We start from the raw sequence: 143,758 nt of genomic DNA on the forward strand, positions 1-143,758 counted from the left end.
ATGGCCAACCAGATGCCTCAAGCAGCATTTGAGCACAAGAGAGCTCTCACCTTCTGTTGGTTTACCGTACAATAACTGGTATTTAGAGGCATTCCTGCCTCCAAAGTGTGGCAGCAGAACTATGCTTCTCGCAGAGCAGCAACTGACTCCCATGTAGTTATGCACAGCACACACACCTGCTAAGTATGTTACACTCTCTGGGATGTGGGTGTGTATGCATGCGCGCTCGCACACAGATACACAACCCCCCCCCCCATCTACCATGACAGGGAAAAATTGCAGAGTCGCTATTTTGAAAATCCGGTTTATTTTTTGAGATGGGGGAAAATGTCACCACTACAACTGACTGCAGTATATAAGAGTACATTGAAGAGCAGATGGACACACACATGTCTGTGACATGGACTAACCCTGCACCCCTCCCTTTCAGAAGTCCCTGTATCCTCCTTAGTGTTTAAAAATGTATTTTCATAGGCAGGCAGGCATACACACACACACACACACACACACACACACACAAAAAACCCAACACAAATAAAAAGTGAAATATGGGGGCGGGATCAGAAAAGGGGCACATACTTTGGGAGGACACAATAGCTAATGGGTGGCTTTCGTGGTTTTGATTAGTGCTCAGTTTGCCACTGTCATCGTGACCAAAAGCAGCAAAAGACAATCTCCGCTGGTTCCGTTTGCCTTTGGAGCAAAAACATTTCAGTATATTGTGTTTGGGGGGTTGGTGCAATAACAGACCTGAGAAATTTCAGAGCACAAACCGGATCCATAAACACACACACACATACAATTGTGCAAAAATGCAGTGACTTGTGCAAGACGAAGGGATTTACTGTGTGAGTTGAAGTACTGAAAACAAAACACTGACTATTTTACACTCAAGACATCTAAAGCAATGGTTGTCAAAACTCCCGATCCCCAGGGGACCAGTCTGCTGTGGAATGCTTGCATGGTGCAGATTACGCGAAGCATGCTAAGAAGCCTCACCATTGCCCCTGTGAATTAACTGAATGCACACCTTGGAACATGGGGAGGGACGCCCCCCACCCTCTGCTCTACTTATTTCAGGGCTCTGTCGCCTTTCACAGCAACTGCAATGTGCAGGGGCAGAACCAGTGAAAGAAAAAAGGGAGAAACTCAACACCTCAAAGCCCTCTGTGGTAGCACGGGCATATTGCTAATAGCAGGTGACCCACCTTCCGAGGAAGCCTGTTTGCCATTAGTGATCTCAGTGAGGAGGGCTTACTTAATAAGGTTCCTCAAGAAACCCCGGGAGGTTTTAAAAACCACAGATCTAGATCCCATGTGGATGGACAAGCAGGGGGGGGGGTCCCAGGGGAGGGGAACAGCTGCAGAGTTTAGTGTATGGTGGACCAAGCAAGAGTGAACCCACCCCCTCCATAAAGGGTACATTCCGCGTAACACTTGAAGACTTGCACCAGTGAGATGCACCAGCTCCCTGGCAAATATCCACTGTTTAGAAGAACTGGTGGGTGACTGCCACATGCTTATAAATAGTGGTGGTTGCAGCCCATTGGGGTTGGTAGGGCAGAAGGCAGGGAGCCCAACAGTAGGGGGAGCCAGAGGCAAGGAAAGGCATTCTAGTTTTGTCCCCATCTTCCTCCTTGCTGAGTTCTATAAAGGGCAACACTGAGATGGAGGAGGAGGAGGAAGATGGCAGGCTGTGCCATCTTGCTGGGCTGGATGAAGTAAGAAGCGTGGCAGCTGGAGCTTGGCAGAAGTTGACGAGGCAGCGCCCAATTTGCCCAAATGAAGCAACCTCCACTGTTGCCTAGAAAAGCCAGTGTTGAGTGTCTGTAAAAACCTGAAGCAGTTCTGAAAGTGGACCAGCCCTTATTAAGAGCAAAGGCTGTTCTCCAATCTGCTTGAAGCAGATCAGAGTTTCCCTTTGGCTTTGCCACTCTTTTGTTCGCCAGATAGCACCTGGGGATGTGTGCGAGAAAAGGCCCAGGGGCCCAGGAGGAGGGAAGGCAACGGAGCGAAGAAGCACCTGCACAGTCCTCTACTGGCTCTCCCTGCAAAAGGGGAGCTGCTTCACCACCAACGAATATTGCAAATTTAAGCTAAGGCCTGCACCAAGTAATGAGCAGCTGAACGTGGCGTTGGCCCTATCTAGGTTAGGTGAGGTGGCTGCTGTGCTTCCAAGGAAAGTGGAGTGGGGGATAAGACCGGCGGATTGAGCATCTCCATGTCAAGAGAGGCCACAACAACCACATAGATTTAAAGAGCATGGCTATCCCCAAAGGATCCAGGGAGCAGCAGTGTGTTGCAGTTGCTGGGAATTGTAGCTCCATGAGAATTAAACTACAGCCCCCAGGATTCCTGGAGGGAAGCAATGCATTTTAAAAACGTATGTTGTGTATGCGAGCCATGGCTTGTGCAGGAGAAGCTCTTGGTGGAGTGTGCCTGCGTTAACTAGGGGGAGCGACACCTTAGGCTGGCCTTGGCCAAACTGGACGGAATGTGATTGAACACGAAAAACAGAGGCAAACCACTGGAAATGGACAAAAGAAAAGGACACCACTAATGCACTCTTAAAAAGGAAGACAACAAGGAACATGCACCACCTGAAATAAGTACCGTAGTTTGAACCGCCTTTCTTGAGTGGGTGGCTTTGTAAGCCAAAGGCAGAGGTGGCGATAGAAAGGACCGACTAGCTCCCCCCTCCCCCCCATTTGCTCACAGACATCGTAAGATTGGGGTTGTGCCACATGGAAGAGGCTAAGCAAGTGATGCGCACAATGCACAGAACTCTTGGATGCACCTGGGGTGGTTTGACTTGCACCCGGGGGTGACCCAAAGGCACCCCTTGATAAATGCATAGTTGGGTTGTTTTGAAGAGTCCCGGTGGCCAGCCAGATGCAGGGAAGTGCTCTAACCACACAGTGATCATCTCACCCCCGTTTCTGCACCATTTCCAGTACTAGGATAGCCTTTGGTGGGATGCAGCAACCAGAACTCTTATTTAGATAAAAATAATCTATATATATATAAATGTAAAAGGGACATGTTTGTTGGTCTCCACTTTTCACCAAAACCACTTGACTGATTGTGTTCAAATTTGGACACAACATCACATGCGAATATGCAAGGGTTTACATACCATTTGTGTAGGTAGATGTCACACCTATGGTAGGTAAAGCAGGTAAAACGCACTGTTCCCGAACACAAAACTCAGACAGCCGGGGATGCTGGAAACACAGGAGAGGTTGCAAAACAGTGCCCTCTAGCGATGGTTACACTGGTACTGCACCTAGGAAAGCTTCCCTCTCCACAGCACCTCGGCTTGGCTTTCCAGACTGGGCCGAGTGGAGGTGGGGGCTCACCTGGGTGGGGGATGGGAGGGAGGAGGGGGCGGGATAGGTCATGGGTCGGGACAGGGTATGCCCACCCACAGGGATAAGCCGGTGGTAAAACATTTCAACAAAATGAAGGGGGACTCTGAAGGTGAGGGGAGTCTGAAGGGGGACTCTGAGGGTCCATTTAACAGACTGACCCACAGCAACGTGTGGCCGGGCCAGCTAGTAGAATTATAAAATTGTAGAGTTGGAAGGGACCCCAAGAGTCATTCAGTCCAACCCCCTACAATGCAGGAAATCTCAACTAAAGCATCCATGACAGATGGCCATCCAACCTCTGTTTAAAATTGTGGCCACATGACATAACAGTTATTAAAAGGGCAATGAAATGGCCATGAGAAGTTTTGAAAACAACAATCCACAATGCCACGCACAAGACTGTTGAGTGGTAAAATTAGCCCCCTGTCTTCTAACTCTGTAAACAGTCTCTGATACAACCCTAACCAGTGATGTTGGTCCGCAGATACACACTTTCTAGAGCACGGACCATCTTCATACTGGTCCTACAGTGCAACCCGTTGGCAAACAACTACAAGCACAAAGTAACCCCAGAATAAAGTACTGGCTTCTCCCTCTCTTTTCCACCTCCAGAAACCTTATCGCTTCCACTCCAGCACCAGCTACCCAGTATGCAGGTGGCTAGGTGCTCAGAGATTGGCAATACACACATCTGTAACAAGAGTGGTTCCAATTCTCCTTGGCCTGAAGAAACCATTCAGGCAGCTGTCAAGTTTTTAAGCCAATTGAAGGCAAGTGCACAACTGCCTTAAGTAGTGTAGTTTGAAAAAGCACTTTTCTGGCACCAAACAGGATTAGGAATCATGGCCATCCCCTCCATGGAATTCCTTGTATAAGAAGAAAGGGGGCAGATGGACCAAAAATACTGTGTTCCTAAAAGACCCAGATTCTGCTCCAACTACAGGCATAGCTAACACATCTAGATGCATTATGTTAATGTGCCTACATTTGCCCATTTCTTTCCACTTCTGCTAAGTCATGTGCAGGGACGAATTACGAAGAGCTCTAGAAACATCACTCTCTCAGGACTGAGGGGCCTGCATAGCCTGTCACACGTCTTCTGGTATTTCAACTGCATTTCCAAGCTTATTTATGGAGCACTAAGGGATCAAAACGTTGTTTTATGGTAATGCAAATGCAGATGTGGAATTTTCTTCCAGATATCAAATTCTACTCGTATGCAAACCGGCTGCAGGTGCAAGGAAATGCATGAACCCAACAAGGATTAAAGTCCAGGCATGTCAAACCTGCGGCCCTCCAGATGTTCTGGCCTACAACTCCCATGATCCCTAGCTAGCAGGACCAGTGGTTGGGGAATATGGGAATTGTAGTCCAAAACATCTGGAGGGCCACAGGTTTGACATGCCTGGATTGGCCAATGGCTAAGGATTAGTGGCCAGGAATTATTTCCTTGCTAGAGCACCTGGGAATGAAGTACTAGGCCATTTCTCTCAGTCTCATCAAAACCTTTAGCACTGCAACTGCCATCATTGCCTTTGCACAAATAGGATGCATTAGAGGAGGGACAAAATGGAAGGTGGTTGGTTTTTATTTTTTTGCTGTGTTCCCCTCTGCCCAACTTGGAGCTGCAAATTTGGGTGGGTTTTGTTTTTTGGTGATCTAGCAAGCAGCATACAGAGCATAGCTGCCAAGTTATCCCTTTTTTAAAGGGATTTTCCCTTATGCTGAATAGGCTTCCTCGCGAGAAAAGGGAAAACTTGGCAGCTATGATACAGAGGGCTCAGTGCAGAGCAGATGCTTAGTTAGCAGGTGCTATTCAAGTCTTGACAGGTGCATGCAGTTAGACCCACATTTATCTAAGGCAGGATTTTTAATTTGTTTTTGCCAGGATGGGCACTTGGGCTGCAGCACACCTGGCCCTACAAAATGCTAGTCTCCAGAGTTCCCCATTTGGACAAGCAGAATAACCCCTTGCTAGGACCCTTCAATCTGTTCCTTAATCTTTCCTCAATGCAATACAAAAGGCGGGTTTTAAGATGGTAATTTCTATAAGGCCCCCATGTGGGGAAAGCAAGGGACAACCACAAAAATGCCTGCTATGAAAATCCCATGGTGGGATTTCTCTCTCATTTTTCCCCAAGGGGAATGTGCTAACTCACCCTGACAGAGGTGATAAGGCTGGCATGGGGAGCCTGTCTTCCTAATGTTGTTGGGCTGCAGCTCCATCACCCCCTGCCTGCATGGTGGGAACTGGGGTCTAAGAGGTCTCAGAATTTCCCTGCCCTGCATTGGGAAGATCCTTCATTCTGGGGAACCAAGGGCATCCTGGTTGAGACAAAAGCAGCACTACAACAGAACATATCCTACAGTGCAGATGAGCACCTTGGCAGATGCAGGTGAGCACCTTGAAACCGGGCGTGAACTTCTTCCTCACTCCAACTTCTTGGAGGGATTCAAAAGCCCTGGTTCCAGCAGAGCACCTTAATATAAGTGGCCACCTAGCACCAATACCTTCACAGCCTTCCAGATTTCAGAGGAGGAGGAGGGGGAGGAGATGCTTCCATCTGACAACAGCCCCTGCTTCTACAAGGATGACTTGGTTGCTACAAACCCCAAAAGTGCAAAACAATGTCCCCACCTGGGTCCAGAACCAAGCCGTAACAGAGTACATGATTAGTTGGTCCTGGAGCATTCACAGACAAAATGACAAGTTGCCGAGTGGCGGTTCCAATTCTTTGCAATTGGCTAGAATTTCATACAACAGAGAACTCTCCCATGATCCATGGCTGGTGGAAGCTTTCGGCTAGTTTCTCTAAATCAGTTCTCTTCAGCCTTTGGTCCCCAGATGGTGCTGGACTCTGACTCCCATCATCCCCAGCCAGTTTAACCAATGGTTAGGGATCATAGATTTGAAGAATTGTAGAGATGGAAGGAACCCAAAGGGTCATCGAGTTACAACTCAATCATCCCTTACAGATGACCATCCAACCTCTGTTTAAAAACCTCCAGAGAAAGAGAGCCCAGCACCTTCTGAAGGAGCTGAATAGGCTCTTACTGTCAGAAAGTTCTTCTTAATATTTAGTCGGAATCTCCTTTCTTGTAATTTGGATCCATTGGTTCGGGTTCTACCCTCCGGAGCAGGAGAAAACAAGCTTGCTCCTTCTTCCACATTAGATATTCCAAGGTGGCTGTCATATCTCCTCTCCATTTCCTCTTATCCAGGCTAAACCTACCCACAACCTCCCACAACCGTTGCTCGTAAGGCTTGGTTTCTTGATCATCTTGGCTGCCCTTCTCTACTCATGTTCCAGCTTGTTCATATCCCTGGAGGTGATGGGAAGCGTAAACAAACAACATCTGGGGGGGGGGTGACCAAAGGTTGAGGAACATTGCTCTAAACTACAGCAAAACCACCTCGAAGGAGATTCTCCGTGAACATTTAAGGTTAGTGACATGGATGAAGGAATGTGCAAGGATGGTGCCGGCGGAATTCCTACTACGATAAGCTCAGCCTCACAGCTGTCTGAAAAGCAAAATGCATTATCTCTCCCCGCCCACCGTGGAAAATAAATAAATAATCCCAGATCTGATGGGGACCCCAGAGTGAGGTGGAGACTGTGACCGGTTGCATGCTGCCCTCCTCGTCCCGCTCCACCTGAGGAAAACGAGTGGCGAAAAGGACGTCGGGCTGGACGGATACACCACACGGGGACGTTTTGTTTCCTCATACAGACATGGGCTGCAGACAGACAGACAGACGTGTGCGTTGCCAGTGCCCCACTTGCAGAGGCACACTGGGCCAATGACATAGATGTTGACCCAGTCCTGGAGGAGAGGATGCGAAAGACAGGGTCCACCAGTCATCCCAGCACCAGAAGTTCATTACCTGCATGGTGGTGCGGCACTGTCCTCTCTGGTTGGCTTAAAGGCGGAGGGAGAGCTAGTTAAGACCCACAGGCTGGCTGTGCTGCCTCGAGATGCAGCCCTTTGCTGCTCTTTCCCATGCCTCGCCACATGCGGACGTACACCATGACACACACACACGCACACGCACATCATGCACGCTCTTCCTCTTGATCCCGGCACTGCGGAGAGAAGGAGATCTCCCACCACCACCACCACCGCTTCGTTGAGAATGTCTGTCCTTTTGATGCATGGTTGAACACATGGCTGATAATATAAATTACTGTCTCTATATATACTATGTATAGGCAGCAGGGTCAGTCTGTGCGGAGCAGGCAGAGGGGCTCCGTCTCATTTCCCTTGATCCTCTGTGTAGTGCTGGAAACGGGTGAAGCTCATGAAGACTTGCTCCAAGGAGATTTGGCTGACGGAATAATCCTCCACGCAGTACTTCTCTTTGGCTTTCTCTAGTGCCCCGAACACCTGGGAGAAAGGAGACAGCAAAGCTTGGTGAGAGGCTGAGGAGGGAAGCACCTTCCTTCAAGCAGCGCTTTCGAAAGGTTTGTAAGGGGTCTTGGGTTGCTTTCCCAAGATCTTCCCTTCTCCCCAAGAACAAGCCAGCGCCTCCTCTTACTATGATCTAGCCTTACTGCAACATCCATAACATGGTAGGGGATGTTCAGCCCGGACACTGAGGTCCAGCTCCAAGGGTCTTCTGTTGATTCCCTCACTGTGAGAAGTGAAGCTACAGGGAACCAGGTAGAGGGCCTTCTCGGTAGTGGCGCCCACCCTATGGAATGCCCTCCCATCAAATGTCATGGAAAGTTTTGAATGTTTGATTCTATTTTTAATATTCTGTTGGGAGCCACCCAGAGTGGCTGGGGAAACCCAGCCAGATGGGCAGGGTATAAATAAATTATTTATAGTGTAGCCAGTATGGTGTAGTGCAGGCATCCCCAAACTGTGGCACTCCAGATGTTTTCGCCTACAACTCCCATGATCCCTAGCTAACAGGACCAGTGGCTAGGGAAGATGGGAATGTAGTCCAAAACATCTGGAGGGCCGAAGTTTGGGGATGCCTGGTGTAGTGGCTAAGAGTGGTAGACTTGTAATCTGGGGAACCGGGTTCGCGTCTCCGTTCCTCCACATGCAGCTGCTGGGTGACCTTGGGCTAGTCACACTTCTTTGAAGTCTCTCAGCCCCACCCACCTCACAGAGTGTTTGTTGTGGGAGAGGAAGGGAAAGGAGAATGTTAGCCGCTTTGAGACTCCTTCGGGTAGTGATAAAGCAGGATATCAAATCCAAACTCTTTTTCTTCTTAATTAATTACCTACCCTTCACCCAGTGTGGGTGGCAATGAAAGCAACTTACAATCACAGAAATTGTAAGAAACTGAGACCTAATAATACTCACCTCAAGTGTCAAAAGCCAGGAGCTGTATAATGAAGGAGTTCCACAACTTAGGGGCTGCTCCAGAGAATGCTATCTCCTGCACCACCACCCCGAGCTCAAGAGGGCAGAGGAAAATGCTTCTGGCCCTCAGAAGTTTTTCCAGGTGGAAATGTAGCCCTCTGGCTGCAAAAGGCTCCCCACCTTTGGTCTAGCAACCCTGCCCCCCCCCCGAGTACCCCTGCAAATTATCATGAATGTACAATAAGGAGGACATCTAGGTGGGCCTTCAGAAGTGGCCACTGCTCAAGCCCACCAACAGATTCCCTTCAGCCCTTACCTGTGCCCAGCTGAGGTTCTTGTTGGTGAGGTGATAATGGACCATGCTCTGATGTTCATGCTTCAAGATGCTCCCTGGAAGAGGAGAAGCAGAGATATATAGCCAGCATAGTAACACCAGAAAATTCCTGCTGGGATCGGGCCAATGGCCCATGCAGTCCCACATCTTGTTTTCACAGCGGCCAAGCTGATGACTTGATGGAAAGCCAGCAGGAAAGGACCCGAGCAGAGCAGCAATCTGCCCACCTGTGATTCCCAGCCACTGGCATCCAAGCTGGTTGGTGGTGAGGAGGAGAGGAGCTACAGACAAGTGTAGCTAAGATGCTCAGCTAAAAATCAGGAAGCCTCTGCTTCGGCCTGCCATTCATTCCCTAAGTGGCCTTCGGGGACAGAAGCAACGCTCCCCCCACCCGCCCTGCAATATCCCAGCTTAAGCTTTCCAACCCCAAATATGGAGGTAAAACAGACCAGTCTTATAGGGTTGTTGTAAAGATGTACAAGATAGATAAATAATAAATAAATAAACAAAGTTGATTTCACGTGATGAGTGCTTTTAACTCTCAAAAGCCCTAAGTGAATCCTAAGGATCATAAACAAAGCAATAATGTTTGATCAATTAATTATACAAAACTGATTCAAAAACATTTAAACAGCTAAAAAGATTCTCCCACTTATTCAGGAGGCAGTTTTGAAATATATATATTTATTTTAATATAAAGCACATACAAACTGCTTACACACACACACACACACACACACACTAGATCCATCTGAAAATAGGCAATTAATCTATGTTCAATCATTTCTTTAATAGTGTATTCTTAAGCATTCTTTACTGCATTTGCTATTTATATACAGTGGTGCCTCGCTTAACGAATGCCCTGCTTAACGAAAGGATTTTTCGAGCGGAGCTTGCCTCGCTAGACGAATGCGTTTTACGAAAAATTTGTCTAGCGAATCGCGGTTTCCCATAGGAATGCATTGAAATTCAATTAATGCGTTCCTATGGGCAAAAAAAAAATCAAAAAAATTCAATGCATTCCTATGGGATTTGCTAGACGAATTTTTCGCTATAAGAAAAGACCCGTGGAACGAATTAATTTCATCTAGCGAGGCACCACTGTATTGTAAACCTTTATTAAAAATGGATGGAGGCATCTTCCCTTCTCTCACGCAATAGAGAGAATGCCCTCTTCTAAGACAATGTTGGTTATGAGACAACACGCATGTGCTTCATCTTGCTTCAGAATCACTTGTCACATGCAAATGTATGCAAATACATATGCAAATTCAAACACATTTGTATAGTAAAATTTGTACAAATTCAACTGATCGTTTGACTAAAACTCATTTGACTACATAAAAAAGAGAGAATTGCTTAATTTCCCGGCACCCTGATTATTATGATTTAGGTCCTCACGAGCTTGTCTGTACGTACCTGGGAAAGTCTTCTCCACAAACATTTTGAAGGCCTGAAGGTTATCCTCATCATCACTGTGGGTTTTTGCCAGCAGGGTGTACCCACTGCCAAATTTGCTCTTCAGGTGCTGCGGGCTCCCCAGGCATTTGAACTGCCCATTCACCATGATGGCCAGCCGGGTGCACAAAGCCTCACATTCTTCCATGCTGTTGAAAGGAGACAAGGATATAATTATTTATAGTCACCTTTTAAAAACAACAACAAGCCCAAAAAGTAACTCAAAGCAAATTACAAACATACTTTAAAACCAACATACAAGCCATGGAACATGCAGTTGTTGTGCAAACATGCATACAGATTGGGGGGAGATGTGATAGAGATTTCTGAAATAATAGGTGTACTGCAGCCCAAACTGTCTTTCATTAATTTTCAATGGGTTGAATAAGCACAGCCCTTTTTCTCCCTCAAGGCCCCTTCCCTTCCCACCATGCTAGTGCAGGCTAAGAAAATGAACCCAACCTGTGTGAAGTGATAATGATGGACTTCCCGCACTCCCGTGTCCTGGCAACTGCATCCCACAGTAGGCGCCTGGCAACAGGATCCATGCCGGTGGAGGGCTCATCCAGGAAGATGACAGGGGGGCCACCAATCAGAGCTATCCCCGCACTCAGTTTCCGCTTGTTGCCACCGCTGTGGAAGGAGAAGGTATCATGGACTTTGTCTGTTACAATGCCATCAAGGGATCGTTCTGCCCTGGCTGCCTTCATCCACCTTTTACCCATTAACATTGGACTTGGGGCGAGACACTAAATGAATCTTTGAATCGGCAATTAGGATTACCCCTTCTCTCGTTTTTTTAACGAGCAGCTGCATGAGGAGGAACAGGGGGTGAGAAGAAGCAACTCTTGTCCTGGGGGGGGGCGCACATTCCCTTGAGAAGTTCTCCTGCACAAGCCTCTCTGAAACAATCAGGAACTGCACAAGAGTGAGAGGAAAGCTCTCCAGCTCAGGGGTGGGTCAACCTGGTGCCAGTACAACTCTCTGGACTGGATCCACAGCAGGGGGCTGAGCTTTGGAGGCCAGCAGCTCTCCTGCCTCACCTGTACGTCCTGATGAGCTTGTTCGCATGTGGCTCTAAGAGAAGCCCTCGGAGCATGTTCTCCACACAGCTGCCAATGTAGCGCTCGGGAATCCCTCGCAGCCGGGCATACATGCTCAAGGTCTCCCTCCCGGTCATGTGATCCAAAAGGGCATCAAACTGAGGGCAGTAGCCAATCCGCTGCTGGACCTGAATGTAAACGACAGACCAAAGTCAACAGAATTGCCCGGCAACCTCCCTATTGATTGTTTCAGTGCCCCACCAAACCCAAAACAGCTGCTTCTGGACCTGCCCTTGATGAAGGTCATCCAGGCTGATCCAGTTTGCTTCTGTTAAGTGTGAGCTTCTAAGAGAGAAGCCCTGAATGTGAAACAGGGAGGCCACAGAGCCTGGCACCCACCAGCGACTATAGGGTTGATTCCAGGGTTTGGAGGGGGTGCAGGTCTGGTGACAAATATAAGTAAGGAATCCAGTTTGTTTGTATAAAGCAGAAGGAGCTGCAGAATAGAAGTGACAGCCAACAACTTGGAAAAAAAACCACGATTGGACAAATTCATGGAGGATAGGACTTATCAATTGTTTCTAGCCATGGTGGCCTTGTTCCGCTTTCACTGTCGGAGGCAATATGCCTCTAAATACCAGTTTCCAGAGATCACAAGTAGGGAGAGTGCTAATGTGCTCATTGTATTTTTTTTATCAATTGCATTTATATACCACCTCCCCCCCCCAACTCAAGGTGGCATACATAGTCTTGCCCTCCTCATTTGATCCCCGCAACAACCCTGTGAGATAGGTTAGTCTGAGAGGCTGTGACTCTCACCCAGTGAGCTTTATGGCAGAGTGGAGATTCTAGCCCAACTCTCTAGCCCATACTGGCTCTCTCATGCCCGCCTTGTGGGTTTCCCAGGGGCATCTCAGAGGCCACTTTGACGACAGGATGCTGAATTGAGATGAGGTCTTTAGCCTGATCTAGCAGGGCTCATCCTACTGTTTCAACCCTTACCTTCTTGATGTTGGCCAGGATGCTGTGCCCATCCACATAGGCGTCTCCCGATGTGATGCTCTCATCCCCCGTCAGCATCTTGAAGGTGGTGGTCTTCCCTGCCCCGTTGAAGCCCAGAAGCCCAAAACACTCTCCTTTGTTGACTGCCAAGGATATTCTGTCCACAGCCAGGCATGAGTCCCTGTTGCTGTACACCTGGAAGAGCAAAACAAACAAACAAACTGCTTGGTTGCAAGTGTCGGGTCAGCCGGGGGCAGGAATGATCCACAGGCATAATGCAGGAACAAATCCTGCCCGTCTCTCCCATCAGCGTTCAGCACGCAGCTCTAGCGAGTTCCAACAGCCCTTCCCGACAATTTATTACGACTCATGTCTTGGAGACACTGATCACATATTCAGAGTCCAGCAGAGATAAAATGCAGACGAAGCCAGGCTGAGGTTGTGTACTAAAAGCTACTTTATTAAGCATAAGGCAGAACAAAAGAAAAACATGTCTCCTCTTGCTGAGAGAAGTCCGAAGGAAAAACCCAAAACAAACGGAAACAGAATACAGCAAACATCCTCTCCCGTGATTCCAACAAACTTTGCTGGAATGCATAACACAGGCATGTGACCTGCACAGTGAGAGGAATAGAAACCTCCTCATTCCTCCCAAAGAAGTGATGCCATAACTTGTGTGACTGGTGCCCACTGGGACTGGTAGGGTGGAAGGCAGGGAGACCAACAGCAGGTGGAGTCAGAGTAACAGGAAGAGCCACCCCTTGATTGGAAGAAGCTGGGTGGGGAAGTGGTGGGAGGTGGCTGAAGGCAAACTGAAGTTGTTGGGGCAGTGCCCCAATTGCCCTAGTGGACCAATCTCCACTGTTATCTCCCCACTTGGAGATGGGACTTCTTCCAGAAGTTGGAAGGACAAGACTCCCTCAATCTAGAAAAGTGAGGGGCAGGTGGAGGGCACACCAGCAAAAAATCATCCCATATTGCCTCCAACTAGGAGTATAAATAAATGAGAATAGTGGTCATGTTGTGGTTGTTTGGGGCCTGGCTAGTCTTACAGCCTTGAAACTGGTCTGATTTGGTCACATCTACACCATACCTTTAAAGCACTTTTAACACACATGGCGGTGGGCTTTTTCACTGACAGGACCAGTGTTGCAGAATCCCCTCCCTGTTCAAGAGGCCCCCATCGGTATTGGGATTCTGCTGGCTCCTGAATACGCACTTTTCAGGAAAGCATTCCTCTGAATTCGAACTTCCTGACTTAATTGTTGTAATTGTTTTTAGCTGTTTTTATTGCTATGCTTTTAAACTGGTTTGTTTCATTGTGTTTTAATGATGTGTAGCATAGTACAATTGATTTTATACTGGTAAACTGCTTAGAAGCTAAATAATAATAATAATAATAATAATAATAATAATAATAATAATAATAATAATGTCTTCAAAGCTTTAGAAACCACATAGAAGGGTCAGAAGCTTACCTTGGTAAGCTCCTTGATGACTAAGGGACTGTTCAGTGATGAAAGGGATGCGGTTGGTGACTCCAAAACCTTCTTCCTCTCATCTGCAACATCTCGGTCTTCTGGAAGGACAGGGACTCGGTTCAGCAGCATCATCTGTTGTAGAAAAAGCCAACAGAAAGTAGACGGTGAGCATACTGCAGTAATGCAAGATTCTGGCACAGCTGAGCAAGTAATTAGCCTGGTTCACACATAATACTAAGCCAGGCATACCCAAACTTTGGCCCTCCAGATGTTTTGGACTACAATTCCCATCATCCCTGACCCCTTGTCCTCTTAGCTAGGGATCATGGGAGTTGTAGGCCAAAACATCTGGAGGGTCGCAGTTTGGGGATGCCTGTACTAAGCCATGGTTTGTTTACTCAACTACAACTTAACCATCCAAAATGGTTTCTCGGAAGCTTGGTTTGTTTTCCAGCTGGTCCTGCCTTGTGACTTTGTAGCTTGATTAATAACTTACACTGTATACACAGCCCACTGGGAAGCTTGGCTTACGCTTACAGTTCTGTCAAACCAGGAAAGCTTCCTCCTTCCAGGAAATCCTTACCCACTTCCGCCTCCGATGCACGTTGCAGACAAGGTTCTTCAGTCTCCAAAGGATGTTGGTCTCAATGAGGAAGAGGAAGATGAGGAACACGAGCCCCTGTACAGCCATGGCAGTCAAGTATTTGCCAATCCCTGGGCTCTCCCATGCAAAGTAATTGGTTTGGAAAGTAATATCTGGAATGGTAGGATAGAGGAGAGAGAGAGATAAAAAAAATACTGAAGGCCACTGTCCAATCCCAAACAAATACTTTTAACTCCCCAAATCCCCTCACAGAGCTACAATTTTCACATGGTCTAATCCTTCCCCTGCCCACCCCCCTAATATTCTTAAGAGGGTCTCTTATCTCTCCAGTCTTCAGAGAGTAGGGGAGAAGTGGGGAGGCAGAAAAGGGTCCTCCTTTCCTTCCACTCTGCAGTTTTAATCTGAAATCTTAGGTGCAGTACTGCTCTCAGAGGTCAGAAACTGCTTGCGCTAATAAAATCCCCTGCTGCAAAGTGCACCTAGAACAATGGGAGTTCTGAACACTGGATAAGATGGACACGGCTGATAACAGCAGCCCTGTTTAGATCTTTCTCTTCTGCAGTGCCTGAACATCAGGACATGGGTAACACTGAATATGCACAATGGAAGGGAAGCAGTGAGCTTGATGCAAGGCTGTTGTTTTCAGTGGCAGTCCTGTGTGTGTGTGTGTGTGTGTGTGTGATGACTGGCATCTAATGCCCTTTTAAATGTGTTGTGGAAGGGAGGATTATTGGGTTATCTTTGTCTTTACTATGAATTTTGAGTTTTTTATATCGCAATTTATATTGTGAACCACCTTGAGATCTACGAGTATAGGGCGCTATGTTGTGTTGTTGTTTAGTCGTTTAGTCATGTCCGACTCTTCGTGACCCCATGGACCAGAGCACACCAGGCACTCCTGTCTTCCATTGCCAAATTTAATAAATAGTAGTTGTAGTAGTAGTAGTAGTAGTAGTACATTTTGACTAGCCGCAGAAGCCATAATAATACATTTTGACTAGCCGCAGAAGCCAGAGACGAAAGGATGAATTCTGGATACTCACTAAACACTTTGCAGACAAGGAGAGACTCGATCGACGAGGTGCAGAACTGAATGAACTCATAGTTCTGGTAGAATTTGCTGATGCTTTGTCCCAAACAGTAATTGGGCAGGATTAAGAAGATTTTATCCAACATCCTTGAGAGATCCACCATTCCAAGTTCTGGAAGACAAATGTGGGAAGGTCAGGGAAGTGGCCTTTGATAGTCAAGTATATTAATGAGTCTGCCCTGTTCATACATAGAGGGTGGCTATGCTTGTGTCTAATAATTCTTTTTCTCCTCCTCCTTTTTACATCAGGCTCTTTCTTCTTCTGCCCAGTTCTAGGACCTGGGATGTGTACTTTAAAAAACAGAGCACAGTGATTCTGAAAACAATGACAATTAAAAACTTTTTAAAAAGTAGTTAAACACATTCTTCCATCCAATGATCTGAGGGTTACCGGGAGCAGGATTTTGCAGCCACCAAATTGGTGAGTTTGAAAACAAGCAAGGTTTTCAAATTCATCCTGAAAGTTAATGATAGGGACACCTCACTAGGGAGGGCGTTCCACAACTGCGGAGACACCAGCAAAAAGGCCCTGCCATGAGTCAGTGCTAACCAGGCAGCCCTGGTTGTGCCATCTCCAATCTTAGTTGTGATAAAACTTTAGTATTTGTAGGTGTTTTGCTTTTATGAGGTTGGCTTATATACTTGCATTAGCCATTAGGAAGGGACATAATTATAAATATTTTAAACAAACAAACAATGAATGTTAAAATGTATTCCTGATGGTGTCAAAGCTGGACATTCACCAGGGCCCCACAAGATCAAAAGAAGGCCCACCATGCTAACAGCGTTGCCATTTCCACCTTGTAGAGAGTATCAAATATCAGATATAGCCTTAGATATAGCTCCTCCAGACTGGTGTTTATATTGCAAATGTATTCTGCAGCATGGCCCTAACACAATAAAAGTGTGTTATGGGTGGGTTTGTTCTGCTTTTTTAGTTGTGACAAGGCTACCTCATTTATTGCTGTCCAGAGGGGCAATAGTACAATGAAAGTGGGACACACACCCTCGCCCTAAACCCCAGATCCTTCGTGGTATGAAAAGTTATAGGAGTTCAGCAACATATTGGGGAATTTTGCACTGATTGGGAATGAAGCAGTATGACCGCCCCAAAACTTTCTCAGGCACAAACAGCATTGGGGGGGGGGGGAGGCTCACATATGACTAGCCCAATAGCATTATTAGCACAAATTGTCATTGAAAGGATGCCTGGAGTTTTCCTGCCTCTTCCAGGTTAAGAGCGCCATGCCCTGGAAACAGCACTGACTGAAATCACTCTTTGTGTGCACAAGAGTATTGTTGATACTAGGAAACGCGTTCAGCAACAGGGATTTGGGGGGGGGGGTCCCCAGATCCCTTACCTTGAATGCTCATGATTGTAACTGCTAGGAAGCTGGCTGTCCCTGAGAAGATGTTGAAGATGGTGAGGCGTGTGTAGGCCGTAGAAGCCACAGAGAAGAAGAAGCTGAGCAGATACATGAGGGGGATCGTGGCCCAGCCGTAAAGGAGGAAGATCTGCATCACATCAACAAGGTGGTTGTCCTGGGTGAAGGCTTTCACGTCAAAGGCTTGGAATATTACCTGGAGGGACAAACCAATGAAACCGGGGGGGGGAGGTGTATTTCAGCAAAAAATGCACACTAAAACACTTATTTTAGGGGGGAGAAGTTCATACTATTTAAACATTATTTTGGTTATGGGGTTTTTAATTGCAGGAGAATGGGCACATACAAGACTGAGATGAACTAGAAAAGAGTTTGACCCATTCATCCCTGTCAGGTATAGGGCTTTCCCATTCCTGATTCTTTTAACTGAAGATCATGCAACCAGACAGTTTGAAGGGATCCTGAAGGTCATCCAGGTCAACCCTGGAACTGCAGATGCCTGAAACTGAGTTTAGGATTTTCTGCATGCAAAATGTGATATCTGTCACTAGCCCGGGTTGGGACTGGTATGAGCACCATGGCTATAAGAGCAGCAGCAGGAGGCGGCGGCGGCGGCGTATGAACTTACACCTGTTAGGAATAGTCAGCGTTCCTTTGCTTGAATGTTCAGCTTTCATTGTGGGGGGTGGGAATGATCTCTAGGATTCTTTTATCGGAGGTGGGTGTGGGTGGGTGGGATACATCCAGGCAGTATTCTATCCAATTGCTAAGTAAATGAGGTTTTGATTCAATTTTTAATGATTGGTTCAGTCACTGATTTACTTAATCTAATAAACATAAACAAATCAGAGTGTTTGAACTTATGTTTTGCTGGTTTGCACTGAATAATAATAATAATAATAATAATAATAATTATTATTATTATTATTATTATTATTTATACCCTGCCCATCTGGCTGAGTTTCCCCAGCCACTCTGGGCGGCTTCCAACAAAACAGAACATTAAAATGCAAAAATCTATTAAACATTAAAAGCTTCCCTAAACAGGGCTGCCTTCAGATGTCTTCTAATGCTCTTCCCCACACAAATCTAGAAAACAGGAGCATGAGAAGTTGCCTTACATTGAGTCAGATCATTGGGTCCATCAAGTTCAGTATTGCCTACACCAGGGTTTCCCAAACTTGGGTCTCCAGATGTTTTTGGACTAGAATCCCTGACCACTGGTCCTGCTAGCTAGGGATGATGAGAGCTGTAGTCCAAAAGTAGCTTAAGACCCAAGTTTGGGAAGCCCTGGCCTATGCTGAATGCCAGTGGCTGACCAGGATTCCAGATAGGGAGTCTCCCCCAGCCCTATGTGAAGATGCTGGGCATCAAACCTGGGACCTTCTGCATGCAAAGTGGATTTCTACCACTGAGCCAGTTTGCTTATGTGCCTGATTAGCATGCCCCGCCCCCTGCCCCTCTGCTGGATTCTTTCAGCATACATCTCTTGGTGCATTTTTGCCAAACCACCGGCAAAGAACCTCTTGGGGACTGCAGCTGAGCTGACTTACCAGCATGAGCACACAGGGCGTGAGGTAGTTGATGAGGTCCCACAGGAGGGCCGAGAGCCAGAAATTGACGACATAGACCCCGCTGACAAACTGGACGTGCTTGGCCTTGATGGCCCTCTCGCTGACGAGCAGGAGAGCGAAGGTGCTGGACAACGATGCCATTCCATATAGCAAGTTGATTGCAATGGCGAAACCCGTCTGGCCTCTGATGGGACATTAAAGACAGCAAGGTGAGCAGGACCAGGGCTGTTTATTTGGAGGAGGAGCCCACCTACCCAAAAGGCTTAAGGCAGGCAATGGCAAGAGCAAGGAAAGAGTCAATCAGGGGTTTTATAATGTAGAACAGGCATCCCCAAACTTCAGCCCTCCAGATGTTTTGGACTACAATTCCCATCTTCCCCAACCACTGGTCTTGTTAGCTAGGGATCATGGGAGTTGTAGGCCAAAACATCTGGAGGGCCGCAGTTTGGGGATGTCTGATGTAGAACAACTACATCCTAGGAACTCCAGCGCAACAGGGTGAGCAATTGGCAGGCCCTGGATCAAGTCTAGCTCATGAAGTCTAGCACTTTCTCCATGTCTTCCCAATCCAAGGGGTAAAGGCAGGTGTGCAGGGAGCAGCAGGTATGAGAAAGGGATAAAGCCAGATTTCACCAACCAGCTGCCCATTGGACGCCATTGGGACTCCAACTCCCATCACCCCCAACCAGCAGGGATGATAGGATTTGGAAGTCATCCAGAGGGCACCAAGCAGGGGAAGACTGGAATAAGCTCTACTGGGGGCGGGGGGGCAATCCCCCTTCCCATCCTTAAAAGGACCCTCTGGAAGAACATTTCTATGCTGCTATTTCAGCCTAAAGGCGCCCAAAGCAGTTCACAAAACAATTTATAAACAAAACACAATTAATACAGGACAAAGTAATAATAATAAAAAGACAACGATTCATCACCATTTATACTAATATCAGGAAAGTCATCTCTTCAGGTGCCAGGCCTTGCATAGCCAACGAAACTGCAAGTGCCATGTGTAAGAGAGGGTGGTAGTGACAGACTCGAGGGAATCCTGAGGTTTGTACGGGGAAAATTCACGGAGAAGGGGGGAAAGGAACTCTCCAAAAACACCCCAAAGAGGACTGAGTATGCCCCGTGGGGCATGGAATGCTGGCTGACTGCTGGGAGGGAAATGGAATAGAGTCGCAGGAGAGCTGCTCTCCAAGTGGCAGCCTCAGAGGGTTGTTGTAAGGCTAAAAAGAGAGGCGAGAGGACTCTTTGGAGGAAAGGCAACACAGTATATAAAGGAATTAAATAAAGAGTGAATTCATCATTGTTTAAAAGAGAGGAAGAATCAACTCACTCCATGAGCTGGTCCTTCGCGGTCTCTGTTGTGTTGCGGGGCTGTGGGTAGTTAGCCACGGAGATGGAAGCATTGGGGTCAACCAGCAGCTTCAGCAGGGCGTTGTCAACCAGGAGAAGGGCTGCGGCAGACGAGTGGAACGCCTGGTTGTTGAAGAGAGCCGTCACCTTCACTAGATCCCCGGTTTCTTCAAAGGAAGCTGCCGCAATGTAGCGCTCGTTGAAGGCTCCTCCTTCTTCAGCTGCTCGAGAAATCAGGTATTCCTGCAGGTCACCTGCAACAACACCTTTGGTCAATGCAGCAGGCCTCCTAAGTGGGCCTTCCGTTGGCCGATCAGATGCCATTTGAGATGAGCCGTTAGGAGATATCGTGTTTAGTGGAGGAAGGTTTTCTCTGCAACCCTGAGGTCTAGAAACTTGCTGTTTGAACAGAAACCTGGGATTTCCAGGAAACCGACAGGTGCCGGAAGCTGGAAACTAGGCCAAATTTTGGCATGACCTGAAGCCTCGAGTAAAGCAGAATATCTATAAATAATGTACATGAACAGCCTACTGACGGCATCTTGTTTTTAAGACTCCAGCAGCCCCAAAGTTGGTTGGGTGTTTAACATTACATGGAAGTCTATCTTCCTCCTCTTTTTGCTCCCTTACCCTACACTCTATGTGAGACTTCCCCCCCACAAGCTTCCACCCTAATCCCTTGCTCCCCAGTCTCCCTATCTGCCAAATGTACCAAGGCAGGCACACACCAGTTGCAATCATTCTCTCCCCTCCCCCTTCCAGCATCTACTTTGATTTTGCCATATCCCAGCTGCTAAGCCACAGCAAGCATTTCGGCGGCAGCTCCTATTTGTTCTCCTGCAAACACAGAAGATTTGGAGCACCTCTTCTTGCTGAAAGGGCTTAAAAACAGACTAAATATCTGTTCTCTGCCTTGGTTCGGCTACTCACCCACTACCTCCAGTGGCCCTTGGTGCTGAGAGTCCACGATATCCTTATACTGCTCTCCTAGTCTCTGGGCCAGGGTGGATTCTTGGGAGACAGAAAAGGGCACTGTAGTCTGTCCATATGGATTTAAGGTCATCTTGAGCAGGGAAGAGTCTCGTTGGCCTGGAAAGGTCTTGGCCACAATCAGGGCGAAGGCAGTGAAGATCAGAGGCACCAGGAACTGCGCTGCCACCATCTTCCAGTTGCGCCAACTGTAGACGGCCCTCTTCATAAACATGGCATAGAACTGCTGGCAGCAGAGGTAGAACTAGGAAGACAAAGAGCAGGCTAAGGATAGTGATAAGGTGGATCCCCTTGGAAGGTTAGATAAACTTGGATATCAACAGGACATTGTTGCTGTTATTATTTATATGCAGGCAGTGACCATTCCCTGTGGGGGTTCCACTCCTAGCCCCCACGTGTGTCGGTAGAGCATATATAAGCACATACCAACTCTGTCCACATTCTGCCTTCTTCTGAGTACAAAGGACCTGCACATCAGCAATCACAAATCCATTGGACACCATCTGTATTTTCTTTGTATACTGCTTCAACGTAAAAGCCTTTAAGTGGTTTACATAAAATATACTCTAACTATTATCAATAAAAATTGAAGTATTCCCTCTTTTCATTTAATTTTTTAATTAAAAAAAATAGTGGTGTTTTTAAAACTACAAAGCCATTCTTGGAGATGTTTAAGTACACAGTTGCGCCTAATACTTCCAAGAAATTTCACACCAGCCGACAGTAAGCAATATTATGATGACTGCTTGACAAAGTCACCCGCGCCGAATTTGTCTGGCTTTGTATATGTATGTAGCAATAATGAACATTCATTTAGTTCATATACAGTGGTAACTCCAGTTGTGGACGGGATCTGTTCCGGAGGTCCGGTCGGATCCCGAGGTTTCTGCAACCTGAGGACCGCTTCTGTGCATGCGGCGAAACCCGGTCAAATACTACTGGGTTTGCCACTTTCGCATCCTGAAGTTTACATATCCAGAGGTTACTGGAGGTACTACTCTATTTGCAAAAGCAGTTTGAGCATGTGAAGAACCATGGGTGAGAATTTTAGTCAAATGTAAAATCAGGCAGTTATCCTAGAAACAATGATCTTCCCAGGAGGCTGTCCAGTGTCCTTGGTGCTCTGGCTAATGGTGGAGGCTGGATTCAACTTTAGGAATAATTAGGAAAGGGGCCGGAAATAAAACTCCTCATGGCCACATTTGGGGTACTACTCATTCAAGCCACGCAGTATGGCGAGTTCCATTTTTGTCAACAGCCACAAGTAATCAATGGCCATGTTCACAAGGGCTGGCAGGTCCCCACAGCACCGGAGCAACCAACCAGAGCTCACCCCCGTGTTCAGCTTGATGTTGGAGCAATCTTCCGTGATCAGAGCCCCGCTGTCATCCGTCATGTCAGTCATCCCACTCAGGCTGCTGGAGTCATCCATGGCCCAGTCGTTGGATCGCCGTTCATGCTGGTACTGCAAAGCTGGCAGCTGGATGGCTTGGATGTCCATGCTGGAATCAACCAGCTTGCCAACTCTGAAAGGAAGAGAGTAAATCCATGTAAGCGAATGTCATCGGCATTAGGTGGGGTTTGTGGGTTTTTTAATAAAAAGAAAATTAAGTCACCCCAGAGGTTAGCTTCCCAACAACCTCAGTGTCATACCTGTATGCAAGTTTTAGCAATGAACCTCTTGTGGAAGCTCACTTGCAACATTTCTGAGTCATGCGCAATGTTCTGGACCCATTTCTGGTTGAAGCAGAAATGGGCTTTCACAGTTTGAGCAGAGTATGCATTGGGCAGGTCTGATTGGTTGCCCCTTGCTTCAATCATAGAACAACCCTCCCTCTTTTCAAAGCATGGCTGTGCATGATGCTGATTGATCAGCTGTGATGCCAATCATGAAGCCACTGTCCCTCCTTCTCTGTGCTTCCCCCCCCCCCCCAAATTGTACCAAAAGGTGGCAGCGCATGTGGGTTGCTCATCTGATGTAGAGGGAGAAGGGAGGGCAGGTTCCTCAGACTGCAGAGAAACAGGGATTTGACCAGAAGTTCACGGCATTGACCCATAATTTGAGGAGAAATGTTTTTGTGAAATTATTCCCACCACTGCCAAATTTTGTTTTGCCAAATCATTTCATCATCTTGTTTACTTGGGCGCAAGTCCCAATGAGCTCAATGGGGGTTTCTTCCAAACTGCACTGTTAATAGGCACTGTTAATCTCAAATTCCCTCCCCCTCCAAAATAATAATAATATATAGCATGGGGCACCTGTTGAACTTTTGGGTCTGCTTTTGAACAAAATATCTTTGAGCCGCTGCAAGACAAGTCTTATTACAAAAAAGAAGAAGAGGAAAATACACCCGAATCTTATTTCAGAAAGAAATTAAATCCAACATGTTTTAACTCGCACTTAATCCTGCTGAAAGAGCATATTTACCTTCCTTGCTAGTTTCCCCAATGCCTTACCTGAGAAAAACTTCCTCCATAGTGGTGACTGAAGCTCCATAACTGGCAATGCCCAGCTCTTCCCGCCGTAACTCCAACTCTGTGAACAGAGCCTCAAACCTGGAAAAGCAGCAGGAAACAGGAAAGATCTTCAGCATTCTAAGCGTATTCCTAACACTCCATTATATTAGACAGAGGAAGTGCTTCCTACCCCCTTTGGACAAAGGCCTGTAACCTGGGATTCTTGTGGGGGAGTGGGGAATATGCTTTCAATGGACTTTCAATGTACGATGAACACACAATAGTTTACCAGCTGCTGGGAAAGCAACTTGCAAGGCAGTTCTTGCCAGCCCAATTTCACAATTTGGCCACACCCACTCTTGACACGTGATCCTTGGGAGGGTGAAGTCTTCGCCTAGAGAAAGTGAGCTCTCACTGGCTTAGACACACACCCCAAATTTGCAAATGCTTGAGAGAGCCCCGGCACTGCAGTTTCACAAGAGACAAAGCTCCCACACCGGTGGCGAACCTGGCAAGCCATCTTCAGTTTGCCCTCATCAGTTGTTGCAGAGGGTGACACTACCTGTGCGTACTCTCTTTGGGGAGGATAAAGGACAGCTCTGCCCCAGCGTTGCTCTCCAGGGTGGCGTTGGGCACACAATGATAGATGAGGCGGGAGATTTCGCCAAGGTTGCAGCACGGCTCCTTCACCATCACCATGTGGTATCCTGCACCTGAAAGGGAGCAGATGGAGATGTGGGGGAAGGGAGAGAAGTGCGGGAGAAGAGAAGAGATTTTTGTGTGCACATAGGAAGCTGTCTCACGCTGAGGTTGCATTTAATTTGCTCCACTTCCCTGACATTTTACCTAGCTGTTAATTTCCGCATTATGTTTGAGCTTTAATGTGATGTAAAAGCCACTTCTGGAAAAACTAATGGAATGCAGTGATTTCTTTGCTGTTTGATTCCTTTAAAAAACTGTCTGTGCCCCCCTTAGCCCCTAAAATCACTAAAGTGGTGAGATTTGGGGCAGGATATTGGCATTACATCAAGTAAGAAAACTAATAAAAAGCATAAAAATAAAAATAAAAATGGATATTGGCATACAGTTCTTTCCTGCCTTCTTCATGGGGGAATCATGGGGGGACAGAAGCAGGTATGTGTGGAAAGGGTTGGGGAGGAGCACTATTGTCCAATTATGTTGGTTCTTGTGTCACTGCACATCCACTTGGCATGAATTTAATTTAGTGTGACATGTCGGTATATCAGTAAAAAAAGCCACAGTTCCACAACAGGCACAGCAGTGTGAAAGAGACATTGGAAAACAAGAGAGAAGCGCTAGCATGATAATCAGGAAAATGAACGAAATATTTCCCATGTCTGAATGTACCAGACTGTTGCTCCATCTAGCATAGCATTGTCTAATAGTACTGCCTGGCAGCAGCAATCCAGTGTCTGAGACAAAGGATCCTTCCCTGCTTGGAGATGCTGGGGATTAGATCAGGCATAGGCAAACTCGGCCCTCCAGATGTTTTGGGACTACAACTCCCACTGGTCCTGTTAGCTAGGGATGATGGGAGTTGTAGTCCCAAAACATCTGGAGGGCCGAGTTTGCCTATGCCTGGATTAGATCATAGAAATACAAAGTTGGAAGGGGCCACAGGGGTCATCTAGTTCAACCCCCTGCAATGCAGGAATCTTTTGCTCAATATGAGGCTCAAACCCACAACCCTGAGATTAAGAGTCTCATGCTTGAACATGGGACCCTTTGCAAGCAAAGCAGATGATCTACCACTGAACTCCATCCAGTCCCCAAGAAGCATTCAGGAGTGTTCAAACTACATACCAACAGGCTGCCCTGCAATAACAATTGCTATGCTGAAATTGCCAGATGCCTGACAGGTTTTTATTTTAATTTTAATGCAGAATATACACAAACCATTGGTGAGGGCACTGATTCTCCTTACCGTATTTACGCTTGAGAAAGAGCGAAGACCCACAGCACTGGAGCTCCCCCTTAGCCATAATCGCAATGCGGTCGCCCAGCAGATCTGCTTCGTCCATGAAGTGTGTGGTGAGCAGGATGGTGCGGGTGCTCCGCTGCTGCTGCAGAAGCTCCCAAGTGGCCCGGCGAGAAACCGGATCCATGCCTGAAGTTGGCTCGTCTAGCATCACCACCTAAACGGTGCCGAGAGAACAGGCCTCATTGCAAGGAGAAACGCAGCCGGTGTAAGAGATGAAGGGAGCATACCCAGAATACAGAAGAGAGACAGCGTGGTGCAATTGTTAGAGCAGCGGTGGGCAACCTGAAGCCTGAGACCTAATTTCATGCAGTGGCAGGGGGAAATGGAAGCAAAAGGGGTGGCAGAAAGAATAACGAAGAAAGAAAACAGAGGACTCTCAAGACTCACTTTGGAATCTCCAATGAGTGCGATGCCAATGGAGAGCTTCCGTTTCATCCCCCCAGACAATGCTTTAGACAGGGAGAAGCGTTTCTCCTGTAGGCTGAGGATGTGCAGGATGCGGTCAATCTCCTCTAGACATTTCTCTGCAGGAAAACCTTTCAACTGAGAGGAAATGGAAATGGAAAAAGAATGGAAAAAGAGTTAGCACATGGATTGACAAAAAAAATATTTTTGCTGCTGCTGTTTTCATTTAAACCAGGGTTGGGGAATGTGTGCCCCATTCCTAGCTATTGGTCATGCTGGCTGGGGCTGATGGGAGTTGGAGTCAAACAGCATCTGGAGGACCAGAGATTCCTAATCCCCAGTCAGACAAAAAGCTTAAAAAAAACCTGAACAGCTTTCTAGTCCCTGTAGTTGACAACTGCTGACCCCAGATTCTTATTGCACTTTGTCCACATTGTGGCATCAGCCTGAATCAATGCCGTACACAGGAAAAGCTCATGTGTGCATTCACAAGCCCAAGAAATGTGCATCCATCATCTGCATCTCCCTCCAGCCAGAGAGATAAGCCTGGTATTTGTACGGCCTTCACTTTTACAGAAGATTGTCATTGCCGGTGTTCTAAGTGAGAATATACACCATTCATTTAATGTAGGGCAAGCATCCCCAATCTCGGCCCTCCCAGATTTGGGACTACAATTCCCATCATCCCTGACCACTGATCCTGTTAGCTAGGGATGATGGGAGTTGTAGTCCCAGGGTATCTCCTGAAGAGTTGCACCACACTATGTAACAAATGATAAAAAGAAGCCTTGCAACATTTATCCGAGATTACCGCAGAGTAGAAGTACAGGTGCTCTTCCACTGTCATTTGGTCAAAGAGGACGTCATGCTGAGGGCAGAGGCCAAGACTTTTTCGAATCAGATTCATGTCCTGGGAGATCTCATAGCCATTGATGTATGCTTGGCCACTTGTTGGAGGATACAGTCCTGGGGAAAAGGAACAGCCTACAGATTAGTGGCCAGCAGATTAGATGGATCCCCTAAAGTCTAAGAAGGTTTAAAAGGCATTTTATAGTATCCCTGCCAAAACTGTCCACAACTCTCTCTTGGGTGTATCCAATCCTAGTTTGCTGCCTGTGTGGTACATAACTGAATCTCAACCATTTCAAACCCTGTTAATTGCCTGTAACCTATTATCACGTGGGGGTTGTGAATTCCCACATTTTGTAGGCAAATATAGCACATTTCTGTACATTATCTTCATTAATATTTTCCTTTTTATGCACACTTGTTCCTAATAGATGCATTTTTGTAAATATAGTCTTGACTCATTATTCAGGCTCAGCGTGATGATGATGATGAGGAGCCTAGGAAGCTCCTTTTGGTCCCTCTAGAGCAGGCATAGGCAACCTTGGCTCGCCAGATATTTTGGAACTACAACTCCCATGATCCCTGACCACTGGCCCTGTTAGCTAGGGATCATGGGAGTTGTAGTTCCAAAACATCTGGAGAGCCAAGGTTACCTATGCCTGCTCTAGAGGGACCTTTTGGTCCCTCTAGTTCAATATTGTCTACACTGACTGGCAGCGGCTCTCTGGGGTTTCAGGCAGGTAATTTACCCCAGTCCTACCTGGAGATGCTAGGGATTGAACCTGGGACCTTCTGCATGCAAAGGAGATAATCTACCACTGTCCCTTTCCAGCCTAGCCCCAACAGCCCAACCTTACCTGTGAGCATGGACAAAGTCGTTGTCTTCCCAGCACCATTGTGCCCCAGAAGCACTGTGATTTGCCCTTCGTACATGTTCAGGGTCAGGTCCCGTACGGCTTCCTTGGCTTTGTTCCCCACCTTGAACACCTGAGGACAGCCAAGCAAGAAGTATACAGAAACAGGCATTCAGATGCTCTTTCCATAAGCTGCAGTCGCACAACTCAGCTTTCAGAGTGCAGCATCCCAGAAGAACCTACCTTGGACAGGTGCTTAATTTTGATCCCTGAAACAAGGTTCGATGGCTCCTCTTCTATGTACTGGCTTTTCAGGGCCTTCTCTGGGTCTTCTTCCTCTTCTTTCTCCTTTCCCAGCACTGTCTGAGGACTTCCACACCAATACGAAGGCTAAGGAGAGACAAACTGGGAGGCTCTTATTGTTGCCAACAACTGGAGTTTGCCAAATATTTCAACTGATGGGCTGAGGCAGCTTTTTCAGCCTGAGGGCCACATCCAACCTGGTGTCCTCCAGATGTTTTGGACTACAGCTCCCATCAGCCCCAGCTAGCATGATGCAAGAGTAAGAATGAGCATCAGGGATTCATGAATAGTCAATATTCATTTTAGCTATCCATAGATACCAAATGGAGCTCACATATGTCCACTTGGTCAAATCAGGAAGCCTGGTAGCAGCTGTCTATCCAGGGCAGCTGTCTATCAGCTCCATCTGGTATGCAGGCTGAGACCCTACCTGCCAGAGTGGTGCATGCTCTAGTTATCTCTCGCTTGGACTACTGCAATGCGCTCTATGTGGGGCTACCTTTGAAGGTGACCTGGAAACTACAACTAATTCAGAATGCGGCAGCTGGACTGGTGACTGGGAGCGGCTGTCGAGGCCACATAACACCAGTCTTGAAAGACCTACATTGGCTCCCAGTACGTTTCCAAGCACAATTCAGTGTTGGTGCTGACCTTTAAAGCCCTAAATGGCCTCGGTCCAGTATACCTGAAAGAGCGTCTCCACCCCCATCGTTCTGCCCGGACACTGAGGTCCAGCGCCGAGGGCCTTCTGGCGGTTCCCTCGCTGCCGGAAGCCAAGTTACAGGGAACCAGGCAGAGGGCCTTCTCGGTAGTGGCGCCCGCCCTGTGGAACGCCCTCCCATCAGATGTCAAAGAGAAAAACAACTACCAGACTTTTAGAAGACATCTGAAGGCAGCCCTGTTTAGGGAAGCTTTTAATACTTAATAGATTATTTTAATATTCTGTTGGAAGCTGCCAAGAGTGGCTGGCAAAACCCGGCCAGATGGGTGGGGTATAAATATATTATTATTATTATTATTATTATTATTATTATTATTATTATTATTATTATTATTATTTCACTAGTCCCGAGATAGTAAAACCAGGTGTCCAGGTTTGGGTGACAAACTAAGTTTCTCTGCATGTGTCTTCACAGCTATAAGATCTAGAAATGTGAGTTTTTTTGGTGGGTTTTTTTTCTAATATAAAAATAAAATAAAAGTCAAACCCCACCACAAACGTTCCATTTCTCAGTTCCACAACTTGTTCTTTTTTTGTGCTCCTGAGAATCGTCACAGCATACCCTGAGCACTGGACTCTTCCCCGTTACTAAGCTTCAGATGTTTTTGATTACCACTTGCGAGTTGTCGTCCAAAGCAACTGGAGGGAGCAGGTTGGCAAAGGCTAGGCTACAGAACAGCTGGTCATTGGGAGAGAGAGAAGCACAGGACTCACCATCAAGAAGAAGTACCAGGGCTGGGGGATGCCATACTCTCCTGGGAACACGGCCTCCACATACCAGGCCACCAAGCCATACAACACTGAGTCCAGGAGTAGCATCCCTAAGACGTGAGCCACAGTGAAGTTATCGTCCACGCTGACTGGTTTCAGAAGGTCCCTCCACTGCACCCCAGTGCCTGGAAAACAGAAATATCTGTTTTGCATCCAACAGTGCAAAGTGAAAGCAGGCTGCAGCCCTTGTGAGGCTGCTAGCATTACTAAGACCTGAAAGGTGAGGGGCCAGGGTAGGGAACAAGACATCCCTTTCTTCTGACCCTCTCCTCCCGAATTAGGGATCCCAAAGTTGTTTTTGTTTTAAATACTTAATGCTACACCACTGTGGAGGATATTAACTAGCCGGTTTGGAGTATACAAGAAATATTTCAACACAACAAAACATTCGTATAGCTCAGGCATCCCCAAACTTCGGCCCTCCAGATGTTTTGGACTACAATTCCCATCATCCCTGACCACTGGTCCTGTTAGCTAGGGATCATGGGAGTTGTAGGCCAAAACATCTGGAGGGCCGAAGTTTGGGGATGCCTGGTATAGCTCATTCTGAGTGTCCGAACCACACTGCATGCACTATGTGGGGTAGCTTTGCAACCATCTTATGAGGTAGTTCAGTATGATGGTGGATTAAGAACCTAAGAATATGAAAAGAGCCTGCTGGATCAGGCCAATGACCCATCTAGTCCAGCACCCTGTTCTCAGTGGCCAAACAGAAGCTTGTGGGAAACCAGCAAGCAGGATTCGAGCACAGGAGCCCTCCCCCCTCCTGCAGTTTCCAGCAACTGGTATTCAGAAGCATTTCTGCCTCCAACCATGGAAACAGAGCGCACAGACATTGTGATTATTGCAGATAAGGACCTGAGACAGGGTGGGTGGCGAAGAAGAAGATGGGGACAAAACTAGGATTAGTTGCCATGGGCTCTGGCTCCACCTGCTGTTGAGCTGCTTGCCTTCTGTCCTGCCAGTCCCAATGGGCACCGGCCGCCACTGATTGTGGTGGATACTTGCAGACTTTCAGACCTGATCCTCCCTTGATCCTTCACACTCCAACATCTGCCTCCGAGAGAGCCTCCAGGCCATCACCTTACTTACTTCAAGTCCCTCCCCAAAAACAGTTCTTCCAGGAATCCTTTAGACAAGGGGCAGTCAACATGGTAACCTCTCATCAGCCCTGACCATCAACTGTGCTGGTGGGAGTGGGTGGGGATTTGAACCCTGGTCTCCCAGGTCCTAGCCTGACACTCTACCCACCACAATGGCACAGGTGATTCCAACAGGCATGTCTATCAGCTGACGGGCTCATGACTGTGTGCTGGCAGTCACACTCCTCTCTGCTCCCACACCTGACATCACCTGTGACATCAGGTGCTGGGGAGGTGGCAATGGTTTTGAGGAAATGGCTGCACCAGCTAAACTTTCCCCCCTGTTTATCCCTGCCTCCTTTATTCCTCCCTGTTCTTTCCCTGTATGTGTTTTTGACTGGAAACCTCTTGGAGTAGATACCTATCAAACCTGTTCTTTGCAGAGCACCATGTACACAGAAGACACTTATAAATAAATAAAATATGCTGCACTTTTGTTTGTTTGTGGTTTTTTCCAGGAAAAAGAAAGAAAAATTGAAGAAATATTCAGCCCGCTTTTAATTCCAGCCAGAGCAGGAACAACAAGAGTATTGCAGCTGAACAAACATTTACCAATTGCTCAATAACCAGCTGGCAAGTCATGTGAGTTGGTCTCACACTGACTCCTGCTTGTAAGAGATACAGAAACAGATACAGAACCCAGCCCAGGACAAACCTATGGCTGCCGTGTCTCCTAATGATAGTTAGGCAATTCACACCGTGGGTGAATACATTCTTTCGCAGAGTACTAATCTCACCACCCCGTTTTTGGAGCTAATCATGACCAACGCTGCAAACAATCAACATTTCCTGCCATTCTGTTATGGTACAATCTGCATTAATACAATTAAATTCCAACTTTCCTCCAAGGATATCAAGGTAAATGCTCCAAGGGGACACACAGTGAGCTACATAGCTTAGTGGGGATTCGAACCCTGGTTTCCCAGGGTCCTGGGTCCAGCATTCTAACCACCACACCACACCACTCTGGTTGCTGCACCCCACGCCATGCCATAAGGACGTAAAAAGAGCCTGCTGGATCAGCCCAATGGCCCATCTAGCCCAGCATCCTGTTCTCACAGCGGCCAACCAGATGCCTGTGGGAATCTGAGCACAATAGCACTCTCCTTTCCTGTGGTTTCCAGCAACTTGCATTCAGAAGCATTGCTGCCTCCAATTGTGGAGTAGAGCTGGGCAACATCAGCTTTTCAGCATCGAGGTATATCACCAGCTAAACAAGCTGCACTGGCCTCAGCCTATGAGGCGCCGGGTGAAATTGCTGCAGCTCTCACCACGGGAGCTGAGGAGGTTTCATCCCAGTGCCTAGCAGGCTGGGACAAAGCAGCTTCTTTGTATGGCTCAGCTGGGGCTCGGGAGGGCTGGGGGGTCCTTTAACTGCTCGGGTGAGGGGAGCAGCAAGCGCACACTCCTCAGCCAAGCAGTTAGAAGATGCAGAGGGAGGAACAAGCTGTATCGGCACATCGCTTATGTAGCTTTTTTCTCCCTCTGCACAGTATGAGGGCAGAGTGGGATGGCGGTTTCACTCAGCTAGTGAAACAGCCACCGCTCCCAAGTCCCTCTGATAGCAACACTCGCTGGAAGAAGTCATTAGCATAGGGCCAGGCATCCCCAAACTGCGGCCCTCCAGATGTTTTGGCCTACAACTCCCATAATCCCTAGCTTACAGGACCAGTGGTCAGGGTAGATGGGAATTGTAGTCCAAAACATCTGGAGGGCCGAAGTTTGGGGATGCCTGGCATAGGGACTCAGGAGTGGTGGTGGTTTCACCAGCGATATACCACTGAGTGAAGCCGACATCGCGGTCTACTCATATCGGTCCTGGACAATATATTGATATATTGCCGAGGCCTACTGTGGAGGCAGAGCACTGACATCACGGCTAGTAGCCATCTAGTGTCTTATCCTCCATGAACTAGTCCAATCTTTTTTTAAAAAAAACCACCCAGGTTGGCAGCCACCATTACCTCCTCTGGGGCAGAGTTCCATAGTTTAACGATGTGCATTCCTGCACGTGCACCAAGAGCAAAAGCAGCTCAGCTGTTTCTGCCGGAGGAGGATTTGCATCCACAAAAACTGGCAGCCAGCCAAGAGGGTGGGATTCTCGCCTGGTCAGTAGCATCCTAGCCAACTCACCTTTCCCTTCGAACATGCCGATCAACTGTGCTCCCATAGCCATGGCGACGTTGGAAATGAGGCACGACGAAAGCTTCTGGTTGTGTGTCATCGTGTCGTAGCGTGGGGAGATGAAGAAGTATGGAATGTAGGAGAAAAAGTAGAGGAAGCCCCCAGCAGCTGCCGCCACGTTTGCTGGGAATGCAAACGAGAGAGACAATATTCAGAGAAAAGGATTCATGTGCACTAACAAATTCAGTAGGAGCTCTTTGTTTCGTGGAAACCCAACTCGCGACATCGAAGCCAGTGTATGAAGGGAGGGGCAAAAGAGGGCCATGCAGTCCTGACTCCTAGGCTCCTTAAACTGTGGCAGAAACTGTGGAGGAAAGTGCAATACAAAGGGGGACCTGCAAAAAAGTTTTGCAGCATGGAGTAACCCTGCTCAGGACCCCAGCAAGATAATGCCTTTTCCCTGGACCCTCCATTGCAGTCTCCTTTCCCTTCCCTGATTCCCCAAAACAGTCAGTCAGCATTCTGTGTACACTGAGCATGCTCATTACTTCTATATGTGGTTCCAACCCCCTGCGCCAGACTTATATGTCTAAATCTCTCTTTTAAAAAAAAGTATATATATATATATATATGGTGTCTATAATAACCTTTCCGAGAGTATCACTTCAGACTGAAGGTGGGGCAGTCTGAACATGATTTGAACACTCTGCCAAGTTAGAGGTCAAAGAGAATAACAATTACCAGACCTTTAGAAGGCATCTTAAGGCAGCCCTGTTTAGGGAAGCTTTTAATGTTTGATGGATTTCTGTATTTTAATATTTTGTTGGAAGCCGCCCAGAGTGGCTGGGGGAACCCGGCCAGATGGGCGGGGTATAAATAATATATTATTATTATTATTATTATTATTATTATTATTATTATTATTATTATTTATTATTATTATTATTATTATTATTATTAAAACACACAGAAAACTCTCTGCATTTGGAAAGCTAGCACATCAAGGAGAAGGCCAGCCTCAAACTCTTCTCCTTGACATACTCACATTCCATATGCAGAGAATCTTTAGACTGGATGCACACTTGACACACATTAAACTGTAGGTTATCACTGTTTATATAATATGTAACAATATTTTTGTTTAACTTTTTCATCTGTTAAAAATGAGCAAAGCGCAATTAAAAATGGCATCGCTTTTGTGATTTGATGTGCAATGTTTTCTACTAAGAAGAAAGTGTTGTTAATGCACAATGACAGGTACATTAAACTTGCAAACCTCAAATGAATTACTGTCTGCTTGGCTGGAAGGTTTCAGTATAAAAAAGCATCCAAATGAAAAACTGTTGCATGGGTGGGCTGAACAAGGGTCTGCGTCTGCATTCCCACAGTGACAAACTTGTTCACTGTGCTTAGTCACATCCCACCTCTTCCAGAGGCGCAACTCTGAAAACCAGGGGCAAACAAGATTTTCAAGTTTTACAGGGACACACTAGACCTGGCTGTTTTTCACTCTGCAATCTGCTCCTGGCATAGTCACTGCTTAGGCCTCAAATTTCTGGAGTTGCTTTTGACATGTACCGTGTTTCTCATAAAATAAGATGCCCCTATAAAATAAGACATGGCAGGCTTTTCACGAGTTGATTAAATATAAGACATACCCCAAAAAATTAGCCATAGTGAGGGGGCAGGTCTGGCAAGGAAAGGAAGGCATTTAAGCACCTTCGGAAGAGCCGGCAAGAGGCAGCAGCGCGCTTGCTGGCGGCCTTCTTTTCATGCCACTCGCAGTGGCCGCCTTCGCCACCACCGCCGTGTGTTTTGCGGGGGTGGGGGCTTCCCGACGATCAGCTGAGAGGCGGGCTGATCGGGCGCTTCTTCGCCACTGCCGCAGCGCTCAGAACGCTCGCCCCCAGTCGCTGCCTCTCACCAGGCTCTTCGTGCTGCGCTGCGCTTCCTGAAGCAGCTCCCGTGCAGCCGCCTCTTGCCGGGCCCTCCACCGCCGCTTCTCTCACAGCCGCCTCTGCGGCTGCTTCCTGCTCCGCCAACGTGGCCATGCTCCTTGGATCACGGCGTTTCTTCTGCTTCCCAGCAGCACGCAAATGGGAGGGCAGCCTTGCCGTTTTTATTTTCTGCCCCCCGGCTCTCCCCAGGTCCCGCGCGGCGCGTGCTGCCGGCTCTCACCGGGTCCCGCTGGGTTGGGGCTTGGCACAGCGCACTGTTGCCGGCTCCCACTCGAAAAAATAAGACATTCCCCAAAAATAAGCCACCGTGGGGATTTTTTGAGGAAAAATAAATATAAGATGGTGTCTCATTTTATGAGAAACACGGTAAACATTGCAATCCATTAAACTGCCAAAGGTGGGGGGTGGGGGTGTTGCTGCTGGCACCTTCAACAGGGACTAGCTGCATTTGCAGCTGATCCCAGTGGGACTTCCAGGTACAGGGTACAAATCTTGATTTAGCAGGGACTAGCTGCACTCAGAAAAAGGACACCTACCAAATCAGGAGCCTCGTCATTAAAGGGTTGGCTTAGAGAGCATTACAATAAAATTTGTTGTGCTCAAAGTTCTAGTTTTCTTACTCCCTACATATAATTGCATTTCCTCCCCTTACAACTTGTGCTTTAAAGCTGTGATCCAATTAATACCATAACTATGCCATGGGGGGGGGGGGGCAGGGAGAACAAAGCTCAAAGCCTCCTGATGTTTCCACAGGCAGCTGCTTCAAATGCTGAAGAGGCAAGCCTCATTTCAGATTTGAAAGTGGAAGGGTGGCTTGCCTCTTCGGAATGCAGTGGCTGAGTCAAAGAAACCTCTTGCTCTTTGGCATCTTCCTGTGCTATGATAACTGAGGCCTTGGGACTAGTTGAAAACACACCAAGGACTAGCGGTGGTTCCCAGGGCAGCACTTACGAATTCCTCTGAAAGGAAGCCACAAACAGCTCCTCTTCCTTGGTATTCTCCACCCATACACCCCACTTCAGAATTGAAGCCAATTAAAAAAAACAATGTATGTTAAATCTGGCTACTTTGGAATGCTCAATCCTAGCAATACCATGATCCAATCTCAGGGACCATTCTCCACTCTGTTTTTTGGCACTGCAGGGGAAAAAAACATTGATGGGAGTGGGGATGCATATTGTTGCAAAGGAGGGAAATTCAGTGTTATCAGCTACTGCGGGAAACAGAATACTGGACTAGCTAAGCCTTTGGTCTGACCTATAGGGCTCCTTTCTCATGCTTTATTCAGGGGGAGAAAGCTGAGCCTACTATTCAGCAGTACAGTAGCAAATACTATACGTGCATGGATATTATTGAGACCTCCCAATTCATGGATTCACTTCTAACCCAATATGTGAGGGTGGTGAAGCAAAAGGCCATCAAGGGACACAACAGTTAGTTTTGCAAAAAAACCCTAGAAAATAAATAAATCCTGAGCTGCTCTGATGCCTGAAATAGCAACTTGATCTTCACAAATGAGCAGGGGAAGATTCTGCAGTCCCAGTGGCAACAAGCACTATCGACTACTAATCGAGCTGCCATGGGAACCATGGCTAAGTTACATGCAATGGGTAACCCAAGCTCCTTCCCTGCCTGCAACAATCCTGTATCTTGAGCAGGCCAAAGTAGTAGAAGAAAAAGGCATGTGTTTTTAGGTTTGCAAAGAGGCAGTCCACACCCCTGGGGAATTTCCACTCAGCTGCTCGTCTGTTATCAGCTATCATGCACATCACTGATGCTCCTGCATAACCTCATAATTAGCATTTCAAATCCAGAATATGACGAGACAAAGCGCCACCAGCTTCCTGGCCTTATGATCACCCTGGGAAACTAGGAGGGGGAAATTGCCAGGCCAAAAGCAAAGCAAAGCAAAAACAAAACAAAACAAAACAAAACAGAACATGGCTTCTTGTACTTTCAACTTGGAAGCAATAAAGCAGTGGAATGCCGCACCAGGGGGCTGAATAAACAGGAGTTAACTGCCTCTGCAACTTAAGAGCACAGCCCTACCCATATCTGCTCAGAAATAAGTCCTACGGGATTCATTTCGGAATACCTACAGATAAGTGAGGTTAAGCTTGTGGCCGACTCTCTGTGGATTGCAAGAGGACATCCTATCGTTGGGCTAAAAACAAACAAGGGATGAGCATGTGCTTCCGTTCCTCCCCACAACCTTGGGCCAAGAAAGGAACCATCATGTGAGCCCCAGAATTTGTTTGGAGTACCAGAACTGAACTGAACTCAAAGCCCTTCCAAGCCAAAATCCACGGCTGGCCACCTTCTCTTTCCCATCGCCTTAGCTTACTTCATCTCACTAGTATAATTTGCAGGGAGAGCAGTCATTTTCTTCTTTTTTCCTTTCAAAACTACTTATTATCCTTAGACACCGCAGTATAAGGAAAAAAAATCACAGCCAAGCTATAAAATGCAAATCAAATAGCTGAAAACCATAAAAACCAACAGGAAACGGGACAAAAAAAAACGCAGGTGAGACTATTACACATTACAGCTGATAATAATTTGCATGCCTTTGCCGGCACAAGAAATAAACTGACATTAGCCTTTCCCTGTCTTGCTAACTGGAAAAAAGAGTGTCAACCAAGGTCAATCAAATTGTTTTCTGCCAGGATGGTGGATGTCTCCCAGTATCAGATGTTGATGTACACAAAATAAAAAGGGTGCCCAGACTGCACCGTGGTTCATAGGGTTTGATTTGCCTTTCATGGTTCTTATATTATTGGTAACCTTCTCTAACAGGGCAGTAGTCCAACATCTGTCATACCATTTATCAACAGAAATTTCATTATCCGCTTTCTAGTAATGTGAAATTGCGAGCTTAGCGGCCATTAACGTAATAAGAATGTGATCTTTATTGGGTAGAGCTTCGTTAGGGTGGTCCATTTTCTTGCTGTCATTCTTGGGATATTTCCCAATCTCCTCCAGGCACCCTTGTTTATCTGCTTTGAAGCACAAAGGGATCTGCCAGCAGATCTGGATCTACTTTCTGCCTTCCACTGACCAAAAGCAAGGCCTGAAAGGCAACTAATTTTTCAGAAAACTTGGCAACAAACTTTTCAAACATGGGCTAAGCAGCAGCCAGCAGATTCTGCCAGCCTGAGAGGAGAAGTGGTTGCGCAAACAGCCAATGACACTTTGCTTACCTTTGGAGAAGAAGGTGCTGATCATGAAGCTGAAGGAGATGGATGCGATGGAGAAGACGGTCAAGAAGGTAAACACCAGAGTGGGGTCACTGTTTGTGAGCACCGCTCCCTGTTTGCTCACCTGCAAAAATCAATACAGTACCCTGCGGTAAGTCCTGTTATCTACTCAGAACTCAGCAGCAACATACAGACTGAAGAAACCTTGAAGATGGAAGGGAGAATCCGCTACCCACCCTGATGTGCGTGTTACGTTTCAGCACCAGCTGGGAGATGCTCACCTTTACGCAGAAGAGGATGGTGACAAAGAAGTTGGAGACCAAAAGGAAGAGGAAGAACATGAGGAACCAGGCACTCCAGTGCAGCCAGTTATTGAGGCCCATCATTCGCATGTACTCCTGTGGATGCAAAAATTCAGCATAACCTCATGCAAGCCATTGGGTTCTTCTGACATTGACTCCTTCCCAACATTATTCATCCTTTGAATCCCATAGCCAGTTTCTCCTTTCTAAGGAGCACTTATGAACATTTACTGTTCTTTTCAGCAGATAAGGGCAATCAGCAAACACTGGGCACATTCTTCTGCTTGAGTTTGTCTTTTCTAATCTTTCAAAACCAGCCATACCCCTTCAGTTCCATGCAAAAGATCCGTCAATATAGATTGCTCTTCAGTTTTCCTGCTCGCTGTAAGATCACTTACTGTTTCCAACACATATGCAAGCAAGAAGCAAGCAGCTACCTGCCTTTTTATGTGAAATATGACTGCTTTAAATGTATAGTGCAGATGGGACCTCAATCTCTTTCCAAAAAATGGATGGAAGCCAAGGGTGGTATCCAGCTAAGTCCAACTCAGAGTACACACACTGAAATTAATGAACATGACTAACTCAGGTCCAGTGGGTTTACTCTGAGTAGGACCTAGCTGGAAACAACCCTATGATTCTCTGGGGATAATAAATTCTGGGATTAGATTCCCAAAGTCAGTAGGAGTTTGGTGCAACTGCAAATTCAGTTACAGTCATACCTAGACATCCGAACGATTCGACTTCTGAAGTTGACAACCCTGGAAGTCTTTTCACTGCGTGCACGTTCTGCACCTGCGCAGAGCGGTACGTGCGGTTGGCACATGCGCAGAAGTGCGAAATCGCGCTTTGCGCCTGCGCCGACCGTGTGCTTCGACATCCGAAAACCTCGACTTACGAAGACCGCCGTGGAACAGATCATCGGATCGTCTTCGTAAGTCGAGGTAGCACTGTATATACACGGCAGATGCAGAAATCCACACACATAGCCTTGCTGCCTAGCCTGGACTGCCAGAAGCACTTATCACTGCATTACCTTCAGCTTCTTCTCTTTCTCATGCACCACAGCGCGGACTATGTTGAGCGAGGTATAGGTGAAGCTCAGCATGAGCAACAGGGGAAGCTGGTTCTGAATGGCCAGCACAAAGAGGTCATTGACGTAGGGTGGGTAGGGAAAACGGCGAATGACCACCATGAACCTTTCCAGCAGACCTTCCGCAGAAGTGTTGATGTGGGACTGTAGGATTGCCTTGTCCACAGCATGCTGCACTGCCAGGAAGCCTTCTCGGTAATACCCTAAGGAAGCAAGAGGAGGGGGTCAGAAAGGACACCACAGAATTTGTCTGATACTGAGGCCACATTCACACCGCAAATCACTATCATACCACTTTAAACAGTCATGGCTCTTCCCTCCAACCGCCCACCAAGAATTCTGGGAGCCACAACTTGTTAAGGGTGCTGAGAGTCCTTAGGAGACCCCAGAGTAGTTCTACAGCCAATCCCTCTTCACTGTGAAATCTGGGAACTGTAGTAACTCAGTGAGGGGAATAGGGGTCTCTTAACATCTCTCATCACTGCTCGGTGGTACAGTCACCTCAGGTGGCAGGCTAGGGACAGCTGCGGGGGGCAAGTCCAGGCCTACAGGAAGGCACTGCTTGCTGCCTCCTGCACTTCTCCTCCTCCTCTTCCTCCCCCTGCCTGTTCCTCTCCAGCCTCCTTTCTGCCCCCCTCCAGGCCTGGATTAAAACAGCTGGAGGCCCAGGGCTAGGAGATGTTCTGATCATGAGAAATAAAACCTCATCCTCTTCTTTATCTGCTCAATGGAAGTAGAACGTTGCTGAATTTTCAGCATTGATTAAAATATTGTTTATACATTTATAACCTTTAATAAGTTTACAGAAGTATGGAATTAATGAAGACATTCACACAGAACATTCATAGGGGAATCATACCTATATTATAACATTTCACTATATACAAAGTCAGAACAGTTTCCTTCGAGCTCTTTTAGATGCAAACTTCTCCATTATATCATTAAAATCAGGAAGTCACAGTTTATCATTTTCTATGCAGTAGAATGCTTAGATCAGGCAACCATTCTGTTTGTAACCATTAAATACAAGAACAACCTGAAAATTGTTTCCACATTTGGAAAAGTGGTCCAAATTTTCTCCTGGAATATTATTTGATATATATATCTTGGTGGCTTTTCAGCATGAACCTGTACAGGTGGGAGTGCAAAAGTTCATCTTTGGATACTCTTGAACCAACATCTCAATGCCATTGTGAATCTGTTCCTTGGTTGCTTGCAGCTTCAACAAAAATGAAAAATTACCAGCCACACTCCTATTCACTGTTGCTCTGCTGCCTAGATTGGCTTCAAGAGCATCCATGACAGGGATAAATGAATTTACCCTAAACTTATCTCTTGGAGAAAGTTCATCTAAGACTATGGGTGCTGTCCCATCATTAGGTTTACCCCCATACTTTCTGCCGTCTTTTGAAAGTTTTGAACTCAGCATCCAGTACAGTAAATTTTTGCTTGCTGTTCAATCCCATCAAAATTTGCCAAATACCGTGTTTCTCCGAAAATAAGACACCGTCTTATATTTATTTTTCCTCAAAAAAAAAAAACACCATGGCTTATTTTCAGGGGATGTCTTATATTTTTCCTCCTCCTCCTGCCGCGGCCGGTATTGCTGCTGTGCCTATCACTATGTCTTATTTTCGGGGTATGGCTTATATTCCTTGAAAGCTTAAAAATCCTGCTATGGCTTATTTTATGACTACGTCTTAAAATAGGAGAAACAGGGTATCTCCCTGAGGTATGTGCCTCCAAATAATCTTGCTATGCTTTGATTCACTCTTCAAGTGTTGATGAGAGCATTTGACCACACTTGCTTGCTTAAGTATGTTAGCATAGAGTTCATATGATTTTTAGAGTTTGCACAAGATAAGCCTGATGCCAATCAACGAATCCAGTAGAAACTAAAGCTGTAGTTGAGGAAATTTGACTAGAGAAAAGTTTGCACACCAAATTTTCCCCGATCTCATGCAGTGACCTCAGGCAGAGAAGGAGGGGAACGAGGAGGTGCCATTTTTTTTTGCCTCAAGCGGCAAAACATCCTGGGCTGGCCCTACTCACCCCATCCTAAACAAATCAGAGTTCCCATAATTCTCTGGGGGAAGCCAAGGCTGTTTAAAATGATATCATAGTGTTTGGGTCCTCCCTGATGGTTTCCCACAGGCATCTGGGAGAAGGGGATGCTAGACTAGATAGGCCATTGGCCTGACCTAGCCAGCTTTTATTATGTTCTTACAATACAGAACTGCTCCATAAACAAATCAAAATGAATGCTCAATAAAAATGAGATATAATCTAATCCCTGCATAAACTTCATATAAGCAAATCAGGATGAGTGCTGAATAAACAGGTTACAGGGAGGTCAGAGCCTCTCAAGAAATGACCAGGCTCCCATGCCCTGTCTAATTTAGCTGACGTCTTTTAAGTGTGGAGCTATCTTCCTCCTTTCCCTTCCTCTTTCCTTTGTTTCACATGTCTATTTACACTACAATCCTGCAGGCAAGATAGTGCAATTATTGTTAGTAAGCAACAAGGAATGGTAAGTTATGGTAGAACGTTTGGACTCTAACAAAATATGGGAACTTATTTAAAACAAGCAACAAGGCTGCAGCCCAAACAAAGCCTGTAAATCAAGCAAATACATCTCACATGGCAAACATTTGTATAACTTCATATGCCAGCTACTGAAGTTCATTGTGGAATTACAGGCCTCTCCTAGCCGCTCCCACTATTTAAGGGCTATTAGTTCCAGCACCCTCTATGATCTCTACTCACCATTATAATTATATACTCAATCGCCAACCTAGTAGTATTTTATTGCAACAACCAAGTAATTTCTCACCATTTACATCACCTCAACAGTTTATACTATTGGTGGTATATAAATATTTCTGCAAATGCATACATACATGCAGACATGAGACTTAAAAGGTCACATCCACACCAATGCATTTAAAGCCCATTTAACACACATTTAAAGTGCATAGCTTCGCCCAAAGAATCCTGGGAATTGTAGTTTACCCATCCCAGAGCTGCAATTCCCAGCACCCTTAACAAACTACAGTTCCCAGGATTCTTCTGGGGAAGCCTTGAGTGTTAAATGTGCTTTAGATGTATCGTGTGACTGTGATCAAAAGCTGCAGTGTGCTCTCTGGGGATCCTCAAACCTCTTGGAATCCAAAATTCCTACAAGTTCGAATCACAGCTGAGATATTATCTGTAAGCCGCCTTGAGTCCATGCCAGGGAAAAGGGCAGGGTATAAATCTATATCATCATCATCATCATCATCATCATCATCACCATCATCTCTGCATTTTCTTTCCAAGCCCCCATAAATTCCCTTTTATAGTTGAAATGACATGTCCATGCAGTTTGCAACTCGACCTAAGATGTGCATATTAACCGCCAAATGGCATTGTGTCTTTGCAGCAGAAGAATTTCATCAACCTTGTTCCAATTAGGAGATGACTAACACAAAAACATGCCAAGCCTAGGTGCCGGCAGTTCTGCCAACTCTCTGCAACTGCAGCCATTTGTTAAGCTGCTAATTAAATGCATTCCACCGCTCACTCCTCCAGCATAAGTGAGCCAAGGAGACAATGAAAGTGGGTTCGAGAGAGAGGCAGGCGATGCACACAGCTTGTCCTTTAAATGAAAAACAACCAAGCAGCTGGAAACGAGACCTCCTGCTTCTCACAGCCTGTGCTGGCCAGCGATGCCCTAGTTTTGCGCCGGTGCCTGCCACCAGAGGGTTCTTGGAGCAGCATGGCTGTGTGTGTGCAATGCAGAGTGGGCCTACTTTTAAGCAGTTTCGAGCTGCTTTGGAAAAAATCCATCATTTATGGATTGTGTATTTACCCCAAAAGCCTTGCTTGCCATCTGATGAGGGGAGCCCTCGCTCACATCTATAGCCACACAGTTCATTAAGTTAACAGCACAATTTGTTCTAGGAAGATCATACATCAGCTATGACAGCTGAATATGCCCGAGACTCTCCAAAGCTACTGTCAGTCAGGGGGAGGCTGTGCTAATCTATGGTGCTCAAAGAGTCTGACCTGGTCTAAGGCAGCATCATCTGTTCCTGTCCCTGATGCCCTTGTGGTTAACTTTCCCCATGAACTCCCAGCCCAGAGATTACTCACCTGGTGTCCCTCCATCATGCAAGTTGGGTTCTCTGGGTCCTGGTAACTGGAACAGTGGGAAGAGGTAGCTGGTGTGCCAATCACGGTCCAGGTTAGGGTTCAGGCCTGTCTGCTCACTCCGAGGGGCATTCCTAGGGCTGTATTTGAAACGCAGTCGGTAACTCACCTGCAAGAGGAATTAAAATTTTAAAAGACCAATGTAACAATATAGAAAAACTGGCAAAAGCCAATCTCCCAGCAAAGAAATTAGAATGATTACTCATTACGGTGGAACCTTTGCTCCCGAATGGCTTAGTTGCCGGACAATCGGCTCCTGAACGCCGCAAACCTGGAAGGAAGTGTTCTGGTTTTCGAACGTTTTTCGGAAGTCGAATGTCTGGCACAGCTTCCGTTTGAGTGCAGGAAGCTCCTGCAGCCAATCGGGAGCTGTGCCTTGGTTTTTGAATGGTTTCGGGAGTTGAACAGACTCACCGAATGGATTAAGTTTGACAACCATGGTACCACTGTAAATAGCCAACATCACCTAACCTCTCTGCAACAAAGCAAAATGAATGCTCACTATAACAGGCTGTCTTGGAAGCACCTGCTAATTAACTTGTGCATTAATGGCTGCCACTCACTGGCCAAGTAAAATTTCCCAAGATGGCTCCCACATTCCCACAAAAGTCCCCCACCCCTGCTTTAGAGACTGCCGTCCATCAACTTGAGGAACCCTGGGTGAAAGCTGCCCCTGTAACTCCTTACCTGCAGTGGCAGGGGCTCTCGACTGTGAGCTAAGAGATGTTCGAAGACAATGCCAGCTAGAACATTGCCAGAGCGGTTGTCAAACCTGATGTAGTCTTCAAAGGCTTTCTCAGAAGGGAAGCCTCGAGCTGCGAGGAAAACGAAATATATACAATGAGCGTGGGGGGGGGGCAGGACAGGAGCAACAAGGTGTTTCGTTCAGAAAGTGGTGACTGGTGTCTTTGGGTTATTGTAGGGAGGGAGGCAAAGAGTCCAGCAGCAGGTGGAGCCAGATCCAGCGACAAGCAGAGCCAGCTAGCTCCAGACTTCCCCCCACCCAGTGGCAACTGGTGTCCATTGAGACTGGTTGAGCAGAAGGTAAGGAGCCCAACAGTAGGCAGAGCCAAAGCCAAAGACTGAGAAAGAACGGCAAGGGGTGCTCCACTCCTGTGCTAAGCAGAGGCGTTATGCTACAGAGGAGCAAACATTTGCACATGCAGACAACCCTGCCTAGTTCCTCACCTTTGGTATTGATTTCCAGTGCCTTCGCCACAGTCTCCACGATGCTCTTCACAGCCGTGTTGTTAGCGGGGACATAGGCCAGCTCCAAGTTGTGTGGGTGCCAATGAGAGGAAAAAGGCAGCTTAGACACCGGCAGACTGTGATAGGTGGTGGCATTCGGGTGGTCAACCGCCTGTACTCTGTGACGGAGGGCAATGAGGATGGCAGCAAACAACAATGGCAGGCAGATCTCTATGATCGTGACCAAAATCTGTCGCTTCTGCAAAACAAACCAGGTATATGTATTTAGCTTGGTATGGAATCCTTTCCCTTGAGTGGGAAACAGCTGCAAGTGTAGATCAAGTGCTGCTATCCATGCTGCACCCCCAGCAAGTTACTCTTCGTTGCTGCTAGAACTTAAGAATTGACATGCTGAGCCATCAACAAGGGTCTGTCTGCTAGCAACCGACATGGGAACAGGCCTTCTCAGTGCTGGCTCCCTGCTTATGGAATGCTCTCCCCAGGGAGGCACATCTGACACCATTGTTGCCTATCTTTAGGTGCCAGGTCAAAATGTTTCTTTTCTGCTGGGCATTTGTTGTTGGCATTCGTCTTTAATTATCTATTGTGCCCTTCAGTGGGTGGGATGTTTGAGTCCTCCTTTTTTTAAATATAAATTTGAATGTGTTTTTAGCTTTAAGCGTGTTTTAGTTCTATGTTGCTTTTATTGTATGTGCTATTTTTTTGTAAATCACTTTGAGTTATATTTTGTTTTTTAAAAAGTGACTAAGTTAATTAAAAATATTAATAACTATGACGATGACGCAACTTTCTGTTTCTGCAATAAATTATTTGCCAACTTACTGAACTACTGTATTTCTAAAAAGCAATTTCAGGGCACTGAATTTTCATCTTAGCCATTTCTCTTTCATAACTGTACTCAAATGATAGCAAGGCCGTGTCCAAGGGATCACCTCTAGATCAGGGGTCAGCAACCTTTTTCGACCATGGGCCGGTCCACCGTCCCTCAGACCATGTGGTGGGGCAGACTATATTTTGAAATAAAAAAATGAACGAAATCCTATGCACCACAAATAACCCAGAGATGCATTTTAAATAAAAGGACACATTCTACTCATGTAAAAACATGCTGATTCCCGGACCGTCTGCGGGCCGGATTGAGAAGGCAATTGGGCCGCATCCGGTCCCTGGGCCTTAGGTTGCCAAGTCCAAAGAGCACTGCAGCATCTTTGGGAACAATAACCTTTTCAGATAATGGCCGCATTCAGTTTAATAAACTGAGATATGAGGATGACTTGCTCCTCTGCATGTAGCCATTTCGTGCCTCCTTTGAGCTAGCGAACAAAGCATAGAGAGCCAGTCTCTGTTCATGCTCCTTTACAGCAACTGCAGATAGAACTTGCCAAGGCATCTAGATCTTCACCCATGGAGAAGAGCTGCCAATCCAGTCATAAATGCTGTAGACATGCAATCAGGAGCGACCACAGCTTTTGCAATTGCCTTACATATACCGGGGTACTACACTCTACACAAGACTTTGCAAGCAGATCAAGTTACATGGCAGATACAAGGAGGCCAAGAAATGGGTGGATGTTTCGGAAAGACATTTATTCATTAAGTAAAGTACAGGCAGTTCTGCAATCTCCAAAATAAAAACAAACAAAAACGGTAATGGTTAAAACAATGAATTGCCAAGGAAATTCATAAAGGATTTTAACCATTTGCCTATTCCTCCTTCTTGCTGGGTCTATCAATGTGCAGTGTACATAGGATTTCTTGTATCTTTGGGTGGTACCGTGTTTCCCCTTTTTTAAGACACCGTCTTATAACATTTTTTTCTCAAAAAAACACAGGGTGGCTTACTTTTGGTGGGATGTCTTTTTATTATTATTACCGATACAGTTTTTACGGTACACACACACACCCATGCGTGGGGAGGGAGGGAGGAAGGAGAAAGCCAGCCATCTGCCACCGACAAGAGATGGCAAACAAGCTGCCGTCTGTGGGCAAACACTCCCCCATATCGGACCCCAGTGGCTGTCAAGGAAAGGGGGCTTTCCTCTCCCTCACCCCTGGAGATGGCGAGGAAGGAGCAACACCACGCTTCTCCCAGGATGCAGCGACTGGTGGCTCCTTTCGAGGGTGCTTGTGCAGGGGAACTTCACAGGAGTTTTTGCTTCCTGCCCCTCATAGCGCGCATCTCTCAACATGTCGCCTTTAACGGCACCCAAAATCAGTGCCGACGCTTTCCCTCGCAGCCAAGCCAGAAATTAAGGAGAGGGTTTTTGCAGTTGCCTTTGCAGCTGCAGACATCTTCTCTGATGTGTCTTGGGCCTCGGGAAACTTTGTTGCCAAGGGAGCGCCCCAACCAAACTCCATGCAACCTTTCCCCTCCCCGCCCCTGACGCCCCTTTCTCTCCAGATCGTGATCTGAGCACCCCTGACCCCTTCCCCCTCCCCAGGGGAGCGCGCGCCGGTGGTAGGGAGGGAGAAGGGGAAGCGCGAGCCCTTCCTTAGTGCTTCAGCCTTGAGGACTCTCGCTCGGCGCCTCCTTCAGCGGCGGGCTGTGCTCGAGTCTGCCGGGAGATGGCCCGCCAGGCCGGGATTCATCGAGGCCACCCTCCGGTGTCGCCCCTTTGCTCCGTGCCTGGCCCCTCCCGCAGGGCTGGAGCTCGCCCTGGGCTCGCCGGGCGGTGCGCTCGCAGTGCCTCTGCAGCAGCGGCAGTAGCGGCTCTTCCTCGCGCTCCCGCAGGCTCTTTCCCCGAGGCTCCCGCAGGCAGGATGGTTGCCGTAGCCCGGCAGCCCTCGGCGGGCTGCGGGGCAGGTCCGTAGCTGGTGCGGGGTGGTGCCCTTTGCCGCGATCAGGAGCTGGGGGCCCTGGCCGCTGCGCTGCGCCATGTGCCCGCGCGCCCCTCTTCCTCTCACTCTCTATGGGCGGGGGGGGGCGGCCCCGGGGTGCCCGGCTCGGAGAGCCCCAACCGGGCCGTGGAGAACTCAAGAACATAGAGAAAATGCTGGAGACGCAGCGGCGCCGAATCGAGGAGCTGGGCTCACTGCTTCTTCCAGGGAGACTTTACAGTGTCTTCCTGCGGCAGAGGGGCTGCCCGCCACCGGGACCGCTGCCCTCAGGGAGACAAGAAACAGGGTCCTCTTAAATGGCGTTTTTAAACGCCATTTTCTTCCCCGTGCTTGCCGCCTCCGCTGCGTCGGAGTGCTGCAGAACAGCTGACTGGAGCATGGCTTCACAACTGAGCGCGCTCCTGCAGTGCCGGCTGCAAGGAGTGACTCTGTGAGTGGAGGTGCCTGTGGGGGTTGGTTTCCGCGGTGTGGAAGTATGTCTTATTTTCGGGGTATGTCTTATATTTCTCAAATGCTTAAAAATCCTGCCATGGCTTACTTTATGACTACGTCTTAAAAAGGGGGAAACACGGTACCTATCAGAGTGGGCTAGGAATCACACGGAGACACTACGTACTTCAGCCAGTTGCCTAACCAGTATCAGGATGTCTGCGTTATCACTGAAACATTCTTGGGGCTGTTTCCAGGCACCTGTTTATTGTGGGATTTGTGCATGAAGCATTCTTCCCCCTCCCCTTGCAGCACCCACATGACACTGACAGCATCAAAATGCCACCTTGTAGCCCCCACCCCAATGAATCAGAATTTACCCTTTCCATGGAAAATCCTGTAAGTTCCAGAAACTTGTTTGCCAGTAACTTGTTTGCAATAGGTGAATGATTTGTTTGAAGTATTAAACCCTTGCCTGGAGGGGCCTCCTGTGACCGGTCATTGCTTATTATGTAATTGTTACTGTTGAACTTCAATCTTAATAATTTGGATTGCTGGTACTCTAGGGTTTGGCAAATTGCCCTCCTTGAAAACAGCACTCATAAACTAAAGTATCTAAATGGCAGAACTCAAATGAACCTCTCCCCCCCCCCCCATACGGCATGACGTTATTTCTTAGACGAAAACTGAGGCACATACTCAGTAACACTAGTATATATAAATGTCTGGCTCATCTATGACTTTATAGAACCTTTATTCTCAATGATGGAATTCACAGGTGGAGAATACATTGATTTTTACATATCTTTATTATTTGTGAAGGGAATATTTGTATGAGTTAATACTTTATTATCCCTTTGGCAACACTGTATCCCTTTGTACTTTTGCCCTTCCTGGTTTTGACACTTTATGGTTGACATTTCTTAATCTATATTTTCTTTCTTTTTGTAACAAATCAATAAAATACTATTGGGGTGGGGAAAGTAAATGTTACTCTGTACTTTCTGCATTTCCTTCCTCTCCAACCTCACGGTGTAGAATCTCTCCCTCTCCCAAGCATATGTATTTATACTAGCAACACAGGAAAATGCTTCATGCATTGGGTAATTTGAGTTATTCTCCACTAATTTTGTTAAATGTGCCACAAGATCGTTGTTTCTACCACTGGCTCCCAAACTCCCACCCCCCAACTTGAAAATTCCTGAGGGTCTTGATGGAACACGGAATAATCTTTCTGCCTGCTGTAGCACCTGTAATGCATTGTGCTAGATGCTGCACGATTTTTAATTGCATTTTTATGGATGCCACTTGAATAAAGCCTTGGTTTATGCTACCTTTGTTTCACATTTAGTGTACATTCATTGTTAGGGGGGAGGTCACAGCTCTGGAGTAGGACACATGCTTTGATGCAGAAGGCTCCATGTCCCATCCTGAGCATCTCCACTGAAAAGGATTTCAAGCAGCAAAGCTTGGAGAGGTTGCACACAACCCTTCAGAAGCTTTGCCAGTCCCCTGGTCAAGGGGGATTGGTGGTCAAGATGGACTTGGTATAAAACCAGCCTTCTATGCAAACTGACCTCTGATACAGTGCAGACCAGGCGGCTGAGTTGTGCAACCAACACACTGATACGCAATTGTAGGTCCACCTTATGACCTAGTGGGCTCTTTGATTTGCAATGGAAGATCCATTTACACCTGACAGGTGCAATCAGACAGAGACTAAAGGTGATTAATCTTGGCATGGGATCATAGGATTAGTCCATGGCCAAAATCTCAAGTAAGCATCTTTCAATCCAGCCCACAGAGACGTATCAACGTTTAATACAAAGCAAAACAAACACACCTTAGTTAGATATGTTTGCATTGCCCAAGTCTTGTATGAGCTACGCAGGAAGAAACACTTTCCTTCCCAACTGTTCGCATTAGTTATTTGCTTTGCTTTGCTCTTGAAATAATGCCTTATTGAAATTTTATTATTTCATTTTATTGCTAGATCAAGATGGCGAACAATTCCCTAAGTGGTTTAACAGTCAATCCCTCTTCCCAATGAACTCTGGAAACTGTAGCTCTATGAGGGAAAAAGGGGTCTTCTAACAAGGGATGCGGGTGGGGTCGACCCTCCAGATGTTTTGGACTACAATTCCCATCTTCCCCGACCACTGGTCCTGTTAGCTAGGGATCATGTGAGTTGTAAGCCAAAACATCTGGAGGGCCGCAGTTTGGGGATGCCTGGCCTAGGGCTTGCCGATCAGAAGGTCGGCAGTTCGAATCCCCGTGACGGGGTGAGCTCCCTTTGCTCAGTCCCTGCTCCTGCCCACCTAGCAGTTCGAAAACACGTCAAAGTGCAAGTAGATAAATAGGTATCGCTCTGGCGGGAAGGTGAACGGCGTTTCCTTGCGCTGGTCTGGTTAGCCAGAAGCGGCTTAGTCATGCTGGCCACATGACCCAGAAGCTGTCTGCAGACAAACACCAGCTCCCTCGCCCAGTAAAGTGAGATGAGCGGCGCAACCCCAGAGTCGTCCGCCACTGGACTTAATGGTCAGGGGTCCCTTTACCTTTAACAACTCTCAGCAGCCTTAACAAACTACATTTCCCAGGAAGCCATGACTACTTAAAGTGGTATGTCACAGCTTTAAATATATGTACAGTGGTACATCGGTTTGCACATCCGATGCCGTGGAACCCGGATGTAAACACTTCCGGGTCCGCGGCATTCGTAAACGGAGGTTTTCATAAACAGAGGTAGGTGTAAACCGAGGTTCCACTGTATAGTGCGGATGGGGCCTTAAAGTGGGGTAACTGACAGCAAGGATGCCAAGGTCTGACCTCTACATCTCTGTTCTCCATTTCCACCCTCTTGCCCATGTTGTACGACTCTCTGTAATCTTACCTGCAAGATGTAATTCTTCCAGAGAAGAAGCCCAAACTGGCGTAGCAGAACCATCTTTCACTTGGGAAGGGAGGAGTCACAAGCTTCCAGGACTCTGAGGAAGAAAACGATTTGAGCTTTCAGTTAATCATGCAAAGCAAATTCACAACCAGACAGACATCTTCTAGAGAGACCTACTCCAAGAAGTGTTCTGCTGTCTCCTGTGTTGGAAGAAATGGGGGGAATTACAAGAGTTGCACGGGTCAAAAAGAGCCTAGGATTAGACTCTTTTAGAGCTGGAAAATACTCTAGATACTACACTTGATCTTAGCCAAAAGAGCTGAAAAATATTCTAGAAGTCATTTAGCTCAAACTGTCATCACCTTGGCTACTGGAAGATTCAGGAGAGATAAAAGGAAGTACCTTTCTTCACATATGGTGCACAATAAACCTATGGAACTCACACCCACAGGAGGCGGCAATGGCTAGCAATTCAGATGGCTTTGAAGGAGGACTGGAGAAATTTGTGGAGAGTAAGGCTATGAATGGCTACTAGCCAGGATGAATATGTTCTACCTCCACTGTCAGAGGTCGTATGAGAGAATAGCCCCTGCTAACTCCAGCATGAAAGCCCTGAAGAATAGACTTGGGTGTATATTCATAGGAATCCTGGCAGCAAAACTGATGCAACAAAATAGCCTGCTTTAATAGGACGTAAGCCAAGGCAAGTCTGAACTCGCCCTGTATCCAGGAGCTGGCCAGAATCAGATATCAGTAAATTCCCTTTTGGAGATAGATGTTTCCTGATTCAGACAAGGACTGAGAGGGAAGATTAGAAACAGAACCTGCAACATGCTTCAGTTTAGATCACACCGGTTTATGCTTCCTCCCCACCCCCATCCCCCTGTATCCTCCATTTCATTTCTCTTTCTTACAAGTTTTCTGTCCTGCTTCCCTCAACATTCAGTAACCATTCCATAGCCACCAAATATGCTGTGACTTCATTAGGCTGGGTTGTTCTTTGCTGGGAGTGGGGCTGTGGGTGGGTGGGTGAGAGAGAGAGAGAGAGAGACAGACAGACAGACAGACAGACAAACAGACAGACAGACAGACAGACACCCCTTCAGGGGTTTTTTTTCCCTGAAGGATTTTTGTGCTTCTGTAAACTTCTGGCATTTTGCTGATCATCTTCCTTCTGTCTGGTGGTGTCATTTTGGCTACATTAGGATCAGCGCCAGCAGAATGAGCTTGTCACGAGTTATGTATGATATTTAATCTCTGGAGCTTAAAACATTACACCAGTCCTCCATGACAAGGACTGATTCTCTTCCAGAAAGAGAAGCAGAGAAGAACTATTCCGTCACATTCACACTATACATTTAAATCACTATGATATCCCTTTGATGGTCATGGCTTCCCACAAAGAACTCTGGGACCTGACGTTTGTTAAGAGGGGTGGGGCCAAGTTTTTTGGAGACCCCCTACTCTCCATCAGAGAGCTATAGTAGTACCTCGGGTTGCGTACTCAATCCATTTTGGAAAAAGTATGCAGTCTGAGCGGCGCTTTAGCGCATGCGCGAAGCATCGATAGAGCACTTCTGCGCACGCACAAAGCGCACAGAACGCTTCTGCGTATGCGCACACTGCAAAACCCAGACATAAACACTTCCGGGGCCGCTGAGTACGCAACCGAAAAGTACACAACCCACAGCGTACTCAACCCGAGGTATGGCTGTACAGTTCCCAGAGTTCCCTGGGAAGAAGGACTGATCATTAAACCACTATATTAGGGAACACTGTTTCCCAAAAATATGTATTTAGCTTCTCCTACTGAAGGGGTTCTTCCCCAGATTGCAGATTTGGAGTTGGAAGGTACTGGTGAAAGCACTCTTGGGTCTCAAGCTATTTGGGACTTTGTACGCTAGTACTAACACCTTGAATTGGACCTAGTAGATCAGAAGCAGTTGGAGCAGCAGTACAATGACAGGCGGTGCTATGATCTCCCTTTGCTGCACAGTGCAGTAACTTGGAAATCGCATTCTGCAGTATCTCCAACTTCTAGAATATCATCAAGGGAAGTCCCATGAAGAGTGCATTACAGTACCTGAGAAATTATTAGAGCATGAATCTCCGAGGCTAAATGCTCTCAGTCCAAGAAAGGCTGCAGCTGGTGAACCAGGCAGAGCAGGGCAAGGTAGGGAAATCCGCAAGTCTGAGAACTTCCGATCTGGGATGCTGTCTAAAAGACTGCACTCTAAAGGTCAAGGGGGAGAGGGGGAGACATTCAGTCCAGTCATTCCAGACGCTACATTGATCCGGATCAAAGCACATGATACATTCATCCCACCACAGAATACATTTGTACCATTTTTGATTTTGCATGTGTCTGTGTCTTCTATATTTATGAAAAAGGCAAATAAAGTGGAATTCTATTACCACGGGCTTTGATTTAAGCGCAGGCTGCTTTTTTGTACTATGCAGTACAAAAAAAAAAAAAAAACTTTGCAGAACCAATAATGAGAGGCTTATTAACTCCAATGACCTGAGAGACAGATGGCACAAAGCTCCAAAAAACAACGCATCTTTGCACAACTAGCGCAACAACAAACAACAGTCATCGAAGCTAAAGGTCAGCAACAGTTTCAAAAATAAATAACAAGAGGCACAATGGATGAAAACATCTCGCTCCCTAAAAAGGCACCTGAAGCAAGGAAATCTCTTGTGGGCCCTGAAGCCACATCACAGTGTGTGTAGGAACTGTATGTTGTAGATCACTGTGATATATTTTTATGATACAGTGGTATATAAATACTTTTTACAAATTACATACTCGCATTGGTCCACCTGGCTCAGTGTTGCTACATCCTCAGCCTGCCTACTAGTGGCAAGCTCATCTAACACCAGGGGGGGGGGCTGTAGCTCAGTGGCAGAGCCTCCGCCTTGCATACACAAGGTCCCAGGTTCAATCCCCAGCATCTACAGGCAGGACTGGGAGAATGTCCCCTGCCTGAACCCCTGTAGAGATGCGGCAGGCAGTCCACACAACACTGAGCTAGATGGACCAATTGCCTGACTCAGTGTAAGGCAGCTTCCTATGATCCTATGCACTACAATAACCCAAGGATTATTTTGAATTATTAATCATCTGTTGTAAGAAGAAAAGAAACCTCCCACGTCTTTCCACAACAACAGAAACCGCCCTCTTGTCTTTCAAGTTGGCTCAGGGCAGCTTACTGAAGAGGAAAGAAACACAACAGGCTAAGAACTTCCTTCTAAGTGAGAGGAGACAGCCCAGGGCTTGGCCAGAATAGGCTCCAAACCATAGCTGCCAAGTTTCCCGTTTTTCGCGGGGAAACCCCGTATTTTGTTACTGTTATCCTGAATGGATTTATATCCCGTAAATCCCCCGGATTTGGAATGCAGCTCCTGCTGCTGCCGACGGCCATGTTCCGGCTTCCGGTTGTCTGCGCATGTCTGGACATGCGCAGAAGCGACTTCCGGTGCCACTCTGCCCATGTCTGGGCACCGGAAATCGGGCAGCGGCGGCACCGGAAGTTGCTTCTACGCATGTCTGGACATGCGTAGAAGCGACTTCCAGAGCCGCGCCGCTGCTGATCCTGGATTTTTCATTATGGGAGTTTGAGGGTATGCTCCAAACAACATCTCTACCTTCACCTGTGTAATGTCCTGCAGACCAGAAAATGCTCTTTGCAACACCTGGAACATTATAAAATGCTTTGTGGCAGGAAGTTCTCAGGTGCCAGTCAGTGGTGTAGGAAGGGATGTGTGGGCTGCCCTGGGTGTCATCCCTGAAGGGGGTGACAAAATGGCTATGGGCTATGTGACATGGTGGCTTGGGCATCTGCAGGCTCAACACTGCCCAAAACAGCAGCGTGGGGCTTGCAGCCGCCCGCCGCTTCTCCTTCAGCCACCCTACAGCTGGGGGGGGGGGCAGTGGCGAGGCTCAATCCAGCGCGCCCTGCCCCAGCGCACCCCGCCCCCTGGGCAGAGAGCGCAAGCAACACTCCGGGTGCCTGAGCGGCTAGCTATGCTGCTGGTGCTGGTTGCATTGATTCAGCAACATACTCAGGACTCGTGGTCTGTGACATGTCCCTTGGTGACAGGAACATAGGAAGCTGCATTGGATCAAGTGAGATGATTTGCCCACCTCCAGTACTGTCTGTTTTAGAAGCAGCCATTACCTTCTACCTGTTCTGGGATCTTTGGCATGCAACGTCTGCTGCCACTGACAACCAGACAACCTGTTTAATTGTCACTTCCAGACAACCTGTTTAATGAGCATGCATCCCAATTTGCTTGTAAGGAGAGCGGATGATGTTGCATCAAGCAAGTCTTATCCCTTTCTAGTACATCTCCCCATCATTTTCCTTATTGCACAAAATCCCGTCTTCTGGGCGAGCAGGCTTCTTTCACAAGAGCTCCATATTTGTTTTAAGTGTGAGGTTTGAGAGCACATTCACACCATACTTCTAAAGCACTACGACACAAGTTTAAACTGTCATGGCTCCCCCTAAAGAATTATGGGAGCTGTAGTTTATTAAGGGTGCTAAGAGTTGTTGAGGGACCCCTATGGCCCTCCTAGAGCTCCAGTTTCCTTTTAAAAAAAATACTTTTTATTAAATTTTCCAATTAAAACACAATTATATCACATCAATTATTTCAAATTATACAAATACATATCAATTAAACCAAATATTGTATCAAATCATAAAATTTCCAGAGTGGTTTAACCACCAACTGAATTGTAGCTCTGGGAGCGAAATAAGTGTGGCCTAGCAACTTTCAGCACCCTTAACAAACTACAGCTCCCAGAATTCTTTAGGGGAAGCCATGACTGTTTAAAGACATATCATAGTGCTTTAAACGCATGATGAGACCTGAATTTGCCAGGATAGGATTGAATTCCAGCCCCAAAACTGTGAAAGTCTGGTAGAGCCCAGTAGTCTAATTCCTTGCTGATCTTCACTCATCCAAACAGTACATACTGGAGAATTAGCAGAGTCTGCACAGAATGGGTAGAATTTCAATGCAAATAACTTACCCAAATAGTTCTTGCACCTGCAAGGTTAGTGGTAAATAGCATAAGGCTGTGTGAACAAAGTCCAACATTTATCTTATTATTTATGCTGCCTGGATCAGCTCAGCTGAGAACAGCTAGAGCTACTTCCTAGCAATACAAAATCTAGAAAGGCAGCACCAGTCAGGATCCCTTTGAAAGTGCACCCTTCTGGAGTGGTGGGATAGATAACAGATCCTGGGTGAAAGGCAAAAGACAGTTTTTAGAATGGCAGGGGCTCAAGCAAAGCCATGTGCACTGGCAATACCTGTGCAACTAACTGGTCTAAATTGGACCGTATGTCTACAAAGCAGAGTACTTTGAACCTTAGCCCAGAAGCCTGTGACATTGTGTTGCAATTAAGCAAGGCTAAATAATGTACCACAATGCAATTTTCTCTCACAAGACTGCAAATCTAAAGCATGGATGTAACACCAGCTCAGGTGACACATATTGCCAATAAGAGCAATATTACAAAAAGGTTAAGGGAAGAGCCACTGAGGGATGAAAACCTGATTGAAGTAACACCAATGGGAAAAGCTCTGTGGTAACAGCAGCCTTTAAAAATTTGCATCTGCTCAGCAGTATTTTATCCATTATTTCAAAGATCAGCTATACTTTCAAAATGACCGTGCGGTGGAACAGGAGATTGGGATAAACGAAGCAGGTAATGTTTAGCATCCATGCACTACATTTGCCAGCACTGACAGGTTGCAAAGTGTTTAATTTTGATTGTTTTGCATTTTTAATACTAGAGCCTTTCCTGATCCCAGTATAGCTATTTCACGGCCTATGAAAGTCAAGTGCTTTGGTCCATCACTATAAATCACGATGACTTCCATAATCTTCCTGAAGAACTTTGGGGTAAATAATTTTTCCATTTTGCAGCTGTTATGTTGCAGCATACTGTGGGTTGAGAACAGTGTTTATTTTCCCAGAATATAATGCTAAGGCTCTTGCGTAACAAGTACATAAGAGGTTATAAATCCCAAGGACTTTGCTGGGTTTGAAGGTCATTAACCAGTCGGAAACTGATACAGTCGCCTGAGGTGTGCTTCACCCTTCCCACATTATTTTTTCACCAACACAAAGGGATAGAAAAACTTTAAAAAAGCAATAAATAGAAATTAATTTCTAAGAAGGGAATACAATGAAGATGATGCTCAAGATCTCAAGGCCAGGAAGGGATGTGAGGCCTGCCCTAAAGCACCTTCTGATGCAGACATGGCTGATAAGTTGAGAGAGTTCATTTTGAAGTCGATCCAGTGGCTAATTTTCATGATTGTGGTGGGATGGAGGATATCATCCCACTTCTTTTCAGGCAGACATAATTTAGTTTGGCTTCACTATCTCACATTGAGCCATGTTGCTGAGTGACAACATCCCTCACAAATTCACCAGAGTTTTTAAGATCGAACTTCTGAAGGGGTCATGGGGGAGCAGGGCTAAATAACAGTTCCTCTGTCTTGTTCCTCTGTTCAATTTGTTGGCCCTTACTCAGCCCATGGCCACTTCCAAGCACTGATTTAGGGATAAAGTGGAACCCTGAAGGAACGCCGAATGCAGAAATTCACCAACAGCACCTTCTGAGCCAAATGCTACCCCTTTAGTAAACAGGACTTTTCCCCCTTGTGGAGCAAATAAACCACCTTTCCCCAAATGTTACAGTCCCAGTTTGACTCCCCCTTGCCCTGGGACTGTTTTTACATTTTGGGGGGAAATCCCCAGGACGGAAGATCCAGTCCCAGGCTTTCAGCATTCAAGAAGGATTTATTTTCTTTCTTTTTAAAAACATGGTTACAGGAAAGTATTAAAGCATGCACCCCCACCATCTGAAATGGTCCGGTCTTGGGAGGACTACATCATGCAATATCTCTAAACAAGTAGACTGGCACTAAGTCCAACATTGCAAATCAGGGATGGGGAATTTTGATCACCCTGAGGACTACATCCCCTTTGGGGCAACGCAGGGGCTACGTGGCAGTGGTGGGTGGAGCCAGAGGCAAACATAGGCAGAGCAACAAATGTAAATACTGCCTCTGTACAATAGGCTAGTTCCTACACACATCCCTTTCTGTCCTCTAACCAGGGAGGCAAGAGGCACGATCAGAGTGCAAGGATGCAATCCAGCCAGGCAAGAACACACAAGGAGGGCACAGCAGGGCTTGGGACAGGTATGGCCTAGGGAGGAGGTGTGACCTCAAGAGATTCCCAAGGACCAGATAGAAAGGCTTGGAGGGCTGCATTTGGCCCTGGGGCTGAGATCCCCCACCCGTATTCTAGACCTCAGTACAACTATTTCTGGAGTTCTCATAAGAAAGGGAATGGTGCTATAAAACCTGAGAGAGAGAGCTCATTTATCTTGCTCATGCATTTTCCCTCTCTACCTGTTTCCCAAAACCAAAATACCCTCATCTTTGCTGCAGGAAGAGAAGTTGCCAACTTAAAGGGGAAAAAAGGAATAGCAGCTTGCCCAGGCCTCCCTAATATGAGACAATTCTGCTATCCTCTTCCACAACACAAAGGGCAGTTTCCCTCTTATTGATTTAAGCGGGTTACCCATGAACCGAACAAGAAGCCTTAATGTTACCTTTTCCTTGTCTGAAAACCAAAATTGCCCTCATCAAAGAGATAGGCTTCCAGAGACAAAACCGCCATAATCTCACTTTAAGCCTCAAACCACCAGAGGCCCACGCTTATAGCATCAGAAGGAAACCAGACAAATCAATGAAAGGCTAACAAAGCACCATCTCTGATCTTTCGCAAGACAAGGATGCTACAGAGGCAACAAGGGATGAAGGAGGAATTTGATTCAGTTTGCATTTAAAGGCAAACCTACTGAATCCACATTTCCTGAAACAAAACACGAACTGAAATACAGCCATCCTTTGAAGTTCACATTTATCAAAATGTTGAAATAGCGTGCACAAAAATGCATCCCATCCCCTGTTTTAGATATGATTAGGAAGGGTGAAGAAATTTAATTGTTTGCACTTAATGGTGAACCAATTTAATTTTCACTTTCTGAAAAAACACTAGGTGAAACACAGACATTCTTTGAAATTTGCTCTTACCTGAATTTTGTAATGCAGTTCTCCAGCTAAGTAAAGTGTACAAATATGCACACAATGGGGGTAAAGAGTGCATAAAAATGCATATATCTGTGAAAGTAACATACTTAAAAGCAGTACAGTAGGAAAAACTGGTTTGCAAAAAAAATGTGTGTGTGTGTGTGTAAATTAATACTATAATGCTGGTAAAATTTCATAAGGACTTTATTTTATACTGCAAACCGATGTGGAAATGTAGAAAAATCTACTTAAGATTGGAAAAATGAGAAACTAGGAGAAACTGAAACAGACAAATCCACCCACTTCAAAAGACAACACATTGCAGGTCTTTGCAGCCTGAACTGAACACATTGCAGCCTGAACTGATCTGTGAAGAGATTCCCATGGCAAAGAAGCAAAAGCAGAAAGAGCAGCTATCCACGCATAAAAGAGCCTTTTCTGTGGCAGCACCCTGGTTGTAGAATCACAAGAACAGCTCCATCCCTGATGACAACAGGAGTCAAATAAGCAAGATTTCCACAATGGAATCTTCTTCTCAACGCAAAGAGGGATGCAATTTTTGCCAGGACTGTGGCACAGGGTGGAAGGGATAGACTCTCCCTCCTCCATGGTTCCGATTCTTCTCCTTCCGTCCCACACAACCTCTGCACATTAATGGAATTCACACAATTAACATAGCATCTACTCAGCCCTGAGGCCCAAAAGGCATGCATAGGAAAGCAACACGGATTATGCCCTGAGTTCCGTTACTTTGATTCATTATGCACATGAACATGCATAAGTTTATTCTGCATAAACAATCCATTCTGCTAGTAACAAGGAGAGGTAAAACCCTCAGCATTAATAGCTATAATCCTTTCTTGTGCAGCTCACCTAAGATTTTAATGAGAACCATCCATGCAGGTCTCTTCATCAAGCTAATCTTTGCAGGATTGAGGACTAGAAACTTGCCTTTTAGAATAAAACCAGTCATGCTCAGGTGCTGCTGCTGTGGGTGTGTATGCATCTCTGCATGCAGTCAGAGGTTTCTACACAGTCATACACAGACACACACACTTCTCCAATCTCTATCCAAACAAGCGAGAGGCATTATTGCAGTTCGAAAATGCACTCCAGCCAGTCAAAAGGCTCAAAGAAGGACAGGTGAGGAGTAGAGCCTAGGAGGGTCCAGAGGGTTGAGATTTGGAGGGCTGCATTTGGGACTTGGGTTTGAGATTCCCCACACTTGCTTTAACCAAAAATGCCATGTGTTGAATCCTGGGCAACTACTGAGTTATGGACCCACCAGCTGGCACAGTGGGGATAGATCAGGCTAGAGAATGAGCAGTGCTGCAGCTAGGTAATTTTAGACCCCCTACTTCTTTAGAAGGTATTATTATTTATTGATTTATATACCGCTTAGTTGCCAAACATACAGTGGTACCTCTACTTACGAATAACTCTACTTACGAATGGAGCTCCGTCTGCCATCTTGGATGCGGTTTAGATAGGATTTATTCTACTTACGAATTTTTAGATAGGGTTGATTCGACTTACAAATTTTTTCTCCCAATGCATTCCTATGGGATTTGACTTACAAATTTTTTTTACTTACAAATGTGCGTTCGGAACGCATTAAATTCGTAAGTAGAGGCACCACTGTAGTTATGTTTTTAAGTATAGTGGTACCTCAGGTTACAGGTGCTTTAGGTTACAGATGCTTGAGGTTACAGACTCCACTAACCCGGTAGTAGTACCTCAGGTTAAGAACTTTACTTCAGGATGAGAACAGAAATCGCACGATGATGGTGGGGCGGCGGCGGGAGGCCCCATTAGCTAAAGTGGTACCTCAGGTTAAGAACAGTTTCAGGTTAAGAACGGACCTCCTGGAAAAATTACGTTCTTAACCCAAGGTACCACTGTAATGTGTATAACTTCACATTTTGGGGGCTCATTATGCTGAATGCAACTTGACCTTCTGTAGCAGAGTGCCATGGCCTCCTGACCAGGAATTCTCATGGGCAAAGTCTTCCATTTCTGTCAGCCCTAAAGAGGAGATGGATCTGCACTCCCTGGTCTGTCCCTTGTGGAGCTGGGGATCCTGAAGCCCATATCTTCTTCCCCAATGAGACCCCTCTGCCACTAGATTCTCATTACTGATCCACAAGCTCCTCAGAGGATTAAGATAGCCCTAATGAAATATCACCACATCTTGAAACTCCAGGGCTTAGGAAAATGCAGCAGTTGTAGGGAAAAGTACTGCCCCTTTAACTGACCAGGTATTCAGTATTCATGAGGTAAGCTGGGGCTTCTAGCAATTGAATACCTAATCATGTGATACAGATCTGCCAGTTATTACAGGACATTGCTGAGACAACATCTACTTTATATCTCAACTGCAGACTCACTGGCTGTTGTCCTGAAACCCATACCTTGATCCCTCTCCAAGGTGCTGATCTTGCTTGGGCCATCACTTAACTACAGTGGTGGGAACCCCTGTGGCTCAGGACACAAAGTCCTGACCTGACAGCACCACTAGGAATGAGACACATGTGCACTGCACATGTTGAATAGTTCACCTCTCCTTAGTCCTTCACAGCCATCCTCTGGGCTCACCTTTGCCTCTTCATGTTATCTGTAAGCTCTGCTTTCTCAGCATCAGTAACACACTGATGCAATAGCTAGAAATCCAAAGGCTGCTATAAGGACATACAGCACTGTATTATTCTGTGCTAGAAATAAGTCACAAAGGATGTGTTCCCTGAAAGGAATTAGACCATTTCTCTATACAGCTTTTGGTCTATATAGCAATCTTGGAAAAGATAACATTCAGACTGATACAGGGTAAATCAAAGCTGCAGGAACTTCATTCAATCTACCATGGATCAAAATATGCACATCTCTTAGCCAGAAATAGCCAGGTCTGTGAGAACATGATAGATTATGCCTACAGACTTTTGTTGACTGCCCACTCTTTGTTACCTGTGCAGCTGAGTCAGAACAACAGCTTTTTAAAAGAGAGAGAACATTTATTATATATAACAATACCGCATTAGATCCTCAGCTACACCAATGTTTGGTTACATGCCTTTTCTTCTTCATATCTGTAGTCTTATCTTGAAAATGAATAAAAATACATTGAAACACAAAAGATGTGTTCCCAGTCACATGGCTGGCTACAGATGAGCTCTGCTGCCATTGCAAGGAGGTCGAGCAAGTTCAAAAGCACCTCACGGAGAGACAAGAGGTATCTTTAAAGTCCTCGCCACGTTCTTAGCTCTTCTGATGCACCGTTTCCATAGGAACTGGGGCTGCAAAAAAGGCAGCATTTCAGCTCACTTTGATGCAGCCGTAAGGTCTGGAGAAGCTGCGATTTAGTTCTGACCTGAACGGTTACACCAAACAGCCTTGCATCATTGGAACCTCGTCTCTGCCTGTTTTAGCAGCATCGGGGCCACTTCCTGTCAAGTTTGAGGTGGGTGGGAGGGAGGGGTTGGGAAGGCAAAGGTAACCCTGAGGCCAGATAGCCTCTCACAAGGCACCGAGAGCCACCAAGGAGAAAATAACGGAGTCATTTAGCAACATTTGTGCACCATGGGTTATTTTGCTCCCTCCCCATTTTGGTCCCATGGGCCTTGAGCATTTAATAGCGTACAGATAGAGCATTTGACGCGGCACAGATAAGAGGGGTCAGTGCAAGCATAGAAAGCTGCCCTTACAATGAGTCAGATCAGGCATCCCCAAACTGCGGCCCTCCAGATGTTTTGGCCTACAACTCCCATGACCCCTAGCTAACAGGACCAGTGGTCAGGGATGATGGGAATTGTAGTCCAAAACATCTGGAGGGCCAAAGTTTGGGGGTGCCTGAGTCAGACCATTGGGCTCATATGGCTAAGTACCACCCACACTGACTGGCAGCAGCCCTCCTGGGTTTCTTTCTCTACCTTGGAGATGCCAAGGATTGAACCCAGGACTGTCTGCATTAATTCATTTACAGTAATAGAATTTATACACTGCTTGATTGCTGAAGAAACCTCAAAGCAGGTGCTCTTATCTCAGAGCTTTGGGCCTTCTGCATTGGGACACCAGTGTTAGATGAGATTGCCACCACCAGCAAGCAGGCCGAAGAGGTAGAAACATACTTTTACAGGGGGGCCCTTGAAAAAGCCAGCAAATATGATTGGAGGGATGTCACTTATGTCTGGGGAATTTCAACAAGTTAGTACACGTTGCACCCAAGATCTCTGGAACAGAAGGAAAACAGGGATTCTTTGTTCTGCTTTTAAGAACATATCTGCTTGGGAGAGTCAAGAGCCATGCGGTTGCCACATAAGAGGCAGAGAGTCAATTTTCCCTGGTTTTGCTAGAGACTTCCTCTCTGGTCTTCAGCAACAGACCCTGTAGTGACACACTTCCCCTTCTGCCTAAAGAGCCAAGTCCTTAGGACAGTGTTTCTCAACCTTTTTTGGGCCACGGCACACTTGTTCCGTGAAAAAAATCACGAGGCACACCACCATTAAAAAAGTTAAAAAATTTAACTCTGTGCCGCCCTATATTATAATTATGACTGTAAGAAACACTTGCCAAATATTGCTTTCCGGCGGGTCAGTGGTGTGTATTGGCGGCCGCCAGGCTCATTTGCACTGAGCTTTGGGAAAGAGGAGGAGAAATATTGCTTTCCGGCGGGTCAGTATTGCTTATTGGCGGCCGCCAGGCACGTGACAATGCAAATCGCCCTTCTCGTCGCCGCACGTCGCGGCACACCAGCCAGCGTCTCGCGGCACACTAGTGTGCCGCGGAACAGCGGTTGAGAAACGCTGCCTTAGGAAAAGTAAAGGCTCCCTCACCCTCTCCAGCTCTATCTCGTCCGGCTCTCTTAACAATAGTATGGTTAAAAACAGGGCCAGTTTGTCCTTTATCACCAAATCATTTATTTCTTTATTAAATTTATATCCTGCCCTTCCTCCCAATAGGAGCCCCATGCAGCAAACAGCAGGAGATGAACTTTAAAACAATTCCAATATAGAGGCAGTCTTGGAAAGATCTCAACTTAAAAGGCTTGTTGAATGCCTCCAGTATTTGCTGAAAAATTCCACGCCTCTAATTTTCCAAGGGCAGGTACCGCAACACTAAAGGTAAAATTCCTACTACATTGTGTGGGGCAGACGTCCTGATAAGATGGCATCTGCAGGAAGCCCTCACTTGCAAACCACAGTGATTGATTGGTTATATGATTACAATGTGTGGGACAGAGACTGTTAACGCCCCAGATGTAAGCAATTATGAACAGTCACAACATCTGCCAGAGAGGGAGACTTAAGATCTGGAATCTATTTACATCCATTTGTTTACAGAGACCAAAGCTCTAGACCAGGCATCCCCAAACTGCGGCCCTCCAGATGTTTTGACCTACAACTCCCATGATCCCTAGCTAACAGGACCAGTGGTCGGGGAAGATGGGAATTGTGGTCCAAAACATCTGGAGGGCCGAAGTTTGGGGATGCCTGTTCTAGACCAAGGATGGGCAACCTGTGGTGCTCTAGATTTTGTTCAACTCCAACTCCCATCAGCCCCAGACAACATGCATACCGGTCACAGATGATAGGAGTTGCAGATCCCAAAAATATATGGAGAGCCACAGGTTCCCTCCATCCCGGGCTTAGCTTGCATCCTTTGGTATGTGGCATGACTAAAAAGCAGCAGGAGGACATTTGGTTCAGAGATAGCTGTTTAGCCAGTTTTGTGTGAACTTTTCCCAGCAGAGTTGGTTTTGCTAGCATAACACTCCATCATCAAGGTCCATTACGCTGGAGATAGGCAACAGCAATGAAAGGATGGACAGACAGAATTTTCCACTAAGGACACAATTTCTTTCTGTCCTGCTGGTCAAACAGATTTTGTAGGTTTCTGGAGCATGACAGAAACCTGCATATAACCTGTCAACAAAGATAAGATGAGGCCAATCCCTCCCTCTCAGGGGAAAATCTGTTTCCATCTTTACTGATGTTTAAATTTCACTTAGAGCCACACAGCACACTACATAATTACTCACAAAACTGTAAAGGGAAGAGGCTTTTCAAATAAAGTGGTGCCAAGGAAAGTGTTCAGCAAGGACTGCAAATTGATCCAGAATCAATTCCCACTCAGCTACGAACCCTGGACCAGTCACTGCCTCTCAGCCTAGCCTGCCTCACAGGGCTGTTGTAATGATTAAATGGGAAAGCCATGCAGGCTTGTACAGAGCTTGTTTGAGGCCCCAGGAGGGAGTCTAATTCTTGGCATGACAGCATAAGTTCAGCAGGCCCCTGGCGGGGGCACCCAGCTAACTTTCCCCCTTCGAGGTCTGGGGCAAGTGTACCCAGCTGCCCCTGCGTTCTCTGCCCAGGCCTGGAACCACATGTACTGCTTTGCACTCCTGAGAGGAAACACGAGGATAGTCAACAAGTGAGAGAGCTCTGTTCTTTTGTTTGCAGGCTTTCCATTGGTGCAGCTGGTGGTCCACTGTGAAAACAGGATGCTGTGGCTAGACGGGACCTTTGGCCTGATCCAGCAGAGTGAGAAGCAATGAAAGCACTCCCAGTGCCCACGTTAGAAAAGAGGAAGATGATGTAGCTAAATAGAAAGTGACAGGGTGTGGTTACTGTTGGAGACACATGGCAATACAGGGGTTTCCAAAATGTTAAAAGTGCTGAGAGTTGCTAAAGGTTAAGGTAAAGGTACCCCTGACTGTTAGGTCCAGTTGCGGACGACTTTGGGGTTGCGGCGCTCATCTCGCTCTATAGGCCGAGGGAGCCAGCGTTTGTCCGCAGACAGCTTCTGAGTCATGTGGCCAGCATGACTAAGCCGCTTCTGGTGAACCAGAGCAGCGCACAGAAACACCGTTTACCTTCCCACAGGAGAGGTACTGTATATTACTGCGTATAAGACTACTTTTTAACCCAGGAAAATCTTCTCCAAAGTTGGGGGTCGTCTTATATGCCAGGTTGTATTTCTTATATGGCGAGTATATCCCAAACTCTATATTTTAACTGGAAAAGTTGGGGGTCGTCTTATACGCCCAGTTGTATAAGATTTATTTATTTATTTATTTATCTACTTGCACTTTGACGTGCTTTTGAACTGCTAGGTGGGCAGCAGCAGTTGCTAGGAGAGCCAGATTTTGACTGGGGACTTTTCAACTTGCGCCCTTCACAACATTGGTGCAGCAACTCGGAAAAGTAAGAGTGATAACTGCATGTACACAGGGACTGGCAGGCAGGCTAAAGAAAAGGAAATCAAGATGATTTATTCAATTAATAATATTTACATCCTGCTTGATTGTGAATAGAACATCTCAGGGGTTTATCAACAAATAAGTTGTGCATCTTCCTCTGTTCCCTGAAGGTATTCACTAGGTCTGGTATAACTTACACTCTTGCATTATGAATACAACTGGGAACAAATCCAGGAAGAAATAAAATGTTCTCCTGAACATTCTTATTATCCAATGACATACCTCTCAAACACACACTCTCTCTCAAACACACGCACGCAAGCTGTGGTTTAAAAGGGACAGCAAATGAGTAATTGCCACTCCAAAAGTAGTATCTGGAAATCTCCTGACAGCAGGAGGAAGAGATTAAAACCGCCAGTCGCGCAGAGAAGTAGGTGAGGTGTTCTAAGGCCAATGGGAAAGAGATCTTAGGGAAAACCTGTAACAACTTGTTGAATTTTCCCAGACATATTTGCTGGTGTTTTCCAGGATAGTTTTAAAAGAATATCCTCAGCCTTCCTGTTACTGATGTCACAGTAGGGAAAGCCCATAGTTCAGTGGCAGAACAGCTGCTTCACATGCAGAAGGTCTCAGGCTCAATTCCTGGCATCTCTAGGTAGGGCTGGAAGAACGTCCCATGCCAGTCGGTGTAGACCAGGGGTTCCCAAACTAAGGCCCAGGGGCCGGATGCGGCCCAATCGCCTTCTAAATCCGGCCCGCGGACTGTCCGGGAATCAGCATGTTTTTACATGAGTAGAATGTGTCCTTTTATTTAAAATTCATCTCTGGGTTATTTGTGGGGCCTGCCTGGTGTTTTTACATGAGTAGAATGTGTCCTTTTATTTAAAATGCATCTCTGGGTTATTTGTGGGGCATAGGAATTCGTTCATTTTTTTTTTCAAAATATAGTCCGGCCCCCCACAAGGTCTGAGAGACAGTCGACCGGCCCCCCGCTGAAAAAGTTTGCTGACCCCTGGTGTAGACAATACTGAGCTAGATGGACCAATAGTCTGACTCAGTATAAGGTAGCTTCTTATGTGTTCAAAGGACCAATCCAAGTGACTAGAATCAATGTCACAACTCTTGCAGAATCAGATGGGCTGGTCAGGAATTCACACCGAAGAGCTTGCCACTCAGGACTAAATGGCACGGCGTGTTAAATATGCTATTGCTAGGGAGGAACAGATCATTCTGTTTCCAGATTTGCACCACCCATAGGTATGCTCCATCCCATTTCCCTCTCTGCGCATATAAGAGTCTCTCTCTGCTGTGAACATACCCTGAAAGAATATTCCACATCCACTGGTCCTAAGTATTAAGTATTTTCGAAAGTGGTTTGTTTGCCTGTCTGTCTCTCTGTCCATCCATTCTCTATGCATTCAGATATTGTTGCCCCCATTTGGCAATGAGGTTCCCCAGTGGAGAAACCGGTTTCTGTCTTTGTTTGGAAACTGTTAGAACCTCCATATGGGGTTTTTAAAACCTTAATTAAACAACAGCCCTCCCCCAATAATTATTTGACCCAAATTCAGATTGGGCCAATCCATGGTTCCAGATCGGGACCCTGAGCCAGGTGTGCACAGCCCTAAAACCTAGCAAATGACACTTTCTGAGCCACACCAGGTGCATTCCATTAGTAGTATGTAAAGGAAAATTGTATCAATCACTCTGCATACTATAATTTCCAAAACAAGACATCAAGCACAATCGCTGTATTTTTAAAGGATGTAACTCAGGTCTAGACAGCTGGGGGGGGCAGACAACCCAGTAATCAGGTTTGACCTTAGATTCAGTTCCCTGCTCTATCATCACTGGCTCATTTCTTTTTCAGAGTATCAGAATGATGCTTTCAGCAAATACCCAAACAGCATCTGGAGATGTCAGCTGGTTCAGAAAATGACATTCAGATTACTGACATTGACCCATTATTTTAAAAAGCTTGTTTTATCAGCATTAAGAGATCCACCATGTGCTCCCAGGTGAAATTCAGAGTGCTGTTGATCGCATTTGAGTTGGAAGTGATTCTGGGGGGCATCTAGCTGAAAGCTACCGTACCTGCACACAAACTTAATGGAGGGTATGGTACAACTGCACTACCGCTGGGAAATGGCTGACCAGTCTCTGCTGAAATGCCTCTCGTGTTGTGGCCCCTGTATCTAGAAGTGAGCTGGACACAGAATTTATTCAATTTCTTACTTGTCCTTCGCGACATAGTCCCATGACATCCATAAACACACACCCACACCCCAAAGTGGAAAAGCGTTTTAGTGATAATTATAATGATAAGATCAATTATTTACCCACTATTAAATTAAAGGATTATTTAAATGTCGTAACATGTTACCCACCAGAAGTGTTATAAAGAGTGTGGACTGCGTGGTGATACATAATTAACTTTTCCAGTACAGTATGTCCCTGCCCATATCATAAGATTCCCTTTCCCAATATGTCCCTGCCCATACCAAAACCCCACCCTTAAAACAAAAGGACAGAAAAATAGAGCTGAAGGCATCCACATCTGTGGAGATTATACTACCCTTCAATTCTTCACTGTGGGGGGCGAGGTGGGGGGTTGACTTTCTGCAGTCTAAGAAAAGTTGGAAGAACCACTGGGAAGTTAGACACGAGTGAACAATGCATGGCAATTCTGCATTAAATGCCTGGTAGAGAAGCACCTGAGCTAGACTTGAGTTCATGAATGCTTATGCCAGAGGTGCCTGCAAGGGCACATGTACCCTGAGAGGCATTCCCTGGTGGGTGGGTGGTGTGCTCACAACAGCTTCTCCAGTTTGCAAACATGCCCAAAAAGGTTAATGACCCTTCACTAATGCCGTAATGAATTTGTCAATAAAGCATCACAAGACTCTTTAGTTGCTTTTGCTGCACATACTGGCATGGCTACTTCTCCGGAAATTGTTTTATAGTGTTGTTGGAACTGATTTTTTTTATATTAAAAAAAACCTGGTTAACTGCCTTGATTTTTATGGTTATTGCTGTTATTGCCATGGCCTATGGCTAGCGAAATAAAAGTCTATGATGATGATGATGGTAAACTGCCTTGCGCAAGCAGGTTCTTTATATAATGAGTATTTCCTGACCAATTATTTTGATTTGTAGTACCAACCTGGAAAATTATCTGTGGTATCCCTGGGATGCTTTGGATTCCAGCAGCTTTGGAGTCATCTGTTCTCTGCACTTTTGCATGCCTAGCTTGCTCGCAAGGAAAGAGCTTTTGCAGCAGACGGAACTCCAAAGCAAAACTGCAGGAATCTACATTTCCTCCTCCCCCAACCACTGTACACTGCAGTATCAAGATAACTCACCCTGGAGTAACCTGCAGTAAAAAGGCAAAAGGGAAATTGTGCCAGAGGAGGAGGAGGAGGAGGGGAGGAGGAGGAGGAAGAAGAAGAAGGAGGGGGGAGGAGGGGGAGGAGGTGATGATGATGATGATAAGTGCCAATGCAAAGCATGGCTCTGAGACCAGGCAGCACATCTGAGATGGGTTTTATCGGAAATTATGAAACTAAGGCTGTGTTGAAGAGCCTGGAAGAGTGCAGATGGCAGAAGACACTTGACATTTCAGAGTGCATTGTGTGTGTGTGTGTGTGTGTGTGTGTGTGTGTGTGTGTGAGAGAGAGAGAGAGAGAGAGAGAGAGAGAGAGAGAGTGACCTCATTCAGAGACCTATTGCATCCTAATGAATCCCACAAGGAGGAGGCCCAACGTTACCTTTAGTTAAACACCATGTTCTGCCTTCCTCTCTTGACAAAAGTTCTCTCTTATTCCCAAGGGACTTGTTCCCTCTTAAATGCCCACTTTTCTTGCAGTTGAAATATTGATCCTTTCATCAACCCCCTCTTCACATTTCCTGGAGTGTTTGTTCAGTTGTGCAAGCCACTGAACCCAGCGACGGAGTGTTGGCTCTCTCGGGATGGGCCTCCTCAACCTGAAGCCTTCAGGGTGTGCCAATCCATTCCTCCCCTCCACCAATTTGCTAAGGTCAGAGGCGTATGACCTGGAGCCTAGATCCATAGAGCTGGGTAGGGCTACAATCCGTCAAGCGCAACCCCCTCACATACATCCAAATCAATCTACACTACAAACTAGGAGCAGAGCATACATACACCACACATTTAGAGCACATGGTCTTCCCCCAAAGAATCCTGGGAATTGTAGTTTGTTAGGGCTGCTGGGAACTGTAGCTCTGTGAGGGTGAAACTAAAGTCCCCAGGATTCCTTGGGGAAGTCTATGTGCTTTAAATGTATGGTCTGGATCTGCTCTATTGCAAAAGTCCACAGAGACAAGCAGAAATAAAAAAATCTCTATATGAAGCTGGGAGAATGAAAACTATATCACCTGAAATTCAAAAAAGAGGAATTAATTTTTGTTTTGTTTTTTTAAACACAATTACTTTTGATGCCCTCCTTGTTCTCAGACTCTCAAGGGCGTGGCACTATTTTGTAAATAGACAGCTTTTCTCTGTTTGCAGCAGGAGACAAGCAAGGTAGATAAGCCTTTCTGCAATAACCTCTGCTATTCCAGTCTAGAATTTTAAACTCAAATAAAGAGAGACAAAGTGCAAACTAATATTACCAGACTGGAGCAAAGTTAATACGGGTAGATAGACAAACAGACAGACATATACACATACCCACAGGGCCATTGGCTGTCCTGGCCTGAGCTGAAGGGAGTTGCAGAAACAACATCTGGAAGGCCACCAATTCCCCATTCCTGATATACTGTACATGTATGTTTCCTTTGAAGCTAATAAATGCTGGTGGGCACCAAAACCACCATTGTCACCAAACCTACAATCAGGTAAGAATCATGGTTGGTTCCCAAACAGTGAAACCGATGGAAATTCAAAACTTCTAGAAATGTCACCCTCAAACTCCCTGCCTATTATCTCCAATGAATGGGGGCAGGCTTCGGTTACTCAACAGTGAGAAAAGAGCTTTTCACAGGCTCTTCAGAGCCCTAGCATTATAGATATTGAGGCAACCAGCACAAAACGACCCAGGGCCCAAGTGCAAAAGAAGAAAAAGGCTACATTTCCCACGAACACAGGAGCTGATCCACTTGGAAGTTCTGCTTTGCAAATCCCCACTAAAATGAGTGGAAGTTGCACAAGAATATGGTCAGGAAACATGGGACCCATTTTCCCAAGAAACTTCTCCTACACAAGCCTAGTTGGAATAAAGAATAGTTGTGTTCTTGCTGAAAGATCTAAACAGAAAAATCTGGAGAAAGGAATATAGAAAGCTGTATTATACAGAGCCAGACCATTGGTCCATCTGGCTTAGTACTGTCTGCACTGACTGGCAGCAACTCTCCAAGGTTTCAGGTAGGGAACATTCCCTGCCCTATTTGGAGATGCCAAGGATTGCACCTGGGACTGTCTGCATGCAAAGCAAATGCTCTACCACTGAACCATGCCACCCCACCCCACCCAAAGACCAGAGCTCAGTGGTAGAGAACTTATGTTGCATGCAGGAAGTCCCAGGTTCAAATCCTTGCAGTTTAAAAGAATCAGGTAGTTACTTAAGTTTAAAAAAGCCAGTGGACTAGAGAGAGAGGCCAATAGAGCTGCCTCTGGCCTGCAGCCAAGTTGTGGAAAATCTCTGCTAGAGATGGAGAACTGCTGCCAGGGAAGATAGTGAGCTAGATGGACACTGTGACCCAGTCTAAAACTATCCAGTCTATTCCTCTGACTCTGCTGCCATTACGACACCCAACCTCTCCGATCTGAAGCAGCCACCAAGGCCAACCACCTGACCTTAAGAGCAGATGCCAGGGTCCAGGCAGAACTCTAGGGACACAGGAAGCTGTTCATAGCAGCTGAGACTATTTGTCCAAAGACTGTCAAATCTGTCTACCGTAGCAGCTCCCAGACAGAGAAGAGTCCTTCTCATCAAGTGCTGTTGTGACATCTTTTTTAATGGAAGCTGCCAGGGATGAGCGATAGTCCTTCTCCACAAGTGTTATGGTCCTGAATAAAACTTCTCCAACATAATCCAGCTATTCCACCTCCCGGAGAATCCTTCATCCTTACAGAAGAGATATTCTTTTCCCACCCAAAACAAGCATCACAAGACAGAACTGGAATTCTACCTCTATTCAAAAAAGACGAAGGCCAAAGCAGAGCTACTTTCAGTGGTGAACTGGTGCCACAGAAAGTGCAATACTGACACCAAGGAAGAGGAATAATTCCCTTTGAGTTAGTATTGATATTGCTGAACTAAGGAACTCACATCTTATCTGTTAATGGCTCAAAACTTGAAAGTTGCATTACTCCCTTCTTGGAAAGAACAGCTTTAAAAAGTTTGGGATTTGGCTGTAATGGCAACAGTAACTTCATATCTAAGAACTGCAAGTGAACATATAAATAAATTCTGGGAAAACTGGTTGCCCTGTACAAATACTGTCAATAAAACAATTCCCGTGAATGCAAATTCAAGTAGGTTTTGAATTTTCTGGCAGGAAATATTGTAATTTTATATTAAGTCATATTTTTTTACAGGATATTATGGTTTGATCCTTGCCACACACACCCCAGATTAGCTTTGTTCATTGTTGTTAATAACTATCAAATGGTTTTTTAAAAAATTAGAAAAAAGGAGCAAGAAAGGCAAAAGGAGAGGAAGCTGACACCTAGTTCTACCCCCGGCCTGGTGGTAAGGGCGAAGGCAGGCAGAGGCTGGCTGAGAGCACAGTGAGGCTGCTGGGGAACTGCCCCACTTGCCCATATGAACCAGCCTGCACTGCAAGTTGCTTTGTTTACAACCCAAGCCAAAGTCTTCGGCCCTCTGGCACAGGCCAGCCCCAGCCCCAACAGCTGGAGCAGATTCACCTGTAGGAGGAGCTCCAGCCGGCTTGACAGGCCCTCTGGCTTCCCCCTGCACAGCTGCCTTTGTGTCAGAGCAAGGGAGCCCCCCCCCCATCCTACCTGAATCTAGATAGAGGGAGGCTAAACCAATTCCACAATTCCTACCTGGGTAGCAAGGAACTGGGTCTACACCCCATCCCTGGGTGAGGTTCTCACGAGCAGAGGAGGGAGTGACGTCATAGGGAAGGGTGCATGATTCATGCGCTGCTTAGAAAATACACCCCCCCCTCTCTTTTAAAGCGAGGGCGCACGTGGGGGGAGGGGGGAGAACTTGCACGCCGACGACCACCTCTGCATCCCCTCAATGCACGGGGGGCGGATTTCTGAGCAGGAGGAAACAAGGAAACGCGAACAAGGCACGGAGGAGGAAAACGGTGCTCCACTGAAATTGAGATGTCTTCTTGAAGGAGGGCGGGCGGGCAGGAAACAGAAGCAAATTACCTATGGGAAAGGAGGGAGGCAAGGAGGAAGAACATTTTGGGAAGCCCTTTGTACGCTGGCAACGCAAGATGGGTTTTCAAAAAGGGTAGGGGGAGCGGGGAGCAGAAGTGGGGACGGGGACGGGAGGGGGCTTTCCTTTTTATATACAGTACACACAGCCTCAGTCCTGGATGGAGAGAGTGAAGAGGCGAATTCCTCTTTGTGGGTATTCAAGAGCTTTCAGGACCAGCGTATTACAAAAGCCACACACACACACACATAACAGGAGAACAAAGGGAAAATCACAACAGCTGCAAAACCCGGTGAGGGGCCGCACACACAAACACACGAAAGGAAGAAGCAGGTGGGATCGAGGCCGGGGCAAGGTTATCTAAGCAAGGCAGAGGCAAGGCAGGCCGCCCGGGAGTGGCTGTGCCTGGGACGCCGGGGGAGGCTGCATCGCTGCCTGGAGCGCAGTCGGGAGGAAAGGCGGAAGAGGCGGGTGGTGGGCCGCTGCCCCTTACCTTCTCAGCACAGCTCTCGGGGTCCCGCAGGCGACGAATCCCCTTTACCGGCTCCGGAAACTGCCGGCACCGTTGCCATCCTGGCTCTGTTGGCTCAGGCCGGGGAGGCGGCCGCTCGTTGCCAGCTGATGCGCCCGGGCGCCGCCTCCCATGACGCGCCGAGAGGGGAGGATCTGGAGAGGGTGGGTGGGTGGGGGTCAGAGGTGCTGGGGCGCAGTCTTCTCCTTCCCGTCTGCTCCGCCCTTTTGGGTTGCTCTCAACAAGGGGATATGCCGCAGAAGAGCTCAAAGAGGCACGTCTGTAGGAGCTTTGGGGACCCCCCCGGAAATACCCACCCTCAGAAGAGAAGGACTTCTGGAGCAAAGCTTGCAGAGCAACTGTTTCGCATGCAAAAGGTCGCAGGTTTAAACCCAAATGGGTTTTGGACCCAAAGCACCTTGTGAAAGCTGACTGGCCATCGAAATTAGTGTGTTTATTATGAGATGGGCGCTCATTATACATGCAGTTATTTTGCAGCGTCCACGTCCACGTTGGCAGGGAGAGAGATCTCTCCCCCGCCACACACACACACTCGCACAAAATGTTTAATCCGGATTTACCCTTTCCCGGGGAAATTACATGTTTTAAAAATCTGTTTCTAGTGACCCACTGGTGCTTAATAAAATAATTCACTAAGCACAAAACAGAGCTACAGCATGTGCCCTTAAATGCAGGGAGCGGGGGACAAACACGAGCCTGTAGTCCTTAGTTGGATCCCACCCCTTTATTTTTGCTTGCAATCAATTTGCATAGGAAAGAATAAAATTCCTGGCCCGCGCAAAGTTGTTTAGCGTTTTGTAGGAAGACCCCCAAAAAACCTAGTTTTAAGATTTTGGAGCTGTTTCCACTGCTTTTTCCATCACACATTGCCATGCATCCAGGTTTCCCCAGACATTTCGCTTATTCGGCAATTCCCACCCACCCCCCACAACATTTTTGCACCCACAAACCAGGACATGTCTGAATAGAGACATTATTGGATTCTTATCTCATTATACATGATAAAGCCATCGTTTTTATCCATCTCACCCCTTGCTTTTTCCTGCAAGACCAATTGCAGTCGTTAACAGTCGTCCACAGGTTTACCACACCTATCAGCCAATCACCCATTCCCACTACCCTTCTGAGTAATGCCCCTCCCCACCCTCTCACCCTCTCTATAAGGGTCTGGTGACTTCTGTTTCAGTGTATCTGAAGAAGTGTGCATGCACACGAAAGCTCATACCAATGACAAACTTAGTTGGTCTCTAAGGTGCTACTGGAAGGATTTTTTTCCCTTTTAGTCCCTGTTAGCAGTTGTGCAGGGTGTACAGAAGAGACGGATATCCTCTGCAGGCTGCAGCAATATTATGGATAATCTAGCCATATAACATGCCAGTGGAACAAAAAATCATTCAGCACCAAGAGGCTTATTAAAATAAACTATAATAACAGATACTAGGTAATAAAGTTTTCACCTGCAATTTTTCATAGGGCGTTGAAAGATAGCTCACTAGCGCCCCTAATGGTCATCAGGACCTGGGAAGCTCCCCTATGCCATGTCGGTCCATTGGTCTATGTAGCTCAATATTGTCCACACTGACTGGCAGCAGCTCACCGGGGTTTCAGGCAGGGAGTCTCTCTCAGCTCTACCTGCAGATGCTGGAGGTGGAACCTGGGATGTTCTGCACTCAAAGCAGATGTTCCACCACTGAGCCACGACTCTTCCTATTGCTGTTATGTAAAATACACACCTGTTTCAGAGTGAGGGGAAGTTAAGGATGGCGAAATGAAGAGACATTTCTACAAGGCAACACAGACACCATCCTGTCATTCTCTTTGCTGCCTGCAGAATCCCCTCCACCACAAGTACATATATTTTTGCCTGCATGGGAAATATGGAGAAATAGGTAGGGTTCTCATTTGATAAAAGAAAGCATGCTCAGTTAAACAAGGACATTTATAAGCCTTGCTGTGTTCAAGGTGGGCTCACTACAGGGTACGTATGTCTACAATTGCAGCCTTATAGCACCATTCCAACGGTCTACTCAGAAGTAATTCCTATGGAATTTGAGAAGCTTATTCCCAGGTAAACAGGGTTAGGATTGCAGCCTTAGTCAGTTAATGGGGGGAAATGACAGTTCTGAAGCAAAGAGCATACTTCCATAGGAAGTGGCACTCCCTCCTTGGAGTATGAATGGGAATGGACAGGCAATGGCAGATTAGATGGGCCCAGTAGTGCAGTAAGCCCCCAACATGCACATTTAATTTGTGTGCATTCAGCTTTACACACTTGGGAAATTATTATTATTATTGTAATTAAAAGGGGTTGGAACACAGGGGGAAACAAGACTTTGGCAATTGCACCCAGTGTGTGTGTATGTGTGTGTGTGTGTGTGTACGAAATATAGATGCCATCTTTTGGGTCCCCTCCAAACCTGTGATTTATTTGTTTTTTTACATGGAAGATGGAATTTCTGCTATGAAAAAGGAACTGCCAAAGTGACAGAACCAGACCTTCTGCCAAATGCACCACTGGCATATATATCACTGCCTCCCACTGCCAACCTGCAGGGCCAGCCTGGACGGATATCACGTTGGATGGTACCAAAAGCCACTGAGCAATCAAGGACATGCCACAGCGTTGCACTTAGGAAAGTAAAGAGGCAGCCATTTCTGTCCCATCCTGTGTCTATTGCAGGGGTCAGCAACCTTTTTCAGCCGTGCACCAGCGCACCGTCCCTCAGACCATGTGGTGGGCCGGACTATATTTTTTGGGGGGGATAAAGAATTTCTATGCCCAACAAATAACCCAGAGATGCATTTAAATAAAAGGACACATTCTACTCATGTAAAAACACCAGACAGACCCCACAAATAACCCAGAGATGCATTTTAAATAAAAGGACACATTCTACTCATGTAAAAACACCAGACAGACCCCACAAATAACCCAGAGATGCTTTTTAAATAAAAGGACACATTCTACTCATGTAAAAACACCAGACAGACCCCACAAATAACCCAGAGATGCATTTCAAATAAAAGGACACATTCTACTCATGTAAAAACACGCTGATTCCTGGACTGTCCACGGGCCGGATTGAGAAGGTGATTGGGCCGCTATCTGCTATGCCAAAAACTAGCATAATTTATTACGCACCCAATTTCAATTGATGGGAACTGTGTCAAAAGCACAGCAGAGAATAATGAAATTATTTACATAATATTTGCAGGCTCATGTCCATTTGCTTGGTTTACATTCCTGATCTCTGACAAACATGCAAATTGTGGAAATTTCCACTCCCATTTCTGATGGAATTCTCCAACGTCCCTACCGTAGTTGTACTCTTTTGATGCCTCTCTCCCAACAGAGTTCATCCATCAGACTCCATGGTGCAATGGCAGGAAATTAAAATGTTTACTTGCACAAAACATTGGGTGATGCTCCCACCTGACCCACCTCTTGGCACCTGAAATAAATGAGAGACGTTATTGTTTACTTATTACATTTTTATCTTTCCCTTCCTCCCGCAGGGGCCCAGGGTGCTTAGTTTCATAACATTATTTCCCTGCCTTTGGGTGTCATTCCTGTAATCAACGGCTGATTCTCAAGTTACAAGAAAAAGGTTCAAAAGCAGGTGTACCAACCTCTTGTAACATGATCTCTCCCATAGAGATAGGTGCAGGTTCTACCGGTAGTTGTGTATGAAGCCCACACCTCCCTCTTTGGAGATGTCATCATTCAATTCACAGGGAACATAGGAACACAGAGTATCATCTTCTATGCTAACTTGTGAGTTTCAGGGTTTCAGAGAAGGAGTCTCTCTCAGCCATACCTGGAGAGGCTGGGGATTGAACCTGGGACCTTCTGAATGCAAGGCCGATGCTCTACCACTGAGTTACAGCCTTTCTTGCCCATAAACATGCAGCAGCCTTGAAGGCTGGATCACACATTTATGTCAATATAGCTATCTACACACATTGCTCTTAAAATAAATTTATAATGCTTCACTATATAGAACTACTGTATATAGAACAATGCAATACACAATTGATACTAAGGTGACAATGCAATCCTGTGCCTACTTACTTGAACTCAATGGGACCTACTTCTCATCCTACACATCTAGGATTGCAAAGGGTACACAAATGTCAAGAAGGTGAACAATAACAATCCATCAAAACATAACTAAATAATTTAAAATGCTAATCCCATAAGAAAACGATCGTTACTAGATGCCTTGAACAACAGCTTTTTGTCCTCTGGTGTGTGTGTGTGTGGTGTTTACCACCACTCTTTGCAGGTAGCGAAAACCCATTCACAATGGCCTCAGGCTGGAGGTAAGTTGTATATATAAATAACCCTATCATTTCCTTGGTTTATTCATATGAGGCATCTAGAAGTGTGTGCTCTGCAGGAGTTTGGGGAGCTCAGTCATATAATGAATGCAAGTGGGACTCCCAACAAAATATTGCGGTGTAGGAGACTCCCAGACCCTCCAAGTGTCCCTATTTTCCAGGGACAGTCCCAGATTTGCAGGAGTCATCCTGTTTTCTAATTTGATCCCGGAATGTCCTGCTTTTCTATAGGACGTCCCTATTTTCATCAGAGAAATGTTGAAGGGTATGGAGTTAAATGAGCATCCTGGCTGAGAGGGCATTTGAAACCTGGTCTCCCAGGTCCTAGTCTGACACTGTAACCATTGTGCCACACTCTCTTTTTTGTACCTTCTGCAAACCTCAGGGTTTTCCCAAACATGCCAATGCCCCCCATCATATCTGCCGTTTTGGCGACAATCCAAAATCATGTAAGTTTATTTTCTGAGGCAGTTTAAATGAAACTTTACAGCTGCAATGCCAGCAACGGGCAGAAGATGGTGATGTGATGTCACAAATCTAAATAGAATTGGCAAGAATTTCCCACACATTAAAACATAATGATAGTGGGGTTTGTTTGTTTTTAATAAAAACACACACACCTATGTTTAGCCTATTGGGATTTTTACCTACCAGTTATACAAGCAGTATCCATGACTCCTAAAACACGGTTCCTATTACGACTCATAATTTGACAGGTGTGGTTTAGGCACTTTGCACACTGGGCCAGAAACTGTGTGTAAAATTCTGCAAGGAATACTGGCAACATTCTACTCCTCTTCTACCCGCCTTGTATTCAGTAGTGATCATTAGTTTTCAGCCATGTTCTTCATCATGTTTTGAGTTGGAAGTTCCTTAGGACTGGTACAGAATAAGAACGCTATCCTCTATTGCCATCAGTCTTCCATTGGAATTTCTTGCTCAGTCTGCTTCCTGTGGTTCGTGAGGCTTTAGATGTTTGCCCTGCATCAGATTATGTCTTAACTCAGGGGTCAGCAAACTTTTTCAGCAGGGGGCCAGTCCACTGTCCCTCAGACCTTGTGGGGGGCTGGACAATATTTTGAAAAATAATATGAACGAATTCCTATGCCCCCCAAATAACCCAGAGATGCATTTTAAATAAAAGGACACATTCTACTCATGTAAAAGCTTGCTGATTCCCGGACTGTCCGTGGGCTGGATTCAGAAGGCGATTGGGCCGCATCCGGCCCCCGGGCCTTAGTTTTCTTAACTCATCTGCCAGTTGGAAGTAGGGCTTCCTTTCTCACATTTGCCCATTCCTGTTCTCCTGAATAATATTTTTCTGCTTTTCCCCGTGGCTGACTTACCAACACTCCAAATTTCCCTGAATAAGGCAACGTAGATAACACTTGCCTTAAATCTGTCCATAGGGTTTGACCAAAACACACCATCATCATCATAAAAAAGAAATCTCCAGTTGGAAAGCAAGCAAAACAACTCAATTACATTGTTCTTCCCCAATAAGCCACTGCAGGAGCCCGTCTCGTTGCCTGGAGACACGCCTCGAGGGACTGGCTTGGAACCAGTAGAATAGTAAGCACTCATGTAAAACAAAACAGGGGGAGGCCTGTTCCTCAGAGCTACATGCAGAGAGGCTGTGCTGGCTAAACAGAGTCTAACACAGTTATGTCCAAATTCTGTTTCGGGTGCCTAATCCGGCCGGCTGGTTGATTTAATCTGGCCCCTGCGGCAGTATTTGTCCTGTGGTAAAAGCCTTAAAAAAGCTCAACAACTTCAATCCGTAAAAAAGCTCAACAACTTTAGTCGGCCCTCACTGGCCCTCTTTGAAAAAATCTGGCCCTCTTTGAAAAAAGTTTGGGCCCCCCTGGTCTAACAGGACAAAATTTGACATTCTCATCCCAATAAAAGACAGATCTTGGGCTATGTTAACAAAAAGCAAAGCAAAACGAAAAACAAAAACAGGATGTTCTTGGGCCTGAGAAAAGAGGAACAGAAAAAAGTGGCAAGTTGGTTCTCTAGATGATGGGGATGTGAATGATATCCACATGGCAACACACTCTTGGGCGCATCGTTCCTTCTATTACCAGTGTTCAGGTGTGAGTGCCAATCTTTATATAGCCAAAGCAGGACCATACACACACAAGAGGAAAGATAGCAGCAGCTTTGCAGAAGTACAAAAAACCATTTAAGGAAAAACCCAAGGGGGACCCTGCCCCCTGTAGTCTCTCCCCCACACCTGCCCCGCAAAAAACAAAACAAAACCCCAGAACCCCAGCCCATTGAGGAGTGGGTATGCTCAGTGATCACAGAAAGCTGACTGACTGTTGGCAGGGGCAGGAGAACAGAAAACTGTTGGGAGGGGGAATGTAATGTAATGTGCTGGAATAGGGCATGGCTGGCTGACATAATCGGTGAACAGTAGGACTTCACCCTGAAGCATTATGTTACAGGTCCCACCTTACAAAGTCTGAAGGAGATATAGTACTGCAATATAAATTACATTCAACTGCTGTGCTATAATAGTGGATTTAAGTACTTTATAAAGATTAATCTATGTCCTCCTGTTTAACAAATGCTTTCATCATTTCCTCTTGCTGCATTTCAATTTGTCGCTTGTCACCCTTTGTCCCCGGGGTGTTCTTTGCAGTATACAAAACAGGGAAACACACACACACACACAACCCACGTTTGAAGGCCAGAGCAGGGTGCTGTTTTGTTTGTTCGTTCATGGTTTTTTTACAGGAGAACTGGAGGAGGAACAGAACGAGGAAAGGGGGTCCAGAAGTCCAGACTAGTAAGGAGCCAGCTCTGACCAGCCTTCTTAAGCAACCTACCAGATTTGCTGCAGAGAGATTCTGATTTTTTTTATTGCCAGCCTGCTCCCTTGATAGTTGCTGCTGCTGCATGCAAGGGAAACTGGAGGCGGAGGAAACACCGCACATGGTTTCTCCATCCTTTCAGCCACAACTTGTGATTCCCAGGAGGCAGGGAGGAGCTTAGGTGGAGTTAGCAAGAGCTGCACAGGAGGAGGCATAGGCTCCCCCCCAACTTTTCTCCAATACCGTGCTTGATTCACGACAAATTGCCAGGTCTGTTTTTTTTTAAAGGTTATCATGATTTCCTCTAAATATCGGTTTTAAACAATATATTGATATATTGCACAAGCCTACTCCTCACCCCAATAGTATGAAGGATAAGAGAAACACACAACAATTGTTGCAGGATTATTATTTTTTAGTTTTTCAGAATCAAAGCCGGAACTGAAGTTCTAACCAGGGATGCTGCCCATCATGAGTAACAGATGAAATGAGTTGCTCCTGGAATGTCCTGGCTGTATCTCAGAAAAAAATATCCTCACTTATTCTGAAAGAACAACTGTTGGGCCCTTTCCCACATCCTTGCAGGGTGCTTCTGGGTGAAGAAAGATCTAAGATATTTTAAACTGTGCAGCTAGTTTGGAAGTACCCTCACCACTTTCAGTACTAACTTTTTCATCTCCCCCCCCCAAAAAAAAAGCTCTGGGAGGGGGGGGGAATCAGCTTTGCAAGTCTGCAGTGTGATCCAATTTGAAACAAGTAAAACTGGCTGTCTGGAGGCCCTAGTGGCTTGCGCCCAGGATCTCAGCAACACACCTCTCCCTCCTATAGCCTCAACAATATATATATATATTTAATATGTGGATTTGCTGTTTTTAATAAATAAATAAAAAGTTGACAGGCAATCAAGTGTGCTATTTTAAATTAAACAATAAAAAGTCAGAAAGCTGGCCTGGTGCACGATTAGGAAGGCAAGACTGATAGCTGAAGCATCATTCAGCTGGCTGGTGGTATGTCTGTTATGTAAATTGTGAATCCAGGCCTATGTATTGAGCTAAAAACCTGCTGTGCCTGCTCTTTAAATTTTACGCTGTTTCTGCGCACCAGAGAGGGAGGAAAAGGCTGCTTCTGTTCTAGAAAGCAGAACACAGGGCCATTAAAAAGTCCCTTACATAATTTCACTGAACACCCTCCCTCCTTGTGAATCAAAGCAGGGAAATGTGTGAACAGTAAAGAAATATGATGCTAGTTCCTGAATATTTCCTACAGAAGAACCCTTGCTTTGTTGCCATGAGCAAAACAACAAAATACCACCCAAAAGCTCACCCAAGTTAGCTGATTACAAGATCAACAGAATATATATATATCTTTATTTCACATTCTTAATAGACTTTACAATACCTTCTACCTGATAAAAGGTCTCCAAGGCAGATTAGAATCAAATAAAATTAAAACACAATTAAGACAATGAATGTAAGATTGCAGTTCCTCCCCCCCCTTCAAAACAAACAAAACAAAAACAAAGTAGCCATCACTATTTACAAGGTAAAACACAAAAAAAAACAACTTGGGGGTTACCTTTTTAAAATACTGCTCAAGCAGTTGTCTATAAAATAGGTATATAGGATTTACGGTAACCAGAATTCAGTGCTGTGCAGCAGGATAGGATTGATTCTATAAAAGGTCACAACAAAGGCCTAACAAACAGCTGCAAGAAATTCCACTTCCCTCCCCAATCTAAAAGTTAGGTGTGAAAAAATAAGGAAAATTCCTTGTTCCCAGCTGTTCCGGGATATTCCAGTGGGGTTGACTCTCTTCACCACCATCTCTCTGTTTCTCAGATCTGCAAAGCACAAAAGGACTTGTTACTCTTGCTACGCTGCAATTTATTACTTCGATGTTTACCTCCTATGTTATTGGAGCCTGTTAACTTGCAGATCAGCTTTTCATCTAAAAGCAGTCAAGGTTGCATCTCTGTGGCAAAGGGCCAACTCTAAACATTTTGTAGAACACCCAGACCACAAAACAAGGTGTTTGTACCCAACACACAGGTTTGCCGCTGCCATGTCTAGTTGCGACCTGTTCTTTCTCAGAGAGGAGAATGAAACCAGTATTAGCACTTTACCTAGGGTGCCACCTTGAGATCCACTGAGTCATAGGCAGATGTTCTCATCAGCTCAAGAGGCCTCCTCAGGACAGTGCGTAGCTCTTCATAGTCTGGCTTCTCTTCATATTCCAGGGACATCACTTGTAGCAGGTAGCTCTTCAGGGCTTCTAGAAAAGGTCAACATGGTTGTCAAATGTGAGCAGCTGGCTCCTGCAAAGCAGTCATTCCAGTATCCCCACATGTTGCTGACCCAGCTGGCATCTGAAAATGTGGCTGACTTGGCTCGGCTGTGTGCTCAATAACCTTCATGGTGACCACATTGCAACCATGGTGAGCTCATAACGAAACCACAAGCATCAAAGAAAATGAGATCTTGTAACATATGCCACATGGGAGTCCCTAAAAGAAAGCTGGGGTGCAAATGTGAAGCTCGTACCTGAATTTGATTTCCAGTCAAAGGAGAGCCTTGGAGACTTGATAACATCTGCTTTGTAACTACAACAGAAAAATTGGTGAGCCCCTCAAAGAAGAGGTAGAGAAAAATAAGGCTGAGTTGATAATTATAAAAAGACATCCTTATTCTCTCCTACTCAAAATGCCCCAAATACGGATGCACAAGCTAGGGCCCATCTTGTACGTTGGGTAAATGAGATATTTGTCCCAGACTGTGCACTGCAAGTGACACAGGAGCTGTCAAGCAGTTAGTTACCAGACTCTGCTGTTGCCTTCAGCCACGGGTGTCAGCCAATCTAGAAAACAATGAAGCTTGATGGCAGTTTCAAGGAACAATATGTGTTCTCCAACTACTGTATTTACTCGAATGTAATGCACACCTTCTTTGGCCTAATTACATCGCAGAAATTAGGGTGTGCATTAGATTGATGGCACATTTACATTCGCCAGCAAATACTTCCAAGGTTTTGAAAACAGGTGTGCATTAGATCCGATGGCGCATTAGATTTGCGTAAATACGGTACTTTGGGATTGTGAAGGAGGGGAGAGTATAAGACCAGCAAGGAGTCAGAGCCCAAGCACCAGTATACCAAGTGAGGGAACTCACAATGGCTAGTCTTGATGACTGTTGCAACTGACCAAGGGAAACCTATACTAATACTAGTTTGAAAGCCCTAACACAAGGAATGGGGAATCTATAGCCTTCCAGATGCTGCCGGGGGCCCAGCCAGCATAGCTAACAATCAGGAAGGGTGGCAGTTGTAATCTAGCCGCTTTTACCCATCTACTACAAATTTTCTTTTTCACATAACAAGGACAGAGGAGGTCATGACGAAACCAGGGACATCTCCCATGCACAGCACACACCTTTCCTTCTTCTGCATGACCACACAGGGACAGTCAAGGTCCTCAGACCAGGGAAGACATCTGCACAGCCACTTCACTAGACAGTAACCCAGAGACTCAAGATCACTACGACGAGATGGAGCTAACAGGGTAGAAAAAGAAAGCATATCCAAGTATGGAACATCAATAGCACAGTACAGAAATTGTGGTACAGCCTTATAATCACAGTGGCTCACATGGACTGCAGTCACAGTAAATCACTGCCTTAGCATGTGCTTCAATTTTCCACTATTTATTTCAGGGTTTTACCTGCCTATGGTCCATGGGGTCACGAAGAGTCGGACACGACTAAACAAGGTATCCAGGCAATTAATAAAATCTTACAACACCTCCAAAAGAAAGGCTGTACCTAAGAAGATCTCTCTGCATCTCCTTCGCTATGTGAAAAATACCAGTCAAGCAACTAAATGATAACATTTATTTGCATATTACCTAAATATAGAATCCTTTTTGCAATAGGAAGTAGGAAAATCACACCCACACCAAAGCACAAAGCACATTTCTTCCCCATAATGATCATAGGAACTGTAGTTTCTTAAGGGTGCCGGGAATTGTAGCTCTGCGAGGGATAAACTACTGTTCCCAGGATTATGTGGAGGAAGCTATGTGCTTTAAATATGGTTTAATGTATAGTGTGGATGTGACTAAAATGCAAGAAAAGTCAAAGTTTTAAAAATACATGAGCTGCATCTTGCTGTCAGAACATAAAGCCAACTTTAACATTTCATTTTTCCTCATGCACCAAAAACGAAATAGCCTCAAAAGTTAAATATGCTAGCCTGCAACCCAGCCAACTAGAATTAGTCCTTAGTGATTAATCACTGAGAGCATGTAGCCATGGGGAAAAGTATGATCTTGACTGCCAAGAGCAGCCTCTCGCAATATGTTGCCTTCCAAATATTTCTGTGCTTCAACTTGCACCATTCCTGACCATGAGCCATTCTGTTTGGGGCTAATGGGAAGTGAAGTCCAAAACATCTGGAGGGTACCAGGCTGGGGAAGGTTGGCCTACAACCTGGGGAATGTTTTTGGCCTACAACTCCCATGATCCCTAGCTAGCAGGACCAGTGGCCAGGGATGATGGGAATTGTAGTCTCAAAACATCTGGAGGGCTGAGGTTGAGGAAGCCTGGCTTAGAGGAAGCACAAAAGCATGTGTAACAACCCCCCCCCAAAAAAACCTGGGCATTTTGTGATAAGGAAAGTGACAGCAAAATGCACTGGAAAGTGTGGAATAACGCTTGATGCAACATTGTCTAACCTTCCCGCAAACAAATCAGAATGAAAGTTCAATAAAAAGCCAGTGTTGCTGAACCCTCTCCATAGGCAAAGTGTAAATGAAGCAAGATGAGTGCTCAATAAACAGGTCATCCCAAAGCTTCTTAAGAAGAGAAGCCAAAGGCCAGGCAAACCGGAGAGCCTTATTCCACAGGAATAAGGAAGCCCTTCTTTTGTGCAAGGGACCAACAAGTTAGTCAGAGAAGGGCCAGCTCCTGGAGAAGTATGATCAAGGGCACAGGAGAAAAGACCACAGACTGAATCAAAACAATGGCTTGTACTACCCACCCAGTCTGTTTCTACAGTGTGACATTATCACCCACCGGCTCCTTTGTGGCTATCAATGCTGATGAACTCTATGGTGCCCTCGTGGGGTGTCCTGCTGCCTTGGCATTCAGATACATGCTTCCCCCCAGGGCTGTACCGGAAAGCAAAGCAGTAATCTGCCAGGGTGATCTGGGGGAGGAAGAGGAGGAGGAGAGAGTGACCCAACAGCAAAAAAGACAAAGATCTACCAGCCTGGCCTTGCAAAGCACCCCTTAGTATCTGCTACTCAGCAACATTTGCAATTGCCTTGTGCCCTTAAGCAACAGCCAGGAAGGCACCAAGGTCAGAATGAATGGAGCCAGAAGGTGCAGTCATAAGAATCACTGCTCCCCAAGTGACCCCTCCTTCCATGCTATGCAGTAAGAACGTAAAAGGAGAGTACATGCTTCTCTCACACAACCTAGAATGAACAATAGTCAAGGGTTTGCAGGCAAGACGAGAGGAAAAGGAACTTTTTTGACTGGCTATTCTTAGCAGGAAGGATGGACGAGAGTCTCTTATGTCTATACTTGGGGGAGCTCTGTAGAACAAAAATTAAGTTCTCCTATCCTAAAGGAACACCCTTCAGCAAGGACACATTCCTTGTCCATCCCTGCTCCATTCCTTACCGCAGCAAGGTCAGCTGGATTCACATATATGTGCTGAGCAGTGATGTTCCCATGGGTATACTCATTCTCATGGAGGAACTCCAGAACATCCACCTAAAGACAAAATTGAAGGCAGAGGAAAAATGACACCCCAGGAATGCCTGCATTTCTCAGGGTTACTCCTAACCAGAGTATTTTCTGCTGGTGATGGCACATGGATGTTTGCCATATAGCCTCTGGAAAAGCACAGCCGAAACGTTCACATAGCATAAGCCACTCTATGTCTGTTCATAGAGGACTGTACTCCTAAAATCCATAGGCACAGAGCTGATCATGCCACATAGTGCAAAGTGCAGCTCTGTAAGGATTGGAGATAATAACCCAAACCCTACTGTGCAAACAACCCGAGAAAGATCCTGCACAGCACTGCAATCTAGTCATGCTAATTTGCAGTTCTGAGGACCAAGCTTAAATGTGACAACACAGCCACATGCAACATTAAACTCACAGAGGCTTCTCCCCTGCAAAACACCTTCAGGAAGGGGTTCATTTCGATTAGTGTTTACCAGATTTAACACTCTGCCTGGCAGAGTTACTGTATCTTCTGGTTCCTTCTCTCCACAACTGCAGGTGGCAGCTACTCTCGCAGAGCAGCCGCCTTTGCTTCATAGGGTCTGCTTCCTCCCATCTTGCTTGACCTAGGAGTCAAGCTCCTGAAGTAGGCCCTTGGCTTCAAAGCCCCCCTCCTCTGAGGAGAAAGGAGAAACATTTGAGAATAACCCGAATCTTTGAAGGAGGAACATGATGTTGGCTATGCAATCCAAAACTCAACCCTGCCTGGGTACAAATGGGAGAGGAGCAAAAGCAGAAAAAAGGGGCTTGTGGATAGTGAATGAGCAGGCAGAACTGGAAAATGGGTGGGGACTCTGGCAGGGAGGAGGAGATAATTGAGGCTAATATTAATGGTTCCATCTACCAGACCAAGAGAGAGAAGTAAAACCTTCATCCTCTAAAGGAGAAGGGTGGGCTGTTGTGCAAGATTCTTTTCCTGTCATCCAGTTGTTTGCGGCTCCCCTCTTCAGTTTCCAGAACTTTGCTCATCTTGGAAACACTGGCTTAGAACTCTGCAGGGCACTTGGTAGAAAAGCCACTTGGTAGGGAAGAAAGTACGAGGAGTAAATGAACTGGGTGGGAAAGGGTTAAGCACCATCTGCTGCACCACTTCTGACGCAAATCTCATCCTTGCAAGGCCACTTTGCAAGAATGACGGAGGGGGACAACTGTCTGATTTAAATACAGCAGCACTGTATTATTTCTACTTAAAAGCATAGCTTTGATCAAGGATGAAAGGAATGAAACTACTCTACAGGTTATTCTTGTTGAAGCATGGCAACCACCCATAGGTCCCTGGGCCCAAAGCTGGACAGCAGTGGCAAAAAAGCTTCTGTTTTACAAAGAGACTTTTTGAGAAGATTCCTTTTCATCCATTCTCCTTTTGGACATTTCATACCAGTCTAATTGCAAGCTGCAAGGCTGCTTTCTCCGTCATCTTGTTTTCACAGTCATCCAGGATGGACTGAAGGGAGCGGCCCAGATAAGAGAAGACCAGGAACCTGCCAGTCAAGAGATAACACCGCAGCATGTGAACTGTGCTATTTGTTAGAGGTTTGCATCCACTATTGTCAAATCTCTAGTCCCCACCCCTCCATCTGTATACAGTATAAACTAACTCCTCTTTAGATCTGTGGACAACAAGAACTACCAGTAATCAGGATATGTATGGAATGGGAGGAATTCAGTTTCTTTCAGCTCATCTTACTGAGCACTATGATCATGACCACACTCCCTAAGCTAGCATATTCAAAATGCAATACTACCAGAACGCTTAAGTAGAAGAATTCAAAGCAGGAGGTAGACCGACAAAGAAAGGCAAAAGCACAAAAAAGAGGCTCTGGAGCAACTGTTAAAATAATAAAATCAATGTCTAATCTGCTCTTCTGGGAAAATAGAATAGCAATTGAATAAAGAAAATGGGTTCAGCAACAGTACAAAAGAAAGCCAAAGGAAAAAGGCAACATTGATGGTGAAAGTAAGATGAGAGAGCATAGCACAGAGAAAGGATTTGGGCAGTAGAGGGAAAGATGGCTTACAGGAGTTCCCTTGGAAAAGCTTCCTAACCTGTAGTTACTATTGTGGAGGCCAAAACCAACGCAATTAGGGATCCCCAGCAATGGTACTGAATGCTGTTTCTTCCACTTCTCCACTACAAAGAGAGACAGAGAGAACATTGGTCTTACTTCTGTTAAGTTCATAGGTTGCAGTGATTTCCTTGTCCATGTTGCCTCCTTCCACTCACTCCAGAGGTCAGGGCTATGTTAATCAGGATGGTGTTATGCACAGTGTGGGAGAGAGTGCCCCTCCCTGTTTCAAGACATAGCTAGTTCCAGTGCTATTTTTCTAGAAAAAGAGGCAGAACTCACCATGAACGCCTCCCTTGTTCTCTCATAATGGCAATAGCGCTCACCTGAGAGGTGCAGGAACTGAGTTTCAGCAAATTCAGGCTGAAAAAAGCCCTGACTAGTTTCAAGAATCAGCCTATTAAGCCTTAATAATAGTGGAGGGAGAGTGAGAAAGACAGTAACAAGAAAATAGACTAGGGGATTTCTGTAATAAAACATCACACGTCTTTTTTGGGGGGAGGGGGTTCATCTCCATCCCTCAGGACCACCACTCCTAAGACTAGGGCTGACTACAAGCTGTCCCATCACCTCTTCATCTAGCCAGAGCTCCAAGGGTCCTCCTCAAGAGCCTTGGGAAAAGGCATCACTTCTTCACAAGGCTTAGATCAGGCATCCCCAAACTGTGGCCCTCCAGATGTTTTGGCCTACAACTCCCATGATCCCTAGCTAACAGGACCAGTGGTCAGGGATGATGGGGACTGTAGTCCAAAACATCTGGAGGGCCGAAGTCTGGGGATGCCTGGCTTAGATAAAGGCAAAACAGAGACATAGTCAAATTTGACTGGACTTAACCGTCCAGGGGTCCTTTACCTTTACTTTTTTATTTAAAAACAACAGACAGACCCCAAGAACTCACTGGTGAACCCTGGGTCCCTCTCCTGAGACACAGTCTCCATCTGCACTATATGTTTAAGTAATACCAGTGCCATGCCACTTTAAACTGTCACGGCGTCCACCAACGTTTGTTAAGGGTGCTGAGAACTGTTAGGAGGCCCCTTTTCTTCTCACAGAGCTGCAATTCCCAGCTCCCTGGGGAGAAGGATTTGCTGTAAAATCACTCTGGGAATAGAAGCTTTGTGGGGGAATAGGGGTCTCCTAATAACTTTCAGCAACCTTGAAAAAAAACTACAGTTCCCCAGACTCTTTGGGGAAAGCCATGACAGCTCAAAGTGGTACGATACAGCTTTAAATGTATAGTCACTTTAATGACTCATCAATTCTTACCTGTGGCTTTCTTAGCAGCTCGCTGCATGAAGTTCTGTTCATTGAAGAGCCGTCCATCTTTGCAATCCTGAAAAGGGAGAGAAACTGGCACCGATATTCTTTTTATTGCCTCACTGCCCTCCCCACCCTACACTTTAATTACCATGTGAAAGCAACCCTTTTTACATAGCTTCTCTAACATTCAATAGACTTCACAAAGGCAAGTAAAGAATTCCATTTCCACTTTACAAATGGGAGAAATCAGAGAGGAGCAGATGTAGTAAGTTAGAATGCGACCAGGAAGGCCATTCCAATAAACCACAGCCAATGACCAGTGCAGTTAGTATTATACAAACCCACATGTGACAAGCATTAGAAATAAAATTTGGGTTGTATTCAATGCTAGTCCTACTGAGACACACTGAAATCAATGGACATAACCCATCAATTTCATGGATCTACTCAGAGGAGAACTTGGATACAACCCTGTGTGTTTTTCTTTTGTGTATGAGTGGTGGTTTTTCCTTTTTAAAGAAAGTTGTCAATCCTTATAGATAGGAAAATATAAAAATGTTAAGGCTCTGGTGGGTATTTTGAAATAACAGAGGGCCTTGGGGAGACACCCCTGATGGTCACAGAATGAAGCTACTATGCCTTACACACAGCTCCTACCACTTCAACCATCGTGAGATAGCCAATGTTAGCCAAACTCAGAGAAGACACATTGAAACCAATCTACTCATTAATTTCAATAGCTCTAGTTTGAGCATGACCAGCGTTGGGCATCACCTAGCACCCAGTATCCTACTTCTGTTGCCATTCTAGGCTTAGCAGCCTCTCTCTGTACCTTGTCCTGTTCTCAAGAAAAGACTGTGAATTCTTCTTCTAAAGCACAAAGAATCTGGATGCTCCTGCTTCCTCTATGTGTGATTTCATACTTCAAGTCCTTCTTTGTGTCACTGATTACTGGAACTCTTTGGAAGAGACAAGCTCCAAGTCCTCCTGCTGTGTTTGCCTTGTTGTACCTTTGACCTGCATCTTGCCAAGCTCAGATCCCAGTTCCAGCACATAGAATGATCTATGATACACCTAACACAGAGAGTTGAACTCACAAGTTTGAGGGAGTATCTCCGCTGGGAACGGCAAGCTTCAGATGCACACATTGCTGTGAAAGGATGGAATAAATTAAGGTTAATAGGTAACCCAGGAGATCTGCACCTACTATATGAAGGCCATTAGGTTAACTTTATTTCACTCTTGTTATATTGATACAGTACCACCTCAGAAGGGGACACGGGTGGCGCTGTGGTCTAAGCCACAGAACCTAGGGCTTGACAATCAGAAGGTCGGTGGTTTGAATCCCCGCGATGGGGTGAGCTCTCATTGCTCAGTCCCAGCTCCTGCCAACCTAGCAGTTCAAAAGCATGTCAAAGTGCAAGTAGATAATAGGTACCGCTCTGGCGGGAAGGTAAACGGCATTTCCATGAGCTGCTCTGGTTAGCCAGAAGTGGCTTAGTCATGCTGGCCACATGACCCGGAAGCTGTACGCCGGTTCCCTCAGCCAGTAAAGTGAAATGAGCGCCGCAACCCCAGAGTCATCTGTGACTGGACCTAACAGTCAGGGGTCCCTTTACCTTTACCACCTCGGAAACAATAGGTATCAGAACACTTAAATATACTGAGCAAGGAGCAGATCTGGACAACAAAGCCAACACTGCACCCTTTGGACACAACCTTTGTATGTCCACTGCAACCACAGCAAAGAATTCTAGGAAATGGTTAGCACAGATCAGAGATAGTGGTGTCAGCAGCTCAGCATACATACAGCATTTGGGGGGATGACGACACACAACTTGTTGAGCTATGTTGACAGTTAAGACAGATTATGAATGACAGATTATGAAAATATGGTTATGACAGACTTACAGTTTGAGAAACCAGGAAAAGACCATTAAATAAATTGGGATATAGATTTTATTTGCTGAAAACTTACTAGGCAGTTTTAGTCAGTGTTTTATTTTTGCTGTTTTTTCTGCCACTCTTTTTCTATTTTGTTCCTGTTGCCACTTGATTTGATTTATCTATAGGAGCAGATAAAGGTAAAGGTAAAGGGGCCCCTGACCATCAGGTCTAGTCGTGTCCGACTCTGGGGTTGCAGCGCTCATCTCGCTCTATGGGCCGAGGGAGCCAGTGTTTGTCCGCAGACAGCTTCCGGGTCATGTGGCCAGCATGACAAAGCTGCTCCTGGCAAACCAGAGCAGCGCACGGAAACGCCGTTTACCTTACCGCCGGAGCGGTCCCTATTTATCTACTTGCACTTTGATGTGCTTTCGAACTGCTAGATGGGCAGGAGCTGGGACCAAGCAACGGGAGCTCACCCCGTCACAGGGATTCGAACTGCCGACCTTCTGACTGGCAAGCCCTAGACTCTGTGGTTTAACCCACAGCGCCACCTGGGTCCCTATAGGAGCAGATATAGCCCTTTAAAAAAAACACCTTAAGGGCAGATTTTCCTTAATAAAGTAGGACACAGAAGAGGTGGTTGCATTCTCTCCAGAATGTAATACCATGCAAGCACATATTGTACCTTCATACATCAGTCCATAGTCACCCTCGCTCAGAAGTTTCCCAAGCTTCCATTGCTCGTTGTTCAAGTCTGTTAGGATCTCACCCTCTGGGAGAGGTCTCACGGTGGCACTCCTGTCCTTCCTGGGCATTCGGTAGCTGGGCTTTGCTTTACAAGAGAGACACAAATATTTCTTACTTAGATTTGTACCCCACTGTGCTAGGAATTCAGAGTGGGGACTCACTCTGCCCCCAATATTGCTCCGTTTGCCCCAATATTGGGATGAGTGTAAACTAGAAAAACTAGTTTTGGGGGCAAATTTCATGAAAATGGTTAGCATTGTGATAGCAATGGGTTTTAAACAAGATAATACAGAAAGAGAAGCACAATAGGAGTTTGTGCAAAAATTCAAAGCCAGCCAGCCACCCACCCGGAATCATCAGCAAATACAACCATATACAGAGCTAAGATCCTCACCTTTTGCCTTTGGTGATTTAGTAGGTGATACTGAAGGTGACCAGCTCCGTTTATTTGCAGAAGAAGCGTTTCCTTTGTCTGGCAATATTTCTGCCTTTTTCTTTGCAGGAGACCTTGGCAGGTGATCCTGGTCTTCCTGGCTTAGCCCTGATAAAAGGTAGCACTGTCAGAACAACAAAAGTGTTTACAGGCAGGCCAACTGCCTCTACTCATAGAACTGCACTGGTTGCTTATTTGTTACCAGGCCAAATTCAAGGTGTTGCTATTCCTGTGTAAAGCCTCTAACAGCTTGGGACCAGTCTGTTTGCGAGTTCACCTTATCTTTCATTGCTTCAATCTGCAGAACTGGTTTAATGTTTTTATATTGCTGTAAACAGCTGTGATATATTTTTATGATACAGTGGTATATAAATATTTTTAATAAATAAATAGATTATATAAATACTGTTACAGGTACCACATAATACCCGTTCCACACTTGTATAAAATTGATCTTTTAGTATGACACCTTCTATGCTTTGGAACTCCCTGCCTATTGACATTAGACAGGCACCTGCTCTAGGGAGGCCATATTTTGAAGAGCAAATTAGAGGACACATCTGCCGACTTCTGCTTTTAACTATGGATCGCTATGATGACTCTCACAGCCGGGGCTAGCTGCCTGTAGGGGGGTGCTCTGGCGACGGGAGCCTCCCAGGCTGGCACCCCCTGGTGAGTGGTGTTCGCACCCCCCAGCAGGCGGTGCTCGCATTCCCAGCAGGTGGATTTTCGTGATTGGCGCAATCGCCGTTGTGAAAATCCGCCCGCTGATCACGCAAATCCGCCTGGCCGCCAGGTGGATTTGCATGATCAGCGGTTGGATTTGCATGATCGGCGGATGGCGCTGGCACCCCCGCCCGCCGGGAGGTGCCAGGCTGATCACCGGGCATATTTGCGTGATCTGCAGGTGGGTTTTCATGACGATCGCGCAAATCACTAAAATCCACCCACCAGGGGTGTGAGCACTGCCACACTGATCCACCCAAGGGGGATTTTGTCACACCCACAGGCATGACACCTGGGGTGCACCGAACCCCCTGTACCCCCCTTGTGAGGCCCATGGACTCTCATTGTACATACCCATGAAAAAGAGGACGTGCCCTGGAAAAAGAGGGCGTATAGCAACCCTATGAGTTTGTACTATCTTTGGCACCTGCTTAAACATTTTTGTTTAGGCATCCCTATCAAGACATGTAAAAGGTGGCATGCGTTTTAATCTTGTTTTAGCTTACCACTGATTTTAATAACTTTTGGAATGCTTTTAAATACCAGTTTTAACTTTCTATTAAGAACTTCAATTTAAAAAAATCTTTATAAACCACTGTGTTCTTTTTTTTTTTTTTGCTTTTTTACAATTAAGTGGTATAGAAATTTGGCTAAATATCTTTTTACAATATTTGGACAATATGCCATACCCAGGAATATACTGCCCTGCTGCTGCTATAGTAAACCAGCTGGTCTCCTGTCACCCCATGGCGGCAGCCTGTGGGAACTGGGGGATGGCTTGGCAGCAGCAACAAACAAATCTTTCGGTCACAAACCCACACTTGCTGACCCCATCATCTTAGTTACACTGCCTCCACTTTTGATGTGTGTATAGGCCTATAATGGATGCAAGTTCAAGCAGACAGATTGGAGCTCCCCCTGGCATTGTTGCTGAGCTACCACACAGGAGACAAACTACCTGCTTGAGAAAGGGGCATGGGTGGCAGGGCAGGGAAGGCAGCCTGGCAGCGGTACTGAGCAAAGTCTGCTTAGCGCTGCCATAACAGTCCCAGCTGCCCTTAAATAAGCAAAATCTGAAAGGTGATGGAAGGCTCCAAAAGCTGGAGCTGGGCCCTGTTTACCATTCCTGTCTATGATCCCTGAATGGTTCTGGCCCTTAACCTCCATCTCTCCAAAGCTAACAGGGACCCATGTTCATTACTGGGTGAGAAAATGCCATGCTCATAATTAACTTCCCTGCAACTATTTCCACTTGACAGGTGTTGGGTGAAGGGGTGGACTGGCAGGCAGTGAATTCCTAACAAAATCAGGCCTACGGTAATACAGAGATCAGTGTCTTAGATTCAAACATCACTCACTATATGGGTTTACATCTCCTTTTTGTGCCATCCACTCTCCCTGGCTAGTAAATGTGCTTCATGTTAAATAGGAACAATAAGTTAGGAGGTCTAGCCTCAAAGCACTTTCAGCTGGGTCATCAGATAGGTAATGTTTGTCAGCTGCCACATTTGACTAAACATTCCTACCTTTCATTGAAGAAGTTGGAATGATCTGCATGCCCTCTTCTTCTGCAGGAAGTCTGGCCCCGCAGGAGGCACAAAAGTTAAAGGATGCCTCAACCCTCTGTCCACACTGCGGGCAAAAATTGACCATTCTAGAAAAACAGTGGGAGAGGGAAGAGGGGAGTGGGTAGACATAAATATCTGCAAGCCTCAAAACTGGAAAGTAATATTCATAATTTGGATTTGGTTGTTGAATCAGTGAATATTTTGATAGGGCACAATTTACCTACCAGTACTATATAAAACTCCAAAGGCAATTTATAAGAGCAAGTGATTAATCTTCATGTGGTAAAAAGGAGCGGGGAAAGCAGCAGCTAACAAAATACCTGTGTGTGTGTGTGTCCTTTGGGCTTGTGTGTGTGTGAGAGAGAGAGAGAACGAGAGAGAGAGAGAGAGAGAGAGAGAGAGAGAGAGAGAGAGAGAGAGAGAGAGAGAGACCAGGTAGAAACACACGCATATCTTAAGTACCTTAGAGTAGAAATGAGAAAGACGTGCAATTAATAAAATAACCCAAGGCCCCTAAACTTATTTAATATTCCATCTTAGTTCACATAGTTCACCTACTGTACTCCTCATTTAATCCCTGCAATAATCCTGTGAGGCAGGTTAGGTTGAGTGAGTGCCCCAAGATCACCCAGGCTGAGTGGGGATTTGACCCATGTCCTGGTCTTGACACTCTAACCTTTACACCACACTTGCTCTTTAAAAACTTTTAAAGCTGCAATGGCAGCTAAGGGGGTGGGGATAGGGTTGCCAGACTCAATAGTGGACAGGACTTCTGTGCCTTTAATTGCCCTGCTCTCTTTTGAGTCTGGAAACCTTAAAGAGAAACCAGCAGACCCTTTGCTTGGAAATTAGACAAAGGGTCTGCTGGTTTCTCTTTAAGGTTTCCAGACTCAAAAGAGAGCAGGGCACTTAAAGGCACGGAAGTCCTGTCCACTATTGAGTCTGGCAACCCTAGGTGGGGAAGAACCAAGACAGACAGTCCATGTTTTTGGAAGCTGTTTTTTAATACACACACACACACACACTGTCTCTCTCTCTATATATATAGTGAGCCATTTTATTTTATTTAAATTGCGGGGCAAGGTAAAGGCAGTACTGTGCGCCCAAACACATTTCACTAAAGTTCCATTTTTGGTTTCAAAACCGACATTTTAAAGGGGCAACGAAACACAGGAAGTGTGCTTTTTTAAAAAAAGAAAAGAAACAAGAGTAACCTGGCTTACCTTCTCCTTTTTTTTTTAAAGAAACACAGCATATAAATATTACACGTTAAGAAACGTTATGAGGTGGCCACCCTCGCTTTCGGATCCAAGTGACCCTGTTTCCTGAAGTCACTTCCCCTCCCTTATCAGGAACTCACAATCCTCCTCGCCGGGAGGCATTTTGAGCCACCACGAATTCTGCGAGAGACGGCTCCTCTTTTATTTTATTTTTATTTGTTTCAAATAAAAACAGATCGAAGATCCCGGGGGCAGCCCCCTGCAGATCCACACCACACACGATCTAAGGACAACTAAAGCTCATGGCTCCCCCCCCCCCCCAAAAAAACCGGCGCTTGGTTTAAGGGTGCTGGGAACTGTAACTCTTGTTGGGTTGGGGAAAACTACAACTCCCAGGATTCTCTGTGAAAGCAATATACGTCATATGGATGTTATAGAAAACATCGATGTCTTATTCTGGGAGTAACGTTGCTACTACAGTACCGGGCTTTTCCGGCTGCAAGAAACTAACGCGGCGCCTCTCGCATAAACACGCAACTGCGGCGGCGGCGGCGGCGGCGGCCATGCTGGGCCACACACGGAGCTTCTTCGGCTCACCGCGGCTGCTCGCCTTCGTACCCACCCAGCGCCGGCCTTCTCCCGCTTGTGGGCTGCAGCAACAGCGGCAACGGAGGCGTCTCCCTCTTCGACCTCCGGCCTCTTGCGTCCTTTGCCAAACCTGTTCATGTCGCTTCCAGTGGGCCTCCGGCCTGCCTGGGAAGAAGGAAGCCCGTTACCTCGTCCTGCCCGGCCCGCCGACCTCACGGAAGCGCCTCCGCGAATCTTTCTCCTGACAGGCCGCCTCCAGCGACGCCCTCACGCGGCTCAGCTCTCCATCCCACAGGGACCGCTTTCAGAACCTGCCCCGCCGGTTCATACCTGTGGCGCTTAATCCCCCCTTGTTCATATTCATCAAGCGCCACCAATCTTTTACGCGTGTTTTACTCAGTGGGGGCACCAGGAAATTAAAACAAAATCTGGGGATTATTGTATTTCTAGGTGGGCAAGAAATATGCTAAGATATCCGAAAGAAAAGCAGTGTATGTTGATGACAGGAGTCCAGCAAAAGGGGCGGGGGGGGATTTGTTTCCCGCTCTGGCACAACACCCATAGTTTAATAATAATAATAATAATAATAATAATAATAATAATAATAATAATAATAATATTTATACCCCGCCCATCTGGCTGGGTTTCCCCAGCCACTCTGGAAGGCTTCCAACAGAAAAATAAAACAGTGATCTATTAAACATTAAAAGCCTCCCTAAACAGGGCTGCCTTCAGATGTCTTCTAAAAGTCTGGTAGTTGTTTTCCTCTTTGACATCTGATGGGAGGGCGTTCCACAGGGCGGGGGGCGCCACTACCGAGAAGGCCCTCTGTCTAGTTCCCTGCAACTTGGCTTCTCGCAACTTGGGAACCGCCAGAAGGCCCTCGGTGCTGGACCTCAGTGTCTGGGCAGAACGATGGAGGTGGAGACGCTCCTTCAGGTATACTGGACCGAGGCCATTTAGGGCTTTAAAGGTCAGCACCAACACTTTGAACTGTGCTCGGAAACGTACTGGGAGCCAATGTAGATTTTACCCCATTCTTTTAAATGGTCTTACTCCAAGGTAAGCACATTTGAGATCGCAGCCTTCGGTCCATTAAAACTAGCTGGAGGATAGAGAGGAATCCCAAATCGGAGATGTTTTTTTTACAGAGGACCCTGTTAGGGATATTGTTTAAAGAGGCTGGGTTTTATCCTCTTGAAGAGAAAAACTTTAAGATTGTTAGTTGGCATCCATCTATCTCAGGAGACAATGGAAGAGAGCGCCTTCGGAGTAAATTCTAGACCCTGGAGAGTTAAAGCGCCTGCTGTGGCTGTAGAGACCGATACAGGTGAGGCATGTTTTATTGCAGCTGGGGGAGATGAAGGCATCCAGTTTGCTGCTACAGGTGCGCCATGGCATTTCTTCCCTCTGTGCACCTCTCAGTGGTCATTCCTCCTCTGGTCACTGCTGTGGATACACCCACCTGTCTCCAGGCGCACCAATAACTACCAGCACAAGTTTACTAGGAGGGAATGAGGTATCCTCCTCAAGGGTAGACAAGGATGCTTCAACAAAATGGCAGTTCTTTATACAGCCATTGCCCACAACTGTAGCACCAGACAATATTCTGGAGGCATAACAGCTGCTTGGCATTTCTGGAATACCTTTTTTAAAAGTAGCTTTTCCTGCAGTTGCTGGCACCTGCAAAAATGACTGAGAAAGCATGCTGCCAGCAGCAGTCATGAGGTCTTATCTGCATCTCTCCAGCCCCCACTGTTTTGCAAGTTGGTCTTCCCAATACAGTACTTGTGTTATACACAAACGCTTACTAAATAAATCCCAGACCAGAATGGTCTGGTTACTAAACTTAAAATACTTCCCTAAAAAATCAAAATGGCTTCCAGGATGGCTTCCAAGTTTGTTTGTTTTTTTTAAAAAAGCTAATAAAAACAATGAACAACTGAAATACATGAGCAGTAAGATTTTTGGCTGCTGTCCCAGAGTAACATTGGTACCAGTTGCCTCAAAAAGGGGTTGCACAGCTGAAAGAGCTAAAAACATGAAGCTCCCTTATAGTCAGACCATTTCTCCAACTTGCTCAGTGTTGTCTACAATTGCTGGCAGCAGCTTCAAGAGTTTTAAATCCAAGTCATACCTGGAGATGCCAGGAAATGAAACGGGGGCCTTTTTTCTGCATGCCACTTAGGCTATAACTCTTTCCATCAAAGCTATAGGCCATACCTGTTAATATAATTCTTCCAAAATATCTTCCAGTTTTTGGCTATGCAGAAACCTCAACCAATCTTTGTGTAAGATACCTGTCGCTTTCCCATCAAATACCAAGAGCAAGTCTGCTGAAGTACTGAAAAGTGATTGTTTGGTAATAATTCTTCCCTGAAAATAGCCACCCAAGTAACCTATAACCCACATGTGAAAATAGATACCTCCACCACTGGGGAAGAAGAAGAGTTTGGATTTGATATCCCGCTTTATCACTATCCGAAGGAGTCTCAAAGCGGCTAACATTCTCCTTTCCCTTCCTCCCCCACAACAAACACTCTGTGAGGTGAGTGGGGCTGAGAGACTTCAGAGAAGTGTAACTAGCCCAAGATCACCCAGCAGCTGCATGTGGAGGAGCAGACATAAACCCAGTTCCCCAGATTACGAGACTACCGCTCTTAACCACTACACCACACTGGTTCTCAAATATGTTCTAATATTTTACTTAAAAGTGGGGAGATGGGTACCACCCTAAGAGAATTCTGTAATGTGAGCCTTCACTCTCACCAAAACCACAGCCTAAGTCAAGTGGGCAGATCTGGAGTCGTACATCTCTGGGAGATTTGCTGGTGGATCAGCATAAACCCCCAGATTTTGATGGCAGTTTAGCAACAAAATCCCTATGCCCCCCCCCCCAAAAAATCAGGTTGCTGAAATAAGAAAAGCTTGGGGCAACCAGAAAGGGCTTTCAACAAAGATCACTTCTGGTACTCAAAACATACCTTGTGCTAAGCAGCTTCTGTGCAGGTAATTTCTTCCAGCTTTTAAACTGATTTTATCAGATGCAGCATACCTTAGATACAGAATTTTGATGGGCAGCTAACAAACTTTACTAAGTAAATAAACTTGTCTTGTGTCTCCTTGCTATCCACCCGCTATGTTTCGGAGAGGATCAATAAGCAAGTTTAGCATATAGCTTCTCCTTTGCCGGTGATAAGACAGACTCATCTATGGAGACCCTCTTGTAGTTTTTATTAAACACATCAGAGAACTGAATAAAGTCAGGAGTCTGTTATATTTTTAAAAAATTGTTTTTTTATAAAAAAACATCACTAGCCAACATGAACTGTCATTGACATTACCTTCTTTAAAAAAATCATTTAAGCCTGTCCAGTGTTTTTCAGATTCATGTAGTTAATTGCAAACACACAAGTTTTGTACCTGGGTATACATTCCAAGGAGGCATAATTGAAAGAAGGAAGCCAAACCTTATTTTGCGTCCCTGTTCAAAATCCTTAATACCAGTACAATTGTTGCAGAGGGTTGCAGGCACCATTTCAAAATTTAGCACATGGAGGTGGCTCAGTCTAATGGAATAACATTCAAGTCCACATGTCCAAGCTTTTAGTGTGATCAGCTTTGTAAGAAGGATGATTCAATCCATAGATCCCATGAACCAAATGAGCTTTTTCAGACAATGAGACAACTGAAGTGGTAACAGTTCATTCAAGTAAAATTAATTTCCATCATCAAACTTGTGTAGCAATAATTTTTCAAGCACCACTGCAATTATAGCAGAGGTAGAACCTTAACACTTTAGTAATCAAAGGGGCCTAGTATAAAGGAGCAGATAACAACAGAAAAAAGGGAAAGGAGAAAGAATATTGAGAGGAAAATAAAGAGAAAAATATAGGACACTTATCCAAATTATTAAAACAGATTACATCACCCACAGGTAGCTGTTTGCTGCTAGCTCACAAAAGCCACTATATTGCTTAATATGCACAGAAGGGCAAAAATAGCCCCCAGCCTTTAAACAATAAATTGGTAAACAGGATCACTTTGCTTCTTAGTAAACTACAGTAGATGCAGCTGCTTTGAAGTAGCAGAAGCAATGAAGAGGCAGTGCAGATCTCAACTCTCAGACCAAATACTTCACAGGCAACAAAGGCCTCAGATGGGCCAAGCTCAGCACCACTAACAGGGAAGTATCCACCTCTTGGGATACTGAAGAAAGGCATTTGAGCAGAGCCAAGAACCTTAGTAAAGAATGCTTGATCATGTCATGGGCAGACATAGTTTATACGGAACAGAAGGGAGGAAGGGAAAGGAAGGCTTTTTGTGGGCCATATTCTGCAGCGGAAATGCCACAATTATGCCTGCTAGTGCCTAAATCTTGTTTTGGCCACAGGATAATATGTGGGGAAGACAACAGCAACAAGTCTTGGGGGAAATTCTTTAGGTAAACATTCAGCGAGACCAAGGCTATGCAACTCATGAGCCACCATGTACAGTGCAGCCTTCAACCATGTTTGCACCTGCTTGTTGTTAAAGTAAACAGCACCAGGACATCAGAGGCTTAAGAAGCCCAAGTTCATCCTTTCTTCTTCATTGTACTCAGCCACATTTTTCCGTTTTGCTTGCCTTCTGCTGGAGTGTAAACATAATTTTGAGTCATGAGGAGAACCGCCTTTGTTCTTGGCAGGGCCCAGAGGCTGCACTGAGGTAGCTTTGGGAGATGCTCCAAAGTTGCAATCTATAGTGGAAGTAGGGCTGGTACTGTTGACAGAGGAATATCCAGAGCTGGCTTCAATGGTGCCCTTTGGTTGGCTGTGGTGCATTAGCCATCCCTTCCCAGCACCTGGTGGGTCATAATTATTTAGGTCATATGTAGATCCCTCTTTGGCAATGCTCTCTTCATCACTGGATTCTTCACAACAGCCAAAGCAGTGTTCTTCAGGGCCCGAACAGACCACAGTTACATCCAGAATTCCACTTGGAGCTGTAACTATACAGAAAAGTTGGTTGAATAAACCCTACTGGGGGAAACAATCAAGACTAATCTTTGTAGTGTACTTTAAGTGCCCACTTTTTGTGCTTTAATTTTGTCAAAGTTTACCCTCTTACAGTAAAATGCTAATGTTTAGCTTTGATAAAACAAAACAGTACCCCATTCTTTCTTTCTTTGATCAATTCAAAATAATTCAGTGGCAATTCTACCACCACCCTCTGTAACAATGCAGGTAAGGGTTGCATATCCAACTGTTCCCCTCAAACACGTACCCCTAAAAAACCCTCTTCTCACACATGAAATTTGCTTAGCGGAGCTAAACGCTTTTCAACCAATATGCCAGTTTTCTATGTCGAGCAAGGTTTTGTTTCTGAAGCGAAGCATTCAGACTCAAGTATTACTATTCCACTACTTGATTGTGTGCCCTAAATTCAACCCCCACCCCACCCCAAATGCCAGATGGCAATACCCCCAAATGACACCCCCCCAAAAAAAACCTTACCATCTCCCTCCTTCTCTCCTTCACTTTCTTGATCTCCTTCATAACCAGAGCAGGAATCCAAGCTCCAGTCCAGGAAGTTCCCTAGAAGGCTCTCCTCCTGGTTGGACAGTTCAGCTGTTGGTGTCGTTACAAAGCTTCCCCTGTCTTCCTGGATGCTGTCTTCTCTTCTCCTGTGGAAAGAATATCTATGACCATTAATAAAATACTGTCAAAAGGGGGAGAGAAAATGGGGCCTTGGATCAGCTTTTCCACAGTCAGTGCTCGAAGTTGAGTGTTATGCTACCCTACTTCTTTTCAAGCAATCATAAAACCATTCCACTCCTTTTCATTAAGCACAACCAAGCCTAGTCTAATAGTAAACAAAACCACCACCACCCATTTTGAGCACTATCTATAGCCAGCTAGTTATTTGACACATGGAACCTTTTCTTGGCTAGACCTGGAAAGCTAGGAAGATTCCATTTTCAACTGTTTGCTGAGCTGTCCAGTACTGATGGCTTGCAAATGGGCAGTACAATTAACACAGTGGTAGACCACATGCTTTGGAAGGCAACTCTAGGAAGGGCTGAAAAAAGCCCCTTGGCTGTAACTCCCAGAGGAGCTTCTGCCAGTAAGTGTAGACATATTGAGTTAGGTGGAGCTGGAGTCCAGCAACATCTGGAGGGCCACATGCTCTCCACTCAATAGATGAGCAAAGCAGAGTAGCAGCTGAGATCCATGCTGGGGTGGTAGAAGCCAATACTCCAGTTTGTACAAGGTTACAAATGCCAGAGGACTTCTCTAGTAGTCAGTGAATACCCCATCCCATCCAGGTAAAACAGAGGGACCAGACTTGCCTTTTAGTTCTTTTTCCCGATGGAGAAGTGAGAAATGTTTCCACTGTGTTCATGTACAAGGAGTCGGGCTCTAGATCTTCATGTTTCACTCCTAGCAGCGAGCAGAGCTGGCTGTAATTCATCACCTAAGACAAGTGAGCATAGCTACAGTCACACATGCTCTTAAAACTCACCCACTGATGCCATAGTAGTTTTCTGGATTTTGCCCCAGTCACCCTCCCCAACAAAATAAAGTACCAGTTACAAATGCAAACATGCACATCTTTACTTGAAAGTAAATCCATTGAGCTCATCTGTGCTTAGTTTCACACAAATATGGATAGGACTGAGGCTATAATAAGTTCAACAAGAGGTTTTGTGGGTGGAAATTGGCATGGGCTAGTTTTAATCAGCAAATCTGCAAGTTAAGGGCAGGTTTGCAATGAAATTACTTTGGATCAGGTCTGTAAAAGGAAATTAAAAGTGGCATTGCCTTTTATTGGTAAATGGTAGTTTTTATTAAGTTCTTAAATATTAGGTGGCTTACTGAAGGAAATGTAAAGTTACTTATCATTACGTGGACATCCCATTTTATTCCTCACAACAATCCTGTGGTGTAGGTTAATCTGCCAGTCAGTGACTGGCCTACAATCACCCAGTGAGTTTCGTGGCTTGAATGGAGACCAGAACACTTAATCTAACACTTTATCTATACTACCATATGGAGGTTCTAGAAACTTGCAGATTAACTATATTCCCTGTCTGACAAGAAGCAACTTCTCCATTTCTGTTTTGGTAATGTGAAGTGATGAGAAGAATATTTTCCAGTGGTTTTTCCATGGGGGAAAAATCCATTTTATAAGTTTATTAGTAACAACGAATAAATGGATGCTAACTACAAACACAGTACAGTATTAGGGAAAGCTTGCCAGCTTAATCGTTTTTAACTTTGCCTGCTAAATGCTAGTAAAATAAGCATGCTGAACTAGATCACTTGCTAGCACATCAGAAAGTTTTCCAACGCAGAATGAAAAATTTTCAACACAAATTTGCACAGAAAATTTCCCCAGAAGATCTGCTTTGTCACCAAGGGGTTCCACTCCAGAAGGTGGGCAACCTATAACTCCCCCAGACTTGGCGCTACCCATCCAACACATTTTACTGTGCTCCATTTCCTTATAGATTTACAGTAAAGGTAAAGGGTAAGGGGGACCCCTGACCATTAGGTCCAGTCGTGACCGACTCTGGGGTTGCGGCGCTCATCTCGCATTATTGGCCGAGGGAGCCGGCGTATAGCTTCCAGGTCATGTGGCCAGCATGACAAAGCCGCTTCTGGCAAACCAGAGCAGCACTAAAATGCAGTCCTGGAGAGTTCAAAAGGGCTGGCTGTTTAGGATTGCAGCCTCAGATACTGGGACTCTCCCTTTCTCTTTCCCTCAAAAGCAGCTAGAAGTACCTCTTCTTTGCCAATTTCCTCATAGCGCTCATCTTCAAATCGTTGTTTCACAGCAGTAAGGGACACCTGCCTATAATCTTTTGGGACATCCTCATGGAAACTGCGAGACAGAGGGGGAGATGGTAAGTACACCCCTTGTTTAGAGTCACTGGATAAATTTAACAGAAGCACCAAACATTACACAGAACCAATGGGTGGTGAAGTTTCCCTTTAGGTTTCCAAACCTGGCTTCAGACTCCAATTGTTCTACTGACAGCCTTGCTCCCAGATCACCATTTTATATTTTATTCTGTGGGCACTGAAAATAGGAAGTGTCTGCAACCCAACTTGTCTTCTGGGAAAGCTTTCCAGCACTCACACTGTCAGCAAAAAGGCTTAAGCAGAGCCTATGGAGGGTAATTAGAAGAAATAGCTATGGCTTTCCTTAGACAGAAAGCACTGGTTTCAGCCTGATTAGTTTTGTCATCACATCCCTGGTCTTTGACCCCCAATATAAGTTTTCAGGACTCACCACCCTATTCCTGTCACTGTAATTTCTTATAATTGTATTTAGCATTATTTCCAATTTTTGCAACACACCCTGGGAGCTGCTGGTGAACGGTGGGTAATAAACTGAATGATGCAAATAATTATGATAGAAATGCTATATTTATGGGTCTGTCTGCGTGCAACATTTTCAGTCCTCTAAACCCTGGTTTTGAGCCTTGTGCTTGCTTAAGCAATTAGCTACTCCCCATTTCCTGCAAACCAGCCTGTTTTTACACCTGAGCCAGCCACCTGCAGCTTGCACTTGCCCTCCACTTCAGGAATACAGACCAACTTCAGGTACTTCTAATCAGAGAAGCCAAAGAGGAAATATGGACAACTTTCTGCATGCAAAAACATGTACCGTAACCTCTAGGGTCCAGTCCCTCCCTCCTAAGTGGAAGACTAAAGTGTATGTTATTGACACAGCTGAGGATGTGATGAGAGAGGATGCATCAGCTTGTGCAGGAGAAAACAGAGAGGTATGAGGAGTTAACCCTTTACTATCTGCTTCATTCCCTTCTTGACGAAAAACTGTACAAGCCTGCAGTAAGGAGAGTTGTTCATATCCTACGCATATCTAGGAGAGCAGAAGATGCTTTTTACCATTTTTTGTGGATATCCAGTGCACAGGGTATCAGTTCTTCGAGGGAAAACCCTGTGGTTTCACATAACTGACTTGTCCAAGGATGAGCTGGAGAGAGAGAGAGAGAGAAGAAATGAACAAAATAACCAATATTGTGTCTCTAACACAGTGTGTTATTTAACTAAATTCTCAAATGAAAGCATTCAACATAGTGACAACCAGTTATGCTCCCAAGTACTCCAATGGCCACTGCCTGAGCTCTTTGACTGAAAACTGTTCATCCCAGATCCTAAGAAGCCACTTCCACCTCTCCAAACTCAAGCTCTCCCTGTCCTCCTTGCAATCAATTCAACCCCTACAGCAGGAGAACCAGACAAGAGCTAAAATGGGACTATTTTGCTGGAAGTTGTTCCCCCAAAGGTGCCCAAATTGAATCAGCAGGAAAAAAATTACCTTGCTTGTGCAATACTTTGGCCAGAAGCAAGGCCGCTGCAGACAAACGGGCAGGAGAGTATATGCAAAGGCCTGTGTTTAAGAGTGAAAGTTCACAAATGAAGCTGTAGAGATGCACAGTTCTTCTTTCCAATGGGATTATGTTCAGCAGTACTTCCTTGTAGTCCAGGATAGTAGGTATCTTTAAAAACATGGCAGAATAATAGGGTTAATGCAAACACACACATGAACTATGCAACACAGTGTACTGTTCCAGGAAACACCCTCTTTGCTAAAGGTTGGCTATTCAATGCAAACAAAGAAAGAAAGAAACTTCTTTTTAAAGTCACATGCATTTTATTATTTACATTTCTATCCCGTTTTTGAGGTGAGGGTTACTGGGCTTTTGTTACCAGAGTTTGGGGTACCAGAGTCTGTTAGTGAATATTAGAAACTAATAAATGGTAGTATTTAGATAATATTTAGGATATGATGGGAAAATACAAGCTGCAGAACTGTGCCAGACAAAAAATTCATAGTTAGCTTATGCAAACCAGCATGGCTGGACTAGCTAAGTACTGAGCCATTAAGGGACATTGGGAACGCCTTTTTGAAATCTAAAGGTGTACTGGGAACAAGAAGGAGGACGTAAGCATAATTCCATGCAGTGCTAGCTGGAGGAGGCTGCACTGAGAGACTGGTAGCCATGATTGACTGCTGCTTTCAGCCAAGCTTGCTGAAGCTAGCAGAGGGGCAATGAGAGACTCTTGGGATATGATGTTCTACACCCCTTCCATTGAAGACTCAGGTATATATAGGTATATATATGTGTACAATAAACCATAATCTTACTGCCATATCTTTATATAGGCCAGCATCTATTTATTCAGCATTGCATTACTGATAATGGCAGCTAGATTATAAAGGCTCTCACCATCTCTACAAGCTTACCTTTATCTTTCCTTCCAGGGCAGAAATGATCTCCCCCATCATCCTGACAAGATCTTCATATTTGTATGTGTTGTCTGTTAACCAAACAGCTTCCCGTATTGTCAGAATCTCTTTGCTGATAAAACTGTAACAAAAGATGGATTATTACCAAGGCCCAAACACAGAGTAAGAATAGTGGATCTGTTTACTCATCCCACACCAGATAGAATGGACAAGTCTCTTTCTCTGTGTGTACATACATTATTTAAAGAAGCAGTTAAACTAGTAGAGGCTGATTTGTAAGGTTACACTGGAGAGCATCTGGGAAACATGAAGAATTACTTTTAATCTCAAAGCAGGAATGCAAAATACCAGCGGTGGGCATCAGCTCTGTGTGATCTCCAAATTACAAGGTGAATCAGGGTAGTTTCTCGTGTTTCTGAGTCAGATCACACTGTTGACAAGGCATGTCAAGGTGGATCAAGGATTTCCTAAGCTTCTGAGGGGCCAACTAAACCAAGCAGACTAAGGAAACATAGCTCAAGAAGGGAGGACAGTTATAACTTTTGATCACAGTTCATTATTTTTCCAGGGCACTCCAGTCAGTTAATTTGAGATCTCCACCATATCCCCCAAAATCAGTTAGGGACAGCACTTCACCTATGACCCTTGGGGTAAAAGGTGCTTGCTGGGGGTGTGACATTTTCCACACCCCAGTCTTTCCTGAGGACCCATGCTGCCCCACCTTATGGTTCCATTGCACCCATTCCCAGTGTGATCTACCCTGTAGGAGAACAACAGTAGCTGTCATTGTGAAATTGAGCAGGTTCCATCTATTCAGAAGGAGTGACCATGCCTGCAAATCGCAACCAGCTCCGGTAGAAGATGAAGTCACTTTTCCATTGTTATTAAAAAATAATGTTTTAAAAGTGCCCTGCATAGCTGCCAAGTTTCCCGCTGAAAAATGCGGGATCAGCAGCGGCGCGGCACCGGAAGTCGCTTCTACGCATGTCCAGACATGCGTACAAGTGACTTCCAGTGCCGCGCTACCCATGTCTGGGCACCGGAAATCGGGCGGCGCCAGCACCCAAAATGGAGCCTATGGCAGGTAGGAAATCCGGGGGATTTCCGGGATTTTTTTCCATTCGGGAGAACAGCGGGAAACGGATTAAAATCCGGGGGTTTACCATGAAAAACGGGAGACTTGGCAGCTATGGCTCTGTAGCTAGCAGGGTGGATAAAAATTGATTTTTTTGTTGTAAATCAGTTTTCTTAAATCGGGTCTTTTAAATAAAATGCTTTTGGAGAAAAAAATCTTTCTAAAGATAGTTTTCTATTTAAGTTACATTATAGTCCAAAGGCTATTCATCAGGAAATAAGGAATTGTTTTAAATATTTCATGTGTGCTAAAACTCAGTCTAAGTTTTTTTTTAATGTTTAACCACATCAGTTAACAAACACATATGCTATAATGTTATTACTTTAGTTAAATAGTTTAAATTGTTATTAAGGAAATGATTTTTTCCCTTCCTTCCAATAAAGTATAGCAGAAAAGTTGTCCAAATATAAACAGTTAACTTATTAAACCTCACAATTCCATAATTATCTGTCTATGTATTTCTAATAGTATAACCAAATCAGTAATTTTTGAGATAACTGTAAAAACTGAAAATTTATTATTCCAAAAATGAAACCTTCATCTGGTTGTAAATATTAAGATTATACCAGCAAGAATGAGTCTTTCTGTAAAAATAATAATATTTAAATCAAGTCTTACTGACTAGTGATTTAAATCAAATCCACCCTGTTAGCTAGTACTGCTACAACTTTCAGAAAAACTTTGCAGACCATAATTTTGTCCTGTAGGTACAGTCCTCACTAAGAAGAGCCCAACCATCACTACTGCCAATAGTCAAGTTACTCACCGTGTACAAATAACCATGCAAGCAATCCCCAAAAGCTGAAGACAAGCCCGGGATACAGATCTTATTTTCAAGTACCGGTCCACACACCCTACTGTCATATGGAGACAGAGGCTTGAGAAATCCTTCATGGTGGCCACTTCTACCAGCCAGTCAATCAGAATGTATCTAAACAACAGGAGCAGCCATTTAAAAGCAAGCAGACTATAGCTACACTATCAACTTCATTCAACTACAACTACATATGTGAGTTGCTGTCCTCCAAAAGGAGCTGGGAGCAACATACGACAGAAGAGAAAACAAGACAAAAGGTGAATAAAACATGCAAATAGCCAGAAATAACTAGGATATAACACAATGTTCTTTCATTACTGTGAGGGGCAAGGGATATCGCGAAGCCCCTCCCCTCCTGAGTTCCAGCCCAGCCTCGAGCGAGGCTGAAAAGAGGGAAAGCTCCAGCTCAAGTGGGGAAACAGGAAGTGGTGTCCAAGGCTCTGGCAGGGTAGAAGAGCCATCGTCCCAGGTGGGACAGGAAGGGGGAAGGAAGGGGGGCAGGCCAGTCCCCCCAACTCCGGAACTTCGCAGAAAGCGTCGGGGGAAGAGGATGGGTCTCCCCAAGTTGTTATGCTGGCGCAAGACGCGCCAAAAGCTACTTGGAGGTTCTGATTCAAGCTGAACAGATGTGTCTTTGTAAATAGCACTGCCATTAGCACTGTAAATACTCAGCACCAATAAAAGACAAAATGCAGAGCTGTGTAGAGTCGTTACTCTGAAGTAGCCTTCTCCGGCCACCGTGACAATTACAAATAATTGTAACTAAAAATAGAACATGCTGGGATCCTCCATATTAAGGCTTGGAGCAGTTTTTTTACAGGCCAGTAAGTTTTCAATCAAATCTATGAATGCTTTTTGCCATTTAGAGTGTTGTGGTTTTTCAGGGGGTGGGGGTGTGTGTGGTTGGGGAACAATGCCAGATTGGCATGGTCCAAACTGCCACTAACTGGAGAGCTTAAATGCTATATCATAAGTAATTCTCTTTTAAAAGCAGATCACTGTAGCTCAGGTATGGGGAACCATTGGCACCCTAGATGTTGCTCAACTACAACTCCAGCAAGCATGGCTAATGGCGAGGGCTGTTGGGAGTTGTTGTTTAGCAATATCTGGAGGGCCAGAGGTTCCCCGCACCCACTCTAGCTAATAGTTGATGTAAGCACATTAAAGTAGTGGGCAGAAATAATGGGAGGGGGGGTAGCTTACGGCTTTCTTTCCACCAAGCATAACACATAGTTGAACCAGACAGAAGTAAACTCAGCTCCTGAGCAGTTTAAAATATCTTTCAATATCTACTAGTTTTTTTGAAGTTATATATTTGTGCACATGTGTGTCTTTTCCTGCAGGCGGCAGTACTTCTCCCCCCCCCCCAAAAAAAAGAGCAATTACAGTATATTTCCAAAAAGAAAACCCACCCTGTAGCAACCTAGCATTCTGCACAGCATGCTATGGAGAACTATAATAGACAAGCATCTGGCAATAACAACTTAGCAAGCAGCCTTTTCTGCTTCAGCAAACAATTCCCTCCTTCCTTCAAGCCACCTATGACTCTACCTCATTGTCTCATTCATTCCCTTTTGAACAGTGAAGATGCTCTGCTTGCTGAGAGGGAGGGAGGCCTGGAAGAGCTGAGACACCATCTCATTGGAGGCCTTTGTTTCCAGCCCTAGTTGGTTTCCATTCCCACAAGCTTTGGCTAGAGCAATCTGTGTAACAGAGGAAAAGAACACAAATCAAGAAGGAAAATAATTCATCTCCAGAAAGCAAGAACTAGAAAGAACTCATTCTGCTTTTTCTGAGACACCAATAATTCAAGTAATAGTTGATGCATTTGGCGTATTTTAATGACACCATCTTCAATATTTCAGGGAAAGCAGGGCTGGGGACAATAACTTGTCCTAAGGGGACCCACGATAACTAATAATGCCTGCTTTGGTTCTTCCATTCATTCTGCCATCTGCAGGCAACATTTAAAAAACCACCGAAGTACACAATATAGCATCACTACAAGCACCGTGGGAAATTAAAATAGCAGAAAACTTCTCCCACCCAGCCAATGGTGCCAGGTAAGCTCATTGGCTAGGGATCCCACTGAGCAGCACAATGGCACAGACACAATCACATCACGAATCAGCTCTGAAGGGGAAAGGGTTTTAAGTAAAGCGTGGCTACATTAGAATCGGCATTAACTGTTCATAACAAAAATAAATTATGGGACCACCTGAACCTCAAGTGCTGCCTGAACCCTTATATCCCAACTGGATCACAGAGGTCATCTGCAGGAGTGTTATTCCCCAAGTTGGCAAGGCTCGTGTGACAGCAAATAAGAAACAGAGCATTTAGTATTGTCGACACAGGATTGTGGAGTACTCTGTCAAGAGGGATTCAGCAGGTACCTTCTGCTTCACCATTGATAGCAGTTGGACAAAGTGGGGAAAAACAAAGATTCAGGAGTGACAGTCTTACCTGGGCTTCCCAAGAGCCCTTGGCTGCATAATCCCTGAGTTTCCTGAGGCTTTGAAGGTATCTACCAGGGTCTGACATCTACAAGGATGAATGGAAGCAAAGTAAGATACTGCATATTTTGAGTTATTAACAAACTATCTTCCCTTTCGTACTTCCTATACAGTGGTACCTCAGTTTCCGAACATCTTCGCTGACGAACGTTTTGGTTTCTGAACACCGTAAACCCGGAAGGTAAATGCTTCAGTTTCCGAACACGTATCAGAAGTCGAACATGCCATGTGACTTCCTTATTGAGGCTTCTGTATTGAGTTTTCAGTTTTCGAACGTTTTGGAACTCGAACGGTCTTCTGGAACAGATTACGTTCAAAAACCGAGGTACCATTGTACTTGCAAATTTGAGGACCGCTGTTCAGAATTAAACTGGGAGTCCCAAAGACACACACCACTTTCTCAGCACTGATACTGTATTTACTTGGAAGGTAGACTATGATTATGCACTTTTATTCTATCAAGGTCATCATTATGCTCAGCCACCCACAAATGTACACATCAGCTCTTGAAGGAAGCGTTCTTCCAAGCAAACAACAAAATCCAAATCCCTACACCAAGCCATACTACTGCCTTCATTCCATTCTTCTCAACATCAGCTGTCTGAGTAGAGTGTTTTGTCTCCTACTAGAAGCTATAAGACAAACATCTTTTGCCTGGCTCCTCAAGCCTTTTTTTTATCCTGCCAGTATGATATCAGTGTCAGATATACTCACAGAAGCTTTTCTGTTATTTTCCCAGAGGAGGTAGGCGCTGTGCAAGCATCCCTGCTTCGATGAGTTCTCAAACATTTCAAGAGCTTCTTTTCTTTTCTCTTCATCCTGTGAATAAGGGTGACAGTTATTGATCCCCAACTGTTCAGTTACACCCCCACACAAAGCCACCGAGATCCAGTGTTTGCTATAATGGTCTCAGCTGCAAGCCCCTCCAAGGTTTAATTATTCCAATAACTGAGAAGCCTACAGCTCAGGGGAAACTGCAACCTAAATAATTTGGTGAGCAGTATGCAAGGAAATCCAAGAAGCCCCTGCTTCCTGCCTTCCAAACCATTGTGCAAGATTTAACTCAATACAGCGGTACCTCGGGTTGCGGACCCGATACATTCCATGATGCCGCTCACACCTCAAAAAGTCTGCAACCAGAGCAGCGCTTTCGCGCATGTGCGAAGAACGCAGAACACTTCTGCGCATGCGGCGAAACCCGGAAGTAAACACTTCCGGGTCCGCCGCATTCGTATCATGAAAAAACGCAACCCGCAGCGGACACAACATGAGGTATGACTGTAGTGTGATCCTATACGTGCCTGCTTAGAAGTCTCATTGAGTCCCAGGCAAGTGGGTTTAAGATTGTAGCCTCAGAAGCATAAAAGGAGAGAGAGAAAAGTAAATTTATGTTTAGAGACTGTGCAAGATTGTCTCTCTTTATTATCTGTGCAAGTGTTTCATATCTGTAGAAAGGATATCTAAAAACCCTCAGCTTGGAACCAGACAAGATTAGTTGTTCTAATCTTTCATATTTGATTTTATTAAGCGTAAACGTAACATGGTTTATATCATTATCCAACACTTTCATTTCCGGCTCATAGTCCATTTATATCCCACCACCACCACCACACCCACTGTCTGCCTAAAATGACAAAAACAAATATCAATTTACAAAGAAAACAAACTTAACCAGTCAAAACCATTTAAAAATAAGATACAGATTCAACTGGCTACAGCAATCAACAATCACTCTGTTAACATTGCTTGAGTAGTTGCAATTACAAAGTCCCACAATAGATCTGGTAAATTTGGCATGGTAGGACAGTCACAATGGGGGTGGGCCTTACCTCAAAGAGATTTAGAACTTTAGCTAGGCAATACAGAATTGAGCCTCTCTGAGCCTAAAAGAAATGGAGAAGGGCATATTCATTATAAAGAGAAGCCAAGTAGCGAGCATCATCAAAGTTGTCCTACATAAGTTTTCCTTTGGACTTCCAAAGACTGGTGGGTCCCTGAACTCATCACTTTTGTAACATAACATGAGACTAGTTTGCCTTACCCCAACATGTGCCCACTCAACCATTTGATCGGTGGAATTGGCACCACTACAGGTGCCATATCATACCCATCCCATATTTGCAAGAAACATATCATTAAGGGTGCCAGCACTTGCACTTGGGAACTGCCTGCCTATTGAAATCAAGCAGGCGCCTTCAATGTACTCTTTTCAGTGCCTGCTAAAAACATTCTTTTTTAAACAAGCCTACCCAAATGCTTAGAAAGGTAAGGTGAGGTAATTTTGATTTGTTTAAGCATTTTAACTTTTGTATGCTTTTAAGTATGGTTGTAATTTTTAATTTTTATTTATTTATTTATTTAGCAAACCGCTTAGAGGCTGTTTTTTTTGTTTTGTTTTTTTACAAACAAGTAGCGTATAAATTTCATGGAATAAATAAATAAATAATCCAGAAATACACTTAAGACAAGGAGCTATTTTCCGGAATAAAGCAACAATGTTTGCAGTAAGTTACCTGAACTAGTGGAAGGCAGCAAAAAGAAAGCAGGTTTTCCCCTTACTAATTCCTACTCTTTTAGTAACCCACTTGTTGGTGAAGCAGATCACTTCCTTTCAGGTTTTACTTCCTTCCTCCTCCAGTTCACTCAGTGTGGGCTACCATGTGGTAGTGCTATCTTCTTGGCTCCATATCAGCTACATGCAAAACGTATACTTAGAATGGCTTTCTTTGCCATGAGTAATAAACCTTGAGTTTTATTTATCCTTTCAACCAACAGTCCTACCAGACTATTTCTGAACACCGTTGCAATATGTTCACCAAACTCCCAACATTGATGAAGGGGAACAGCATGCCTGCTCAGGGAGCGCTTAGGACCAGCTCTTAAGAAGTTCTAATGCAGAGCCTGAGGAACTCAAAGAAAATTGGAAGGAGGGGGTGTCATGTCATCAGTGGGGTGCCTAGACCTCATTAAGAGGAAACTATTAATTGGCTCAGGAAAGAAAGAGGAACTGCAGGACCAGGGGGGATTTGGAGACGCAGCAACTGGGGCATGTTCATGGTTCATGGGCAGGAAGAGCTAGTGTTCAAGGATGCAATCATATACACACTTATCTGGGAGTTAGCCCCACTGAAATCTACGTTTCTTGTTTCTCCAGGTAGATGTATATAGGATTACACTGCAAGTTAGTTTGCTTTTGTTTCTGCTACCAATGGAAAGTGGGGACCAACTTTGCATATCTTCCTGATATTTGAACTGAGCCCCATCTAGGCTTTACAGATTTTCAGGGGCCATTCTCATAGTGGCCAGAAACATGATTATTGTTTTTAAAAAGGAAATATTATTCTCAGGATGCTCTGTGGTATGGCTTGCAAACTCCGCCCCCTACCCTCAGAAAGTAAGCACTCAGGAAAATTAAGATACAGTACTGTGTCTTTGGCTAGATAGAATGACTAATCCTTCCCTCTGCAACAGAAGCTTAAGCCTAAGGTAAGTCTTGGCTGAAAGAGTTATCTAAGTCAGAAAGCTACAAAATAAGCCAGTTTACCTTTTGCTGCTGACACTCTGCTTTGAGGCTCTCGTAGACCACAGCTTTACAACAGCTTCCACTCAGAGACCAAGGTGGGCGAATGAAAAGCCAAACAAATGGGGCTGCGAAGGTGTTCAGACGTTCCGCCAGGCTGAAGAAGCGAGATGCTTTTAACCCATTCACTTCTGCACGACCCTCATCGGAGACTGATACTGAAGAAGTAGAAAGGGAAACAGTTTTCTTGAAACATGAATTGTAGCGAAGGTTGGTTCTCTATACTCCTCCTCCTCCTGTCACTATGCAAGCTGAAATTTTGGCGGTAAATGTTGGAAGACCTGATCTTTTCCTTGCAAAGCCTTTTCTACCTGGCCTGGGAGGGCATGATCTGACTGACTCCAGGTACAAAAGCTGAGACTGCTAAATAGACTTTTGAGCTGGGTGATTCATTGTGGTGGGGCTGTTTTGTATCTTTATTTTAGATCTTGTTGGGATTTATGTGGAAATTGATCAGTTTGGATGTGTATTTTTAAATGTATTTATTGAAGGAGCGTCTCCACCTCCATCGCTCTGCCTGGACACTGAGGTCCAGTGCCGAGGGCCTTCTGGCGGTTCCCTCGCTGTGAGAAACCAAGTTACAGGGAACCAGGCAGAGGGCCTCCTGGTAGAGGCGCCCGCCCTGTGGAACACCCTCCCACCAGATGTCAAAAAGAAAAATAATTACCAGACTTTTAGAGGACATCTGAAGGCAGCCCTGTTTAGGGAGGCTTTTAATGTTTAATCGATTATTTTGTTTTATTTTTCTGTTTCTAAGCCGCCCAGTGTGGCTGGGGAAACCCAGCCAGATGGACAGGGTATAAATAATAAATTATTAATAATAATAATAATTATTATTATTATTATTATTGTTGTGTATGACTATATTTGTTATGCTGTAGCTACCGGTATGTACTTTATCCATGTTGTAAGCCGCCTTGAGCATGGTTTGAACTGTGGAAAGGTGGCATACAAATTAAATCATGTATGTATGTATGTACGAAATTACCATACATAAAACAGTGCACGTAAAGGACTAACACACCATGCAAACAGGCAATGTAAAAATGGAAAGAGGCACCCATTCAGGTGTTGCTGCCATTCAGAACAGAAGAAGAGCCCTGGTGGATCTGGTCAATGGCCCATCAAGGCCAGAAGCCTCTTCACACTACAGCAAACCAGATGCCTATGGAAAGCCCCAAAGCAGGAGCCGAGTGGAACAGCACTACTCTGCCCACCTGGTTCCCAGCAACTGGTATTCACAATGCCTCCAACAGTGGAGGGAGAACATAGCCGCCAGGGCTAGTAGCCTTGGCCTCCATGAATTTGTCTCTCCGCTTTTAAACCATCCAAGATGGCGGCCATAAATTGTTGTATAAGTCCAAACAACTCTTACCAAACACGTTACAGAAAGGGAAAGTTCCCTTGATACGAAAATTGCAAGACCAGCATTTAGGACTATATATAGCCAAGTCTACAGAACCCTACTGCCAACTTCTTATCCTCTAGCTTACTGTTGGGGAAACCTGCGGCCCTCCAAATGCTGGGTTCCAATTCCCCTCATTAGCAACAACTGGGGGTGGGGCACCGCATAGGTTTTCCCTGTCTGCCGCAGTTACACCATACTCCCAAATATTTTCCATGTAAGCATTTCCGCGTATACCCATGACTTACAGCCTTCATTGTAGAGGTAGGCAATGCCCAGCTTCACAGCAGATTCAAAGTTACCCTTTTCTGCAGCCCTGCACAAATATAGAGAGTTTTATTTTTGGGGGGGGAATACAGGTTTCTGAAAATCCCAGATTTTACCAAACACAGAGAGCTTAGATTCAGTTCAGAAATTGGTGATACAATTGCCACTGGTTGCTAAATAACCTTCCTGAGAATGCATTCTATGTGCCAACCTCTGTTCTCCGCCTAACAAAGACAGTGAGTTCCAGTTAAACCTAGTGAGAGATATGAGTAACTGTTGGATTTATGTTTTGAAAGACAGGGATTACCCATTGCTTCTTTGACCCAGAATCGTATAAGTCCACCTGAGACCAGTAGCATGTGGCAGAGACCAGTCAAGTCTGCCACCTATATTTTGATACACACCTTCTCTCTACAACATCCAGCTAAGTATCTGTTCTTAGTCTCCCCCTCCTTTGTGTTAACATCAAGGTTGGTCACTATTTTATGACATTTTGGTTGGTCCTAATAAAGATATTGTCCAACTGTGGTTTTGGATTTTTCCTCCATGTGGCCCCAACACAGCTTCCTTAGATTTGTATGTATGTGAACTGACATCCAACCTGCAACACATCACCACTGTCCATAAGACAAAGCAGGGGCAAATTTTAGTATGGCTGCACTCTCCATCTTTCCTCACTGTAAACTCAAAATACAGGTAGAAAGATTAGACCTTCTGCAGTAAGAGGATGATACCCCCAGCCTCCAATTAAACAACACAAAGGCACTAGATATCTACTGTATTTATACTGCAAAGAGATGGATGCAATGTCTTCTGTCTTAGACACTCAAAGAACAAATGGTTTCTACCCACTGTAGGAGGGGGGAAATCCATCTATCTCCGAAGACAATAGTACATATTTTACCAGAGTATCCTAGAGAATGGATTGATTCACTTTTGTATTATGGACAAATGCCAATACAGTGGTACCTCTACTTACGAATTTAGTGCGTTCCGAACGTACATTTGTAAGTCGAAAAAATTGTAAGTCGAATCCCATAGGAATGCATTGGGGGAAAAAATTCGTAAGTTGAAGCAACCCTATCTAAAAATTCGTAAGCAGAAAAAATCCTATCTAAACCACATCCAAGATGGCGGACAGAGCTCCATTCGTAAGTAGAAACATTCGTAAGTAGAGGTACCACTGTACCCTGTTTGCAGTGAAATACAAAGCAGTATTTGTCCATCGAAACATAGTAGCCTCCAAAATATATGTAGGCAAGACGTTCCACACACAGGGTGCCACTCCTCGGGTCCACTTCTTGCATTACTCCAGCAGTTTATGAAAAAGGTTAGCTGAAATATCTGCATTTTCCAGAGAAAGAGATCTCAGATTAAGTCTCTGATTTAAAACGCAGGCAAGAAGAACACAGAGCTCTTGAATAGCACACTGACCACCACCCGCTGAAAATAATAAGTGTCTGATCTTTGAACATGTCATTCTCCTTAATCTTGATGGCAAGAAAAATTATTCAATTATTACAATTTGGCGAAAAAATATGATGAAATCAGTAGTAAAAAAAAATAAAGAATCAGAAAGCAATTGGAAACCATTTCTAAATTATTTACAAAAAAAGATAGAAAATCCAAATTATCTTTCGGACATTTAAAGGGCTCTACAATAACAAAATCTTATGAACAATTGAAGTAATGTAATGAAATCAGCAAAATAAATGATTGAAGTAATGTAACGAAGCTAGTAAAACAATGGGACAAAGAAAGATTAAATGTTGTAAGAAACTATGTAATACTATGAAACTGAAGAACAAGGTATGCAGAACATCTAAAGGAAAAGTGGGATGAGTTTAGATACGGTTGTGAAGTCAATGGGAGGGTGAGGGGGGGGGGAACCAAGGGGATGTTACTGGGAGAGAACGGAATAAGAACAATGTATTCATTACAGATGTAATACTCATTTTATTGAATTGACTGAACATAATAAAGTTTTTTCTAAAATTCGTACAAGTTACCTTTCAAACATTTTCAAGTTGCTGGGAGAAGGCCACACATCTTGAAAACTTGCACAGGCCCAAACACTAGCATGGTTATCTACAAGGTACTTAAGATGAGAGTGAACCTAGAAGAGAGACAAGCAGGTAATTACAACCACAGGGCTTCAAAATGGCCCTGCTCAGGGTCCATTAACCACCATCTTTACACAGCATTACACTTCCCATTTTCAAGCACTGAGGTCCAAACTAGAGATTAAATCAGGGGCTGCCAGCATGGTGCCCATGGGCACAGTGGTGCCCTTGAAGTCTTTCCCTGGCACCCACTCACTGCCCCCTAGCTCGTTAAGTGGTGATGATTGTTACCTTTTTTCTTCCTTGAAAGGTTCATAAAATTAAAAAAGTTGGAAGAATGGCACTCTTTTCCACTTCCTCTCCCAGCTCTATGTGCTTTTCAAAGCTCAGATTACTGTAATTCTACTGGATATGACATTCACCCAGATCTCTTGGAAACTGCATACTCTCTCTTTTGATGCCGGGGAATGATATGGGGACCAGAGAGGGTGGCACCCACAACACCAGCTCAGAAATCCAAATATGCCAGTGGGTCTAAAAGGGCTGGCGCCCCCCTGTGTGAAATGCATGCAATAAAGTGTGCTTTTCTTTTCTGTAAAGGAGAAGCTGGGTGGCACACAATCAGGACTGTGGCATGTAGGGAGGGGGAATCAAACCTCCTCTATGCAATGCTGTGGGGAAATATTGCTCCCTCATTCCAACTGTTACTTCCTGTGAAGGGTGAGCTGATAACCATATTCCCATAGGACCCTTGGCACCAAATAAATGAAGCATTAACACTTAATTTACAGTATGAACTAATTTAGCCCTGAAAGCTGAAGACGTTTCAGCTTCCAGAAAACTATTACATCACCCCAGAGCCGCAACAGATGTAAAAATCCTAATATGAGGACTCGATTTTGCTGTGACTCCAAAAGACAGAACAATCCACAAGAGACTTTAAATTTGGTTCAGATAATTGACTTGGGGAACATGCAGATACCCAAGTGTCGGGAATAATAGGTAGCTAGATCATATAACACTGATAGTATCCCAACTACACTGGCTGTCAGTGGGTTTCTAAAACCAACTTAAAGGGCTCGTTTTAATGGTTAAAAGTCCCAATGGCTTGGGTCCAAGTTATCTGGAACAATCTCCACCCATACTAGTCTGCTTGTAGAAAGAGAACAAAAGCACAAGCTTTACTCTAACTCCCATCAGCTTCAGCCAGCATGGTCAATGGTCTGGACTGATGAGAGTTGTAGTCCAATATCTGGAGATCCTCAGGCTTCCCCAGCCCAAGGCTGAATATTTACAATTCATTTTTCCTGGCTTTTAATGATTTTATTGTTAGACAGCATTATATTTTAATCACATGCTGCCTTGGGAGGAGTAAAGCTATGCTAAATAAATTAGTATTCCTACAGGGGTTAAACTTATAGCTTGGAAGATTTATAATGAAATGAAAAAGGTGTTGAAAAACACCTTTATTAAGAAACCAGAAGCTTATTTACTTGGGATAGTTAGATAGGAAATACGTTTTTTCTGTATGCCACAACAGCAGCGAGAATTTTATTGGCTAAGAATTGGAAGAGTGAAGATCTACCTACAGTGGATGAATGGCAGATGAAGATGATTGAATTTATGGAACTGGCCGAGCTGACCAGGAGACTTCGTGACCAGAGAGAAGAGTCGGTGGAAGAAGAGTGGAAGAAATTTAAAGTTTATTTAAGAAATAATTGCAATATTGGAAATGTTTAATATAAGATTTGGAAGTACATGGAGGTTGTAGAGGAGGATTTGTAGAGGTATTATAGTATATTAAGATTTAGATATAAGTGATAAATAAGAATTGAAATGTTTGTTAAGGAAGTAATAAGAGGTGAAATATGTTAGTCAAGGTGAAAATAAGAAGATTTGAAGTATGAAATAACTAAGGATGATATACAATGAAACACAGTTAGGAGGGACATGAGGAAGTCAACAATGTCAGAATATATGAAATGATAAATATAGTTCACTTTTTCTTTTTGAATTTTTGTGTTTTATGTGATTCTTTGTATTTTTGTATCCTTGTATTTTTGTGTTTAAATGTGTTTTCAATTTTATAAAACCAATAAATATATATATTTTTTAAAAAAACTTACAGCTCGGAGGGAAAGGATGTCTTCAGCAGGCAGCCCCTTAAGAACATGAAACAGAACATCTTCCGGGAGGCACAACAGTGTCAGGACCCTGGGTCTCTTCCTCATTCTTCGCTTTGAAGGGACAGAGAAGCACCTGGAGCACCTGCAGTGGGTCACTAAAGCAAGCGCAAGGTATTTCATCAGACAAGAGGTGCAAACATAGAGGCATGCATCAGAATAAAAATCAGCACGTCTGTGGTTGGCAGTACATTTTGTGCCCTCCTGCAGAGAGGGAAGACAGAAAAGACCACATCACAGCTTGTTCCACACAAGTTCATTTAGGATAAATCACCCTGCAACATATTTCATCAGCTCAGCTGGCTGTAGAAATGTTTAGGGTGAGATATTAGGACAAATAAGGATCAGTATTCTTAGCCTGGGATATCAGTAACAGGTAATCCCCAAAACTGTTCAGCTGGTGATTTGTAGAGTTAGATCACTCCATTCACACATGCTTAAGAATGTGCTGCACATTTAAAGGATATCAACTCAAGAGAATTGCAGTGCAGTCTTATATAGGTTCACTCAGAAGTAAGCTACTCCCAGGTTTAAGAGATAGTGTGGTGTAGTGGTTAGAGTGTTAGACTAAGATCTGGGGGTCAAGGGTTCTAGTCCCCACTCAGCCATGAAGCACATTGGGTGACTTTTCTTAGCCTAACAGACCTCACAGAATTGCTGTGAGGATAAAATGGAGGGAGAACCATGCATGCCATCTTGATTTCTTTGGAGCAGGGGTGTACAACCTGCAGCCATCCAGATGTTGTTGGACTACAACTCCCATCACCCCTGATCACTGACTATGCTGGCTGGGGCTGGTGGGAGTTGTAGTCCAGAATCAACTGGAGGGCTGCAGGTTGTGCACCCTTTCTTTGGAGAAAAGGTGGGATATAAATGTAATAAAAGCGTACATACAGGATTGCAACTTCAATCACCTCTTGCACCATCCCATTTAAATCAAGGGGATCTGAAACATGGATTGGCACTGTAATGCCATTTCCTACTTTTGTAAATAACCATAGACAAGCAAATCAAAATGTTGCAGACTGTATGAATGGCACATAAAGAAAAATTGCATAATTGTGCCATTGGGAGTCAAAATGTAGCACCCACCTGTAGAAGCAGAAGTGGTTACTTTGCCTGTCATACTATCCTAATTCTGTATGAAGTTAATAGATATATGCTTTTATACAAAAAGCAAAATATTGATTTAAAAAACAAACCCACTTTAAGGGAAGCTGTTGATAGAAGTTTCCATTTCTTTTTGTATCAGTACAAAAATTGATCTGTTTTTTTTTGTCTATGAAGTGTAAAAACCCAATTAAAATAGAATGTTGTGCTTCTGACCCACAAAACACAAGAGAACTAGAACAGTTCTCTTTAAAATTGCTTTTAAAAAAACCCAGGCATTTTCCCGATTACCGTACCATTTTCAGATAGAATATCCTACCCCTACACTTTTGCCTCCTAATAATAATCCTGGCTTTTAAAACTACCCATTGCTTTTGGGTCCGATGCGGGGGGGGGGGGGTCCAAGGGACTACAACAAGCACGAAGTATTCTGCAATTGAGTTTCATTCACATGAAAAAGCCTCAAGCCAATCCCCAGCCACTGCATTCAACTCCTGCCCCACTATAGGCTCCGCTTCCTTTTTAAATCCACCCGCCCAAATTACCGGGGCGCCCTCTCCTTGAGATTTACATTTAAAAAAAAATAAACTCCGGTTTCGTTTTGTTTTGGGCAAAAACAGGAGATAAAAGTCGGGAAGGAAACCTGAACGTGCAAACCAGGTCCCACTTAGACTGCCTAAAAACGAAATGCTTTGCAACGCACAGCCTGCGCGAACTGTTGAAGCAGTTTGAAAAGTTTTTACTAGCTGAGCTAGCAAAACCGAAGCATTTGAGGACAATTCTTTCACACATGGAAGGCGAGGTTAAGATCAGCAGTTAACTAGCAGTCCCCACTTTCTATTAGCATAGATACCTTTTCACCCCATTCATATTTTATCCATCATTCCAAAATTTATGTGCCTAGGACTTCTGGTGTCTCAATAGAAAGTATGCACTGTATAAATGGTACCTTAAAGATTAACACGTTTACTGTGGCATAAGCTTCCAGATTCATGCATAGCTGCCAAGTTTTCCCTTTTCTCGCGAGGAAGCCTATTCAGCATAAGGGAAAATCCCTTAAAAAAAGGGATAATTTGGCAGCTATGGATTCATGAAGTGTTATCCTAAATTGGCAGGCATATATAATATCATATATGGGACAGGGGGTGAGCTGGCTAGAACCCGGAATGAGATTTACTTGGAATTAAGCCTCCCCTCCATTCTGAAGGAAATCAGCCCTGATTGCTCACTGGAATGACAGAACCTGAAGCTGAGGCTCCAATACTTTGGCCACCTTATGAGAAGCCCCCCTGGAAAAGACCCTGATGTTGGGAAAGATTGAGGGCACAAGGAGAAGGGGACGACAGAGGACGATATGGTTGGACAGTGTTCTCGAAGCTACCAACATGAGTTTGACCAAACTGCGGGAAGCAGTGGAAGACAGGAGTGCCTTGGTCCATGGGGTCACGAAGAGTCGGACACGACTAAACAACAACAAGCCTCACTTATTTTCTTCTAAATAAGGGCGGGATCCCTTATGCAAGAGGATTTCTGAGTAAGGACTGAACTGCTAATCAAGTTCTAAAACTAATGGGACTTAATTAGGCCCGGGACCAGTATCTTGTCATATATTTCAGTGGGTTCATTTTAAGCATAGCTGTCTTGATCCAAGCCTGCGTAAGTATAGAACTGAAGCCTTAAACCAGGCATCCCCAAACTGCGGCCCTCCAGATGTTTTGGCCTACAACTCCCATGATCCCTAGCTAACAGGACCAGTGGTCGGGGAAGTTGGGAATTGTAGTCCAGAACATCTGGAGGGCCGAAGTCTGGGGGTGCCTGCCTTAAACCATACGATCATATGTTAAACCTGCTAAGAACTACGGACCACTAGATTAAAAGGGATTTACTTCCCTAGTAGGAGTATTTTGGGCTGCACCTATTTCAACGCTTACATAGGAGAAGGCCCCCTTCAGCAGAGTGGATATTACTTTCCTGGCACTACTAACCAGAATTTTGGCTCAGTACCTCACAGGTAATCGCTACGGATAAATCCCAGAGATTGTGTCCAACTACTCATTAATTATTAGTTACTAATTGGACTCCCAATTCCCAAACCCCAATTTACATCGGAGCAAAATGGAGGGAACATCCAGGTTTGCTCAGTCAGATATACGGAGCATCCTCGTTTAAAGACACCCACCCACCCGTAAAGGCTACCCAGGCCTGACTCCCCGGGGATGGGCACTCACCACCCGCTTTCATTCCCGCTGTATCTTCGGGGACCGCCTGTATCTTCGGGGAGCGCAGAGTAGCGCGGATCTACAGACAAGTACGGTAGCTAATTCGTAGTAAGCGCCAATACAGCAAGTGGGAGGAGTCCCAATTAATCCCGCCCCTTCCCACTCAAACTCTAATTCAGCAAAAAGCGCCTTCCTTTCAAGCCTAAAGCCCCGCCCCCGCCTACGAACGGATTAACCAATCGGCTGTGAAAGCACAAAACCTGAGTCCGAACCACGCCCTTTTCTTTCTTTCTTTTAAATCCCCCGCTCCCTAGCAACCGCGCGCTCACTTTTTCAAACCCATCCGGGCTTGTGATTGGATAGTGGGCGGAGCAAAGAACGTGGATGGGCAGGGCCCGGGAAGCCGGCGTTTGCAGAGGCCGCGGGATGATCATTGGACCAGCCGCGATGCAGATTCGAATCGGGGGGCGGTTGACGGTTCGAATGCCTCGCCGTGAATTGCGTTGGGGCGCAGGCGCAAATAGAGGGAGCGCCGCTTCGAAATGCCGCATCGGCCGCGGGCGCTACGTAAGCAGTCCTACGCCATCGTCGCAGACTGGAATAAATGCGTTGTAACCTAGGTCGGTTATACACATTGAATTCAGTGGACCAGAGTAAGACATGTCCACTAATTTTAATGGATCTAACGTTGGATATAATCCATAGTTTTTGCCGCCTCACGTGATATTTAGTAAGTGTGCAGTTCTATATCCACGTAGGAAAAAACAACAACCCACTGATATATAAGTATGTAAAGCCCTTAACAGATTGGGATCAGTTCATTTGTGAGATTGCTTGACCTCAGATATGTCCACTTGATTTCTTCGAGCTGCAGAATTGGCAGAGGTGCCAGGTGATATACAGTACTTTGGAACTGCCTGCATCTTGACATCAAGCAGCCTTCGTTTTTCTCTCTTTTGAAGCCTAATAAAAACATATTTCTTTAAGCAAGCATATCCAGGCATGTAGAATGTTGACACAGGTTTTAATGCATTGTTTATGTTGATTTTAATTATCTGAATGCTTTAAATAGTTTATAACTTTCTTACTGGTGATTTTGTTGTTTCATCCTTTTTTGTAAGTCAAGCAATATATACACCTTCTGAAATAAATATGTAATAATGATAATAATAAGCTCACTCAGTGAAGCTTCTGGGTAGGACTGCACAACACTGTTCATCTGGAGTTATAAACCTCGGCCCTAGCTTGCTACTGACAAATTAATGACAGCAAACGTTGCAGCCTTTTAATCTCTCATAGAGAAGGATAGTGTGACTGAAGGATGCTGGTTGAATAACAGGTGTGTAAAAACAAGGAGTCCTGCAGGAAAGGTGAACAAATTACAGCACAGCCTCAGAGATCTGAGTGTGGGCTGGGTTCTTTTGTCTCTCTGTGTGTGTGTTTTGCTACAGCAGACTAGCATGGCTACCACTGTGGAAAGTAAAATGGGGTGGTACAGCAGACTGCATCAAATCAGACTTTGACCACATTCACACCATACATTTAAGGCACCCAGTACCTCTTCCCAGGGAATTCTGGGAATGGTAGCTCTGATAGGGGAATAGGAGTCTCCTAACAAAGCTCTGCTCCCTTAGCAAACTACAGCTCCCAGGATTCTTTGGGGGAAGCCATTGTTTAAAGCTCTTTAGATGTATGGTGTGTGTGTGTGTGTGTGTTTATGTGGGTCACATTTCTGAATGGTTTCCGGTTTATAATATTCATATCTTCAGCAAAATAAAAAAAATAAAAAAATAAATTTCCAGTTTACACAGTGAAACTTGGCAACAATTAAAATGGCATTAACATCCCTTTACTGTAAATTTTCTGCTACAGTTTATGTTCCGCTCACTTCCTTGAACAGAATGTTCCTCATGTCGTGTAGGCCACACTAGACAGATGGTATCGGCAGCAAATCCCAACTGTCTCGCCTGTCCTTAAAAGGAGGCTGTTGCGGGGAGCGATTTAACAATCAATCCCTCTTTCCAGGGAACAATGAAAATTGTAGCTTTCGGATCTCCTAACAACTCTCAGCATCCTTTACAAACTACAGCTCCCAGGAGTCTTTGGGGGAAGTCATGACTTTAAAGTGCTTTATATGTATGGTGCAACTATGCTTTAAATGTGCTTTAAATGTATGGTGCAAATATGGCCTAATTTTGCTATGTGGAGGGTTCCCCCTGTCCACGGGAACATAGGAAGCTGCCTATGGAGCTCCAGAATTTTTGCAATGAAAATAGGGATGTTCCATTCCATGATGATAATTTTACTATTTATACCTGACACATCTTACTGACTTGCCCCAGCTGCTCTGGGCAGCTTCCAACATAATAAAACATTAAACATTGAAAAAACTTTCCTATACAGGGCTGCCTTCAGATGGCTCGGGGGTGGGATAACACCATACCCTCCAACATTTCACCAATGAAAATAAGGACAACCTAAGGAAAAAGGGGACATTCTGAGATCAAATCAGAAACCGGGACTGCTTCTCTGAATCAGGGACATCCCTGGAAAATAGGGACACTTGGAGGGTCTGAGATGGTCTGCAGACCCTTGCTTCATCTAGCTCAGTAATGTCTACACTGTCTGGCAGCAGCTCTCCAGGTTTCAGACAGGGTTCTCTCCAGTGCTTTTCCCCTAGAAAAATAGGTGCCAGTCGTCACCATGAAATTGTTACACTAAATGCCACACTTTTTTAACAACAACAACAACAACAACAAAAGGTGCCAATACTGCGTACCCTTGAGTACCCCCTGAAAAAAAGCACTGGTTCTCTCCTAGCCCTACCAGAAGATGCCAAGGATTGAACATGAAACCTTCTGCATACAAAGCAGATGTACGGTCACTAAACTATAGCCCTACCCCAAAGAGTGAATGTTCAGTCCTGTGAGCTGTCTGCATCAGGTGGTACAATACTGACACAGGCTTGCCACCTAAGTGAAAACTAGGTTTATGTTAGCGCACACATTCATCTGTGAGTCATCAAGTGCTGAGTAACCAAATGAAACACACACACACACACATATATATATATGTATGGTGAAATTAGTCCTAAGTGCGGGGGATGAAATGGCAGCATGAATTTTGCTGTCAATCTCGACTCTTCCATTTCCCTATGGCCTGTGCTGTGAAAGAGAGAGAAGCTCTCCAGTCAGTCCCCTTTGCAAATTACAGGCTCTCACTTCCAATAAGACCCTTCATTTTAGAGAATGCCAAGGTCCTGTTATCTGCCACTGTTGCACTACCATGATTCAGTACGAAAGCTATGGCCCAATGTGGGGGTGGACAATTTAACTTTGACAGGAATACAACCTCCTTCAGATCTACCGGCTTAGATGTAAATTGTATTTACAGAGTTTGAGTGATGTTCTAGTGCCTCACAGATAACAGGAGCTAAATCTTTCATAGCAATTCAGTTCAGGGCAAAAAGAGATATGATGAAGGAAATCAGTGTTTTAACTCTTTCCCTGGTTAAAATTGTCCCCTCTCCCTATATGAAGCTGCTACTAGTCCTACAGAGGCCATTCATGAACCTGCATTTTAATACTAATATTTTTTTAAGTGCAAAGATCCAGTCATGGATGCCATATTTGTTTTGCCCATTTATATATTCTTTCAAATGCATTCAACTACGGTAGGTTTTACTCAGAGTAAATCAATGGACCTAACTTAGCCATGCTCATTAGTCTAGTCACCTAAACACACACACACACACACACACACACACACACACACACACACACACACACACCTCCCTCAGCAATGCCCCTTCTAAAATATTCCAACCATTTGGTTTTGGTTTAGCAAGTGAAGAGACCTAGCTTCCTTAGTAAGAAGGCTACTGTGATGATAAAATTTAGAGGACTTCAACTGGTGGGAAGACTGTGGGACTTGTTGGCAGATTTTGGTTCATAGAATCATAGCATCATAGAGTTGTAAGAGACCACAAGGGCCATCCAGTCCAAACCCCTGCCAAGCAGGGAACACCATCAAAGCATTCTCGACATCTGCCTGTCAGGCCTCTGCTTAAAGACCTCCAAAGAAGGAGACTCCACCACACTCCTTGGTAGCAAATTCCACTGCCGAACAGCTCTTACTGTCAGGAAGTTCTTCCTAATGTTTAGGTGGAATCTTCTTTCTTGTAGTTTGAATCCATTGCTCCGTGTCCGCTTCTCTGGAGCAGCAGAAAACCTTTCTCCCTCCTCTATATGACATCATTTTATATATTTGAACATGGCTATCATATCACCCCTTAACCTTCTCTTCTCCAGGCTAAACATTCCCAGCTCCCTAAGCCGTTCCTCATAAGGCATCGTTTCCAGGCCTTTGACCATTTTGGTTGCCCTCCTCTGGACACGTTCCAGCTTGTCAGTATCCTTCTTGAACTGTGGTGCCCAGAACTGGACACAGTACTCCAGGTGAGGTCTGACCAGAGCAGAATACAGTGGTACTATTACTTCCCTTGATCTAGATGCTATACTCCTATTGATGCAGCCCAGAATTGCATTGGCTTTTTTAGCTGCTGCATCACACTGTTGACTTATGTCAAGTTTGTGGTCTACCAAGACTCCTAGATCCTTTTCACATGTATTGCTCTCAAGCCACTTGTCTCCCATCCTGTATTTGTGCCTTTAAAATATCCACGCAACTACTAGGTGTTCTTCTCATGTGAAATAGCCACACAGGATTTGTCATGTGTGAAAATAACACAATGTAGGGGAATCACACCATTCTTAATCTTTGGGAGATGGGTAGGATAAATATATATTAACTGCAAGTACTGTAATTTGAATGAATATGCTTTGAATCAAAATGATTCCCGATTTACTCAGGCCCAATTTTCACTATATATCTAAAGCAGTAATGATGGCTTCCCTCAAAGAATCCTGGGAACTGTAGTTTGTTGAGAGTGCTAAGAGTTGCTAGGAGACTCCTATTCCCTTCCCAGAGCTAATTTCCAGAGTAGTTTAACAACCAATCCCTATTTCCAGGGAGTTCTTGTCCAAATAAATTGCCTTTGGGATCCCTCCAGAATTGTGTTTCCCCCCGGATATGTTCTGCAACATGTTCTTGACACACGATATACTGTAGTTCATTACAGGGGATGTATTGTGTTTATTTGTTATCTTGTGGTGCCTCCCAAAACTGTTTGGAGGGGCTATAGCACAACAAAAGTGGGACCAACAACAACAACAACCCAGAAGATTTGTGATATGAAAAGTGACAAGATTTCAGCCTGATTGGAAATGAAGCAGCATGTCCACATTTAAAATTTGACAGGCACAAATAGTATTTAAAGTGGGGTTGAATATGGCTACCCCAACAGCATTGCAAAGATAAAGCATCATGAATTTAACCAAATACGTTTGTATAACCAGAAAAACAGGACAACAAAGCCACCAATCAAACTGCCACCAGGTGGCATCAGATTCATATTCTATTGCATAACTTTCCTCCTGCTCCACAGCCTAGAGGGGAAAAATTAATGCAAAATGACTATAAAGATGCTGTCATTTTTTAACGGGGTGGGGGTGGGGAGTTCTCATTGTGCAAATCTTTGCTCATCCTGATGATACTAAAAAAGGTAACTTTTGCTTTTAGCAGAACTTAAAGTGCATCTGTTAATCAGTATGAGTAACAATGTGAGGGAAAGACTCAAGTTATGAAAGAGGGAACTTTTATTGGTGTTGCTCCAACATGTTGATCAAGCACTCTGAAGCAGGTAGGGAACTGGGACTGTAAGAATGACAAGTAGGGGGAAAGTCCTAAAAATATAATGGAAATGTCAGGGAATAAACAAACCCTGGGCTTGCACATTCTCCACACACCCGATTTCCTTTCCAAATCTCCCTACACTTATGCTTCCTCAGACTTTTTTAAAACCCTCCCCAAGCCTCTCTCTATAGCCCTCATAACTCCCTAGGCCACACCCTCGCCCCAGACAACACCCCCTCAAGAGCCTCCCTACTTCATATACTTTGAGTGTTTTTGCCTGGCTGGTACATGCCCTTCAACTCTGATCCTGCTTCTTTCTTGCCTGGGCAGATGAGAGCACAAGGGTGTGCAGAAAGCAGCCTATTGTACACAGGTAAACAGCCTGAAACAAACCAGGATGCTAACTCCGCTCTAGGGCAGGAAGGTTATTTGCATTTCCAAAGAGACATGCACACTCCCCAATTCAGGCGAGGCACAGACACTACTAGGCCACCAGTTCTACCAACTCCATGGCAGGGTACATTACTCAGCTTCCCTTGAGTAAAAGCACCACCCAAACACACCATCAACTCTTCTCACTCTCTGCTAGGGATGGGGGAGAACTTTGGTTCAGTTTGCATTTAAAGGCAAACTTACTAAATTTGCATTTTGCGAAGCAATCTCTGAACCAAAACACAGTCATCCTTCAAAAGTCACACTTCTCCTAATTTTGCAATGCAGTTCTCCAGCCAAGTAGTGGGTACACAAATCAATATACAGTACAAAGGGAAAGTGTGCGTCCGAATGCATATATTAGTGATATAACAAACAAACAAAAAATGATATTATGGGAAATTGCTTTGCAAAAATGTGTATGTTAGGGAAATTGCATATAAATATGTGTACAGTAGAAGAAATTCACACAAAAATATTATTATTATTATTATTAATATTTTATTTATACTCCGCCCTCCCCAGTCAACACCGGGCTCAGGGTGGCTGACACCAGTAAAATTACAATAAGACGTAAAAGAAAGAAAATCAATTAAAATACAGGTTAAAATACAGTTTGAATTTAAAATTTTAAAATGCAGCCTCATTTTAAAGTAGCCCAAATCAAAACCATAAGGAAGGAAGGCATAGGGGTCAGACTGAGTCCTGGCCAAAGGCCAGGTGGAACAGCTCCGTCTTGCAGGCCCTGCGGAAAGATGTCAAATCCCACAGGGCCCTGGTCTCCTGTGAGAGAGCGTTCCACCAAGTCGGGGCCAGTACTGAAAAGGCCCTGGACCTAGTTGAGACCAATCTAACCACCTTATGGCTTGGGATCTCCAGAATGTTGTTATTTGTGAACCTTAAGGTCCTCTGCGGGGCATACCAGGAGATGCGGTCCCGTAGGTACGAGGGTCCTAAGCTGCATAGGGCTTTAAAGGTCAAAACCAGCACCTTAAATCTGATCCTGTACTCCACCGGGAGCCAGTGCAGCTGGTAAAGCACTGGATAAATGTGGTCCCGTGATATTTGGTAGGTTGGCCTTGTGTCCCAGGATGTTGGAGGGTATAAGGATGTAGCCAAATTTCTTTTTGCATGACCCACATTCTCCATTTTCTTAAAGGTGCAGGGAACATGCATTCGGGTGTCAAGATAGCCTTATTTATTCGGAGGATCGGTGATGATAGCATACAATGAAGAAAGCAGGAAACAGTAAATCTCACCCAGATATAGGCCAATTCCTTTGAAACTCCAGCTATATTAAATACTTTCTAGTAAGTAATTAATCAACATATGTTAGAATTGGGGGAAAGGACATTTATGTGAGCAGGAAATGCTTGGAATGGAACCAGCCAACCAACCAGTCTCTCTAATTGGGAGAAATAATTACACAATATGCGCAGACAGAAGTCCTTTATCAGGCAGACAGGCATCATGTGTTACTGTAAAGAGCCAAAGGGTTCTCTGCCTAGTCTGATATTTTTTATCCAAGGTAGAAACTCCCCCAAGCACTTTTGATAATTCAAAATCTCAACACACACCAAAATTAAAAATAAAAACATCACGCCAGAACCCAAGAAATTTATGAATAACATAAACAAGTTTATTTCCACAATCGAAAGGGAAGTGGGTGGCAGTTTGGGTTTTGCCACTAAGAAATGACACATGGAACAAAAAAGGCTCTGAGCCAAATATGATGATCTATTTATTTATTTGGAAAAAATAATAATACATAATAATGGTAATAGTTAACTCATTCTGCAATGAGTTAACCTTATGTCATCTTATGTTGCCAAAAGGGCACCCTGAGTAACTGTGGGAATCGGCAGTGTGGAAGAGAAAACCAAGGGTGGGAAGGAATAGCATGGAGAGCCCATGGGTGGGAAGGAATAGCATGGAGAGCCCTAGAAGAAGGCATGCCTGGCAGGAACCCTGAATAGGATTATTCAGCACTGCTTTCGTGTCCCCTCTGAATCCAGCAGCAATCCAGGTATGGAGTTAGAGGCAGCAATGGCACCAGCTAAGGAGTGGAGCTACATTTGGGCCTCTAAATTGACTGCTAGAAAGCAGAAGACCACTGCAGCCAAGCCTGATGGACAGGAATTTCCCAGAAGAACCTCCTGTGCCATCAGGGCATGTAGAGCACCATCCACTGAGGAACCCAGTGCCTCCCACATGACCTCACCAACCCAGCGCTGCAGGACACACACCAGGTTGGAAGCTATGAAACAGGTGAGAAGTGCCCATCTTCAGGCCAGGCGGTTGGTCCTTTAAGAACCTGAAGTTCTCCACAAAGGGGTGGATCCCGGAAGAAGTAGTCTGGAGGCAGGGGCTTCAAAGTCCTGTTCAACTTCTGTTGGAGCAAGCTGGTCACTCAGAGCTGTCTGTGGTCCTACAACTCCTGACCCGCCTCTCCACGGCCCTATTCTGTGCAATCCGGCATCAGGCCAAAACATGACAACTACAAGACTTAGTTGCAGGTCCCACTTCCAGCAACTATTTGTGCGCATGGCAGCTTTCCACCAGGGCAAATAGAAGCAATTTTTGTCTAGAACATGGATTGTCTAGAACATTGTAGCCCCAAACCGAATCACTGGTTCTCATGGTTGGTCTTTACAGAGTTAGTGAATGAGCGTGTGGGCGTGTATGGAAAGACAATCACACATTTGCCCTATCGAGTGTAGCTCTCCAAATGTTAGCAGAAGCAGACCCTGGGTTTATAGGAAGTTGCTAGATTTCCCAACCACAGGCACATTTATTGTGCCCCTCCATTTTGGCTCAGAATGGCTAGGAGCCCATCTGTGCATCTGCATGCTTCTTGGGCTGCTCCTCTTTGCTGCTCTGTGCAGCCAGGTGAGCTCCACAGGCTCCTCTGGCAAGGGCGCAAAGGACGGGGTGGGGTGGGGGTGGCAATACAGCTCCTTGCCAAGGACACAAGGGAGCCTAGGAACCTTAGACATGCAAAGCAAATGCTCTACCACTGAGCTATGGCCTGCCCCTAATTGCTAAGTACAGGTTTTTTTCCAGTTCTTTATATATGGCAAAAACTGGCTTCCAGGAACTCAAAGCTCAATTATGAACTGAAGAATAATTTCAGATGATTAATAATCCACTGATTAAAAAAAAAACCTGGTAATTGAATACAGTGTGTAGGTTTGTTTGCCTTTGAAGGTAACTGAGGAATATAATGTTTTGGGTGGATGTGGAATTAGAATGACAACTGTGTGTGTAAACATTTCAAAACCTTCTGCATGTTCTTACAGTCGTTATTTCCTCCTGCGTATAAGATTTGAAAGTTTTTTTATTAATGAGCACCTTGGCAATATTTGGAAAGGGGCTGCAGGATTAAGAATTGCAAGCCTGGAAGTCAATGGATGTAACACAACATGAAGTGGCTATCACAGGGTTTGAGGCTCCCCAAATCAGGGTTAAACTAGGCAGATCTGTTGCCATGACATCACATTTAATATGACCCTCGAAGCATTAGGAGAGAGGTGAGTAAATGGATCAAACCAGTGGGCCAAATCCTGACCTTCCCCATCCCTAGTTAATCAATCACTAGATGCCATAATGAGGTCAGGAGACAACTTCAGAGAGTCTCGCAATTTGCACTGATCGCAACAATGAAGCTTTAGCACTGTGCTGCCCCTTCAGGTCACTGCTGCTAGCTTTGCAAATAAGAGGGAGTTTGTGTGCCATTTATTTCAATTGTTCTGTGAATACTGTAGTTGGGTCAATCATCCACGAAAGGTGACCCCCCCCACCCATAGTCCAATTCAAATCTGACAGCCCAACCCATCACCTGGTTTGCTTTCCACTAAATCCAGCCTTGAGCTTATGCCAACCTACTACAGTCAACAAAACATAGCTAGGATCTTCCCAGCAGAAGAGATGAGTGGGAAGTGAGAGCACAGCAAACAACGCAGAATGGAGAGATTCTGACAGCTGCTTCACCACTGTATAGGAAAACATGGCCAACTCCAGCTAATCATGCAGCAGCCGGGCATGGAGGAAGTAAAACACATGTGGTGAGAAAGAGATGCCTCCATGACATCACCCCCCAAGATAATCCATACCACACTGTCATATCCCATCACCTCACTGGAGAACCAGTCCAGATATGGATGAGATTTCAGAGGAAAAGGAGGACACTGTTGCTGGCCCCAGTACTGAAGGGGTTCCAGGGGAGTTCATGGAAACCTGTCACACAATGGTAAAGCATCTGCTTTGTATGCAGAAGGTCCCAGATTCAATCCTCAACATCTCCAGGAAATGGAGCTTTGCGTGTTCCTACATGCCTAGCATCTTTCTCTTGGGTTATCATTATTAGAGGCACTGCACCTCCGAATGCCACTTGCTGGGAATCAAAATAGGAAGAATCCCGTTGTACTCAAGCCCTTCTTGTGGGCTTCCCAAGAGACATCTGGTTGGCCACTGTGAGAACAGGGTAGTGGACTCGACAGGGTGATTCAGCAGGCTATTCTTCCAAAACCATCATCTGGTTATTCTGCTCAAAGGAGCCATAGGTTTGAAAGAACTATTACACCCTGACTGGTTCTGATACCAGGCTTGAATGCAATCTTTTTCTAAGAATCTTTTGCAAGCTGCTTGGAGCTATAATGTGGGCTGTAAGTATATTATGATGGGATCCCCTGGCAGAAATGAGATCCGTACCCAGGACTTTACTGTCTCTACCTCTTAGCCACATGAAACCTCAGTAACCACAAGTTAGGACCCTGATCTAAATAAATAAGTGTCCTGCTGACTGGATTGAAAGGGTTTCTGGGCTTTACAGGAACATCTCTAAATGCCTGTTTCTCTTGCGCTCCATGCTGCTGGTGAGCTGTTTGTAATTGCCACCATAAATTCTCCTCGGTGAGTCATAGCAGATGGCAGCATAACAAACCAGGAGGGAATCTTCCCCTTCTTTTCGCAAGGGCACTTTATACAGGGATAGATTTCAACAGTCACTGCCCACACCCCCAATTCATTCATACTATTGTCACAAAATAAAGCAAGGAACACAGCATGTTCTGTTAAAACCTGTATTAAATGTATCTCAAGTTGAACAAGTATAAGGAGTTCAAATGGCCCATGTTTGTGATCAGGCTGTAAGCTGGCAGCGTGGAACGTCTCACCTGCAGTGATCCGGCCTAGCAGTGATTCATCATTTGCCCGCAAGGCTGTTTTCCACAAGTTACCTGCCCTACATCTCACATTTGCTACTGGACCAGGTTCCAGGTTCTTGCACTAGTGTACAAAGCCCTGAATAACTTGGGCCCAGGATACCTTAAGGAATACCTTACCCTGTACACCCCAAGTCGATCCCTGAGATCATCAGGGCAAAGAGGGAGGTGCAGTATTAGTAGTTTACTATGGGCCAGAAGCATGACTCGATGTCAACAAGGAGTCATGTCTTCATCTTCTAGGCACAACTCTATGGAACTCCCTCCCACAAGAAGTTAAGGCAGTCAACATCCTTACTTGCAAGGCCCTGTTCCTTTGCACATACGGTTTGATTTCAAACCACACAGGCAAAGGAAACCACTCTGCCGTCCTCACATCATGGTGACAGCTGGTGATAAATAGGCAGGGGTGGATCTGTCCATTTTGGTTAATAATAATAATAATAATAATAATAATAATAATAATAATAATAATAATTTATTATTTATACCCCGCCCATCTGGCCGGGTTCCCCCAGCCACTCTGGGCGGCTTCCAAAAAAACAGAAATTCTAAAATACAGAAATCCATCAAACATTAAAAGCTTCCCTAAACAGGGCTGCCTTGAGGTGCCTTCTAAAGGTCTGGTAATTGTTGTTCTCTTTGACCTCTAGTGGGAGGGCATTCCACAGGGTCGGTGCCACAACCGAGAAGGCCCTCTGCCTGGTTCCCTGTAACTTGGCTTCTCGTAATGAGGGAACCGCCAGAAGGCCCTCGGAGCTGGACCTCAGTGTCCGGGCAGAACGATGGGGGTGGAGACGCTCCTTCAGGTATACCGGACCGAGGCCGTTTAGGGCTTTAAAGGTCAACACCAACACTTTGAATTGTGCTCGGAAACGTACTGGGAGCCAATGTAGGTCTTTTAGGACCGGTGTTATGTGGTCTCAGCGGCCGCTCCCAGTCACCAGTCTAGCTGCCGCATTCTGGATTAGTTGTAGTTTCCGGGTCACCTTCAAAGGTAGCCCCACGTAGAGCACATTGCAGTAGTCCAAGCGAGAGATAACTAGAGCATGCACCACTCTGGAGAGACAGTCAGTGGGCAGGCAGGGACTCAGCCTGCGTACCAGATGGAGCTGATAAACAGCTGCCCTGGACACAGAGTTGACCTGTGCCTCCATGGACAGCTCTGAGTCTAAAATGACTCCCAGGCTGCGCACCTGGTCTTTCAGGGGCACAGTTACCCCATTCAGGACCAGGGAGTCCTCCACACCCGCCCGCCTCCTGTCCCCCACAAACAGTACTTCTGTCTTGTCAGGATTCAATCTCAATCTGTTAGTGGTTCCCTCCACTTGGTTCCCCACCCCCACCCCCCGCCGCCATCTTTAATTCAGTTCTCCACACTTTTGCAGCAATTTGCAATGTCTTTTCTTTTTTACAGATCCTCATAGAAATCAGTTTTCTGTTTGCATTTTTGCCTGATATACCTATTTTTGCAATGCAATTTCCCCTATTACAATGCTTTTTAAAATGTTATTTTCACTGTTATATGCTTTTTTATGCACACTTTACCCTAGCATATTCACTTTTGGTACAGATTACCCCACCCCACCCCCACCATTACTAATGACAGGTGAGTGACCCTGCCCAGCTGTCAAAATGGCCTGCAGAGGCTAGCGGATGCCAGGATCTTGCCTGCCAGTCAGATCCAGTTCCTCAACCCTGCCATAAGCAATCCAGAAAGTAGAGACAAATAAGTTTAGTAACAGCATGAATAAATGATGTTTTCATTCTACAAGCAAAGATGCACTTCCCTGGCTACTATAGGCCTCTGGGGAAAACTTGATTTTATTGATATAAAAAGTAAACCCTCACCTGCTTTAGAGGTGAACAGGCAAGCACATGTCTGTAATAAGCACAGACACATGTCTGGTCTGGTCCTCAGTACCTAGTGTTGAGTAAACTTTCCTCGGATCTAGCATCTTGAGCTGTTTGAGAAATGCTGCCCAGTTTCCACATTGAAAATTAGTCTCTGTCGTGCAATCATAACACATCACAGTCATCTCTAAAAGCTGCAAGAGAATGTAAATCCTTAAGAATATAAGTCTCAGGTAGCCAACATGGTGCCCTCCACATGTTTTGGACTACAAAGCCCATCAGCCCCAGCCAGCATGACCAGTGGCCAGGAATGATAGGAGCTCTAGACCACGGAATCTGGAGGGCACCACCTTGGTGACCCCTGATGCAAGTTATGAAGAAATGCCACGAGAATATGCAGATATGCCTAAGCAACGTGAGTAAGAAGATTATGCTCCCACAGAGATGCTTTGGAAAGGAACACTGCGCCATTTAGGTCACCATGTCCCGACCCCAAGACCTGGCAATCCTAAAACACACACCCTATTTAAAACCAGCAAGCTTAACTCTCTGACCCAAAACCTTCCCATCCTTGCTTGCTCAGGACTTAGGCTTTGCAAAAAACCACAAATGGCAGTTTAATGAATTACAGCCACAGGAGTTCCTCTGAAATTGCAACTGATATAGCAGCTCTTGTTCGAAAGGAAGTGTTAGAAGTGATTGGCCAAAGCCTGGCTTAGGAAATTGCCTAGTCCCCAGCCATTAACCAGCCATCTCCAATTCATCATGGCCCTGCTGCACACTCCATTAGCCTCCGGGAGATGAGCAATTAATGCACACGTGCAAAGAACACAGTAATTGCTTTAATTACACAGCCTCAGATTAAACATTTTCCACTTATCATCTTTCTGGGGGGGAACACAAGGGAGGGGGCACAAGCTGTTCCAGAGTAACTCGTCTGGGGAAGGGTGGTAGCTCAGTGGCAGAACATCTGTTTTACATGTAGAAGGTCCCAGGTTCAATTCCCAGCATCTCCAGGTAGGGCTGTGAGAACATCCCCTGCCTGAAACCCTGGAGAATGCTAACTATGTCCCAGCTCCTAGGCAGGTGTGTGCAATGGGGTTGACTTATTAACACACCACTAGTGCTTTAAGTGCTTGGAGTGGGAGCCACCTTTTCTCTAGCTCCTCTCTAGGGTAATCATATGCCCCACTTCCTCTAATTGGAAGGCTGTCTGGTCCAAGCCTAGTTTAAAGATAACATACTCTATGAAGGGAGAGCAGGGGGGGGGGCTTCTAGTTGCCCATCCACAGCTATCAACATCTGGACAGCAGCCTGAGCAAGCCTATCCAGGTGACCTCTTCAAAGCCTTTCCGTTATGGTAAGACTTGTTGTATTTCTCTTTAATTATAGTCATTATTTATAAATCACACATATACATATCAGTAAACATATGGATGTTTTGAATTATGGTGCTGGAGGAGACTCTTGAGAGTCCCATGGACTGCAAGATCAAACCTATCCATTCTGAAGGAAATCAGCCCTGAGTGCTCACTGGAAGGACAGATCGTGAAGCTGAGGCTCCAATATTTTGGCCACCTCATGAGAAGAGAAGACTCCCTGGAAAAGACCCTGATGTTGGGAAAGATTGAGGGCACTAGGAGAAGGGGACGACAGAGGACGAGATGGTTAGACAGTGTTCTCGAAGCTACGAACATGAGTTTGACCAAACTGCGGGAGACAGTGGAAGACAGGAGTGCCTGGCGTGCTATGGTCCATGGGGTCACGAAGAGTTGGACACGACTAAACGACTAAACAACAACAAAACATATGGAAAATCTGTGTTCTCTTCTATCTTCTTCCAGTGCCTAACTGCCTCACTGCCTTCACAATCTCTTCTTGCTTTTGTGTGAGGTCCCTGAGACATACAGCAAACTTCTTGGTGGCATCAGTAGGACACACATTACACATGGTGACTCATCCTAGCCTCCTCTTCTCTTTGGAAGGAGAAGATTGTTCAGCCGTTACTGCCCATCTGCCAAAAGTGAGGAGGATGGTGGGTCCATGCATTAGGAAAGAGGTGATGGCTGTGGCTCTGCTAATTATTCCCAACTGGTTGCTAAACAGCCACTAATCAGCCCATTACATTGCTTCAAGCATAACTGGTACAAGATGTTCATCCCAGTCGCTGTATGAACACAGAGTGCCCTATCAAATGTACTCTGTATAGGAAACTCTCAGAGATTGGATTACTGGGGCCATTTTATGAGCAGGGGGGTATGGTTTTAAGTGCCTTCTGAGCCCAGGATCGCACCAAAAGGAAGAGTGGTAAGACAGACATAAAACAATCATCATTACTCTCTCTAAAGCAAGGGCAAAGAATCTGTGACCCACGGAAGGCATGCAGCCTGCAGAGATGGAGTAGCACAGAGAGGAAGAGATGGGGTAGCACAGCTATACAATCCTGTAATGCTGCAATTCCACCCACTTTGGGCTCTGGCTCCACCCACTAGTTGTTGCAGCCCCCAATTGACTTTTCCTTCAAAGGAAAATGGCTCCTCATCCCTGCTCTAAAGTGTTGACCTTTGAAGGCATCTATCAAAGATCAAGGAGTTGAGGTGCCATCATCTATTCCTAGGCATAGCTCCTCACACCTTTAATCCATTTTGACTTCTTACCTGCCATAGGACAAACATGGAGTGCTACTAACTCCTGCTGGGTGAGGAGATGGGTGGCTGAAAAGTCCAAGAGAGCAGCAGGCGGGACAGTGGCCATGACTACCATGTCTCCTTTATTTTTCAGTAAAAAGAGTCCTACAGTGAGCTTTGTTATATGAATAGGGGTGGTGCAAACAACTACCTGTTTTCATCAATGATATGTTGGAAGATATGAGTGGTGGTCTGCCACTGTCTTCACAGCTTTTGCAGTCTCACGGAGGCAGCAAAAATAGAGTCATCAACCATGCATGACTGGCAGGCAGCATTTGGCTTAAATGCTCACAAGTTAAAATTCATGTAATCCCAATCGAAAGCAGCCGAACAGACACAACATATGAAAAGCCACAACCTTGTTTCCCTACCAGAGCTTTGTCACATCAATTATTCGGAAGGCAGGAAAGCCAAGCTGCACTTTCACCGTGAAGGAGGCCCTTGATATTTAAAACACACACAAGTTTCATCTGAACAATTTGTACTTTCAACAAAAGCCACTTGAATATATAAATGTCCCAAGTTCTGAGGCACTTCTGGGTTCCAGAGTACAGTAGCTGATTGAAATAGATTGGGGGGGGGGTGACAACAAGATGGGAGGCAACATGGGGAGGGAGGGAGACTGGGGAACAGGAGGTGGGGGAGGCAGGTAGTTTTCCCGTCCAGAATATGGCTGCACCAGCTGGGGAAGCAGGACTCCCATCTCCCTCCCTCCTTCCCTGGAAGAGGGACACAGCAGCAATGGGCTCTGGGCAGGGTGCCATCCCACTGACTATGGTGGAGGAGTCAGAAAGGGAGGGCAAAGCCTGATCACCCATGAGTCTCATGAGCGAGCCCACCTTGCCTCCATTTTTAAAAGCCTGGCAAGTGAGTGTGCCAACCCATTGGGGCAACTCTATTCCGTCCATACATTTCTGAAGTCCTTGCCCTGATCCTGGACTCCTTCAACTTGGACCACTGTTTCCAGCCAAATTGCCTTTCCTTTCTTGTCATCTAGCCTTAGCTTAGCAGCTGCTGTGACACATTACCTGTTGCTGAGTCACGCGTATGTTCTCTGCTTTAATAAAGTTATCTTCCTTAGTCTCAAGTAAAGGCCTCTGTCTCTGTGGTCTGGTCAGGAGCTGGGAAAATGAACTGCAACTTGTGTCGTGCCATAGACAAGATAATAACATGTTACTCAATGAATCACAGGCACTTTTAGTAATGCCCCTGAGGTTCAGTTTATATCCACTAAGACTAGGTGTGGCAGTACCTGCCTTTTGCAATGTGCTCCCAATGAACATCAAGAAGGGACATACAGTGCTGGCATTTAGGCACCTGTTTAAAACTCATCTGCTCACCCAGTCATTCCCTGAGGAACATTCCAGCTATGTTTGATGTATTAATTTGATTGGCTGATTTGTGATGTGTTTTGCAGTTGCTTTATGAATGTAATTTTATTGTTGATCAGGTGCTGTTCACCACCATGAAATATGGGGAACAATTTTTTTTCCATTTTCTATTGCATGAGATTTTTCAATTGTTCTTATATGTTCTTTCAATGCTGATTTCATATATGAAGTGGGTTTTGTTCTGTAAGCTCTACTTTTTTTGCAATTGATGTTTTTCACTTTTCACCATAATCTTCGTTTTTCGCAATGCAAGAATTCAATATTTTATTAAACACATAGCCAAAGTAGTACAATATGATTATAAATGTAAGTGACTTAAAAAGCATTAAACATAACATGTATAGCATTGAAAATGACATGTATATCTATGTTGAAGGTATGCGAAAAAAATGTATGGATGGGATATAAAGACTAAAATCTTCATTATGGAATAGGACGTCCCTACTTTCATTGGAGAAATGTTGGAGGGTATGAGAGACCATTGTAGTTGGTATACAAGTTGTTTAAATAAAACATTTTTTTTAAAAAACGGAGGCAAATCCCCTTCCTCATCTTTGCTGCTCCCTACTGGCTTGTCAAGGGACGCGGTTGGAGCTGTGGTGTAAACCACTGAGCCTTGGGCTTGCCAATTGGAAGGAGCTCCAGTTGTTCGCTCCCAGCTCTCGGCTCCCTTGGCCAGTAAAGCGAGATGAGTGTCGCTACCCCAGAGTCGTCCGCGACTGAACTTAACTGTCAGGGCTCCTTTACCTTTTTTGTTTTGACTGGCTTGTCAGACAGAGACAGCCAAGAAGCAAGCAGGCTGTGGCAGCTCACCCCCACCCCCCAAAAATTGTCTGGGTAAGAGGAAGAGATGGCTGAGCAAACAAGCAGGTTTTGGTGGAGACGAGCAGGTGCAAGGTGCTTCCATAGCAGCATTTATTGGTGAACTGCAGATTAACACTCAGCACAACAGCTAGGACTTACTTATGCAGGCAAGACTAAGGTTCCAGCTAGTTCCAGCCACACCCAGAGAAGGAAACTGAGTTACTATGACATGTCTCTTAAAGAGGGAGGCCACAAACACTATTCTATCTATCTATCTATCTATCTATCTATCTATCTATCTATCTATCTATCTATCTATCATCTATCACATTTATATTCCCCCCTTTTTTCCTCCAAGGAGCTTAAGGTAATGTACATGGCTCTCCCCTTCCTCATTTAATCCCCACAACAACCCCATTAGGTTAGGCTTGGAGGCAGTCATTGGGGATTTGAACCCTGGTCTTCCAGGTTCTAGTCTGACACTATACTGCCAGATTCTGCTAACTCTTGACACTGACCCAGGGTGGATCTAGACACAGGGGGTGGGGACCGCTATAAATAAGTCAGAAATTAGATCAGGCATCCCCAAACTGCAGCCCTCCAGATGTTTTGGCCTACAACTCCCATGATCCCTAGCTAACAGGACCAGTGGTCA

General features: G+C 45.2%; 3 protein-coding genes across 12 annotated transcripts; all 3 read right to left on the minus strand.

The window, feature by feature from the left end:
- Nucleotides 1-4,941: 4,941 nt before the first annotated feature.
- ABCA3 (ATP binding cassette subfamily A member 3) lies at nt 4,942-74,056 on the minus strand. 4 transcript variants are annotated; one of them, XM_035130689.3, is made up of 31 exons: nt 73,925-74,056; nt 50,737-50,830; nt 44,559-44,817; nt 44,058-44,185; nt 43,314-43,479; nt 39,123-39,382; nt 38,066-38,182; nt 37,788-37,908; nt 32,639-32,812; nt 29,307-29,488; nt 27,812-27,958; nt 27,572-27,701; nt 26,677-26,831; nt 25,848-26,003; nt 25,404-25,614; nt 24,021-24,171; nt 23,459-23,557; nt 22,335-22,527; nt 20,942-21,245; nt 19,992-20,265; nt 18,638-18,842; nt 17,061-17,280; nt 15,653-15,811; nt 14,589-14,761; nt 14,003-14,137; nt 12,525-12,719; nt 11,523-11,710; nt 10,942-11,112; nt 10,441-10,628; nt 9,004-9,077; nt 4,942-7,757 (listed from the first exon to the last, which is right to left on the minus strand). In XM_035130689.3, exons 2-31 carry the CDS (start codon nt 50,788-50,790, stop codon nt 7,626-7,628), a joined length of 5,121 nt encoding a protein of 1,706 aa, XP_034986580.3. In that variant the 5' UTR covers nt 50,791-50,830; nt 73,925-74,056; the 3' UTR covers nt 4,942-7,625. The 4 variants fall into 4 exon arrangements, with proteins under 4 accessions (XP_034986580.3, XP_034986584.3, XP_034986582.3 ...); XM_035130693.3 differs by lacking the exon at nt 73,925-74,056 and adding an exon at nt 73,086-73,107; XM_035130691.3 differs by lacking the exon at nt 73,925-74,056 and adding an exon at nt 52,820-52,946.
- Nucleotides 74,057-82,469: 8,413 nt separating this feature from the next.
- VRK3 (VRK serine/threonine kinase 3) lies at nt 82,470-97,760 on the minus strand. 7 transcript variants are annotated; one of them, XM_088656566.1, is made up of 14 exons: nt 97,593-97,760; nt 95,555-95,682; nt 93,264-93,410; nt 92,808-92,954; nt 91,333-91,385; nt 90,242-90,308; nt 88,956-89,040; nt 88,288-88,390; nt 86,799-86,891; nt 86,187-86,319; nt 84,548-84,668; nt 83,664-83,722; nt 83,246-83,394; nt 82,470-82,963 (listed from the first exon to the last, which is right to left on the minus strand). In XM_088656566.1, exons 2-13 carry the CDS (start codon nt 95,679-95,681, stop codon nt 83,246-83,248), a joined length of 1,284 nt encoding a protein of 427 aa, XP_088512692.1. In that variant the 5' UTR covers nt 95,682; nt 97,593-97,760; the 3' UTR covers nt 82,470-82,963. The 7 variants fall into 7 exon arrangements, with proteins under 7 accessions (XP_088512692.1, XP_088512688.1, XP_088512687.1 ...); XM_088656562.1 differs by having other exon boundaries at nt 92,832-92,954; nt 97,439-97,618; XM_088656561.1 differs by having other exon boundaries at nt 97,439-97,618.
- A 2,921-nt stretch (nt 97,761-100,681) lies between these two features.
- Nucleotides 100,682-125,177, minus strand: CCNF (cyclin F). Its single transcript, XM_060282504.2, has 17 exons — nt 124,969-125,177; nt 121,574-121,728; nt 119,394-119,500; nt 117,366-117,433; nt 115,677-115,870; nt 113,962-114,015; nt 112,847-112,951; nt 112,083-112,160; nt 111,171-111,322; nt 109,569-109,733; nt 107,665-107,788; nt 106,735-106,915; nt 106,302-106,389; nt 105,171-105,270; nt 103,736-103,860; nt 102,900-103,069; nt 100,682-102,394 (listed from the first exon to the last, which is right to left on the minus strand). Exons 1-17 carry the CDS (start codon nt 124,979-124,981, stop codon nt 101,958-101,960), a joined length of 2,316 nt encoding a protein of 771 aa, XP_060138487.2. The 5' UTR covers nt 124,982-125,177; the 3' UTR covers nt 100,682-101,957.
- Nucleotides 125,178-143,758: the final 18,581 nt, after the last annotated feature.

This window comes from Zootoca vivipara, chromosome 13 (genome assembly GCF_965207765.1).
Source record: "Zootoca vivipara chromosome 13, rZooViv2.hap1.1, whole genome shotgun sequence".
NCBI lineage: Eukaryota > Metazoa > Chordata > Lepidosauria > Squamata > Lacertidae > Zootoca > Zootoca vivipara.

Excerpts from the sequence above, each read along its gene's own strand:
- ABCA3 (XM_035130689.3), bottom strand. The coding sequence starts at position 50,790 with ATGGTTCTGCTACGCCAGTTTGGGCTTCTTCTCTGGAAGAATTACATC. Across the intron at positions 26,832-27,571 it reads GACTTTGTCCATGCTCACAG|GACTGTATCCTCCAACAAGT; the intron begins GTAAGGTTGGGC and ends CCTTTTCCCCAG. Across the intron at positions 21,246-22,334 it reads ACATCAAGCTGAACACGGGG|TTCTACCTCTGCTGCCAGCA; the intron begins GTGAGCTCTGGT and ends TTGTCTTCCTAG.
- VRK3 (XM_088656561.1), bottom strand. The coding sequence starts at position 97,542 with ATGAACAGGTTTGGCAAAGGACGCAAGAGGCCGGAGGTCGAAGAGGGA. Across the intron at positions 93,411-95,554 it reads TCCAACTTCTTCAATGAAAG|GGCTAAGCCAGGAAGACCAG; the intron begins GTAGGAATGTTT and ends ACCTTTTATCAG. Across the intron at positions 83,723-84,547 it reads GTCATGCAGAAGAAGGAAAG|TTACAAAGCAGATGTTATCA; the intron begins GTGTGTGCTGTG and ends TTTCTGTTGTAG.
- CCNF (XM_060282504.2), bottom strand. Across the intron at positions 112,952-113,961 it reads AAGTTCTAAATCTCTTTGAG|GATGAAGAGAAAAGAAAAGA; the intron begins GTAAGGCCCACC and ends CCTTATTCACAG. Across the intron at positions 102,395-102,899 it reads AGGAGAGAAGGAGGGAGATG|TTACAGCTCCAAGTGGAATT; the intron begins GTAAGGTTTTTT and ends TTTTCTGTATAG.